We start from the raw sequence: 144,179 nt of genomic DNA on the forward strand, positions 1-144,179 counted from the left end.
GGGATGTTAAAAGTAACAAGAAGTGTTTCTACAGGTATTTTAGCAATAAGAATAAGGGCAGGGAAAGTGTGGGCCCCTTACTGAATGGGTGAGGCAACCTAGTGACAGAGGATGTGGAAAAAGCTAATGTACTCAATACTTTTTTTGCTTCTGTCTTCATGAACAAGGTCAGCTCCTAGACTACTGCACTGGGCAGCACAGCATGGGGAGGAGGTGACCAGCCCTCTGTGGAGAAAGAAGTGGTTCAGGACTATTTAGAAAAGCTGGATGAGCACAAGTCCATGGGGACGGATGCACTGCATCTGATGGTGCTAAAGGAGTTGGCGGATGTGATTGCAGAGCCATTGGCCATTATCTTTGAAAACTCATGGTGATTGTGGGAGGTCCTGGATGACTGGAAAAAGGCTAATGTTGTGCCCATCTTTAAAAAAGGGAAGGAGGAGGAGCCGGAGAACTACAGGCCAGTCATCCTCACCTCAGTCCCTGGAAAAATCATGGAGCAGGTCCTCAAGGAATCAATTCTGATGCACTTAGAGGAGAGGAAAGTGATCAGGAATAGTCAGCATGGATTCACCAAGGGCAAGTCATGCCTGACTAACCTAATTGCCTTCTATGACGAGATAACTGGCTCTGTCGATGAGGGGAAAGCAGTGGATTCCTTAACTTTAGCAAAGCTTTTGTTACGGTCTCCCCAGGGGCGGCTCCAGGCCCCAGCATGCCAAGCGCGTGCTTGGGGCAGCATGCCGCGGAGGGTGCTCTGCCGGTCGCCGGGAGGGTGGCAGGCAGGCAGCCTTTGACAGCATGCCTGCAAAGGGTCCGCTGGTCCTGCGGGAGGTCCACCGGAGCTGCAGGACCGGCGACTGGCAGAATGCCCCCCGCGGCATGCCGCCGTGCTTGAGGTGGCGAAATGTCTAGAGCCGCCCTTGGGTCTCCCACAGTATTCTTGCCAGCAAGTTAAAGAAGTATAGGCTGGATGAATAGACTATAAGGAGGATAGAAAGCTGGCTAGATCATTGGGCTCAACAGGTAATGATCAATGGCTCCATGTCTAGGTGGCAGCTGGTATCAAGCGGAGTGCCCCAAAGGTCGGTCCTGGGGCCAGTTTTGTTCAATATCTTTATTAATGATCTGGAGGATGGCATGGATTTCACCCTCAGCAAGTTTGCAGATGACACTAAGCTGGGAGGAGTGGTAGATATGCTGGAGGGTAGGGATAGGATACAGAGGGACCTAGACAAATTAGAGGATTGGGCCAAAAGAAATCTGATGAGGTTCAACAAGGACAAGTTCAGAATGCTGGACTTAGGATGGAAGAATCCCATGCACTGCTACAGACTAGGAACCAAGTGGCTAGGCAGCAGTTCTGCAGAAAAGGACCTCAGGGTTATAGTAGACAAGAAGTGGATATGAATCTTCAAGGGCCATGATCATTCCCCTCTATTCGACATTAATGAGGCCTCATCTGGAGTACTGTGTCCAGTTTTGGGCCCCACACTATGAGAAAGATGTGGAAAAACTGGAAAGAGTCCAGCTGAGGGCAACAAAAATGATTAGGGGGCTGGAGTACATGATTTATGAGGAGAGGCTGAGGGAACTGGGATTATTTAGTCTGCAGAAGAGAAGAATGAGGGGGGATTTGAGAGCTGCTTTCAACTACCTGAAAGGGGATTCCAAATAGGATGGATCTAGACTGTTCTAAGTGATAGCAGATGACAGAACAAGGAGTAATGGTCTCAAATTGTAGTGGGGGAGGTTTAGGTTGAATATAAGGAAAAACTTTTTCACTAGGAGGGTGGTGAAGCACTGGAATGGGTTACCTAGGGAGGTGCTGGAATCTCCTCCCTTAGAGGTTTTTAAGGTCAGGCTTGACAAAGCCCTGGCTGAGATGATTTATTTGAGGATTGGTCCAGCAGGGGGTTGGACTAGATGACCTCCTGAGGTCCCTTCTAACCCTGATATTCTATGATTCTTTGATCTGGGCTGAGGTGCCTTAGAACAGTGTGTTTTACTGCCGTCTGGTCTCACTCATATTATCCTGTCTAATCTGATTATAAACTGATGTGGTGAGAACTACATTCATACACAGACTCCAAACCTGAAATGGGTTCTGTGTGGATGAACCCCCTCTGCCTACATAGAGCATCTTCCAAGACAAAGGCCAGAATCCATAAGCACAACCATGAGGCTAGTATAGATGAGCTATTACTGAATGATGGTTACTCATTACGGAGATGCACAAGGGCCTTCCAGGCCTTGAAATTCAGATGAAATTTATGCTCATTAAGCTCTCTATCATGGACATTCAATTAGATATCCTGAAAACACATGCAGAACATAAAGAAAGCCACGGAGACAATGGAAAGAAAGATGAAACTATTAAAAACTATAGAAAAAGCATGGAGTGTATGAGGATATTTGCACAGAATAACTGGTAAACTAAATAAGTGTCAAACCTCCAGAGTTCTTGGGTCCCATATGTAAAAATAATTATTTGCTACAAGACCCACTAGTTGCAAAAAAATTCCTGATTTGCTTCATCTGGATGTTAAGGAAAATCCTGTAAATGTGGAAAAATGTGTATTCTACATAAAACTGCTAGAGGATCTCAATCAGTGAAAGCACTGTGATTATCAATGTCTGAGACAGGCAGAGAATCCTTGCTTCAGTATCTCCCTCTTCTCTCCCACTGCCCCCCCCAAAAAAGAAGGGAGACACTGAAGTTAGAATAGAAACACAACTATTTTTTTGAGGCTCAAGTCCAGTAACCCAATAATTTCTGCATCTACCTTAATGTTACAGATAGAGTGTATATTTGGTCAGATCTTTCTTTGTAATCTCCCAGTCCTGTAAGTGGAGTAATGATAGGGGGTGATGAGATGCTACCTACCCCCAGAGGAGGGGGGAATAAGGGTTGGGAGGGAGCGGTCATCAAAGTTGGCTCTATGCCATTAGTGATTCCTATACACCAGGGGAATTATGAGCTGCCTTTTACAATGGCTTTCTAGTCTCCTTGTGCCAGAGAAGTGGTGGATAGGGAATGGAGTGAGGCAGAGGATCTGGGCCTGAAAATTTTATTTTAAATAATAAAAATAAAAATTAACAAATATACATGGAACAAACAATTCTCTTTCTGTGCATTCAAAAAAATCCAATTTTCATCCTGTCAGATTTCTTGCTGCTGCTGAGTCTCTATGTAGTCATGAACAAAATCTCTCTTCTTTCCACTTAAGAGTCCTTTGTTCCCATTGGGCTGGATTGTAACTGAGCCTGGGCACAAACCAGATTATGATTCTGACTCTCGTCATTTGGTCTTTTTCCCAGGGTGGGTGGAAGTCTTCACCAGCCCTTCTGTTGGCACATTAAATCCCCATGTCCCCTCCCCATCTCTGGTGCATAGACCTGCACATTGGAAGGGGGTGCTTTGCTAACTCTTTCATCCACTCTGTGCCCACCTGGATGGGAAAGAGGATACTAGCTTAGCAGACACCAGTGATGTGGGTAGGCTACACTAGGGCGAAGGGGGCTTCTTATTCCTGTTTATTGCCCTGCATGGGAATGCAGCAGGGCTTACAACTGATATAACTGTTTAGTAATCTATCCCAATTAAAGTTGTGCTTTGTCTAATTTGAGAGGATGACACCCCTCAGCACTCTCAGATGTTGGTTACTAATTAAATGGCACAATCTAAAATCCTGCCTACTGCATTAACCTTTAATCAACCTTTGTCTCTGCCTATAACACAAAGTAGTTTTCTTCCTCTGAATTCCTTAGCAATGGTAATGCATAATGGCACAGAAGAAATGTCATTACAAACATTAGCTGCAGGTGATGGAAAAAAATCAGGCAACTCCTTCAATCACCTGGTTGTATTCTTGCTTTTTGTTTTTTGTATGCTATTATTTCTTTCATAAAGGAGGTCCCAATCCAACATTGATTAAAGAGAGAATGGATTTTGTAGCCAGAAAATGCCATTTTTCAAAATTATCACTTTCAAGAGCTGAGTTGCAATTAAATAATTACTTGAACTCCAACATTCTAGCAGCCTTTCAAAATAGTATTACAAATATAAATTATTTATGACCCTACAATTGTAATATACAATACTCATTCTGGTCTGGCAGACATTTAATCTTCACTAACTGTAAGATACAGTACCCCTCTCTGCCTGAAAATTCTTCAGTTACATTACATATTTCGTACCATTAGCAGTGTTGCGGGAGGCCTAATCACATTCACTTTAACATAGAAGTCTGCTCTCCTATTTCACCTTTGCTGTGTTTTTTGTTGTTGTTTTTTTTAAATCATCTGGAGGTTAGTCAGCACACACAGTATAATGTACAGATTAGTAATCACTCAGCAGTGGCATGTCAGCAATAGCAACAAAAGGACTCTGTGCTGGACCTTTATTCACCCGGAAGACAATCGTGTTGCAGCAACATAATTCAAAAGATTCACATGTATATACGTAGGTTTAGAGGAGCTAGCTAAGAAGCTGTTCTGCTGCAATGCAGAATGTTGGTAGTGGGGAGGAAGAATAAACTTTAGGAAAAGAGACAGATGTGGCAGGTATCAGCAAAGAGCTATCCAGCTGCTATCTAGGGACAAAAGCATGATTTGGACAAAGGTCATAAAGCAAACAAAGGTGCAGCAAAAAGCAATCACAGAGGAAAGCCAAAGTAGGAGTGAAATGTGAACAGAGAGCTTTGTGTACTGTATGGACTGGACAAAACAAATTAAACATCACTACTAGGCTGGCTCTTTCTTTTAAGGAAATATAAAAAACTGTCAATAACAAGAGAAAATGTCACCAAATGCCAGCAGCAGAACCACAAAATAAAGCCAAACATTTTCCTATTGATAAAAGTTGTACAAACTTCACAAAACTCTCCAAATCAAATTCCAGACAGAGAATAAAGCAATAGGAGAGACTGTCAATGCTAATAATGAGTGAAACGGAAACCTACCTATCCAGGTCTCAGCCATGAGAACCTCCACAGAAATATCAAGTACAGATGGACCTGAATCAATAAGCTGGTTGAGGCCATCCCTGAACCTACGGCGGGGCAGAGGTTTTAAAATCTGAATTCAATCCAAATCTGCATTTTGCAAATGGCCCCTATACATTATAAGTAGAAGAAAAAGAATTGGAGCCAAATCCCCCTGAAATCTGGTGTGCTCTAAAGCTATGTCTGACTTTTGCAGCTTGAGCACATATATTTTAATAGCTAATGATAAATGGATACATTTGCTGAAAAAGTATAGTAACGAAATACATGTAACCAGTATTTATATTTCCTTTTCACATCTATAGGAATGGTGGGTCCAATACATGATGGTGGGCAATTCATAAATCATTTGGGACTGTGGTCTAGCATTCCTAATAAGATGTTTACATTTGTGTTCAAGGTGTAAAAATTTCTGGTTTGTTCATGTTGCTCGTTTGCATCTCTGTTCTGATTTCATATTTGTTTTACTGTAAAATGAGGAACTGAAAAACAACAAAACCCAACAAATTCTTTCTCTCCAAAAATATCTACTGCACCTACACACCATTTGTACTTAATCTACAGCTTCCAAAATAAATTCATTTAAATCATTTTAAACAGCCAAACTCATATCTAGAGAGCATGGACCCAATTCTTAGACTTGTTTCAGGTCAGAGAGAGAGGAGGAATTTTGGATGAAGAGGTGTACCCACTAAAACTCCACACTGCAGATTTCCTATCTATCAAAAAGGCATGAAATAGCTCAGCCAGAAAAGATTAAATCTAATGTTATTGCCATAGAAATGATGGCAGTAACACCAAACCCGCAGGCTTTAAGTCTACTGTGACTTTAGTGGCATGTTTGCAGCAGCATCCAAACAATCCATTATGTGCCTCTATTGGCTTCTGATGCAAAACTAGGTTTTGAGGGTATGAGAATAAAAGGAGAGAAAAGAAGTGCAAAAAAGTCTCAAGTCAATGCAGTAAAAGAAATGATTGTAGGAGAAAACATCTGCAGTGCAAAGCATAGCTGACTTTGCAATTAGTATTCCATGGTTGATGAGTCCCAGGATTTGGATTATGGTTACCTTTGTACATGGATTAGTTTTCTAATATTTCCAGTTGTTAGTATTCCTTTTTCCAGATTATCAAACAATGAGGCTTCACAGCCTTTAACATAAATCCCTGGAATAATTTGGCTACAACAGCTTTTGGCAAGTTGAAATACTTCTAATATATATATATATTACAGATATGTATAAACTTACTTACATTTGGTGTGCTGTTCCCATTGATTTCAATGCAAAATAACTGTCTTCCTGCCCTTGGTTATCACTTTCTCCCTGTTAGCAAGAAATATCAATATTCACAGAAAAAACTCAGCAATATTCATACCCATAAGTAAGCTGAAATTTCTAGTCTATTTCTTAAACAATAGTTTTTCTTGGAGGGTAGAGAACAAGTTAGTTATTTATCTAACTATAAAATATGTAATAGGAAAACACTGAAATTTTTCCTTAATACCTGTTCTTATTTCCCTATTCAGACTCATGTATATATCTTGCTTTATAGCACACACAGACACAGGAAATGTGTATCTATATATACTGCCCTTTCTGTATATACGGTATTAGTAAGGCTATTTAACAGTGTACAGGAAATGAACATTTTGAATCAATATTTTATCACTTATTTCACCTACTTTTGATTGCTTAAGGATCCAATCCCACAAAGACTTATGCACATGGTTAACTTTATGTATCTTAATAGTCCCACCGATTTCAATAGAACTACTGCTATGTGTCAAAAGGCATGTCCTTAAATCTTTACAGAGTCGGACACTAAAAGTGCAACTACATGAATGCTATTTAAATATTGTCTTTCCTCTCCCAGGCTCTCTGAATTCCTGTTGGTCAGGCTTCCCAAACACGAACACACACAGCAAAATAAAACCATTCGAAACTATGTAGATCTTATTCTGCGTGTTAGATTTCAATAGCCTCCATTCATTCCAGCATTCCAAAAAGCTATTTTTTTTCTGGAATTATAGTGTAATTTCAAAGAACTTTTTATAGGCTTGTTCTTCAATGCCGGATTAATGGGGGCTGTAGTGGGGCAGATTGGCTGCCTACAGACCCGGGGCAGTGGAGCCACTCATTGAACCCTGGTGGGCAGAGCCATGCTTCCCTCAACTCTCCTGCCAGAAGTTAGTGGGCGGGACCGGAAGTACAAAATGCAGGCTGGAGAACTTAGTTGGGAGGCAGCCGCCGGAAGAGCCAGATGTCCCCTGTGAGCTGAGAAGCCACTGCAGCCCCCAAGGGAGCTAAGGACTGGCCCAGGAGAACCGGGGCCATTTACAGACCCAAGCATTGAGGAGCTGCAAGCCTTTTTCTCCAATGACCCTCTACAGTGCCAGGTACACTCTGAGGGGGAGTTGGGAAGTGGCCCAGGGTAGCTCACCCAAGCCTGGCTGCAATGCTGACAGCGAGGGTGTCAAACTGCTCTGCTACTGCTAGGGCCCTGGGTCAGGATGCAGAGGAGTGGGTGGTCCTGCGCACCCCCCCCGCCACCTCACTCCATGGGTGTCAGTCTCCCCAATTCTTAGGCAAGAAGCCTGCACGTATCGGCCCCCTGCCAGAGCTAGGAGGCCCGACTGTTTGCTGCTCAGCCTTAGTGCAGGCCTGAGCCCCTAAGACTCTCTACTGCCCCACCCTGCTCAAAGGCCTGGGCTAACTGACTGGTTGCTGCCCAGCTTGAGTACGGGTCTGAGCATGAGACTTTTTGCTGCCCCACCCCGACCAGGCTCCATAACTGTGTGTGTTGTTTGGCCCTGATCACAGGCCTGAGCTTCCATCGCCTGTCGCCCCGCTGATTCCCCATTTCAGGTACCCCTGGAGACGTAGTGAGCATATTGGCCACCCACAGACAGGAGGAGCCATGCCCCTCAACAGTCTACACTTGGTGGAGAATGTGGATATCAGCCCGACCCCTGCAATAAGGGGCCCTGCCACTGGGAACCCTTAAAAATTTTTTTAAAAAAAGAAAAAAAACGCAGCTTGAGAAGCTCATCAAATATCTGAGAGGCAACTGATGCACCCTCTGGTGGCACAGCAGCAACAGTTACTCTGGGAGTTGGGGGCAGAGCACCAACAGCAACAATGACTCCAGCAACTCGCAACACTGCTGTCCCCCCACTCCCTCAGTGCCCATAAGGCTCTCCAAGATGGGACCCAAGGATGACCCAAAAGCCTTCCTTGTCATCTTTGAGCAGGTCGCCATAGTTGCAGGGTGGCCCCATGAGCAGTGGGTCACTCTCGTGGCCCCCTACTTGACAGGAACTGTGCAGACCACCTACCAGGGGCTTCCTCTGGAGAAGGCGTGAGACTATGGGAGAGTGAAGTTGGCCATCTTAGATGCCTTCGACATCACGTCAGAAACCTTGCGTCAGCAGTTCCGGATGATGACCTACCTGCTGGGCGCCTGGCCCCACATCATAGCCCAGGCAACCTACCTGCTGGCGCTGGCTTCTTCCAGAGTGATGCTCGATGAGCGAACTCGCTAAACAGGTCACCCTAGAACAGTTCTTCCAGGTGCTCTCACCCTGTGGTTGGGCTTGGTATTCCACTACTGTCTGATGACCTTGAGTACGGCGGTCACCTTGATGGAAGGCTCCCTGGCCGCAGATACCCCTATCGGGCCAGGAACGGCCCACCCGGAGACCCGAACCCAAGACCAAACACTGACTGGGGCTCTGCAACACAGACAACCATCTCTGGAACATCCCTCAGCAATCTGGAACCATGTTTTGTGGAAACCCAGAGCAAGGCAGGCTGGGCCTCTCACTGAAGCCCTCCAGCAAAGATGCCACCTTGGCCAGGATGTCCAGAAGTGGGATCCTGTTTCTCCTGCAGCTGTTTTGTGCATTTACAATGGAAATGTCCTGAGATGGACTGCAGCTTCGGGCAGGTCTGTACCAGAAAGTCCCATGCCTGCAAGCTGTCCACCCTGAAGCTGATGACATCCGTGGGGGTGGGACCTAGACAAGGCATGGCCCTCCTGGACTCGGAGTTTTGGCAGACCCTCATCCATCAGGGGGTCATCCCCAACCCTAGAGTGACAGGGGGAGATCAGACTCCAGTATATACATGGGGATGTGAGAGTGTACCCCCACGTCAGGGTACTCCTGACGATAAATGGTGTGACTGAGGAAATGATAGTGGGGTTGGCCCCCACTCTCGCCTTTCCCATTATCCTCAGCCGAGACTGGCTGGGCTTTAATGACTTGCTGCAGGAGGCAGCCTCAGGGTACCTCCTACCCAACTGGCCCTAGAGGGAGACCCCATTGGATATGGGGACACTGAGGCCAAAGAAAATGCAGAGAGGAGGCTGGAAGGAGAGGATCCTGATGAATCTGGGATCCCAACCCCCCGGGGGAAGGCCCCTCGACAACCCCCCTAACCAACTTCCCTCAAGACCATCGGGATGATCCCACACTCAGTCATGCCTATGACCAGGTAAGTACAGGCCTGAGCCAGAGACTCTTTGCTGCCTCACCCCAACCAGGGCTGGAGCTCCATAACTGTGTTTGTTGTACGGCCTTGATTACAGGCCCAAGTTCACGTCTCCCATCACCCTGCTGATTCCCCATGTCAGGCGACCCCCGCAGGAGGAGGAGCCACTCCACCCAGTGGACTACAATGGCATTCAGACTTGTACTCAAGAAAGTGCCCACTGAGTGAATGAAAGTAAGCTTGTGTATTTAGAGGGTCTTGTTCATTAGAGAGGGAGAAAAGTTAGCTGCTGCTCTAGTAATTAATGGTTAAATTACCCTTGGGTAGCAGGTAGCAGGTAGCATAACTTTACAATCTGGTAGCTCTAAATTTCACATCTAATTGCAGCTGTGGGAGTTTGAACACAGGTTGAAGACATAATGAAATTACCACAGGGAGGAACAGGCTAATGAGATGAAGTCCAGCAAAAGTTATAGCTAGGTTGCTGTCATCCTGAGAGTCTGTAAATAACAACTTTGAAAACCACGGAGGGCACTAGACAATAGATTTTATGTACACGTAAGCATGAATTGTGGATTGGGAAGGATAATAGAGTTTGCTATATTGTCAGGTATGTACTTGGAAAAAAATCACTGGGTCATCACTTTAATCTCCATCACACACCATTTTCATTTTATTTGCACTTTTAATGCAGAAGACTGCAGAACCACTCTTAAGTCATACAGCATTGGGTTGTGTTAAACGGTGAGTATACAACTTTTATAAGTCTATTAATTCCTCAGTAAAATGCTTAGGGGAAAATATAGTAAGAAGGCAAAATATTATCACTCCACTCCAGGCTTTAGGTATCTCAATGTTCAATGTCGTAATTTGGCCTGTTAGAAATACTCAGAATCTTCAGTCTACCCACAGCAGCTGTATGGAATGTTAATTTTAAAATAGCCTTTAAATGACTGCAGCCTGCATTTAATAAAGTAATCTGCCATTAATAAACTACAAATGGGTGAATCCGGTGCTGTAGCCAGTATTAGCTAAAGCTTCCTCATATAATAAAACACATAATCAAAGCAAGAAGGCAAGATGAAAATGGAAAAAAAGCACTAGAATCTTCACTTTGTGGGGTTTGTTTTCTAACAAGCTTAGTCTTTGATCATTTCTCATTTGATCAAAGAGTACTTTGATGCTCTTTGAAGAAGTACTGAATTATTGGAGTAAAGCTATAAAATTTGATTCACAATTTCATCATAACAAACTAAGCAAGAGATGGATAGATAGCTTACAGGAGGTATGCCTAGGACATGTGTTTTTCTTTCCACTTGTTTATAAGTATAAAATAGAGAATAATCTAATTCTAGTTATAAAAGAAAGTGGAAATGGGGAAAATAAAGCCACAGGTATACTATAGTATGCTTCTATGGCAGTGGTTCTTAACCTGGGATGCATGCACCCACTGGGGGTGTGAGATGCCCTTTTTGTGGGTGTGAGATGTGCCACAAATGAAGCACAGGCATGTAAGTACAACTACTTTGTTTCATCAAACCTATGTATTTATTAACATTATAAATTTTTTAACAATTACTGTAATATACAAAAAAAATATATCTAGGTTTAAAGAACTGACCTACTTCAACAATTTTTGATAAGAGGTGTGAGAACATATTTTGAGAACCAAAGGGGTGCAGGCTGCAGTAAAGGATAGCAACCACTGTTCTACGGGAACTATGTCACTAATAGTCAAACAAATGATGATAAATGCCTTCAATTTGGAAACCAATGCATGCTTTTGAATATTATACGGCACACGTTTAGTACAGAACAATGCCTAAACCACTATGCACCATGTCTGGAATGATTTCAGTTTTGTCTGTTGTTATAAGAAAAACAGGGAGGACACGTTTTGAAAAATAGGTGTATTTTTAGTATTCTGTGATTTTGGTTTGTGTTCAGAGAATATTTTGGATGTAAACAAAAAATATTGTACGTAGGAAGTTGTTTGGCATTCCTGAAAACCCTATGTTATGCAGTTTCAGAAAGTGTATATGTGAAAGGATGTTTCATTGTTAGCTGGATTGTTTATCATGTATATGGGGATAATGTAAATGCAAATTTTGATCCATTTCCCCATGCTACTGATGTGAAGAGAAATATACGTCTTTTACAATGTCTTTCATCTGTAAATATCAAATATTTACAAACATAATTAAACCTCAGAACAACAAGGCGAGGTAGGTAGACACTGACTATTCCCATTTTGGAGTTGGGAAGGCTAAGGGAAAGTGGCTTTATCTACAGTAGAGAAATGTGGCATGGTAATCACCATTTGGTTCCCCATGACTCTACTGGGGTGGTGTCAGTAGGAGTTTCCTGGGAGACCTCGACCCACATTCCATATGGCACTCAATCTCCCCATTCTATATCCCACTGTTTTCATGATATAATCCATATGAACATTACTTAATTGATCTGTTATTCTTGCAACATTTATTATGTTAGTATCTCCTTCAGGTAACAATATGATCAGTTCTCATCAGACACCCACTTCTACCTAAATTAACATATATTGCTGGAAGGGTAGAAAATTAATTTCCTCATTTATTCCCCTCAGTGCCTCAGCTTGCTCCATTAGAGGTGGTGTAGGGAGTGCCTCATGGTGATCAAAGATGTGCAATTTGAGTCAAAATAGGAGTGGTGCTAAGCTTTCCTTGAGCATAGTGATGTGTGTGCTTCCTTGTATGGCAGCAGTATTCCTAGGGCATGTAGTAGCTTGAAGAGAGACACAGACACCTGGGCAACAAGCCACCGTGTATGTTCTCCTTCCAAGTGGGCATAATAATAGAGAACATAAAGGAAGCCTGGAGATTAGCAGTACAAGAATGGCAGATTCATAGATTAGAGGCATTATGGAACACACTCTCCAGAGAAGGGCAAAGAGAGGACAACAGGCATTTAACCAGGGTTATAATTTCTAAGTGTGAGTCAGGGCAAACGAGTAACACCTGTACATTATGAGCTGGAATGGCTCATGGAATGTGGCAATAAGGCCAATGCCTGGTTTGCATCCCTGTTGCCAGAACAATACAAATTGCTGGGTTTAAAGTTAACTGTAAATCTACATCTCATTGTGGATAGTAAGCTGGCTAGATCGTCAGGCTCAACGGGTAGTGATCAATGGCTCCATGTCTAGTTGGCAGCCGGTATCAAGCGGAGTGCCCCAAGGGTCAGTCCTGGGGCTGGTTTTGTTCATTATCTTCATTAATGATCTGGAGGATGGTGTGGACTGCACCCTCAGCAAGTTTGCAGATGACACTGAACTGGGAGGAATGGTAGATATGCTGGAGGGTAGGGATAGGATACAGAGGGACTCAGACAAATTAGAGGATTGGGCCAAAAGAAATCTGATAAGGTTCAACAAAGACAAGTGCAGAGTCCCACACTTAGGATGGAAGAATCCTATGCACTGCTACAGACTAGGGACCAAGTGGCTAGGCAGCAGTTCTGCAGAAAAGGACATAGGGGTTACAGTGGATGAGAAACTGGATATGAGTCAACAGTATGCCCCTGTTGTCAGGAAGGCTAATGGCATTTTGGGCTGTATAAGTAGGAGCATTTCAAGCAGATCGAGGGAAGTGATCATTCCTGTCTATTCGACATTGGTGAGGGCTCATCTGGAGTACTGTGTCCAGTTTTGGGCCCCACACTACAAGAAGGATCTGGAAAAATTGGAAAGAGTCCAGCAGAGGGCAACAAAAATGATTAGGGGGCTGGAGCACATGACTTATAAGGAGAGGCTGAGGGAACTGGGATTATTTAGTCTGCAGAAGAGAAGAATGAGTGGGGATTTGATAGCTGCTTTCAACTACCTGAAGGGGGATTCCAAAGAGGATGGCTCTACACTGTTCTCAGTGATAGCAGATGACAGCACAAGGAGTAATGGTCTCAAGTTGCAGTGGGGGAGGTTTAGGTTGAATATTAGGAAAAACTTTTTCACTAGGAGGGTGGTGAAGCACTGGACTGGATTACCTAGGGAGGTGGTGGAATCTCCTTCCTTAGAGGTTTTTAAGGTCAGGCTTGACAAAGCTCTGGCTGGGATGATTTAGTTGGGGACTGGTCCTGCTTTGAGCAGGGGGTTGGACTAGATGACCTCCTGAGGTGCCTTCCAACCCTGATAATCTATGATTCTATTCAATGATTGTGGACAGCTTAATAAACACCTGTTCCTTGTGCAGCAAAGGTTAAACAAATATAGAATGTTTGGGTCCATAAGGAATGGGATAGAAAATACTATGGAAAATACTATAGTTCCCAAATATAAATTAATGTTACCCTCTCACTGGGAATGCTGTGTTCACTTCTGGTCTTCCTGTCTCCCGAAGTATATAGCTATAATAATCAGGGTTCAGAGACGTGTGATGAAACTTACTGGGAAGATCTCCCTGTGAAGCGGGGTGAAAGATTCCAAAGGGGGATTCACGCATTGCAATGCCAATGTTTTCATCCTGCTGCAGCGTAATGGAATTCACAGCCCCAGGTTAGGCATCCAGGCTCTCTATATAGTGTATGGAGAGAGTTAAGCACCTAAAATAATAACTTGCAAAAGCCAACAGGTTGAGTGTGGAGCCACCTAAACCAGCCAGTAGGAAATAATGAGGAAAAGGTGGTCTAAGCACTTCTCTCAAAGGGAGTTAGATACCTAAATCTGGACAGGAGGGAGGTGTCTCCCGTCACTTGGGATTCACAGCCATGAATCCTCTCTTGGTGTTTTGTGGTGAGAAAATGAGGTGGTGGCATTTTCTCAAAAGAGCAGAGGCTAGAACACAGCTGGCACATGGAAGGTCTAGGTTCAAATCCTCACTCTGCCTGATTTAGAGCAGGGACTTGAACCCAGGTTTGTGCCCTAACCACCGGTTATTAAGTATTTGGGGGTGGATTGCTCTCACTCTGTACTATTCAAGTTGTTCTACTTTGTATAACATTTATGAATAGTTGTTGGGCCAGAAAAGGGAATGGCTCTATAGCCAGGTGGTTAGGCCCCCTTGTCAATGCAACGCTGGGAATGCTGAATTTAGAGAGGAAATAAGTAAGGAAAACTCTCCCCAAGTGTGGACTTGTAGTTTGTCATTTAGATGTTCAGAATGATAGATGCAGTGTAAGAATCTGGGAGATGATATGTAAATTGTACCAACACATCTGTTGTGCAGTCTTTTAAGGGAAATGAGCTGATTCTTTAATTAAAAATAGCGGTAGTAATAAATACGGTAATAAATTATCATCATAAATTTCAGGGTTTGCATGCATTAATGATTTTCAATAAAATTGATTACTACTGTATAATATAGATCTGTCATTCTGCTTTTTCTAATTCAATCTATTTCCCACTGATATTCAGCCTTTTCTCCTCATTTTCATTCTATACTAATATATCCCCAATTAGGATATTTCAGTAATCCCCTCCCCCACATTTGGAATGTTGGGAAGACTACTAACATTAGAACAAGCAACCAATCAGAATTGGAATTAGTCTTCTTTTTCTATCTACCAATTTCAATATGTTTTATGGTATCCCCTCCCCCCCCAAAAAACATTCCAGTCACTCTGTTCAATACCAATCTTTATTAATTATTATCATTGTATGTCCATCCATACAATTCAACAAATGGAATAGAAAGTCTAATTACTTTTCCAATAAAGTTTAGCAGAGCTGACCAAGGGAGTGGGGTGTTACCAGGATAGTTTGGAAGCATTTTACGCCCATTTTGCACAGTCATAACACCAAGTACAAGGTAGCAGTGAATCAGGCCCTGAGTCCGTTAGTATTTTTTTCTGTTACACTTACACAGCTGTAATAGCAACAAAGAATCCTGTGGCACCTTATAGACTAACAGACGTTTTGCAGCATGAGCTTTCGTGGGTGAATACCCACTTCTTCAGATGCCAAATACAGCAAATTCTTCAGCTGTAATACACAGTTAAATGCATCATGGGCTCCTGCTCCCTTAGAAGTCAATGGGTATTTTGACATTGACTTTAACAGAAGCAATATTGGACCCTAGGTGCTTTAAATATCTTTGAAACCTTCACTTAGAAGCATGAATATTGCCCAAGAGTAGATGGCTTTGATAACATTTTTACTCAGTAGACACTGTATTGACTTTGCAGTAAAATCAGTTGATGATAGCAAGTCTAGCTGTGTTTGGTACAGCGCAGCTCTACCATTATAGTTTCTGACAGGTTCAGTATTCATGCCACTGACAAGGTAATGAAAAGTGAGCCTCCAGACTTAGATGTTCACCTGAGCACAGTATATATGTATGACCTAGAGCTGACCCTCATAATGTAAGAATGCACTGATTTTATAGATCTCATGACCTTTGAGTTAGTTGGCTTTATCTGAAGTTTTTGCTTTGCACTGATTTTTTTTTCCCTCACCAAATTTTCACAGCTACAAGGCATTGGATCAGTTCACCTTGTCCCTTAATAACAAAAGAAGGACTTCAAGGAAAAGAAAGTATAAATAGTACTAAAGTGCAAGAGACCAGCATTCTAAATATTAAAAAAGATATAGAGGAGACATTTTAGTGTATTGCAACTTTGTTTTACAAGGCCATCTATTCTGAATATGTGAAGGGATATGTTTTCCTTTAGATGACAATGTTCATAGCAGATATAATGTTTATTTTCTTCATTGCAAAGATCTAGACTCAGTATTAATTCAAGTGGTCGAAAACCAGACCCCAGTTCAAATTCATACTGTAGTCAGATGCAGAATTACATATATACACTGAATAGGGTTGATTGAATATGCCAAGTTTAAATTTGAGGTGTTTTTTTAGTGTGTTGGCAAGTAAGGCTTTAATCATTGATCTTCAGATGTTGCTAAAAAATGCCTAAGTGGATGTGGATTGATGTTCTTGCTGGATACACTTTTCTCCAAGTGGAAATTGATTGATTTTACCTCATTCTGCAAACAGTAAAGATCATGGATATGTGTTTCTGTGATAAATGGGTGGTGGCAAGGGAATTTTTTTATGTTCTCTGCATATATTAGTTGAATGTGGTGTCTAAGATTCCTGAAGAGGAGTGAGGGAAAATTGTAAATTAATTTTCTCCTCTAATTTAACTACAAATAAATGTGGTAACTGTTATAAAAGGCATAAATAGTCATTCAACTAATCTTTAATTATCTGACCATGACAATCTAAAATCCAGATAGGATTATTGGTTACATATAATTAGATACAGTCCATAGAAAGATGAGATGCAGAGTTTCAGAGCTCAGGATGGAATTCTGGAGCTCCTAGCCATACAAGAGGAATATGACTTCTCTAAACCACTTCACAGCTGCAGCTTACTATACACTTTCAGAAGTAGCATGGAAAGAGGCAGAAAATGGCCTCAACTGCCTTGGACCTTCCTGACACTTTTAAAGTTCTTCAACTCCCCAAGATATAGAAATGGAGCAATTGGATGCCCTCCCTCTGTGCTGGAGGCATTTTGGTTCACAGTGCAAGCCATGTACCTAGGGAAGGAGAATCCCATCAGGCCTTAAACTTTCAGTTCTCTTTCAGACATACATGGAACACTCAGATAGAATACCAGTGCTTTTATCTGGGTAAGGACAAAATCTCAATTAGTAAAAGGGGACCCTGTGGAAAGTCGTGCACAACACTGCATGGATATCACAGTGTACTATAGCTACAAAAGATACAAAGTAATATTATCTAATCCAATGAAAAATCGAAACTATCTGCCAGTCTGAATCCTTTAGTCTCTAAACAGGGTACCTCCTTCCCTTTGCAGTGATTGCTTGTGCTTGGAAGTAGTGTCAGGTCAGAGTGGTGATTCCTGGTCTCTGCTGCATCACCAATGTCTGTCCTAGAGCTGGTTAAAACTAGAAATCCCCTCTCCCTTTATACACATAAACACAGAAGGTTTTTAATTTTTTCAAAAAAAATTCAGAAGTGGTTTTCAAACCAAAAATAAAAAATCTTCCTTTACTGGCCAATTTTTTTTTTTGGTCAGATTTTGGCTGATTTTTTTTTCTGAAAAAAAAAAATCTTGCAGATATTTTGAAGTTAATCAAGTGTTCTTGTGAGAGTGATGAACTCTGTAAATCTGTATATTGTGGATGTAACCGTGCCAATGTGCCATGTACCATATTCTGTGCATACCAAGGAGGTGTGATGTGTTGCAATGACCTGACAAAATTAGCTGTTACTGGACCAACTTCAATTGGTGAGAGAGACATCCAAAGTTGGTCCAATAAAATATATTATCTCACCCACTTTGTCTCTCTAATATCCTGGGATCAACCCATCTACAACAACACTGCATAAAATCAATGTTAGCATTTCCCAATGAAAATGGGATGACAAGTAGTGACCTGTATTACTTATATTAGGATGCTCAACTGCAATTTGAATATGAGAGAATATATATCTGTAATAATTTATAATGATTCCAAAATTAAGTATTTGGTTAACATTATTATTGTTGTTGTATTATGATTTTGTTGAATATATAGTTATGATTTGTTAAATATTTTTCACATTAAAAAGTGGTCACTATCTCAAATGAAAATTGAGGTTCATTCTATGCCCCCAACCCTCCTCCTCATATATTCCTTATATTCAAATATGTATTGTTATTGATTGATATTACAAATTTTAAATACAAGCATTTCATGTACTAGAACTCTTCTGCCTTGATTTTTATGCCCCAAATCATGCAAACTCTTACTGATTATGGGGCATAGGAGCGGCGAAGGTGGACTGAAATGCTGATATTTCAAAATGCTCAACAGTGATAGTGTCTTCAGGGAGCTTGTTAAAATGTATGCTCTTGAAATACAGACTCCACACAAAAAAAAGAAAAAAGAAAGTATATAGATTCAAGGCAAGGTTGACTAGAGTGGCTTTGAGCTTTGAGCTTCTGGGTGACAAGTCCTTTCTTCTCTCCCAACCTTTCTATAGGTTCTGTCTCTCCAGCTCTGGGCCCTGCAGAAAACTCAGGGTCTCAGGCACTGGGCCAGGTAGCTGCTGCGGGTCCTGTCCGGGTTCCATGTGGACACTGGGAGTTCAGTCAGTGGTTACAGTTGATGGTCTCCACCTAATGCACTGCTGTGTGCCACCAAAGGTAGGGACTTAAAAGAAGGGTTGTGGGCTGGTGGAAGGCAGAAGCTGGAGGAGGCTTCACTGCAATCAGCAGAGGGACCATTTCAGATTTCAGTGTGGGGAGCAAATTTTGGCAGGAGTCCAGGGACAGAGGAGCAGCCAGATAGAATTTGAGTGGTGTTGCGACCCTGTAAGGATAAGGCTTTTGCCTGTAGTCATATTGTAAGGTCTGAGGTCTTTTTCTGCAGCCTTATTAGGAGAGTAGCAACCATAAGCTAAGAAGCAGAAATTCACATGCTCACATTCTATCTAAATTATATTAAAACAATGTAATATCTGGCTGTTAAGAAGGTGATCCTGTCCTAATAGTACCCACCGTCACCAGATAAAGAAACAGATCTTAAGATGGTCAAAGAAAACTTTGTTTGATAGCATCTCGTCAGGCAAAAAATTACATATCAACAGTTGTGCCTGAAAAATCTGTACTTCTGTTGTTTTGCCTTTTTGGTTCCCACTTCTCTATGGTTTATCTGTATGGTCTTTGTCTGTTTTTTTTTTTATTGTTTCTGTCTGTTGCAGAACTAATTTTGCTAGGTGTAAATCAACCCCGGTGATGGGATAGGATTGGTTAAAGGATTGTTTTACAATGTTAGGATTGGTTAGAAAATTGTTTATTAATATTTTAGTAAAATGGTTGGTTAAGGTACAGCTAAGCAAGACTCAAGTTTCACTATATAAACTGGGGTCCAAAAGGAAGTTCTTTGGAATCAACTCCATGACACAGCCCCAAGATCAGAGCTGCCAGATCTCAACATCCTGCCAATCACACTGAGCAGAAGCTGGAGTTCCCCAGATGACCTGATCCTTACTGGGCAACAAAAAAAGTTCATCTGCCTTATTGGAAGCGGTGAGCACTGTATGCTTAACAAGTGCATTCTGTTTTGGTGATTGTTAATAAATAGAGATTAAGTAGGATATTACTTTGTAAGGCTCTTTCACTGGTAAAAGACCCCATAAACCCACAAAAGATTGAGTCCACAGGAATGGGTGTTTGCTCTGAGTCCACAGGGAATGGGTGTTTACCTGGAGCCCATGGAGGGGTAAAGTTAGGTGCATTTTACCTGGAGTCCTAAGAATTGGGAAAGGGTGGGGATGCCTAGATCCACCAGGTTATGCCTTGAGCCCTAGGAACTAGGTAAAGGTGTGATGTCCTAGAGTGTGCGGGCAAAAAATGTAGGTTAAAGTTGGGTGCCTTATACCTGGAGCCCTAAGAACTGGGAAAGGGTGGGATGACTAAATTAACAGGGTTATGCCTTGAGCCCATGAAAGGGTAAAGGTGGGTGTACTAGAGTATGTATAACAGAGCATTTGGTGCGGGTAACAACGCTGTGTGGCAGGTCACAATGCCACTCACATTTGGCCCAGCTGCCTCTCTGTCCTGCATGATGGAGGGACATCCAGGCCAAGTTTTGCAAAGTGTAGCCCGAGTGCCATTCCATCCGAGGTTTCACATGCCAGAGTGATGCCCTGGGCTGTTGTGGCAGCCCTACACCCTGGTTGAAATATGGGATAAAAGGTGTCCTTTACTGATCAAATATGGGACAGGCAATTATTTCTTTAAATAAGAGAGATCCCTTACAACACGGGACTGTTGGCAATCCTACCTTCAACCAATCCCTTGTTTAAAAATGGGTAGGCCTGCTCTTGAGTGCTATTCATCTATTCCAATGAGAGGCAGGCTGGCAGCAGAAGTCAGAAATGGGATAGACTCCCAATCTTCTAGGCATTAATAGTTCTGGAGTGGAGGGGCCAGCTCCCCTCTCTCTGCATGCTCCTTATTAGTCAAGTTTTATGGTTGATAGGACAGGCCCTTCCACACAATTCAAATAGGCATGGGGAGTGATAAGCTTTAATGAAGAGAGAGCTATTGGTCCTGGACATATTTGAGATGGGTTCCTCATGGCCTCCTCACTAAGCACTCCATAAATGGCTAGACACAATCAGAGCTATAGTAATGCTATAACTGATCAATTGCTCTATATTTTTAAGAAGTGTGAATGCATAAAAGCCCCCCAGGTACCATACAGTGGGTATTCTGTATAACATTGAAACTGTTAACACAGCTCAAAGAAATAAAATTAAGCAACAGTGGGTTTGATGTGAATTTGAGAATAATTCAGATGTATTTCTCACTAGTCTGAGTTGTTCATTAGCATGAAAAATAAGTCTTTATCACATTTACATTCATCTTAGAAGTATGTAATGAGGGGAAAATAACAAGAAAACATATAAAAGTTGTCTGTGTAGAAAGGAAATAGCCATTAAGAAACATAATAAAATGAATACATCCACCTAGAACTACATGTTAATTAGGATGATTTATTGTACTCAAACAAATGAAATTAGATGTAAACTCTATTTTTCTGATGAACCCAGAAAGTTGTTTGATTTTTTCCAAAGGGAAGATTAATTTCTAACTGGCAACTTGGGTCCCATTCCTGGCACTAACTCTGTATAACTTGCACAAGTCGGTGAGACCAAAATTTTCAATTATAATTGATATTTAGGCACTTAAATATATGGCCTGATTTTTCAAAGTTGTTGAACATCTCAGCTGCAATTACAGCTTTTAGAGGTGTTATCATTTTCCTTTATTACATACTTCCTAAATTAACATGAATGTGATAAACATTTATTTTTCATTCCAAAGTTCAGATAAGCTTATCCAAAGCTTTATCCAAATCTTCAGCATTTTAACCATCTCGTTAAAAAGGTGTTTCTTTCATAATTTTAGTACTTCTAGTTACTGTCAAGACAGGAAATAAATTGCATGCAACTGAGAAACCCTTTACAAACAAATTTTAGTTTTGGGTCTCCAAAATGGGAAAAAGTGTGGGGAGGGTAAAAGAGAAGTTTTAATTTTCAGAATAACTGTAAATCTCCCATCTCCTAAAAAAATCTATATTTTAATGTCAAAGATTCAGAAAGCCCTGGGCCATCTTTTCCTTAGTTCAACTATTGACAATCTGGAGTAACTTTATTGACTAGAGGGATTGGTGGAATTTATATTGGTATAGCACAGTGCATAGTTCAGACCACTGTTGAGAGCACATTTTAACTTAATTGTATGCATTTCAGTAAATAGACAGTGTATCCACAATGAATATTATTATAGAATCATTTCAGCACATTTATGACATACTCACACTAATAGTTTTAGGGGAAAAAGAAAAACTATGGGGCACAAGTCTAAAAAGAACCATTCATGTTTTAAGTGGTATTGCTCAATAACATCTGGCATCCCTTTTCCCTGAAAACTTCATTAAAGTGCTTTGCTATCTACAGAAGGATCTTTCAGTTTTATCTGATAGTTAACTAAAGTATACAAGTTTTCCCTATCCACTTTCGTGGCCAATTAATTAATTATAAACCTACTCTGTTTTGCAAGCACAACTTGTACAATGTCAGTCCATCAGGCCAAGAGTTAAAGAACATTCTCCACCAGCCTTTCTTTGATCTTGGCTGATAGGGTTCTTTGCTTAATGCTGCTGGAGCCTGAACTCTCTAGAATCAAGAACTACTGGTGAGTTAAAGAAAAGCAAAGTTATGTAAGTTTTCACACATTAGATGGAGCAAGGAAACCATTCACTTACTCAAATATGAGTCAGACCTTTGAGTCTATCAGCTCTTTGGTACCTGGTGCAGCTTGGGACATGGAGGCCACCAGCTGCTGGGTTGCCTCCAAGGAGCAACTTAAAGCAACCTCACGAACACTGTTAATTGGACTGCCTGTAACAGCTAGCAAGGTGCTACTGAATTCCTATCTATTCATAATGACTCTTGCTCAAATTCTGCTCAGCTACAAAAGCTGTGAGAGCTTCAACAATCATGGAGACTTATTTGTGCTTTGCTAGTTGTGCTGTCATGTGCTTCAGAGGAATTTCAGGAAAATTGTTCACTGATGACATGATGCATATTTGTGTTTTGTTGCTATGCATCACTAAAGAAAAGTCATTTCGATGTAAATGTTGTCAACAATCCTCCATCATAAATGCTTTGAAGATATTTGAACTTTTTGCTACTGGAGACTTTTTCTCACCTTTTATGGATGTTATTTTGTTAAATGTATACATTCTATGTATCTTAGTTACTTTTACTAATACAATATTGCAGCAATAGGATAACATATTTATTATTTACAATGTGTATATTTTTTACATAGGAGTTTAATTTGGTATTAATAAAAATGTGTACTTGCTATAGATCTTAATAAATTACTGTAATGAGGTGGCCTGACCCTTTAAGGCCTGGGGCTAGCCTAGCCAGGCCTGTTCAATCATCTCACCTGTGCCATAATTAACTTTATCTTAGGCAGAGGGGGCAGGGTTTATTGGCGTCAGCTGACAGCTTGAAAACTTGAGCCTCATAAAGGGCCCCCTAAAGAGATCTCAAGAGGGGGATAGAACAACAGGGAGCAAGCTGTGTTCTTGCACAACGCTCTGGAGTAGGGTCTGGAAGAGGGATTGAGATTGAGACTGAGACTGAGACTGTGAGGGGAAGGAACCTATGAGCGAGGGCTCTATTCCAGAGCTGGAAAGACTTAAAAGGTAACTCAGAAGGGGCTGGGAGTAAGTCCTGGAGGGCAGACTGAAGAGGAGCCCAAGCAGGGTGGAAAAACCCTTTGTTTATATGAACATTTGTTGGACTTCTCTTTGGGACTCTTGTTACCCCTGAAAGGGGATCCAGGCTAGACATGACTTAGCTAGAAGGCTAAGAGGTGACAGGGAATACTAAGGACAAAGACCCTTGCTAGGGGGTGCTATGGTAGTGAGCAGGACTGCTTACATCACACAGAATATATTCAACCTGAGAATTGTTACTCCCCCCCTTTTTTTAAACTACTCTTTTTAATGTGGCTTCAGAAAAAGATGTAAAATTAAAATTACAACATGTAAAGAAGCTAAAACTCAAAATAAAAATTATAGTGTGGCACGAGCACAGATCAAGCCTACTTCTCTCTTTAAAACACAGTCATAAAAATGCCTGGTGTCACGGTGAACTCCTACAATACCAGCATGCGTACAAATATTCAGTTGTAGCCAAAGAGGGACAGGATGCATCAAATGACCACTGTGACATTAATGCTTAAGTATTATGGCTGCTGCATCTGGGCACACACAATGACTATGATACTATCTATCAGCATGGTTGTAATGGTACAGCAATAACTATTAAAAAATATTTGCCAAAACACTGCATTGAACACAGATGCAGTGACAAATGAATTTATATCTTCACTTCTTGGTATGGCTTTAGTCCTTTCTATACCAGTTTTCTGTAACACTGAAGAATATCATTGTTTGCCTTAAACTAATTCTTCAAAGGAAGCACATTCTTTGATTCTCTAAGTATGCATTTTCAGCAAAGCATTTACATTTACCATCTGCACTGTGTATTTTCTACTTAAGCATTTAAGCTTATTGAGGACTGAACCTGTGTCACATGTAATTAATTATTAGACTCTGAAGGTTTTTCTTGAAAGTGAATAATAGAAAATCTCACTTGCACCTGTCAAAACTTCCATGATATTCTGATGCTGCTCCACTTCGTCCATGTTGCAAAATGAATAATGGATGGATCTACATTTTCCTCATATTCCTCACACACAGGTCAGGGTCATGCAAATATTGTGACAATGTAGGACACTTCAGCAACTTCCCACAAGCCCCAGGCAGCACCTAATTTAAATAATTTGCATAACTTGTAGCAAAAATTAATTCAAAGCAACATAACACTGCTTTGTGATCTTACACTTATCTGCTGCTAAAGCCAAAGTTTTGACAGGAGTTCAACAGGGTTCAGCAGGTGTCAGCAGAGAGAATGAGGTGAGCTGCGACTGCAGGGGAAGCAGGGCGGTCAGAGTCAGCAGGCAGAATGAGGAAATCTGAGCCAGCAGGAAAATAGCCTGGCAAGATTCAGTAAGCAGTCACATACACTGCTGTCAATGGTCAGCAGTCAGCCAAAGCACAACTGAGCCAGCAATCAGCATCAGAAGCCACAGAAGGAGAAGAATAATCAGGCACAGGAAACAAAGTCTTCTTGACCTAAACAAAATGGTTGAGTGTTCAGATGAACTCTGAGGTAGAGTGACCATAGCTGTGCTGTCTACATAGTTAAAGGAGCAAGATGACCTGGGAAAAGACTTCCTCGGAAGGTACTCATAATGTGACATGCCATCAACATGTAATACACATTCTTCTCACAATCACTCATGGTGTTGCCAGACACCAATGGGGAAGGCTGCTCGGACATCTCAGTGTTTCTGCCAATATGCCAAAGTTGTTGTAGCCGTGTTGGTCCCAGCTATTAGGGAGACAAAGTGGGTGAGGTCCACCAGAAGTTGGGCCAATAAGACATTACCTCACCTACCTTCTCTCTGTAACATGATATTGGTAATATTTGATTTTTATGTTATCTTTTAAATATATATTTCCTAATATTATCTAATGAAAGATCAGGAAGAAAATAGGTGGTTGGGATGGAGGGCTGAAGGAGATCTTTCCTTTATGTTCTTGCTTACTTTTGTTATGGAAAAGTGGACCAGCCTTAAAATAAACTCCTTAAATCTTTGTCAGTAACAGAGTTTACCTTAAACAACAAAATACTCTAACCTTTCTTGTGAATTCATCTGTTGATTTCTCTAGCATTTTCTTTGTCACAAACCATAGGCAGCAGACTGGAGTTCCTGCTGAGGAAATAGAATTAAAATGGCAGCCCTCCCCGAGAGACGTCAGAACAGTTCACAGTTGGGTAGATATTGAAACTGTGATAGGTATAATACAGCATTGCTAAAGAGCTTCATGGAAATTCATTCATGTATTCTGTCTTGGTAACTACAAAATGTATTTTATACTGGAGAATTCACTGCATTTTTTGTTTAAATAATTAAACTAGTTAGGCATGAGATCAGTTCTAACGATACAATATTCTTTGTGAATAATGCTTGACGGGAGAGCACTAGATTTAAAAGCAACATTCTTAGAGGTAAAATACCATCTCCTTTGTCCTCAGACTTAATGGTTTAGTATACAATTGGACTCATATTTTAAAAAACCTTGTTTGGTATTTGCAAAACAAAACTTTACAAACTTGCAAAACTAGAACCAGCCCTTTTCTTCTCCATTTCTGTCTGGAATAGTTAAGAGCCCAAACCTGAAATATTTATGTGACTTACCCCTGAAGTTTGGAGATTATCCTATAGTTTCAAGCCACCTCAGAGATCTGATTTCCACATTCACACCTAGCCCCACAATACTGCTATCTCCTGAGGCTGTTCCCTCTTTGCTGGGGTTTTGTAGGGCTGTTAAATTGCTGTTTTCCATCTTTCTTTGAAGAAGATGTGTATCACTATCCACTTATCTGTAATGTGGAAGTTGGTGGGATCAATAAACTGCCTGGATCCACTAGTTCGCTAAAGTCTAAGCAGTGAGTAAGGGAGACATTCCCTTTATTTTGAAGTCACTGTTGTAGTAAGAAATAGGGGCAGCTGCTGTCTAATAAGACTTAGCACATAGTCGTCAGGGGATCACTAGGAACCATAAGCTAAACTGTGAGGGGGCACTTAACCTAAGTTGTGTGGGGAAAGCTAACATGAAGAGCTACACTGAGACCAGCTCCATGAACATTATAGTGTGTTGGTTGTAGGGGTTCTCCCTTGTGGTCCCCCTCTCATAGACAGAAGATAAAGAAGCAATTACTTGATGTCCTTAGAAAACCCTAGAGGAGAAGCTCTAGTGGGCCTCAGATAGAATGGGAACAGATGCATTTGGGCCAATAATTTCCAACCTCAAGACCACCATTGTAAGGAGGGAGGATTTAAGCAGTGGTGCTGGAACAATTTTGATTGTGGGGGTGCTGAGAGCAATTGAACGAAATTGTAAATAGAAACCACTTCAAGCTAGGGGGCGCTGCACCCCTAGTACCAGAACCTATGCATTTAAGGGAAGAAAATAGCTGAGGGGCAGACTGTCTGGGGAAGACAAATAAATTATATTTCTCCTCCATTTTTCCCACCTCCAAATTTTATTTGTGTGCATGGAAGTGTGTGAAAGATTTATTTAACAAGCTGTAATGCTCGTGCAATATTTATTTCTTTTTGATGAAAATAAAATAAAAGTAAGGTTTAAGAAAACATATTAATTTGCAGAAACAATATTTGCAAAAAATCAGTTACAAGCTTCTTACTGGCAGGAACCCCTTGGCTTAATATGGGTTTCAAAAAATTTCTAAACAAAAATGCAAGCAGATCTATTTGTTCAGATCAACACAATAGCACTCTTCCCCCCTTAAAGATGTGGTTTAATGTAAAGCTTGTTTGCTGTCAGAAACAAGAGCCATATCTTCTTGTCATAAATAAACTTGCTAAATCATTTATAACATTTTTTATTACTTATTGGTATTAGGGTACAATTTAGGATTTCAGTAAGGGCTGGGACTCTGTACCAGGTAATGTACCAGTATGTGTAGTGGTTGCACCCACACCCCAAGCTTTTATTGTATTAAGGAATATTAACAGTTTCAGTGGTAATGTCCCCATTTTAAGTACAGAGAAACTCTCTAAATGACAGAACCTTTCAATCTAGAAGAAACCTGTTGAGAGGACTGTAGGAAACCATTGTGCCTGACTTGTAGTGCCTCCAATGGAGGTTGAAATAAAGTATCACAAGTGAGTGTGACAAAGGAGGAGGGTAACAGGGTGATGTAGGCTAATGATGGTGCACAAATTCTATCAAGTAAGTGTTGTGTTTTTTTAAATAAACACATATTGACTAATACTGATGTTCCTCCCTCTACCTGTCTTATCAATAATTAGCTGATGCTTTCTAAATAAGTGCCTACCTCAAGAGGAGTGGCTAAGTGGCCTTATGGGCTGCTTCATGGTAGGCATCCTGAAAGTGGTGAGCACACCTGCCTTGTGCTGAACACCTAAGTCCCACTGAAATTAAAGGGAAATTGGGAAACTGAGCATCTGAGCAACTGTCAATATCTCACGGGTGTGCTCAACACTTGGCAGGATTGAGTTTTTATTCACAAAGGCCACAGACAAAAAAGTATGAAAGCTGTTAATTGGAGAATCAGAGGTTCTGTCTGTCAGTATTGTCAGAGTGCTTGAAGATTTAATAACAAAACAAAAGTAGATGAGAATCTCTAATAAACAATAAAATCAAATAGTAAATATTACTGTGCAACTAACCTATAATATTGACTAACAAGGAGAAAAACAACTATTGAGCATGATTCTCCTCTGCTTTACATCAGTTTTTGGCTCATGTAGTTCTGTTGAAATCAATGGAGTTAAAGTGATGTGAAACTGGTATATCCCAGTAGGGATATGGGCAAGTAATGGCAAGGCTGGTAAAAATAAAGGGACAAAAGCTAATACAAAACTCTACAATAATCATTAGGAGTTTTAGGGGTGGAAACTACTTAGATTTACACAGAGAATAAGGATTCACATCGACATGGAAAGTGTAACTATTGTCCAGCAATTTAATATAATACAACTAGATAAAGTCAATATAAATAATGCAATCAACAGGAATATCAGAATTTTGCCGTATGTGAAGTTAACCCTATCCTGTGTAAATCCATTTACATACTGCTAGGTTTGTTCACGTGGTCTAAATTCATTTAATCTGATTGTTGTCTTCGCAAATTTGTTATCTCTAAGCAATTAGGATTATACAAAAACCATTAGATCTTGGGGCAGTGATACTTAAAAGATGCTGGGTAGCAGAGTGGGTTCTGGTGGATAGCACTGTTGGCAATGCTAGTGTTCCCAATTAAGCTATGTCTGAAAGGGCATGGCCCCCTCACCCATTTGCCTTCAACTCTACATTAAGAGGCGTGGTAGTGACATTTTTTTGTCCGAGCTATTTTCCAGCACACAAAACCCATCCCCATTAGAAATTCACTCTAATGTTAAAAAGCTAAATAATTTTCAATGATTTAAAAGAATATATTGTAACTGTTTAAATTATAGTAAAAATTCAGCTTATACTCATGCTTAAATAATCAGTATCAACCAGCTAATGTTCACAATTAAGCTCCAATCATGCAAACACATTTATTTTGTGACTTTTGTTTAAATACTTTTAAATACATTTTTATTTAATTACATTTTTTAATACTGTGATTGGTTTTTGTTAACCTTTTCCATACTATACTATACCTTTTCCATAAATACCTAATGGTCAGCTTTTTAAAAGTATTGTTATGCTGGAAGGTATTAGTGGGCTGACATCAAGCATGTCTTTTATATACAGAAAAATCATAGACCTCATTAAAGCTGTGGGCACTCTTCATTCAGACTAAATGCAAGAAGCAATTAATCTCATTTTTGGAGTAAGATAGCTGGAGCAATGGAAGCCACTGCCCAAGGCATTAAGCCACATGCCCATCACATGCAAGACCCACCAGGATATGTCTGTCCTATACTATAAGCCCAGGGTTCAATTCAGGCTGAAGCTTAACCCTCCCCGCCCCTTCTATCTCCACACGAATTCTTCTAACTCAGGTTTGGACCCAGAGACCCAGGACCCTATGGGATTGGAGAGTCCGAGCCTGAGTCAAGCCAGGGCTCACGGTTCAAGCCCTATTTCTTTGCAGTGTAGAAGCAGCCTCAGTGGACTCATACTCTGGGAGTCCATCAAAATTATTCCACAATCCCATGGGCCAACTTTCTTTGTCCTCTCGACAGTCAAGTTTTCCCACTCTGTACCCTGAACAAAGAGCTAGAGCTAGGAAGTCTGGGGTATGGGTTTAGATGGTTTAGATGCTGGAGTCCCAGGTTGGGACCCAGGGTTCAACAATTTCTAACTCAGGGTTAAACATGAGTTAAACATGAGTGTAGACACTCAAACCCTTGGTTAGCAAACATGAGTTAAACATGAGTGTAGACACTCAAACCCTTGGTTAGCAAACCCAGGGCCTGTTAACTTGGAGTATGTCTACACTGTAATTAAAAACCTGCAGCTAACCCATGCCAGATGATTTAGGCTCATTGGGCTTGGGCTGTGGAGCTGTTTAACTGTAGTGTAGATGTTTGCACTTGGGCTGCAACCCGAACTCTGGAACCTCCCACCTCTCAGGGCTCTAGAGCCTGGGATCTAACCTGAGCCCAAACATCTATACTGCAATTAAACAGTCTCCAAATACCTCTTTTTAAAATCTGCTTGAAGTGGTGGGAGGATATTCTTTATTTTCAGGGTTCAGAATTAACCAAGATAAATCTACAAAGATCTGATTGTGATGGGTTCCCCCCCCCGGGGATGCCACCTGGAACTGAGGTATCACTGAGCCCTCTGATCCACTAGCCTGGGCTCCCTCTTACACTGTGTTGCCATGACAAATTGCAAAGCCCTGCAAGCTTGCACTTTCACCAGCATTCATACAGGTAGAGACACACACACCTGCAGTCATATGCAGGCTGTCTAGCCACCAGCCTCCCAGCCTAGGACCCCAGAGCAGTACCATGCTGCCCTGATCAAATTCGGCCAGTATATGGGATTAATAGTCTGCCTCTTCCTCAATTTGAAGAGGACCATGGACACTTGTAGTAATGAACCTGAGATTTTCCCCAGATACCTTAGTCAAATGCACACTTGTTTGGATTAAAACATAGAACAAGTTTATTAGATATGAAAGGATAGATTTTAAGTGATTATAAGTGATAGAAAACAGATGAAAGCAGATTACCTAGTAAATAAACAAAACCACAAACTGATCTTAAAATACTAGATAGGTAGGATATGAATTAGCAAATTCTCACCGTGGGTGATAAACAGGCTGGCAGATTCTTAAGGCACAAGCTGCCCTGACTTTGCAGCTTGAGTTTCCCATGTTTTCATACACAGGCTAGAAATCACTTTAGCCTGGGACACTTCCCCCAGTTCAGTCTTTTTCCTCAGGTGTCTCCAGCTGTGTTGTTGTAGGGAGAGTGAGGTTCCCCCGTGATGTCACTTCCCCCCTTTTATAGCTTCTTCCCACTTGCTGGAAAGCTCTTTTGCTGTGACCTGGGTCAAACAGTTACCATTGTATAGTGCTATCTCAGAGAAGTTTCTTTTGTACACAGTTCCTGGGGTAATCTTTGTGCTTGTGTGAATTTCCTCAATAAGCCATTAACATTGTTTGGCCTTTTTACACTTTTACCTGAAAGGCTGCTTGTGTGTGTTTTCAACCTCACAACATGTTTCAGTAACACATACATAGCCAAACTTCATAACTTCACATACGACAATAGCATGTACAATCCCATGAGATATTAAGGTCTAGCAGATCAACACTTTTAGAATGAAACTTCACAAGGCATACTTTGTGCAAAACATATCCTATTTACATGACAATGGTGAACATTGCGGTGCCAGGGTGTCACACTAATCATGTACTTTTCCTAAATAACAGTTTTTTCTTGTAATACCAAGATAACATGAAATATGTCAGCAGCTGGTCTGACTAGATTTAAGATCTGAAATCTAATCTGAAATCTGATGCACCGATTTTACCCTTAGAAAATTTCCGTCATTCTGTAAAAAAGCCACAATTATGGTATCCATGGAGTATGCCTTGTTGATGGATTTCAGAAGCTGTTTTGTTTTGCTAGCTGGTTTCCTGTTAACAGTTTGGTCCCTTTGAGATGGGTAAGGTTAGGATACTTCCAAGGAAATTTTTCCTGCTTCAGTCCTGCTAGGGTAATGGTGCGTATCTGTCTTTGTGACCAGAATTTTATTCATCCTGCTAGTCAAAGGTAGGATTGATGTCTCATAGTTATGTGGCAGTGGTGGGAGAATATTGCTGTTATTTTCAGCAGTAGTAGAGTTTGCTTGGTAACGTGCAGACAGCAACATATTTACTAGTTAGCTAGCTGGGGGCTGATCATGCCCCTCTTTCTGCAGTTCATGCCTTCTTGGGGATATGTTGGCTCGGTTGGTTCATTAGCTGGGCATTCCTCCCAGTACGTGCTATGGATGTATCTTGTCTTTGTTGAATGGGTGGGAAGAAGTAGTTTCTTCAATATGTTGTTACAAATTTGCACACCAACACAGCAGATGGCAGAAATTGGCACTAATTGTTTATGAGCCTGATTTATTACGAGAAGAGATGTGTAGTTTTTGCAGTAAATAGTGACTGGGAGGAGGGGTGACCATAATGAGTACAAGTCATACTGATTTCAGGAGGCTGCTTTTTTTGCTCATCAGTGAGTGGATTTAAGAGTAGAGCTAATTCTACCTCCCAACTCTTGGCCCTTATACTTTACTCTTGTGGCATCCATAACCTGGAAACAAGCCACACTTTGTGAGGGGAGAATTCTCTCACACCTCTGCCTACAGCTTCACCCCCTTCCAAGTGGGGGGCATGGGTAAGGCTATAAGTGGGAGGGAGTGGATCAGGGACAGAAGGACACATACCTGTAGTGCTGAGTGCTTCAGGGACTCTGAGCTGCCGTGGATCCTAATCCCATATACAGCCTCAGGGGAGATGCTGTAAATTAAAACCTGCCCAAGTATTTTTACTACTTCACCAGGCTAAGCTCCATAAAACTCATCAGATAAGCTGTCAAGACATTAATTGGGAACCAGGAGCACAGGTATGTGGAATAATTCTTTTCTTCTTGATTATAGTCTCAATGCATTCATTTATTCCTAACTACTATCCCATGCATCAACACTGTGAGTAAAATACATTATTCAGTCCTTTTTTTTTAAATTTCTTGTTCCACCAGTGGCCTCTAATAGACTATATAAATCATAAATATATAATCAAAGTTAACATCTCCTGTATCTACAATTTTAAATTCACATATAATTTATTGATGTTTAGCGTGCATACATCTGCTTTCACTAACTTGATAAGTATACTTGTTTTAACTTATTACTATTTTATAAATTCCGCATTCAGATACATTTACTCATAGGGCCAGATTAACCGTAAATCCAACCCTTTAGGCATGTTAAATCCAATATTTAGGCAGCACAAAACCATTGCTCAGCTGCCCCCTAATCCTGTAGGCACCTAAATTTCCACCAGTAAAGTCCCATAAGCACATACATTGCTGCCGGTGGACATGAGTAAAGACGTCTAATTGCAGAGCTGCTTGGTGCCTAACTCCCACAAAAGGACTCACAAACAAGGGGACACCTGCACAGAGAAGGAGGTGACAGTGGTCCCCTTATAGCAAGTAGCTCAGTGGTTATAGAGTTCTTCCACAATGTGAGTTACCCAATTTCAAATCCCTCTTCTGCCTGACTCACAGCTCTAGATCTCCTTGAGAGACTGGTCTGAGACTGCACTTCTCACCTCAGAATTTCATACTGGCTAGCTTTAGCAGCTCTCCTCTCAGTGTGCTGGCTTCTGTGAATCCCTTCTTTTTTTAGGTGTCTAACTTTCCCTATGCATTGTATAGGGAGCCTGGGCATCTAACTCTGGTCTGTGAATTCTACTAGGTGACAGGGTGCCTAAAATTTAAAGTCCCCCTTCTGAGTCTAGGCTATGGTGAATAATACTTTCCTCCACCAGTCAACGGGACTACTTGTGAAGTAAAATGCTACTTTAATGGAATAAGAATCTGGTCCTAGTTTATTATAGTTAATTCTATTTTAATGTATAATTCCACACTTATAGAAATATTTTATTTGCATAGTTTATAACAGAAATCTAATCAATATTTACTTCTGAATTATTCTATTATTTAATTTATATTGGATTCACAAATGGGAAATTAATCGATCAGTTTACATATCTCACTTTCAATCTGCTTTTTTAATTCCTTTTTCCTCATACTCATTTCTTTAATAAATTACCAAATGGAACTTTTAATATATATGGCAATTTCGTGTCTGGTGAAAACTAGGGGGGATGTTTTAGATCCATTATTTAGGGGATTTTTAATTCCTGGCTTTCTTTCTTTCTTTCTTTCTTTCTTTCTTTCTTTCTTTCTTTCTTTCTTTCTTTCTTTCTTTCTTTCTTTCTTTCTTTCTTTCTTTCTTTCTTTCTTCTCATCATAGAAGATGAAGTCTTTGTAGTTTCATCTTGTCCTGTCCTCTGTGTTACCTGTTACTGTGGGATGTTTAGGTGGGTGTACTTTAAATTAAATGGCATGGAATTAATATTATTAATACAAGGTACCACCAGACACTAATTCAACCCTAAATTCATCTATTAAATCCAAAGGCCAAATTATATTTATACAGGTGTTATAAACATATTTTAAAAGCCTAAATAATAAGCAATTTATATGTCCATCCAATAACAAACATTCGTAAGTAGTGATCAAAATGCTCACAAAAGGGCTAGATCCAAAGGTGCTTAAACCCATGTTGTCTGGCTCCAACTGGACAGGCAGATATTAGCAAAGAACCCTTCAAAAATTCACCCTTTTATACCCTTTAACAAACAAGAGACGTCATTGCCAATTTCTAACTTTAGCAAAGAGCTAGTTTGGGCACTTTAGGGTTGGAGTCTTTTCTTAGGTCCTCCAGTCCTAAGATAAAAATTGCAACTTATCATTCTTTCTCCAGGGCATTTTCCTTCTCTCTGATCAGATACATCCCAGGTCCTAACCCTATAATAAAGCACATTGCACTAATTTAACCCTTTATATACCTATTTAAACTACAAAGGGATATGTTGTGACTGTTGGCCCCTTGTAATATTATCTACTCACTGTCACGAGTGACACAGGGGTCAAATCGGAACTACTTCATTCAGGTGAGAAGTGTCCTGATCTGAAGGATGTGTGTGGATGCAATGAGACTAATCTTATTTCTTAAGGGTTCTAAGTGATAGGAATTCAGTGGTGGATAATAAAATCCCTCCTATTCACTGTCACATAATATGTATATGGCAATTACACAATTGCCTATACGGGAAAGTATATATAGTGTGTTTTTAGATTCTTTTAATTAAACTTATCAGCTGGGTATAAGGAGAATGCTGCTGCACAATGTCATCAGCCAGCTCTAGCTGGACCACAAGTAAGTGGTCCATGGATCACTGTTCAAGAACCCCTGCCTTTGGTGATGCAATATCAGGATCTTCCACATGGAAGTTTAATCTACAAGTATTTGAAAGGCATAAATATCAGGAAGGGAGCATAATTATTTAGAATAGTCTAAGGGGATAACAAAATAATCATGCGATGAAAATACGTACAGAAAAATGTCGACTTCTCTAATGGTAACAGAGTGACTTTCAGGAATGCTTTCCTAATGGTGGTGTGTAATAGTATGATTTATTTGCTTAAAAATGGACCTGAAGAATGCAATAAAACATTACCATGAGGAAAAATTCTGCACTGACACGGGGAGAGCTTTTCAATCTATAATGTCTATTAGTCTAGCTTTGTTAAATAAGCACATTTTATTATCATTTCTTACTTATACTGTAGTGTCCAAAGACACCAATTAGGGTTGGAGCCCCATAGAGCTAGACAGTACAGAATAGATCCATAAAAAGATTGCCTAACTTTAAGCTCTCCAAAGCAGAGAGCTTCCTAAGATAGCTGATAGGAAATGATGAGGAGAGAGATGTGGCCTAAGCCTCAACCCCTTGAAGGGAGTTAGGGGCTGCACTCAGGGCCACAGAGAGGTGCCTCCTTCCATTTGGGATTCACAGCTATGAACCCTCTCCTGGAATTAGTCATCTAAACCAGATCACTCATTACTTGCAAAAAAACAAGAAGGAGGAGCAGATCTTATATCCTGGTGCACAGGGGGAGTCCCAGGTTTAAATTCCCACTTTGCTTGATGTGGAGCAGTAATTTTTACCCAGATCTTTCACCTTCCAGGTGACTGTACTAACAATCAGATTATTGGGTATTCTGAGGATAAGAATTGCCATGTTGAAGTTGCTTCACTTTGCAAATACCATTGGTGGCACCTACAGGGTTAGGCAAGAGCTGAACAGGGGTTTTGAGGGTCTAAATTTTGATCTTAGGTGCTTAAAATGCCAGTTAGCCACCTAAATCCCTTTGTCAATCTAGCCATGTACAAAGAGATGTGGTGAGTGCCTAAAAGAGGAGAGTTACTTTTCCAATTTCACCTGAGAAGAAATATTCTTTTGTTTTACTGCAGTCCCTCAGACACTTAGTTTATATGTTGGGAGACATCTAAGAGTGACTGAGTGGAGCAATCATTTGCCTTTCCTCATTCTGTAAAAATCAACAAATTCCACAACATTCCCTTAGAATTAAGACTCAAAAACATTTTCAGTAGGGACAACTCTACAGCAAATTGAACATAAATTGATTCAAGATACATTTGACCCTGACAGCTTGTTAACCAAGACGGATGTAATATGCTCTTTTTAGATGGAGACTGAATCACTTTGAATCTAGCAGGCAGCAAACTCCTGACTTAAAGGTTGAGGAAAAGCTGGCACTTAAACTATGATCTCTGCCACGAAGAATAGACAAAATTCAATTATTACCAATAACAAAAGAGATCAGCCATGAATTTTAAAAGAAATCTGAAGGAATTTTATAGCTTTAACATAGAAAATGAGGAAGATAATATGAAATTTGTGAATAAACTGATACTGGAAAAACCTACAGTATATACCTTCAAAGGTTAAAAGAGCATAGCCTGGAATGAATTCAACCTTTTTTAAAAACTAAATTTTGTATTTTCGTGTGTGCTTTGGGGAAGAAGTTATATGTTCTGTAAAAATATCCCAATATTATACATATGCATTTAGCTCATGAGGCTTTTGTCTGCTGTCTTGCTCCTCTGCATTTTGTCTAAAACAAACAAACAAACAAAAAGCACCTTTTAATAGACTTTCTCAACAACAGCAAAAAAAGAAGTTGTTTTGCTATGTTCAGTTACTGTTATCCAAGGCCCCACACCTGAAATTATTCTATTTTGGCTGTCTCTGTAACCATGTGGAACCCTGACTTAAAGGTTGAGGAAAAGCTGGCACTTAAGCTATGACTTTCCTGAGGGTGATGTGTAGATGTAGGGGTCTCCCTGCTCTGAGTCAGCTCCAGGATAGGGACTAGTTTTTGTACCACAGTTTTAATGAAATGAGATCTTTAATGCAAATAAATAGAAAAGACAACTACTATGATCAGAAGATTTAGAAAAATCACCTTTCATATCTGAAAAACAAAAAGTTCTCAGCTAAAGAGAATCCATGGCAGTAGTGTCTGGGTAAATAACATAAAATAATTCTGCAACTATTTGAACTTTTATAGTTAAATAGCTATTTAATTTCTTATACCATGGCATCAGAGGCCTTTAATGAATTTGTAACAGACTGTTCAAGCTCCTTTCGTGTTATCTTCCATGAACATCTGAACAATTGAGTTTCATTGGAATTAATTTTCATGGCAAATGAATTTCAAAGCACATACAGAAATATTAATTGAAACTAAATATTAAATTTTCTTGTGTAAGCATTTGTGCTGGAAATAATTTTACACACACCCAAGTCTACAGAAGCGTATGTGACTTATCTGACCAATCATAATCTCAATGAACTCAACAGGCATATTTAGAAAGTTGATTGTGAGAAGTTTTCTGAGTAATCTGTAGAGTTAAAAACCTTACCCAGATTCATCTAATAATAGTGAAGAAATTATTTTGTGAGTAGAAAAAGAAGCTAAACTTATTGGATAAATTAATTGCTTCATCTTATTTTCTTACCTTTTAATGTCAATATGTAAATAAAGGGCTAAATTGTGATAATTAACCAGTGTCCTGAGTGTTGGTGAAGAGCCACCAAGCCTTGTGGGAGGCTTGGGGAAGGAGTGTCCCAATCCCTATCCAGGTTACCTTGTGTACGGGGAACATGCAGTCTGTAATTTGTAGCTGCCTGTAGCAGAGTGATCACCCATTTCTGCCTTAAAAGGCTTAAATCAAACCTGGGAGAGGGCTGAGGCTGTGAGATGGTTGCTGCTAGGAAAAGCAGCAAGCCTCCACTGATTGGGGAACCAGCCACAGATGTGGCCATGACCCAATCAGGGCCCAGCTGGCCCTTATAAGAGGGCAGTGGGCTGGAAGCACACAGACATTCTCTCTCTAGATGTGGAGAGGGATGGGCCTGGCTGCTAGGAGCTAAGCAGGGTATTGAGACTGGAGCAGGGCTGGGGGAAGGCCAGAGGAGCTGGGGAGCTCCTGCCTAGAAACCCCACGGCTACAGGCCTTTTTAAAGGCCGAAGAAAGATATTGGGGTTGCAGAAGGCAGCCCAAGGGTATGCAGAGGCAGCAGGTCCAAGCCCCCCTTGCCGGTGATGAGTGGCACTTACACTGCAGTCTGCTCCAAGGAATGGGGGCTAGGTGAGGACTGGCAGTGGCCATAGACTGAGGTGAGGTGGGGATAGAGGGTGGGGGTTCCCTGGGGAGGGGAGACCCAGATATGTGGGGGTGCTGCTAGGGGGCAGCACCCTGGCCTGAAAGAGGCACTGGGGTCCAGGACAGACTCGAGCCCAGTGGCAAGCGGGACACTGGCCTGCAGAGGGTGCTCTGGAGGCTGGAGAGCTAATTCCTGAGACAACCAGCAGGAGGTGCTGCTCCAGTGAGTCATCACCCCGCCACACTGCTCATCAGTTTGATCAGTGTAGAGGGAGGTGTGGCTATGGTTCTATCTTCTTCCTGCCCCTTGGTACTCCCTTGATACAAAGACTGTATTTGTGACAGGTGCTTGTGTGGGCAGTATAAGTGTGTGTGTTGTCTTCCCCTTTTCCATTTCCCCATGCACCCATATTAAAAGCTGTCACAGTCTGGCCCATGGACTGAGTTTTAGTCTCCAACGAGTGGCACCAAGAGATCAGATTAGTGCCATTCCAAATTTTCATCTCCAGGGCAGTGTATTTCTACTGTTTGCTTCAAGTAGAAATCTCTAGCAAAATGTCTTATTCATTATCATTATAGATATAAAGTAAAAGCATGGAAAAATGTGAAATGGGAAAGTGAAATGGAAAAAAATACAGTTAACATTTTTTGTCACTTGCTCTTGGATTTTGCTGAAAGGTTTAAGATCATATATACACTTTTTGCAGATAGCTCCATAAAGGGCCTGTTCCTCAAATGGTGTAAATCAGTGTAGCTCCATTAAAGATTGTGGAGGTACATCAATTTACTTCAGCTAAAGATCTGATCCAAAATCTGAGGCTGCCCTCAGACTTTTCATGTAATATCACAGGATGGCATAAGGAATTGAATAATGATTCCTGACTTTAAACTTTGGTTTTACATTTTTTAAATAGTAAATGGATTTCTTTAGATTTCCAGTAAGGTTGTATTAGGTGCCAGGATAAAAAACAGGGTATTAGATTTTTCTGAGGCTTTTTCTTTCATATTTTCACTTGATCTCACTGAAACCCTAATATAAAAAATGTATTACCGTATGATTAGAGAAGATTCAGTGCTTGTTTTCCCTCTTGCCTGGGTTCTGGACAAATGATTGTATCTCCACTATGATTGTTTTATTGACTTCCTGCTCAGTCAGCTGTTTTCTTGGACTTTGATTTGGGACAGCAAGACTTAAGAAGTTTCTCTGTCCAGGACAGCACCAAAAGGGAAGGATGAGCTCCCTTAGAAATAGAGGATGAATGCCATAGGGTGTGGTGAAACATTTGGTGATCCAGAAGTGTCCCAGAACCTGAGGCATTTCCATTGGCTTTTCAGAATGAAGAATGGAATTGGAGTGTGTATTACTGGTGGATTATTGGAGCCATGGTACAAGACTGAAGAGAACATGAAGGTCCTTGAATTGAATACAAGTAGCTTATATTTGATATGATGGAGAAGGGGAAAATACTCCTTTGCAGGATGCTTTTCTGTTTGAGAGCCAGGCTCTGGTGTTGGATCAGGAAGACAGGAGAGCCCCCTCTGGATGATTTTTGTGTTGAGCACATGGTGCTCTCTCAAGAGAATAAGAGGCACAAATCCATGTATTGGTGTATGGAAAGTGGTCACCTTACTGAACTCCATTGCCTTTACTTTAGTGTTCAGTGCTTCTGTGTTTTGCCCAGTGCTGTGCTGCAGAAAGAAAAGACAACTGAAGTGTCTCTCTCATTGTTGGGAAATTAACCCAACCAAACAAAAGAACAGATTCCTTCAGCAATTTAGAGGCTCCAAATCCCATAATAGAAAAGAACCTAGAGAGAAATCAATTTATACTGAATGGAAAGGATATTTTTAATTTCTTAAAGATTTGGGCTGAGACTTTCAAAAGGTCCTAATTCCCATTAAAATTCAATGGCAGTTGAGCACCTAAGGGACTTAGGCCCCTATGAAAATCCCAGCCTTGGAGAATTCATGCTCTTTAAAGATATTTCTGGTTCTGGGATACCGTACAGTAGGTGTAACAGAACTGGTAGGCTCATTAGGGGTCAGATTTTAGCACCAAGCCCATGATTGATAAATCTGATTCCTTAAGCTACAGCAGCCTAGAGATCCTCCACAGCATCTGTGGACCTGGATGTGAAAAATTCCTTTTTTTCATCTGCGCGTATGGATGTTACTTGCATTATTCTGAGTGCATACTTTAATGACATAAAGAAAATGAGGATCTTTTTCCAACACTGATAAACAGATTTTCCATAAGTAGTTTATCTTTAAGAGCTAAAAGAATAATTCACACAATAATTTGTCCAAGGAATATAACTTCTTTTCTGCTATCTCCAGGATAGATTCTGCTTTCCTCACATTTATTTATTATTTGAAATTATTTTACAATTTTGGGATGAAATTTCTAATTCCATGGACTAAATCTGAACAAGTCTCTCTGGATATTTTTTGGTTTGCCATTTAAGAGCAACATCACTGCTTGCCTTACACATGAGTGCAGGGAGATAAAGTGACCAAAAGCACCCCATATTCTTCTAAATGGTCTAGGCATCCTATAGCACGCAGCATGCATGGTAGAGCAGCCTCTACAGAGTTACTACTCCCATGCAGTACAGGTGAGTTGTAAGTGGACAGGCAGGACAGGGAGAGGATGAAGACTTACTCCACTCCTTTCCCCCGCCACCTAAGTGTCAGCCAGCCGAGTTGCACCTGCCTAGAGGAGGATGCAATTTGCTATTTGTTTAGAGTACCTCCTCTTCCCCAAAGCTCTTCCAGCATGAAATCATGCATGAGAGAATTTAAAATTTAACTTCCACAAATTCATATGCAGCTTTGCAATAAATTTTCTGTGAACATTTGTGCTAGTAAAACTCAATCATATAAATGTTCACAGGAATCAAACACAAAATGGGGGGGAAGGAGTTTAGAATGACCCATGGGAATACACTAATCAAGTAATATTCAGAGATAGTTCTGTAATACTTGCTTAACTCTAGTATTTATAATCCCTTTTTGGCCTTGCTATGTAGTTCACAACCACTTACAAACCTTTAGGTTTTTAAAAACACCTGTCTCCCTTTCCAAATAGGAGGACACATGTCTACAAAATGTAGTCTGGAGCTAGTCAGAAAAGGGAGGAAAAGTGTGATTTTTTTTCTAAGTTCATATTCCTTAGGTTTCAAAAAGGAATGAGTTTTCATTATTAAATATTTGTGCAAATATTTTATTGAACATTTTTCATTTTCAAAAATGTTTTGGCTATTTTGGGATTTCTTTCTCTATGCCTCTAAAAAAAAAAAAGAGGTGGAGGGGGGAGAAGGAAAAAAATAAAAAAAGCACTTTTCTGATTTTATCAATAAAATATATACATTTTAAAAAACCTAACAATTTTTGCCAAAATTTTCAGTTTTGACAAAAGGTTACTTTTTCACAGAAAAAAATTGTTTGAAAAATTTCAGCCAGCTGTAGTGTGGTCTCTTATGTATTTCTAAAGCAGCCATGACGAGCTCTTCTTTATTGTGAGTGTTTCATTTACAGAACAAGTACAACAATATTACACCACTAAAGGCAGTGTTTGTATTAACTGACTATAGACCATTGTTTTATGCTTCTGTACTGATCAGCGCAGTGTGACACATTTCCAGTTTTCCTGTACTTGATAAATGCATATTTTTTTTTTGTGCTTTCCTGTGGTAGCAATTTTTTTCCTTTCATTTTGCATTCAGTAAGACTCTTTTTGGCCTAGCATGGGCAGCTGGGAGTACTGCCAAAGCATTTTGCATCACTCCTTGACCTCCCTCCAGCTGACCATAAAGCAAATTGATGGGATTCAAAACGCTCACACTCTGGCCAGTAGAATGGGTCTGGCTAATGCAGATTCTTTGAAGGAGAAAAGGGAGGTTATAGAGGGTATTTCTACAAAATACTTTGTACATTCTGTAGTTCTCTAAATTTTCTTTTTAATTAAATGCACACAGCTTCCGTAAGGTGAGGACCTAGTTTTTCTCTGGCAACTTTTACAATTATACTTTAAAAATGATTAGCAACTGAGAGTGGCAAGAATTTTTTGGCTGGTTCAGAGCTGCCTAACATAAATATTGAGCAAAATCAACTTCCAGTGCTGGCATGTACCTCACATTTCACCATACATTGAACAATGACATTTGAATGTGGCTGCAGGAAACCATCTACTTCTGCAAATAGGCTGCAGTGGAAGCTAGATGTGAACAGATTAAGAAGATAACAAAGAAGGTGTTAAAAGTGACCAAGCATAGACGCTTAAAAAATACAGCTCTTGGGGCCAAACTCAGGCTATATCAATTCTGGGGGATGGGGGGACAGATGGAAAGGAAGGCATACACTAATGCTACAAAAAGAGCTAGCTTTTCTTTACCAGAAGCAAAAGCAGCATTAATATAGACTTGACAGTGGCCTCATGTACATCCCCTGGCAGATTAATCTTGGTAAGACTAGGTCAGGGGCATGCAAACGAGAATTGACTATGGGTTTTAAGGGATTGAGGTTCTGTACTTCCTGAGTGCCTCTTTATAAGCTTATACATATGCAGAAGAGGCAGCCTAACCTTGGCCTTTATTGTTACCATAATGCCATTTTTGGTGGCTTGGGAATCTAAAGCCTGAATTTCTGTATTTTATTTCTCATTATAAAGTTGCAGGCATGGAAATAATAAAAATAATCGATTAAGGTTAGAAAATTGTTATGGGTTTTTAAGCCCCAAATGAGGGTGGCCTCTGCCGACAGTGAAAGCTGACTGCTATTTCAGGACATTTATCAACTGGTCTGGTAGTGCTGGAGCAGGGTAAAAAGCTGCTCTCAGGTAAGCTGGACTGTGCAGTGCTGTAGGTTCCCATCTGATCATCACTGTCCTGGCTGGTACACACAAAACATGGAAACTGAGAACCAAAACTTGTGTGTAAAGCAGCAGTTATCAAACTGTGGGTCGGGACCCCAAAGTGGGTTGGCACCCCAATTTAATGGGGTTGCCAGGGCTAGCTTAGACTTGCTGGGGTCCAGGGCTGAAGCCCAGGCCTTGAGGCTTTAGCCCTGGGTGGTGGGGCTCAGGTTATAGGCAGCGATGCACTGTCAAAATCTTAGGAACCAGTTCCCTACCAGTTCTTCAGCGGTGAGTCCTTCACTCGCTCCGGGTCTTCGTCGGCATGTCGGCAGTGGGTACTTCAGTGCAGCCGAAGACGCGGAGCAAGTGAAAGACCCGCCACCGAAGTGCCGCCGAAGAACCTGTGGGGAACTGCTCAGTGAGTACAAGCCCCACGTGCCTCCCAAAACAGCCTATTTCCCCCCATCTGACCCCCACCCATGTTCTGCCTCTGACTGCCCCCCTCAGAACCCGCAACCCATCAACCCCCCCTGCTCCTTGTCTCCTGACCACCCCCTCCCGAGACTCCCCCACCCTAACTTCCCCCCAAGACCCCACCCTGTACCCAACTCGCCCTGCTCCCTGTCCCTTGACTGCCCCAACCCCATCCACCACCACCCCGACAGACCTCCAGAACTCCCACGCCTACCCCAACCCTTCCCCGTTCCCCGTCCCCTGACCACCCCCCAGAACCTCCGCCCCCTCCCACCACTCTCTGCCTCTTATCCAACTCCTCCTCCCAGCCCGGCCCCCTTACCATGCTGCTCAGAGCAGCATGTATGGATGCTGTGTGGCCCACTGTAGCTCGCAGCCCCACCCCCTTACCATGCCGCTCAAAGCGGCAGAAACTGCAGAGCTGTCCAGGAGTGGTCCAGAGTGCTGCGAGAGGAGGGAAGGCAGGGGACGGGCTAAGGAAGCCTCCCCAGCTGGAAGCTCAGGTGCGCCAGATGTGGCCCGTGGGCCAGTGTAATGACAGAAAAACTTCCCTGTCCCAGTTCCCCTCCCCTTTAACAACTGGTTCTAAACCAGCTTCTAAATTTAACAACCGGTTCACGTGAACCATTGTGAACTGGCTCCAGCTCATCACTGGTTATAGGCCCCCTACTTGGGGCTGAAGCCCTTGGGCTTTGGCTTTGGCACCCCGCGGGAGGCAGAGCTCTAGTTGGCTCAGGCTTTGCTCCCCAGCCCCCCTGGAGTCTTGTAATAATATTTGTTGTCAGAAGGCGGTTGTGGTGCAATGAAGTTTGAGAACCCCTGGTGTAAAGTATAGATCCTAATTTAGCTTAGTTTTGAAGGTTTGACGCTCCCTGGGGAAGTGTATGCTTCTCTCATTGACGGCCTGACCCAAAGCCCAGTGAAGTAAAGGGAATGACTCCTATTAGTTCTAACAAGGTTTTGGATTAGGCCAGGAACACTAATAGTCACATTTTCAAAAGTGGCTGCACAAATGTATATGCCAGTTTTTCAGAAGTGCCGAGCACTCAGTTTCCATGGATTTTAATTGGACGTGTGGGTGCTCAGCATCTCAGAAAATCACGCCAAAGATGTGTTAAACTCAGGGGCTGCTTTTGAAAAATTTGGCTTTTGGGAGGAGAAACTGCTTTCTGACATTTTAAAACATACAAATGATACATTGCCTGTGGGTGGAAAATTACAACTGGCAAGCCCAAACAAGATTAAAAGTGACTAAGTCATAAAGTCTATAAGCTATTGGAAAAATAGAAAAGATAAAGCAAACAGCTAACTCAATTTGATGCTACAGCTGAGAGAGTCTCTGTGTTTGCAGAGAAGCTCCTTCTGCTGCTTTCATGCAGACTCTTTATTTCCATCAGGTGATGAGCAGGGGATGAACAGCTTAGGGAGCTTAGGTTATAGACATAATAAACGTTCAAAACAACATTTCCAAAGAACATGCAAATGACAAATGTAAGAGTACATGTCTAAAGAATAACTTACAATCCCTGCATCAGTCAGAACAATATAGCAAGAGCAGCAGCTCATTATGCACAGGAACATACCAACATTTGACAGCTTTCGGCTACATTTTGCTGGAAAAGAAATGTTATCTTGATTTCTCATAGTAAATGCTTTTAATGATGCCCCTGTGGGCAAGCTGTTGGGTAGTACATGTATCATTTTTCCTAGAAAGATGAAAACTGTCAACAGTGTTTTCATGGTGTTGCTCAAACACAAATCCTCTGCATCTTTTAATGACCATATCCATAATACCTTAATAATAACACAATTTTCTGCTGAATATCCCCATTGTTGTTCTTGGAAGAGTATGACAACACTGACATATTGAAACTGTTTTATTGTTATAGTTTTGATTTCCTACCTGCTGAGCATATTTATAAGAATCAGAATTAAAAAATACCATGTCGAGTATTTGGAAACAAGTGCAAAGAGTCAGTGCTTCAGTTCTGGCTGAAACTGCATAAAGCAGTTTGCTTGAGAATTTTTACACAGGCAGCAATTCTCATGAATCCCCCTTGATGAATTGTAAAATACAATAAAGCTCTGGTTTTCAGAAAGGAAAGATGTTTCAGGGGGCACAAATACCCTACTGATTATTCTGTATTATATGCAATATATAATCTCAGGCACTGCTCAAAAGGCATTAGGAAAAAAATACATTAAGATAATTTGTTCCAGAGACTCCTAGACTCATGGTTGCTTGCTTACTGAAAAGCCAAATAGAACTTTATCCTGAATGTAATTTCTAAAAATGTGATAGTGCAGGAATTCTGTCATTGACAATGGAAGTATAAATAAATTGACCTAGAATAAATTAGAAACTAAATAATAAAAAAAGCATTAACCATCCTCCATCCAAAAATAAGTTATTTAGGAAGCATTTGAAAGTTTGGAGCTGTCAGACTTGTGGTTGCCCGTACAACTTTAGTTCCCTGTGTACTGAATGAGATGGGCTCAGTGGGGAAAAATATTATGTGATCATATAGTTAAAGACTGCATCAGAATGCATACGCACAACAGCACAGAACTAAGGTGGCATGAGCAATTGTAAATCTATCATTTCCTAACTTTTGTGGTTTTCACCTTGCAACTTAAATAACCTTCATTTATCACAGTTTTTTTTGTATGTCATTTCTTGGTGGGTTTTTTTTTAAGAAAAGAGTATCAGAGGGGTAGCCGTGTTAGTCTGGTTCTGTAGAAGCAGCAAAGAATCCTGTGGCACCTTATATCTGTTAGTCTATAAGGTGCCACAGGATTCTTTGCTGCTTTAAGAAAAGAGTTTTTTAAAAAAATCTATTTTAGACAAGTGTAATAACCCCCTATCCTGTGTTATTAGCAGGGGTAGAACTCTGAATCTTCAATGTTATGCTAGAAGACTTCTACTTGAGCTACAGGACTAAACTATAATAGCTGGAAAAATCTATTATTCAAAAAGGGGGGATGGGTTGCTGGTATTCTGCATTGGGCCCAGAATTTGGCTGGGGGAAGCCCAACCCAGCTCTTTCATTTCCACCCCTTGGGTAACTGCTGCTTTATCTGGTGCCCCAGGTGGGCATATGAGCCATGGGGACAAAGGGCTAAGCTGCTGTGGGAAGGGACTTCACTTGGCACAGTCCAGTCCTCCTCCCCCACCCCCAATTCTCATGGGTCTGGCTTCTCCAGGAGTTCCTGGGTGTTACTAGTTAGAGCTGGTTGGGAATTTTCAGCAAAACACTTTTCCATCAGAAAATTCTGATTTGTCCAAACCAAAACATATCTGTTTCAGAAACACTGTTCAGAAAGGTTTCTCAGGCCCAGGATACAATTTATGCTTAAAACATAGGAGTCTGACCTAACCCAGTGGTTGGGACCCTCATCTGAGATGTGAGAGATTCAGATTCAGGTCTCTGCTCTGTCTGATTTTGAGTAAGGACTAGGGTATGGAAGACCAGTTTCCAGATGAGTGTCCCAACCAGCAGGATACAGAGCTAATCTCTCTGATTGCATTAGTATTTAATTATTTTTACAAAGTGGAACTTTCTTACAACAGAGATTGTGAGAGAGAAAGAGAGAGAGACTTAGACTTTATAGCCTGGTGTTTAGGACACACTCCTGGGAAGTAGAAAACCCACATTCAAGTCCCTTCACTGGATCAGGCAGAGCCCAGCCCAGAGTTCAATTGCAGGAAAAGTCCTGCTCACTGCTGGTGGAATCTTTGAGGAATTTAGCTGCTCAAATCTAGGAAGTTTCTACTGAGCATGTGCAAACTGATGTTTTCAAAGTCTTATAATTTCACCAAATCTGGGCAGATTTTCACAGAGAAGGCACATCCCTGTGAATTTAAAGTCCCTATTCCAAAGTATAGGGTTGCTACAGCTTTTCAAATAAAATGTGTTCAGAATTTTTTAATGTGGGCGTGATGGGGTGTACTCCACACACTGGTGCTGCAAGAGCTGACAAGAGGGTCCAGTCAGCCAATTAGGCTGCAAAGGCTGGAGACTTAGGCTGTTTGGTGGAAGCTAATTAAAAGGAAGCTCACCAGTGAGAGAACAGGCAGGGCTTCTCTAAACCAGGAGGCTGGAATTAGTGTGGAGAAAGCAGTAGGGAGGAAGTCAATAGTCCCTTTCCCTGAGCTAAGAGAGAACAAGCCTGGTAGGAAGGCATCCTGGGGTAAAAGCAGTAAGGTTGGTGGTGATGCAGACATTCATTGTTCACTACAGGGTCCTGGACCCAGAGTAGAGGGTGGACCTGGGTTTCCTTACCAATCACTGCAGTGTGGTGGTGTTACGGGCAGTGAACAGGAAGACTGCCAGAGTCACTGCTGGAGTGATAGGGCCAGGGCAGCAGGCTTGAGGGCTGCCTGATGCTGCTTGGGGACAGGGACTCTGAAAGACAACCCTGGAAGGGGAAATGGCTGAGTCATGAAGAGGTTGCATCAGCTCTTGGAATGAAAGAGGGGCTGCAGAGTGGGAGAGAGGTGGAGTGCACCTGCAGGAGAGGTGTCTGACGTGCAGAACTAATCCGCAAAACTGCCAGGAGGAAGTGCTGTCTAGTGGTGAGTAGAGCACCATCACAGTGGGCAAAACAATGTATTTTTCCCTAGCCTAATTTCTGGAAACAACTGAATTTTTTTGGCTACAAATTTAAAAAAATAAATTACCTAGAGGCAGACACCCTGTGTGGAAAATTCAGCCTAAATAGTTAAAATCTGGTACAGTTATAAGCAACTGAAAACAGGGTCTTATAATGGGAAGTGATGGGCAAGCTGAGTAATATCAGTGTTGCCAGTCCTACCTATAGTTAATGATATGCAACCTTCTGATTCAGAGATTCAGTTATCATCAGATATGAAATTGAGTGTACATCTAGATCCAGGTCTGAATTTGAACTTTCTCAGGTATGTGTTTGTTTTGGGAGGGGACGGTCATTAAAAATGTTGGTTCAGTTCATAATCACTTGTGGAAACAGATGTGAGCTGGAAAGCTCCAAAGCAGATTTGAACTTCCTTTATCTTTATCTATGTAGGTTTCAGAGTAGGGTTATCTTGTAGTGTTTTTAGGTGGTCTGTAATCCAGTGTTATGACCCAGGACCTTCTCAGATTCAGATTTCAATTCTTATCTGAACAACCAGAGCCAAAAATGGCCAGAAAATCTTTCAACAAGTGGTGCTTTTGTGAGTTCCTCTTCTTTCCCATGGGTCAGAGAATACAGCCAACACCTGTTTGGCCAGTTTTTTTGGGCTATAGTCCTGGTTTTGTTTTTAATTCATACAAAATAATTTTGCCATCCTTAATGTGCCTATACTTGTTCCTAATGGGCCTGTGTCAATGCCCACTGAAATCAGCGGCAGTCTGTCCATTGAATTCACCGGATTGGGGATCAGGTGTGTTATTAACAAGGAATTGACACTTTTATTTGGCAAAAAGGTTTGCCAGCAGATTGTGAAGTTTGCTCTTAGGACAGATCATTTGGTTCAGCTAGATCATGTACTTGGGCCACTTGTTTCTTCTCCATTATTATTGGTTTATTACAAAACAAAGTTAACATAGGTCCCAAGGAGGATTTGAGACAAAACCACATTTAACAATAAAATACATTTTTACTGTAGCAGCACTGCAATATCCTAGCCTTGAATATAATACTAGACAGACTTGTCTTGCCAACCAGTCATCCTTAAAAGAGAAACCAACAAATGAAACATTTGGCGGTTGGTGTATTAGGAAAGCAACAAAAAGAGTAATTGGAGAATGTCCTTGATATGCTTGAATGCTGAGGGAAACTGAAATTGCCTAATATCTTGAATAGCAAAAGGCAAGCTTCTCCAGGGGTTTCACCTCTGCACCCAGATGTGGTTGCTAGGAGGAGAAGATGGTTGTTAAAGTGACTATACTGCCATAAGTGCTGGAAGTGGGGGTGCTGGCTTGAAGTGGTTTCTATTATATACAGGGCTAACAGTTTCGGTTAAATGGCTCTCAGCACCACCAGTATAAAAATTGTTCCAGCACCCCTGCATGCAGTTGTTTTTTCTGGAAGACCTCCTGCTTTGTATGGTGGTGTGATTCAAATATATGCTACATATTTTTCTGTGATTTACAGTTTTCAGTAAATACAGTCATTTTTTCTAAAGAATGAGATTCTCACCATCATAGTGCATTAGACTCAAACCATGGTGTGTGTGTGTGTGTGTATGTGTGTGTGTGTGTGTGTGAGAGAATACATGATGCTGCTTTATTGCACACTTGTGTACTCACAACTCCTTCATTGCTATCTCTGTTAAAACTATGGGATTCAGGTACTTTGTTCCTGGCTGGGTCATAATTTGCCCCTTCTATATGACAGTCACCTAAAAGCTGAATTTATCCCCCTTTCAGTTCATTTGTTCAATTTAACTTTTTCCTGGATTGTTAATTCAGTTATTTCCAACCTGTATTGATTGCTGTCAGCTGGCAGTTTCTGATGGAATAGTGAAAATTTGAGCTAATGTTCTGTTCTTTGTATTATCTGAAATATGGTTATGATGTAGCTATGTTCAGTTTTCCATTACAAATAATCAAGTGATCTTGTTTTGTGGTCATGGTGTGTAGACCTCTGCAATCAGTTAAGTCATCAATATGGAGAAAAAAAATCAGTGCCTGGAATTTTAACTCCATGTGCTATTTTCATTTATTTTCCCTCTTGCACCTGCTGTTGAATGGAAATATTTAATAAGCTTTTTAACTAATGATTGTTTATAGTTTTACTATTACTATTTACCAGGGCCAGATTAAAGTTACTAGGGGCCTAAGGCTAATGGGAGGGAAGGGCCTAAGTATGAGTTGCATATTGCAAAAAAACTTATGAAATCATCAAACATTTATCTACATACATATTTATTTATGTAAAATTAGCAAGTTTATTCTACTCTCACTACACTCAATTCTTCAAACAGATACTTCTGAGAAAGAGGTATCATGAGGGATGCTATGCTGTCCTTCTCTTAGGCCTCTTTCCTCCTAGGTATCGGAGTGCTCATATGTATGAGGATGAACACTGCAACATTCCCCATCCTGCTCACCTCTTTCAACCTTGAGCTTCTACCTTCAGCTCTCCACATGGCACTGTGCAAAGCCAAGCCCTGCCCAAGCAAGGCTACTGTAGAGACACCTTTGTTACATCAAGTCTGGTGTCTGTTTAAGGCTGGTGTAGAACGAAGGGAGATTTTCCTTTTTCATTTGCATGTGTAAATCAAGCAGACCTTGCTTATCTTTTTTTCCCTTAAAGTGCTCAGAGTTTAGGGGAGGAAAGTGGATGAGATTCTGCTTATACCAGGTATGAAAAAGCAGAAGGGACCAAAATCAATTCTTGTGCAATCAATTCTTGTGTTCTCCCTGAAGTCAATAAGGCTACACATGTATAACCGTCAGCAGGAACTGACCTGTGTTCTCATTCCCTTCTCGAATCACACACCTTCCATTCTTGCCCAACATTTTCCACTCGGGAAAGAAATTAGTCTGAGTTGGGGCAGAAAAATGAGGACTAACTTCAGGTTTATTTAGCTTTAAGTTTTCGGAATGAAACTCAAAAGAAATCAAATATGAGGTACTTTTTTGATGGATTGAACTGCTAGAGAACCAGAAAATGGAAATAATTTGCCTGTAGCCTATTCATCCAGTCTTTCTATCATAGCCTGCTAAGAAGTGGATTTAAAATCCTTGATGGAGAGGGGAGGGAGAAACCTAAAACATTGTGTGTTGATTTTCTTCCAGTGCTTTTGCAACCCCTTAAAAGTACAAAGATGTGTTGGCCTTTGGAACTAGGCTGAACATAAAGAAAGAACTTGGTTGCCTGTGTATCCTAGTACAGAAAAATACATCAAAGGAAAAAATTGATTTCTTTGATTTTTTTAGTACAGTTCAATACACTATTGAACATAGTGCATCATAAATCTGAAGCCCCTCGATGGAGGGTACTGTAAAATTTAAAGTACTGGTATCCAGAGTGGGCTGTTTTGTTTTTCCTACAAATGTGTGGGAATTTGTTCCTTACACATGGGAGGGCAATAGTTCCGGCTGGAGCTGGATATAGTGTATGCATGTTCTGCGCAAGCTTCCCACCCCTACCACTCTGGTACAGCCTCTTCCCCACCACCACCTCCTTGCCCTGCCCCCTCACCAGTTATCCAGAAATGGGGCCCAGCGCACACAGAAGATAACAATGATGGGCACTATGACCCAGGAGGCAGCATCATGGAGCTGCCTGCCAGCCACAACCCAGGAGAGGGACAGAGGGAGCTTCTTCTCTCTGACAGCTAAGCAAAGCTCTGGCGAAATCCAGGGTGGAGGGAGCAGGGGGATGACAATGCCTGCTCAAACTACAATTTACATGGAGAATAATGACATGGTCTCTGCCCAGAGGTGACTGATTTCTATGTGGCTACTGAAACAAAATCATTAATGACCCATGGGATCAATGCTACTGAAAATATCTACGGATTTCCAGGCTGCCCAAGTCTGAGAAGACTACTTGCTTGTACAGAATAAATCAGTTCCAGAAGATGCTGATTCTGCACATGACTGATGTGTTCTGAAGAAAGTTTTTGTTCATCATGGAAGCCAATGAAAATGAAACACTCTGTACCTGAGAGTTGTATATCTGCCCAGGAAGAGTGAGTTTCATACTCAGTGAACTCTTCCCCCCTCCCCTACCCCAACCTTTTTCCCCTCTGTTTGCTCCCAGAGTGTGCAAGTTGAGAGAAGTATTCCAGCACCCAAGAGTTGAGCTACAAGCAGATGGATAAGCCCCAAACATAACATGTGTACCATCTTGTTGGGGAAGGGGTGTGTTTGTGTGGGGTGGGTTTTTTTACTTTTTTTATTTTGATAAAGAACTAGATAGTGAAAAGGTCTTGCAGCTTGTATACGTTTCAAAATACCATATGCTTCATTGGATTTCCAGTGGACTTATGTAATTATGCAGTTTTACAACTTGTTAAAGCTTCAAGATCAGACTTGTCTGGGTTTTTAAAAAGAAGTAAAAGAGAAAATACCCCCTTCAAGCGAAACACCTAACATATTTAAAATAGGGAGCACTAAAATAGGGAGAACAGTAGTGATAGAGCCTCTATGAGCAATGATAGAGAGGAGGGTAAAGTGAAGGCAGCCATCCTTCCACACCTCAGTTGAAAATCTCTGGGGTGGAGAAAATGTCTTCTTCTGATTGGCTAATCTGGGGAATGGGGCATAGGTCAGATGTCAGTCAGTGAAGTTCACTTAATCAGGAAGAATTTGCTCCCATATTCAAGCAATTCTCCTGTATCATTTCTCTTTAGCCCAGTTCTTATAGATATCAGGTTGTAAGGAAGTTATGACAGCTGACATTCTATGGCTGTTGAAAAGAAGATCCTTTCTCCTCTGAATAAAGAACAGACTTTCCTGGCTGAAGAGCATTAGTCAGAGCATCCCAGGGCCATGGAGATAGCTTATAGCTAGAATGTTTTGCTGTCTTACTGTAGAGCCCTATTAAAAGCTAACGTGTATGTATTGTATATTTTTCAAGCATTGTAGCATACTGCTCATGCCTTTTTAGACTGGGAGTTCTTAGGTCATTGGATCCTGCTACTGAATGGCCAGTCTACCTGTTGTAAGGACACTGTGTATATTTTCAGCACTTTGAGTATATTTAAAAACTTACAATAATTAAAATGCACACGTCTTTACAGAGCAACTGTGATCTATCATTGTAAACTTTCTTTTCCTGTAGTTTTGTTTTTCCTAACCTCAGTAGTGATGTCATTTCTAAATTTTAAGTAAGATCATTGTTGATTCCTGCTTGTACACAGGAAGACAAGGATGTGTAAGGTGCCCACTCTAGTCCCCTACAGATGTCACCCATATCAAGGGTCACAGAACAAACTCCATGGGGCTGCTGCTCCCTCTTCTGAGCAGGTAGGCAGGAAGTGTGTGGGCAGGGAAAGAGAATGACCAGAGCCTTGAGATAGAGAATGAAGAGAATCTGCTGCTCCCCAGTACTATTTCCCAGTAGAGGATTAACTGCTCCTGGAGAGATGAGGCATCCAGGGATGAAACAATGGCTCCATCATAATTCTTTCTCTGGTTCACTCCTGGAGTTGTGAAGCTGTATGAGCCCCTTGGTAAGGTCTGAGAGAGGTCTCATTTTAGCCCTTTGCTTGTAAGAACTTAAGGGCAGGGAACATGTATTTACTTATTACTGTGGAGTATCTAACATATTTTTGAATACTAAAAATATTGTATGCTGTTTGCTGTTAAATGCAGTTGTATGGTAACCTGACTTTTGAAAGACACAATCAATTTTATCAAAACTTTACTGCAAACTGCATTTTCAAATGACACAATTGTGGCTTACAGACACACTTGTTGTATATGCAAGTCCTTACATTCTTCAATGAATAACTGGAACAGATGTAAATCCTGTTCAACTTGCCCTTAACAATAAGTAATATTTCCATTAAGAAACAAAATGTAAACTTTATCTTCAAAGAATAAACAAAACCTAACAGTTCCACAACCATACCAGACTCACTGGCATCTGAATACATTCCATGTATCACTGGATTTCCACTTGTTTCTCAGACTGTATTCTCCATGCTCCTTTTCACTCTTTCACTCATTAAGTGGCTTTAGAAATTCTTTTCATGGAGTGGAGGCAAATGACCACTTGAGCTCATCAGCTTTAGCAGAAGTACTCTTGGGGAATTCTAGAATGTATTTAATACTTTTATTGCATCTGTGAAATGTCATGAAATGTAAGTTCAATCTTCCAAATAATTCATGGCTGCATCTTCTTTGGGGAGTGGTGAGGGTTTAAGGGGAAGTTTCCCCATAGCATTCTATACATTACTGTTCTATAAAACCTAAATTGTATATTAATTATATGGATCTGGGTAACAGCTGAAGAAAACTTCTGCGATATTTTGAAAGGTGAATACTTCCATTCTGCCACTGACTTACATTAAGGGATAATGGAAGAAGTCATGGGACCGAATCCTTTGACCTGGCCTTGGTGTGCCTGTTTTTGTACCATCTTCGAAGCTACTTGATTCTGAGACTAGCCAGTGACAAATGGAGGTCCTAGTGCAAATGAAGAAAGCCTTAAGTTCTCTTCCTATATCCTCCATTGCTTCTCTTGATATCCTCTCTGCCCTATGCTCTCCATACCAGCTATGATTGGATGTGTGGTGTCAGGAATTGAGTGATCCAGGTGGGGAGTTACCTGTCTCTTTTGTGTGTGGTATATTCAGGAGCAGCTCAGGGATGCAGGAGGAGAAGGTTAGAGAAATGTATTAGTGATTCTATTTCCATTTCTATCACATGAACCTCCTTTGGTTTGCAATGAAAACCCTTTATGAACCACCAGAGATTCATAGGGTGGAGAAGGCAGGGCAGCAGTCGTGCATCCTTGGTTCTTTCTGACCCCATGAGCTGCTCAGAGTACCCACTCTACACTTTGAAATCCCTTGTGTAGAGCCCCCTAGGGAGTAAAGACTCTCTCAGTCTCTGGTCTACTTGACCTTCTACCCACCCTCTCTCTCAAGCTTTAGGAGGCTCATGGCTTCCATTACCCATGATTGTTAATGCTTTCACCAATGCCATTTCAGATGCTGTAGTTAAGATATTACATTGCTTTTCCATTGTGGGGGGAAATGAGTAGGATTTTTCTCTGTACCACTATTTCAATGTCTGTTTCAAACTTTTGTAGCCAGGTCTTTCCTTGAAGTATCTAACACCCTCTTGTCCATCTATATCATTGTTATAAAAACTCCTGCTGGTAATACTTTCACATCACAGGATGCCCAGGAGTTCACAAGCCTTCAGTTAAGGGTTTAATGAATGCATGATGGTAATTCACTTGTTGCAGTACTGAATTCCAAGGCCATAATTTTCCCTCTGGAAAAAATAGGTTTATTTTTAATTCAAGTAAAATACAATGCTTAGATACATTCTACAATGCCATTTGAATCCAAAATGATCCAGATCTTGAAGGAAAATGCATATATAAGATGATGATGATGACTATTATGGCTCAGTAAAGAGGAGACTGAAGGGGATTTCAAAGATGTAAGTTACATTATGTATATAATGTACATAAAGGAAAGGACTGATAAGCTGATAGTTACTCATTTAAAAACATGAGATCATGGACTTAGATTGAGGAAAGTCTCCTGTACAAGCAATTTAGGTAGAAATTTCTTTATAGAAAAGATGGTTGGAATATGTACTGTGCTGCTAATTCAGCAATAGAAGCACAGTTCCTCAGTTTAAAAATGAGCTTGATGACTTTTTTCCAAAAATGCAAATCGGAGATGCAGCTATTAGAGGAGGAAATGTACAGTCAGGTATAATTGAAACCTGGAGGTGCTCTGGCCCCTTTATGTTCAATACAAGGGCCAGAGAGGCTCAAAGTCCTGATTACATCTGGGGGAATATTTTCTTGACACAGGCACTGCAAGTGTCAGCCATAAGGCTGCCTTCCAATAACCCCTTGGAAGCCCTGGCATGTGGGGGAGGTGTGTAGGAGGCAGCACTGCCTCCTGTCCAGGGCCACAGAGTATCCAGGCAGTGGTGTGGCCTCTAAGGCAGCCCAGAGAGGATGCCATAATTTAGACACCCCCTACCTCAGGTCTGTCTAAATTATGCTGGGGTAGAGGGGCAATTCAGGCTCTGGAGAACACCAGGATGACACAAAGGTATCTTAGTCACTTTAGCCAAACCCTCCCCACCCTTCTGGGCTGTCAAGCGCCGCACAGAATCCACCATGCGTATTTTACCACAGGAGAAAAGTTTACGGTCATATTGTGGTGGGGAGAATACCACAGATAACACAAATGTGTTAACCATCACTTTTAACGTCATACTGTAGGTTCAGAAGACTTGCATTTCCTGTGTTGTAGATCAAATTGTCTTATTCACAATTCTTATGTTCATTAATAAAAGGAATACATTGTGCATGTTAAAAGAATACATCACGCTTCTTTAACAGCTTTACACACATAATAAGTTTTATTTGTTCTAACAGAAAATATTGCATTCCTGTTGCCCAATATGTGCCTCTGGCTACAACTATGAGATTGTTGGAAGAATGTTTTCATTTCCTGTAACTATTTTCTCCCTGGGAGGTAGGGAGATTAGCCTGTGGAAATTCTTTCTTGTAAATCTGAGGCATAAGTCCAATTTTTTTAAAAAAGAAGGAAAAAAAATCAGGATTTTTATTTTCTCAAACAAATCTAATTTCTGCTGATAGGAGGATTCAAAAACTGTGCAAAATGACATTTTAGTTTTTTCTATTTTGCCTCATTTTCTCAAGTCAATATTGCTAAAAATATTTTCTACTTTTTTAAAATCAATAGAACAGTTACAATAAGGCATGAGTCACTCACAGTCAATGGAGTTTTTCTGGTATAGAACTGTTCTGAGATCAACATTAAGACACTTACTGAAGTGTTTAGTATTTAGTTTTTTCAACAAATTTAATAATAAAACATGGAAAACTAGGAATCCATAAATACTGAACTGTGCAAATTTTCTATGAAAAATAATTTGAAATATCACAGTTCAGCAATTAGCACCAGACCTGTTTCATTATTCATCTACTGTGCTTACAAAGTTAACAGGCACCTTTAATATAAAAAAGCAACAACAGAAAACTTTGTAATGATTTGGAATCATCAATTTATGCAATAGGAAACATATATAACTGATCTTATTAACGTTATCCTCTGCTTCTTCCCCCTCCCCCCTTTTTTCCCTAATAATTGGTTGCACCTTGTGCCAATTAAATTTAGGGATCATGTTTTCATAAATTTTTGCTTTTAAACTCATTGGAGCCTCTGAGCACTACTGAAATATATTTCTATTTATTTATCCTGGCATCTAGGAGTCCAAGTCCTAGAACAGGACACCTTTGTACTTGGTGTTGTTCAAAGAAAGAACAAATAGACAGTCCCAGCCCCACAGAGCATACAATCTAATTTGAATAATCACCTCTAAGTTACTACTATGTGGTAGTTCTCAGAAAATGCTGACTTCTGATGATTAGGTAGGGATACCTTTTTAAATCAATTAAAAAAAACAAATAATTTAGTGGAATTTTAGTGCTGATAACTTTACATCATGTCAGCCTAAACACTGCAAACATTTAAAAAACTTGCTAACTCCCTGATATGGCAATTCTTTAATGCTTTAATTTACAGTGTAAAAATATGCAGGAAATTACATTCCAGTACCTGACAGTTTACTAATGTGTTGTAACTAGTTTTTCTTGGAACAAATAGATTATCTCAGAATACATTACATTTAAAACTGCTAAGAAATCTCTATCCCTAAATCCAAACAGTTACAGTAGATAAATCTCCCTGTGGTGCCTGGATTAATGCAAAGTAATCACATGACTCCTTTGTGTTTGTTTGGTAAAATGTTAACAGGTCTGATTGGGATTTAAATATTTAGAGTAGAAATTAAATTTTTATGGTTACCATGGGGAAACAAGCTGTAGCAACCTTACAGTAAAAAGAGCTTTAAAAGGAAAGTGACATTTAGTACATAAGTACCAGCATATGTTTTTGTCTACTTTCTTCAGCCATAGAAATGACCAAACTTTAGCTCCATTCCTACATGATGCTGAGTGCCCTCAACTGTCCCCTTAGGTCAAGTTCTGCTGTAAATCTGAGACAAAATGACTTACTAGTTTGTTTATTTGTTACTTCAGTGCAGTTGCTCCTATTATCGGTGGCTTAACAGAGCAGAATTTGGCTGACTTTAATGAGAATGGGGAGTGCTCAGCACCTTGCAGGATTAGGCCCTTGATTTGCAGTGTCTTTGAAATAATAATAAATCCATATAAGGGAAATGAGCACAAACATATACAGTCTGTTTCTCAGGACATTAGCGGAATCCATCTTTTTTCCTGCTTTTGCCATAATGTGCCCCTTCAGATAAAAGGGCTTGTGAAATGTGAAGAGTGTGCACATGAACATTCAAGTCAGAAACCATGGAGATATACTGCTGTGTAGTTCACTCAGACTGAGACTATACCATCTGGGAAGGAATTCCTCAAAGTTCACCAGTGCAGATGGCAATGCACAAAAAGTGAAGCATCTTCTCCCTGCACAGCTAGTCAGCTGAGCCACAGCTCCACATATTCTCTGCCCCACTCCATCCACTTTGGAGCATCATCAGGGAGTAATTTAGTGCAGGGGGTGCAACTCTGTGTGGTCCTCATGCAGTCCATGCAAGGCCAGAAAGAGGGGAAGGTGGTTCCTTGCTCCCCATTCCAGACCTGTTATGGTCAGCCAGTTCTTAGGGACATGTTACATTTCCACTGTGTGTACATACATGTGTATACACAAGCTGTCATTTTTAGTTTAATACTCTTTATATATAATTTTTTTTGTCTTACTGAAGTACAAAACCTAATTTAGGTATTAACTTAATTATAAGAAGTCATTAAGTGCAGCTAGTTAAATTGTAGTAATATTATGGAATACTTCATTGAGTTTTAAAGTTCAAGATAAAAGCAACTTAGGAAGCTGAAAGGAAGTCATCAGTTTTGTTAAACTCCCTCTATTTTTTAATTAATGGAGTTATTTTCCACATAAATGTAATGCATTTGTATTGTTACTTTCCATTACATGAGTTATATCACCAGGTAAAGATCACTGGAATCCTAGGTAGAACTTCTTGCTTTCTAATTAAATATTATGGGCCAGATCCTCAGCAGTGGGTGAAGTCCTCTGTGGAGTGGGGTACAAAGGGATCTTTGATTCATAAGGAAGCATTTATGTCCTAACAGTGTTTCCCAAACTTGGGACGCCGCTTGGGAAAGCCCTTGGTGGGCCAGACCAGTTTGTGTACCTGCAGCGTCCGCAGGTCTGGTTGATCGTGGCTCCCACTGGCCATGGTTCGCTGCTCCAGGCCAATGGGAGCCGCTGGAAGCAGCGGCCGGCACCTCCCTCGGCCCGCGCTGCTTCCAGCAGCTCCCATTGGCCTGGAGCAGCAAACCGTGGCCAGTGGGAGCCGTGATCAGCCGGACCTGCGGATGCGGCAGGTACACAAACTGGCCTGGCCCACCAGGGGTTTTCCCTACACAAGCGGCATCCCAAATTTGGGAAATACTGTCCTAACAGATAAAGCACAAGATGGGGTATTAGTTTATATCTGCTACAAACCACCAAATCACACTAGGGAATCTATCAATGTGTAATATATAACCCCCGCCCCCCGGAAAAAAAAGTTGCACGATCATGAGAGACTTCAATTTGAGTGACATGCTGAAGGTCTCATGCTGCCAGTACTAAAACATTGTTGGAACTTCTAAATATTCTTAAGATGACAATTTCCTAAATCAGAAAGTGTTGCATCCAATATGACAAAATTCTATATTAGAACTAATCTTGACAGATAAAGAACTGCATAGTGTGACAGGTTCGGTCACAGTGACCCCCTTGAGACTGTCACCTGACGTCCTGAAGTTACCTCTGAGCCCATTTTCCCTGCCAGCTTGGGACTTCCAGAACCCTGCCTGGTTGAACCAGACATGCTAGCCTGCTGCAACACAGACTCAGGTCTGGTCCGTGCCCTCAAAGCTCCAGACTTTATCAAAATCTGCTCAGGAGGTCACCCATCTCTAGCACCCAGACACCCAGTTCCCAATGGGATCCAAACCTCAAATAAATCAGTTTTACTCTTTATAAAGCTTATAGAGGATAAACACATAAATTGTCCATGCTATGTAACACTGATATAGAAGGAGATGCACAGCTGTTTGCTCATTCAGATATTAATGATTTCCTCTGGGTTAATTAATAAACAAGTGATTTTAGTGGTTTCAAGTAATATCAGACAGAACAAAGTAAGTTACCAAGCACAATAAAGCAAAACACGCAAGTCTAAACCTAATACATTAAGAAACTGTTTACAGGTAAAATCTCACCCTCAGAGATGTTCCAATAAGCTTCTTCACAGACTAGACTCCTTCCTAGTCTGGGCCCAATCCTTTTCCCCAGGTACAGTCCATGTGAGTTCCAGCAGACATCTTAGGTGGAAACTAGGGGTGTCCTCATGACTGGCAGCCTCCTTTTATAGCATTGGCACAAGACAGGAATCTTTTGTCTCTCTGGATTCCCCCACCCCACCCCCTTCTAAATGGAAAAGCACCAGGTTTAGGATGGATTCCACCATTCTTCCTGGGCTGGCTTACACAAACACAGGAAGGCTTCCAAATAAACAGAGCCATTTACAACCATTTATCTCCTGATAAACTGAGGACAAGCAAACTGTTTCAATATGGCTAAATATAAATGTATGCATCTAGGACCAAAATGTAGACCATACTTAGATGAGGGAGGGGGGCTCTATCCTGGGAAGCAGTGACTCTAAAAGTGATTTGGGGTTGTAGGTGAATAATCAACTAAACATGAGCTCCCAGTGCAATGATGTGGCCAAAAGGGGCTAAATGCATAAATAGGGGAAATCTCAAAAAGCAGTAGACCATGTGTGTTTTTTTTGTTTTTAATGGGTGTATTTGGCACTAGTGTGACCATTGCTAGAACACTGTGTCCAGTTCTGGTGCCAACAATTCAAGAAGGAGGATATTAAATTGGAGCGGATTCAGAGAAGAGCCACAAGAATGATTAAAGGATTAGAAGACATGCCTTATAGTGATGGAGTCAAGGAGCTCAGTCAACTTAGCTTAACAAAGAGAAGCTTAAGGGATGACTTGATTAGTCTGTAACTTCCTATATGGGGAACTAATATTTGATGGACTCCTCAATATATGGAGAAACATGAACCAATGGCTATACATTGAAATTAAACAAATTCAGACTGGAAATAAGGCACACATTTTAACAGTGAGGTTAATTAACAACTTACCAAGGAGGTCAGACTGGATGATTACAATGGTCTCTTCTGGCTTGGAATCTATGAGAGATGTCCTTTGTGCTCCTACAATCCTGAGTCTGCTTGGCTGAGAACTGCCCCCCATCCCCCAAGACTGCGGTAATCTGTGCCACCTACCAACAGCCCCAATGCATGTTGCAGCTATGTCTGACATGGAGCTGGTACATTATTTATTAATACTGTGTTTGAATTTGAGACTTTAGTTACATTGGATAAGTGGAATTCTTTTACATGTTTATCTTGGGGGAGGGGGAAAGGACAGTAGCTCCCAGATAAAACATACCAGCACATCCTTGAAAGACAATAGGAAAGCTATTTGTTTTGAGAATCATACATCATGTCTGCATTTAAGTGAAAAAAGAACAGGAGAACTTGTGGCACCTTAGAGACTAACAAATTTATCTGAGCATAAGCTTTCGTGGGCTACAGCCCACTTCTTCGGCTGCTACTCTGAAACCTGCATTTAAGTGGCAAACCTTCTTCTGCCAGTTTGGGAAGCTAACAAATCAAAGGGCTCAGATTATACTGGAATGCTGTTCTGGCAGTGTTTTGGGAGCTGGGACACCATTACAATACTTCCTTTCTTTAGGAAATTGAGTACTGGGCTATTAACAGTTTAAAAAGTGACTTGGCATCAGCAAAGAGGGGTAATGAAAAGAATGAGGAGGGTTTAAAGACATACTGCTTAAGCAGAGAGTGAACTGGTTTGCAAGTTAAGGGAAAAGATTCTCACCCAGACCCCACACATCGTTCTGTAGAAAGCTTAAACCTTTCAGGATTCACATGTGGAAGATGGGTAGACACCTAGTAAGCTGGACAAGTGTGTATTTGTGTGTTTAGGATATTGTTCTCTGAACTCCTTTGGCTCTAAATACATCCTTTTTGCTTTAAGAAGGTTGGCTGGACACTGTCATTGCTCCCAGGATGTTGCTGGGGCTGAATCTAGTCAGACCAAGTGAGATAATCCCGGTTAGTACCAGGGGACAGCAGTCCAAAGCCTGCTCTGAGAGTGGGAAAATTATGTGACAAGAGGTGTACTCAAGGGAGACTAGAGGTGCGGTGAGCCTGGTAACTGACAAGAGCAACTAGGAATAGTTAGTGCACAGAGAAGTTGAGTCGTACTTATTTTTCCCCTTCAACCAGCCATCCTCTGCTGGCTGGAAGGGTGGCATAGGAGCTATTATGATGAACACTATGTGAGGGTTCTGTGTCTTGCCCTACCCCACCCGCCACCCTCATGGTGATTCTCCAGGATGTGGATCATTTGGGTTTAGGACTGCTTTGTGCTGTGGCGCATCACAAAGTGAATGGAACCAGGTACAGAACTGAAGCCCATATGTGTGCCTTCCTCTCTCCAATATATATTTTATCTTATGATGTGCCCAAGCTGCAAAAAGATCTGATATTCTGAAACATTGAGGTTTTGGCTCTGCTCATTAGCAAAAGAAGCCAGTTCTGACATTCAGATCTGGATTTTTTACTAGGATTCAAAACCCACCCAAAGTTTGGTGTTTGGATCTGGGGTTTTGGTTTAGGACCATCTCTATGTTGTCTCCTCAAAGCCAGTAAGATAATTATGCCTTTCAATTTAACTACTTTTCAAACTTTAATGGAGTGACCCCAATATAAACCTGCCAAAAATGTGGCCCAATTACTCTAACTTCATCAAAACAACAAGCAAATGAAGTAACAGAAATAATCAAGTAAGCCTAATGAGAAGGGCGTTTCTTTACAAACTACATCCAGTGCTTCTGTTTCCTTAGGTTCAATCTCCAGCTGCAGCTGCTTCCAACTGGGAAGATTGTGTTCTCAGTTCAGAATGTTCCTGGTCTTAAAGATGCTGAAAACCACACACAGGCACCACCATTCTTAAAACTTGGTTCACCCTAATTATAGCATGAAACTTTACACCTTTTCCTATCTATGGCTGATCATCATAGAGGTCAACATTTATTAATCTCCAGTTATTTAAAAAATGCAGTTATTTAAAAAATCCGTGCTCCAGTGAATATACGGATTTATGATGTGATTGACAAATGCAGCTCAGTGCAGCCCGCAGGGGCACTAGATCACCAGAGATAAACAGGGTCCTGACCCAAATGTGAGAGTGAAAATTTCATGTCTTTGGAAAAAAGATTTCTATTTACAAGACCTGAACTGTGAACTAACTTTTGGCAGCAGAGTAAGGTTAAGAATCAAGCCAATTTGGCTGGGCTGAATAATCTTAAACTTCTCCGGGATTTATCTAACAGCAGCTAAATATTTTATTTTTTTGTATAATATAATGACATTGGGAGATGAAGTTGTAATTTTAGTGGATACTAATTTGAGTTAATTATACTTAATGTCTCTGCCAACTGGAGTATAATCAACAGGCTTTGTCTGGTTGGCTGGTCAACATTTTTTGAGCACTACCAGAAAACTATTTCATGTCAGATGATCCCATCTAATCCAACTAATTCAGTCCAAAGATTGAAGCATATAATCTGTTAAATATTTCTGAATTCATTCATAGCTGATAATTACTACTCCATTGTTTTGGCTGAAGTATATGTAGATAAATATTTCGTTGACCAGGGAAATGTTAGGGCTGTTAATGTCAATCGCCCGTGGAAAAATGCTACAGAATATATGGATATTCTCTAATGTAGATACAATAGGGCCATGGCTGATCAAATCAGCCTATGTCCACTGTTTGTAGTCCTTGTATTCTTGCACATTGTGTGGGTTTCCACTCTTTGGAAACTAGGTGACGTTTTACTAAATTGGGCCCACAGTGTATAGCAGTATGCTAACAGCAATGAAACATACATTTATCTTCCAGGTCTCTCTCCCATAAACCATCCAAAACCATTTGAAAATAATTTGAAGCAAGAAGTAGTTCACTTTTGCTAAAAATCTGAATAGTGTCCTTATAGGTATTGGTAACAATATAAAATGTACATTTAAAAAATAAAAACTTGGGACCACAGAGGATGAATAGTGTAAAATATAAATCCAAACATTTCATATTTCTCTGTGGAAGAAAGAGCAATTCATCTAGACAGTCTAGCCTATAATTGTGGAAAGATGAACTTCATAGCAATTTTTAGGATATTTCTGACAACAGTTACCTTGACATATTTTAAATATCTTAATTGTCTATATTTTTCTTGTATTTAATCTGAACAATTAGCTACGCTGAAGTAGATGCACCCACGCTAAAGGAGTTTGATTTGAAGTCTGCTGTGGAAAGGGCTAGATTTCAGAGAGGCAATGACAATAGAAAACCGAAGTTTAAGGGGTATTTTTGTTTAATTACTATTTCATTGCTAAAAGTTTAAGTTAACAATTTCTTAGTTCCATTTTTAATACTCAAGAAACTGACAAATGGTCAATGCTATTTCCTTGGAGACTGTGCTTCTGTGTGAGAAATCTGGTGAAATGGTTTACAATAAATGGTAATGTCCCTTTATTGTCACTGAACTTCTCATGTGTGAGAATTCCTTTAGTGCAATTTTTAATGTAGTTGTGTGGTGTTAAGGTTGCAAAGTTAAGTACTCAAGTCTTGAGATTCCAGAATTAGTTATCTGTACCAGCCTTCTTGTACATATGCATTATGACAGTATTTTATTACATAACCTACTGTATTTTCACAGGACCCTGCCTAATTGAGTAAATGGACTGTTCAGTATATCTTTTCTCCTCATTGAATCTGTTGCTCCAGACCATATTTAATGCAAGCCATCCCAATCCTGTACAGAATGCAGAATTATTCCTCCTAGTTTTATGGTGCTCTCACCATAGCATCTGAGCTCTTCACAAACATTAGTGAATTTATTTTCATAACACCTTAGTGACATTGGCTGGCATTATCTCCATTTTACAAATAGGGAACTGAGGCACATAGAACTTAAGGTCAGTTGTCAGAAGTGTCCAGTAATTTTGGGTATCCCTTTGAAAAGCCAACAGCCTAACTTTTGAGCACTGTAATATTTTCATAACCCTTTCTGTACTGAATGTAGAGGTCTCAATGATTTCAGTTGTTGTGGTGAATGCTCAGCAAATCTGGCATCAGGTTTCTTATATTAGGTATCCAGAAAACGAGGAAAACAGTGTGGCTAACTGTAAACATCTGTTTCACTTTCCCATTATCATATAGGAACATTCAAGCAGGGGCAGGGATAGAATCCAGGTTTCCAAGGGGACAATTCAGTTTCCTTAACCATGAGCCCAATTCTTTTCTTTCTACAGTCCCATCGCCTCGTTCACTACGCATCTTCCAACACCTTCAACAAATGAGACGGGGGCCTGACACATCAGTCTCCTTCACTACACAACCCTGATTCCTTCCCAGAGCACGTCCATATTACATACTGAATGAGACGTGGGGCCTGTGGAAAACACAGTATGTGATCGTGTAATTAAAGATTGTAACATAAACATTTCTCAACTGAATTTTTGGTTCAACTCTTGGATGTAAGGTTCTTTGCACAACTAAGTGCAAAACATAATCACATCCCAGACAAAAACACTATTAAACTGTAGGTATAGCTGGGAATATAATTCTATAACTTTGGGAGGGGGGAATTGAATGAAGTTTTATAAAAAAGAACATTAAGAAGCTAGGATAGGCCAAGTTAAGATAAAACCTAAAAAACCCACCATCATGTTGAAGTATTGGGATGGAAATGGGTACCTTGAATTTATTCCAATTCATTACCATCCTGTTTCTGATCTAGTAGCATATGAAATGATGTTAAAACAGATACTATTCTTTCTGCTGGAAAAATATACCAGTATTTGTGCTAAAGTCTAACATCATAATATGTATATCATCAATTTATATTCAGGCAGCTTGACTCTGTGGCATAGATTAGAGCTAGCTGAATATCATACAAAAATTAGTTGAATAAATGATTTGAATAATACTGACACTATCAAATTATTTGACAAATGGTATTTGAACAGTTATAGAACTGGCTGAATACCATGAAAAAGCATTTGTTGAATAAATTATTTAATGAAAAATTAAAAAATGAATGAATGTAGTCAATACATAATATTTGACTAACTCTACTGTAGATGTCACTTTTTTCTTGAATCCTGTAATAAACCATTTCCTAGAAATAACCCTCCTGGAAATTCCAGTTGAATTTCTTCAAATGGTTCTCTTTAGCCAGGTAAGAATTAGAAACTGAGGTATGGATGGTTTTCTAGTACGTGGGCTACTAGTCTTCTAATTGAAATTGCCGGTGTTGGAGCTGAAGGATAAAAATTGTCATTAGAAAAAGTACATTTGACAAACAAAGATCACAACTCCATAAAAATAACACAAGCTTTGGATCTGGCATGGCACACTGAAAAAATAATTCCAGTTTTAGAGGTATTACAGGTTTCTACAGTATTCCTCATTTTAACAAAAGGTCCTTATAACTACATTCATCGTACTATAACTTTTGTGATAAGGCTTTGCTTTCAGACTCAGTAACATCTTTAACCTGACTGGTTCTTCTAAGGCCCTTAAGCTTATCAGCTTTTCCTATAGAATCTGAAGATATTCCCAAAGCCACTATGTGAGAATAAGAAATGTCACTGACGGAAATATATTGGTCTGGGTGTGGTGGCGGCTGGGGGGTTGGCAGCATAGTGTCTGCTTACATGATGGTAGGGAATTTTAGTACCAGGGAATCCGAGGGGCAACTAATCTTGTTTATGCAGTATCGATATTTGAACAAGTACTCTGACATATTTTACAGTATTTAGTAGACCCTTGGCAAATCTTTCAAACTCTTCCTGGAGTCTCAGTCTGCAGTAGCCTGACCAAATGTTCTGATGTGCAAAATTCAGTAGTACATAGAGCTGGGTGGGAAACGGTTTTCCCATTTCCCAAATATTTTTGGGAATTCAGACACTACCATCTCAGATCAGGACTAAAAGTGAAAATATCAACAATTTTCAGAGACTGAAAAATGGGTCAGGCCAGTTGAGACTGTATTTTGGAAACTTTGACATTTCTTCAGGCTGATTAGCCAAAATTTTTGAAACAGTCATTTCCATTTGGAAAACAAACTTTTTGTATTGAAAATTTCCCAACTCTCTTGCCAGACAGTTATAAGTCAAGAAATTTGTCAAAACCAAACCTGTTCAGTGAACAATTTGAACAGTTTTGACAAATTCTCATTTTTTTAAATGAGAAAATATTTTCAAAAAATTCCTGTCCTGCTCTAGTGAAGGACTTGCAAAATATTCAGATATTGATGGCTGTCTGAGGACAGGATACTGGGCTAGACAGAGCATTGGCTTGACCAAGTATGGCCATTTTTCTATACAAGAATGAACCCTCCCTTCAAAATAGCATTCCCCCCCCATTAAGCAATGTTGATACTGTATATCTTTTTTTTTTTCAATTAGTTTTGCTTGTGATATTGTTGGGAATTGATATTCTTGTCCAATAGACTTTCTACTATTGAAGCACAACTTTCTTTCCTAGTTTGCTTATGGATACACACATTTTCTAGCCATTGATGTAGCTTGTGATGCTGTAGATTAATGACAGTAAAATTTGTAACCAATCATGTACCTCTGGAAGTGCAGACAAGATTAATGCTTTCCCTTTTTTGTGTGCCAAAGATACAATATGTTCTGACTGTGTAGAATCACTAAAGCAAGTACTGAATGATGCATGAAATAAATAATAAAACCCCCACTGCCTTAGTGCACAGGGAGAATACAGACAGTGTTCTGTAATCATGCTGACAGTGCTGTACATATGAGTTGCTGTGGGCTATATCCTTCTCAATGGCAATATTCAGCTCAAACAGTCACACAATGTTCAAAAGTCTCCACAGTGAAAACAAAATGAAAAATGCCTGTTTTAAAGATTCTGTTGCTTTCCTCTTCTCCTATTTCTCCACTGGAATCTAGTTAGTTGGAGCCAGTGTTAGACAGAATCCTGCTCCTCACACAGAATTTAAATCTCCTTTCTGGCTTTTCATAAAAAGCTGAAATCTAGGAAAGCTGAAATCTAGGTTTACAGCTTCACGGAGTTGAATTTGTATAAACATTTCAGTTCTTCTTTTCTTATGTTTGAGTGTTTCTTGCTGTCTAAACTCAGGTGGTTTTGATAGGAAAAATAAACTGAAGTGGATGGGAATTTAGAAAGATCAGAAGACAAAGAAAGAATCTTCCCAGTGAAGGGGAAACTTTTGCTTATCCTGATGAGCAGCACAGCTGGTATATTTTTGAGGCAGAGAACTTTCATGCTGGAAATTCAGTTTAGAAAATCGATAGTGTTATAAAGACCATACTTTTATCACTCTAATGGTCATACGCAAACATCCATGCAATAGGAAAGAGCTTAAAATGTAAAGTTAGTTCTAAATAATTCCAGCTGCCAAAGGATGTAAGCGGGCTACCCCCATGAACCAGACTTCAGATGCCATGCTCACTGCACTAGCTGCATATCATAGGTGGAGAGCTCCTTTAGTGTGATCTTTTACTGAAGCTTTGTAGCAGTGGAGAAAACTGCAAAGCTGCTGTCTTGCACAGTAAAAGATGGCCTGTGTGTTCTGGGATGCATCTTTCTTCTTGTATATAAGAAACATAAATTTAGAGAAAATGAGAACTCTTGTTTTAACAAGAGGTTTTTATGGTACCTGTTCATAATCACCCCTACAGAATATATGCAAACCCCTTTTATGAAAAGAAATACTTAGTTTTGATCTGCCTCAGGTGGATGTAAATAGCTAATAAGGTAGTGGTGGAATTTCTGACAACTCCAGTTTTTCATTCAGTGGTAGGTATTAAAAGGTTTTTGTGGCCAAAAACTCTTCACATATACTCTTTTTAATGCTCTTGGAAGGAATATAATTGTCTCTGGCACCTCTCTCGCTGTTTTGTGTTGTTCTGATTCACAGTATCATAAGAGCAATCAGTTCCAGGAGCTGCTGAAGGTGTAACATTTACCTAAATCACTCCCCGTGCCCTGCCCCTTAGTATATGCAAAGGCAACGTCACAATCTAATCCTTAGGTTTTCATTTTACTACTGGCTAGCATGATGATCATGCAAGGAGGAGGGAGGAGTTGTTTTAAGGTAAGTGTCAGTGTTGACACAAGAACAAATGGATATTTGGACAAATTGGCCATCAACAAGTTTAGACTCAGGATTAGGTGAAGGTGTCTAACCATCAGAGGAGTAAAGTTCTGGAACAGCCAAGGGGAGCAGTGGCGCAAAACATCAAGCTCAGCCCCGAAGCCAGGCAAGTAAGTTTGCCTACATTGGCATGTGGCCTGTCTGTGGCTGCTAGTAGGAAATATCCCCAATGGCCAGAGATGGGGTAGTAGATGGGAAGGGCTCTGAGTTATTGCAGAGAATTATTTCCCAGATCTCTGTCTATTGAATCTTGTTGACATGCTCAGGGTCTGACTGCCATATTTGGGGTAGGGAAGGAATTCTCCTCAGGTAAGATTAGCAGGACCGGAGGGGTTCGCTTTCCTCTGCAGCATGGGTCACAATAAATCATGGATTCTCTAACTGAAGGGTTTTTTTTTTTTAATCATGATTTGAGGGCTTTAGTAACTCAGCCAGAGGTTATGGGTCTATTACAGGAGGAGTGGGTGGGTGAGGTTCTGTGGCCTCCAATGTGATGTGCAGGAGATCGAAGTAAATTATCACAATCCCTTCTGACCTTTAATTTGAGTCTAAAATTTAGAACTGCTCAATAGGAAACAAATTCACAGCTAACTAAATTAATTTTGGAATTAAAAACATGAAATCTTGAAGATTATGGTGACGGAAAACCTCTCAAGAGCAACTAGAGATGGTCCAATCTGGAACCTGTTATTGGAACCTCTCAAGATAATGTGGGTCCAAGTAGAATGTGGTCTTAACCATCCCTCATTTTGTATTCCCCCCCCCCCCAAAAAAAAACCCCTATGGATGAAATGTTACAAAAATGTAAACTAAAACATGACCCTTCATAGTCTTATATTTAATATAAGCTATAGAGGAAAAAGCATACATGACTTCTGCATAGAGCAAAAATCCTAACCAATAATATCTGTGATAGAAATGACACACAGGCCTTGTAGATGCAAGAACCCTTAAAATGCGTATCCTTTAGAGGAAACAGCTGCTGCTGTATGAGAAGAGCAGAAAAGTGATTGGGTGAGATCAGATGTCAACTTCTCCTTGATTAGTAAAAATGAAATGGTGCTTATGAGTAGGGATACTGAGGATGGCAGTTTGAAAAACAGAACAGCACAGGCATGTGTCAAGAGTAGTACTGTTATAATGGAAAATGAAGGCTAATATAAAAATCTTCCTCTAAAGAGAAGAGGGATATAAATGAAAGTTGGTAACAGGAAATTATTTTTAGAAATACTTAAATGAGACTGAAGCAGAGAGATACAATGAAAGACATATTGTAGCTCATACCTTGGAAACTTTTTGCTTCCTTTTTTAAATCCTTTTTAAGAATGCGAAATGTCACTTCAGTAGAAATGATAGCCATATGAGTCTCCATATACAGTAATGTATTACACTTAACAGAAATTTTCATCAAATCCAGATTTGGACAATACTTCAAACCAGCTTCCATTTCAGACTAATAGATGCTCCCTCTGAATCTTCTGCAATACCCACAAGATCTTATTTTCAAAATGAATCTGAGTTGGATACAAATGTTAGGATTGAAAATTCATTGAAGGATCCCTAAAAATTGATGACAAATCAGTACATTAAACTGGTAGGAGGTATTTAGCTTGATTCCATGGAGACATTTAAAGGCCACATTATTTAACATCTTAGTAATGCTCTGAAAATGAAGGTAACAGGACAAGATGGTAGAGTATTCATAGACAACAGTATGCCTATCCAAACTTTAGTGAATCTGAAAAATAATAGTTTAGTGCTTGCTTTGCACCATGTTCAGGGATAGCACTATGCAGGAAGTTGCCATCTTTAGTCTTAGGATCTGACGTCAGGAGTAGGAGCACAACCTTAGCAAACTGCACTTTTTGTTTTTGTTTTTTTGTTTAAAGCAATGTATGCAATAAGCTATGAGGATTTGAGACTATGACCCTGGAAAGTATTCTATTCAGCTAAAGACTTAAAAAGCTGTTGATAATTAAAAAATGTGGATCAAATTTTTGTTCCAAAAATAATTAAGCACTAAGACCTTCAGAATATCAAATACTTTAGTTCCTGCCATTAACCTCAAGGACAAGCCATTATTAGACTATTGTACACTCCTTAGGGCCTTAGAAGTAATATTTTATAATTTCTAAAGAAAGACTCTAAGAAGGACAAATACTTACGAAGTAGAAATATTTTTTTTAAAATAGTACATGCCTTATATTTCAGGCAAATATTATCCCAAATAGTATAACTATTTAATGAAAGCCATTTTTAAGTGAGCTTTTATTAACCACATAAAAGAGTCATTCTTCCAAACTGAAATTGAAAATGCTAATTTTTTAAGCTTTGGAGACCATTTTATGAAATTAAATTGATTTCAGTTTAAATAATGCTTATTTGCTGAATAGAGACTATTTAATGAAAGAAATCAACTTTAAAAATGAATCATTTAGTTAAGATCTTCATGGAAGATTAGGGTCAAATGAGGAGCCCCTGATGAGTAATTTTAGAGAATATTTTAAACAGTCACTATTCTATTGGTCTGTGCAATTGTCAAGCACAGCTGAAAAGTTAGATTGATGTCACATGTGATAATGTAAATCTACCTGTTATTGCTTTCACTAACTACACTGTCTTAGGGCTGACCTTTGGATCCATTGTTGTAAAAATTTACACATGCTAAGTAATTGTACCCCACACATTCACAGGGACAAAATGTACTCATGTAAATTTGCAGTATTGAACACTGAGCCAACAACACATGATTATTTAATCCCATTGCATTGGTATTGCCAACTCCAAGCATTCCAAAATTATCTGTGAACCCCTCCACCCCCAATTAAGGAGATTGGCTTTAAAATCACAATATTTTTAAAAGAAACATTTCGGATTCCTTTTAGTAACCTTCTAGTTTTTTTAACTTTAAGGCACACTCATCACTTTTAAACATTTCTCCATAAACATGAGGGCTAGAAACTTAATTAAAAAAATGAATGTTGAAATTCTCATTCACATGACTCCAGGAGTTGGAGCTTTCAGGGATACGCTAAATACTGTGAGTCTTATGGTAAAATCTCAAGATATGGCAACACTGTTTAGGACTCAAGCCAGCTAAGCCTGAGTGCCTCTTAAATAATATCATTTACCCTCATCTTCTATGGAAGTTGATAGGAGTCTCTCAGGAGAAATTCACAACTTTGCAGTTTTGTGCCCCCATTGGTTTAATAACTTCTAGATGAACCAGAACCGGTTTATTAATTCAGAAATGTCTTGATAAACTCTACAGAACCATGAACAAAAGAATCATACTGTTAGAAAACTTGCTTTTGTCTGAGATAGAGAAAATCCAGTGGTTTTTATATTTGTTGACAGAACCCAAGCAAATATAAAAATACACAGAGGGAAATGAGCTTTCCATGTAGGCAAAACTTACCTCTGAACAGAGTGAGTCTAAATTGGATTGATGTTATTTAAGTGGTGACATCTAAGAGTCCTGTATTGGCCTTCTGTACTGAGATAAATTTCATTTTCTGTGTCTAAATTGAAGATAGGTGCAGGTGCTAGATATTGTAGAACCAGACAACCAAATCTTGCCCGGATTTCTCTAATACAAACTCCACTGGAGTCCTCTAGTGTGTAAAACAGGACACAACTTGGCCCAGAGAGTTGAATACCATTTTCTATATGGAATTCCTTGTACCTAGTTACTGGTAGAAAGATAGTACTTAAAAGTCCCCCACAAAAAAACGAACAAACAAACAAAAAGCCAAAGTTAATTCATAATTGCTGGTTTTGATAAATCATTCACTAAATCTCTGAAGTTTGTTTTTAGGAAGGCTTGACATGTACGCTCTCTAGCAAAATGCTGAAAATCTTTGCTTCAAAAATGATTAAGGTTTCTGAATGACAAGATACATATCAGCACATCATTTACAAAACACAGCACTTAAGAGCAAAACCAAATAGTTATGGATATCAAATCTTACACTGCCCACTGTGATGGGGCAAGGCCAAATAGCTACAGTAAAGTAGTGAGGAACAGATATATTAGCCCCAGGCTAAACAAATACCTGGTACCATGGTAACCAAATGGCAGTTGCTCCAGGTTAATCAAGACACCTGGGGCCAATTAAGATCCTTCTAGAAGGCAATGGAGATAGCTAGATTGATTGGGACACCTGAAGCCAATCAGTGGCTGGCTCACTCCCAGTTAGTCAGTGAGGCGTGGGTCTCAGGAGCTATAGGAGGGAGCTGTGCTGTTGGAGGAATGAAGCAGTACAAATCCATATCAGGTGCAAGGAAGGAGACCTTGAGATAACGGTGAAGGAGATATTGAGTGGGGGCTGCTGTGGGGAAGTGGCCCAGGGAATTGTACATGTCCTATTTCCAAAAAAGGCAGCTACCATAGCTGCTAATTTTAGGGTCCCTGGGTTGGAGCCCAGAGTAGAGGGTGGGCCCTGGTCCCCCCTCCTCCCCTGATTAATCACTGAGTCTGGGAGACAACAGAGACTGTGTGAGGGAGGATTGCTTCTCCTCACCTCCGTTGTTGGCTTATGATGAAAATGGCTCAGTAAGTTGTGACCCTTGCCTCTAGAGAGAGAAGGACTATGTGGAGGGTCACAGTGAGCCTCTGAGGCTAGCAAAATCCACCAGGAAATTCAGGACCCACAGAGTCAAGGACAGAACTTTGTCACACCACATAAAATACATGTAGTGAAATACTGCTCCCTTTGAAATCCAATGGTCATTTTGCCATTGACTTCAATAACTGGGATTTCACCCAAAGTTCTTATCAAGTAATGGATATTTTATCACTCCAATACAACGTTGGATTTTGTGATGTGTAAGTGCCATAAATAAGTACATTGTAGATGTAGAAGGTGTTGGCAATTGGGCTGAATCTGTAATGACCCTATGACACACCCTGGATGATTAATTTTTTTAATAAATCCCTGATATCAGCTAGCTTACTTGTCCTTTGTCTCTTTTGCATAAAAATAGAGTGCAGAATGTGAAATTTCATGACTTCCTGGGCAATATACTAGTCCCGGTTACTAGATTGAAGATTTGTATTGGGAGATATCAGAAATGCCAGTTAATCTATCTTTTCCCACTGCTCTTAGACTAAGCCAGTTTTTGACGGTACAGTAAACCTAATTTTTTTAATAAAGGGTTCATACCTTCAATGTACAGCAATTTTTAGTGTAGTAAAAACTCATGATCTTTAGCTCCTGTCAGCAAACAAATTTCTAAATAAAGGGTCAGGATTCAGAATATAGATATTCCACTAATCTTGTCAGTTTCCATTTTCTATTAGTTTATTGCTCCATATTGCTGATAAACTGATATAACAAGGTTAACCATTTGTAATTCTTAAGTAGGTCCAGAGAGGTCTTTCATTTTTTCCAGACATTTCCAGTACAGTTTTTCTAGGGTCCTTTTCACCATAGGCATAACCAACTGTTTCATTGTAACTGCACCACTGGCACAGAGACTTTATTAGCATTTGCAGGAGGACCAGTGAGGATCTCTTTAAGAAACTGCCAAACACAACTCACAAATGTTGGCCTCAATCCTGCAAATCCTCACATAGTGAGCATCAGGGAATACAAGGCATAGTCACCTGCATCAACAGAAGTAAATATCAAACTTCTTGTATGGCTACTCCATTAATATGCATTATGCTACAGTTGGTCATTACATGATCATATTTTAGTTTTCCACAGCACCTGAGACTTGTTTAATGCAAAGGATGAACACACCAAGAGAGAGAATTAGGGTTGCATGGGAAACCATAAATCCATCATTCAGTGACTTTTGAATGTTTGAGTTTCCATAATGTTCTTCAAATGTAGCTTGTTGCATGTTCCAGAAAGTATATTAATTTAACATTTCCATCTGTTCAATTTTCAAATGCATCTTACCAATTAGCACAAAGGAGCTACATTATTTTATTCATTAAATATATTAGGGGTGTAGTTTTCTCGGCCTTACGGCTAAGAGAGGTGAAAACATTATCTACTTTCTGAGTAGAGAGCCAAATACTGTGCTCTGTGCACAGATGTTTTTCAGAATAGAGCCCATGATTTGGGTTAGAACTCTGAAAATATTCCAGACACCTGTATTCCTTTATCAAGAAAGCATGTAAGTATGCACTCCTATACAATTTTAGATTCAGGTTATTTCTGAGTAATCTTTGAGTGGACTTTTATAATCGTTATCTGGTTGGTGGATAGAAAGCTGGCTAGATCATCGGGCTCAATGGCTTCATGTCTAGTTGGCAGCTGGTATCAAGTGGAGTGCCCCTAAGGTTGGTCCTTGGGCCGGTTTTGTTCAATATCTTCATTAATGATCTGGAGGATGGCATGGATTGCACCCTCAGCAAGTTTGCAATTACATTACACTGGGAGGAGTGGTAGATATTCTGGAGGGTAGGGAGAGGATACAGAAGGACCTAGACAAATTAGAGGATTGGGTCAAAAGAAATCTGATGAGGTTCAACAAGGACAAGTGCAGAGTCCTGCACTTAGGATGGAAGAATCCCATTCACTGCTACAGACTAGGGACAGAATGGCTAGGCAGCAATTCTGCAGAAAAGGACCTAGGGGTTATAGTGGATGAGAAGCTGGATATGAGTCAACAGTGTGCCCTTGTTGCCAAGAAGGCTAACGGCATTTTGGACTGTATAAGTAGGGGCATTACCAGCAGATCGAGGGATGTGATCATTCCCCTCTATTCGACATTGGTGAGGTTCATCTGGAATACTGTGTCCAGTTTTGGGCCCCACACTACAAGAAAGATGTGGAAACATTAGAAAGAGTCCAGCGGAGGGCAACAAAAACGATTAGGGGGCTGGAACACATGACTTATGAGGAGAGACTGAGGGAACTGGGATTGTATAGTCTGCAGAAGAGAAGAATGAGGGGGGATTTGATAGCTGCTTTCAACTATCTGAAAAGGGGTTCCAAAGAGGATGGATCTAGGTTGTTCTCAGTGGTACCAGATGACAGAACAAGGAGACATGGTCTAAAGTTGCAGTGGGGGAGGTTTAGGTTGGATATTAGGAAAAACGTTTACACTAGGAGGGTGGTGAAGCATTGGAATGGGTTACCTAGGGAGGTGTGGATCTCCTTTCTTAGAGGTTTTTAAGGTTAGGCTTGACAAAGGCCCAGTTGGGATGATTTAGTTAGGGATTGGTCCTGTTTTGAGCAGGGGGTTGGACTAGATCATCTCCTAAGGTCCCTTCCAACCCTGATATTCTATGATGAATATGACCAATATACACTTTCCAAAGAAATGTTTTGTCTTAAATATCAGAAAGAAGTTGGACTAATAAAAGAGTTTACCTAGAATGTGTAATGTACTTCATTAATACTCCTCACAATCTCTGTTACAGCAGCGTTCATGATGAAATTAACTGAAATCTACACATTTTTTGTTGTCAAGTATCAGAGGGTTAGCCGTGTTAGTCTGGATCTGTAAAAGCAGCAAAGAATCCTGTGGCACCTTATAGACTAACAGATGTTTTGCAGCATGAGCTGTTCCGAAGAAGTGGGTATTCACCCACGAAAGCTCATGCTGCAAAATGTCTGTTAGTCTATAAGGTGCCACAGGACTCTTTGCTGCTTTTACAGATCCAGACTAACACGGCTACCCCTCTGATACTTACTATATGTCTTATTTACAGTCTGAAAGTTGAAGCTAGACACATCAAGTCATTGGATCGTGTTATCTTTTCTCTGCCAGGTTGAAGAGCCCATTATCAAATATTTATTCAACATGTAGGTACTTATAAACTGTGATCACGTGTGCCCCTTACCTTCTCCCTGTTAAACTAAAGAGATTGAGCTCTTTGATGCTATTGTGTATCCTAATCCTTTAATAATGTTCATGGTTCTTCTCTGAACCCTTTCCAATCTATCAACATCCTTCTTTAATTGTGGAAACCAGAACTGGGTGCAGCATTTTAGCAGTAGTTGTATCAGTGTCGATAGAGGTTATTTTACCTCAGAATTCCTACTTGAGATTCTTCTTTTTATGCATTTGAGGATCACATTAGCCCTTTTGGCTATAAGATCAAACTGGGATAGAGTCCCCCATTCTTTAAATATAGGTGACATTCTTTGTTCCTAGATATATATATTTACATTTAGACATATTAAAACACATTATTTGCTTGTGCTCAGCTTATTGTAAGCGGGAGACAAGTAAACCAAGTTATTCAGATCAATCTATATTTGTCTTCTCCATTATTTACCACTCTCCCAATTTTTTTTCCATCTGCAAACTTTATCAGTGGTGTTTTTTGCTCCTCTTTTTTCAGGGCATTGATAAAAATGCTAAGTAGCATAGGGCCAAGAACCAATCCCTGTAGGATCCTACTGGACTCATTTGATGAATTGCCATTTACAATTACATTTTGAATCTCATCAGCTGGTTTTCAATCCATTTAATGTATGCCATGTTAATTTTATATCCTCATTTTAGGGTTGTTTTATTTTTTTAAACAATCAAACATGTGACAAGTAATTTACGTTAATGCTACTATCTTTTTTGATGAGATTACAAATTTGATTGATAAAAGAGATCAAGGTAGTTTTACAAGATTTAGTTTCCTTAAACCACTGTTGATTGGCATTTATTATATTACCCTCTTAATTCTTTATCAGTAAGGTCCATTATAAACCACTCCTTTATCTTTCCTGGGACTGATAGGACTATAATTTCTCTTCTGAATATTTCGCCTACCTGTCAGACATTGCTCGCAACAGTACCAGTGGTAAGTGAGTCATCCTGTGGGGTTGGTTATCACATACTTCCTTTATGGTTCTTGAGGTCAGTGGGTCTTTTCATGACTACTGGCAGGTAGTGTGGGGATCAAGGTAGAGAAATGAGTCTCCCTTTGGTGGTGGTCAGGAGAACAACACTCCAGATTCCTTTCTGGCTGGGGTTTAGGCTAGGCAGATGGGCACTAGTGGGAAGAAAAATGTGACTCAGCTGCTGCAGGACTCCCACACAGTGCAGTAGCACCTTGGCTTCACTTCTCTTATTCCTCTTCATGCTCTGCTGGAATTGTGTGTGTGTGTGTGCACGTGCACACAAGGACTATATGGTGAATTCTCCATGCGCTCCTCGCAGTGCTGTTGAGTGTTGTATGAGGGGAGTTCCTTTTGTGGAATCTGCTGTTGCTAAAACAACAATAGTGATGATGATGCATCTACCTGAGTGTACAGTAGGGTACTTAGTCCCAGTGCCAGAGATGGCTGAAATTTTTAACAGACAGATCAGGCCCTAACAGTTTTGGACAAGCTGGTGAAAATTTTGTCACCTCCCCTTTCCAAAAACAAGCAGTTTCTGACCACATGCTATATAAAATTTGACTCTCTCCCCTTTCCACCATTATCCTCGTATCTTGAACAACTTATCTTTTTCTAAAAGATGAAAAACAGAGGAGAGAAATAATGGGAAGGTTGGGATATTTAGCTCTACCTTAATTGACAGCTTTTTTTCTCCCTTTCTTCCATAATACATAAGGGGGAAAAGGAGACTCTGACAAACACAATTTCTAATAATGGTAAGTAATTTTCCCATTCCATTAGCACCAAAGCACATTAAGACAGATTCTAATTGCACATTGTTTAGAAAAGGAATGAAAAACAACCATGCTGCCAATAATGTTTCCCAATGTTCTGAACATTGCTGAGGGCAACTACATGCTCTGATGCCTCAGAGTAAATGTAGAATAAATTATCTGAAGTGCCTTCTTCTGCATCATGGAACTGCCTTAAATATACTGCTTTAAAATAAAATTAATTCAATTCTTCAGGATCAGCAGCTAATAGTTGCATGAGCACAAGTAGAGTCCCTGCTGCTAAGTGCTGTGTCAAATAAATTCCATATATCTTTTTCCAGAGTTAAGATTAGAATAAATGCTGGGCTTCATCTCTTAATTGTATCCATGTGTGGTTTATTACTAAAATCTGACAAGGGAAATTTAAGTAGTGATGTTTAGGCCTGAAAGGTAAGGTGGTTGTTCACAGCACTGAAATGAATGCTGTTCACAATGACTTGGTATCCATGGACACAAAAGCTCCTCTATTAGTTATTTGGAAGTGCGTAGATTACCTATAGTGGATTTTTTTTCTATTTGGTGGCTCACTGAGAATTAAAAACGGGTCTCAGAAATAATCAGGTTTCTCTGAACACTTGATGTTCCAAGGTCAGGTTATGCTTATGACTAATAGATTTAATCTCTCATTGGATGTAAAGTGCTATTTCAATGTAATTGCTGCTATAAGGAATGTTGATTAGCAATACAGTGATATTTCTCAGTGATACTCTTCAGATAACTAACAGTGGAAGCTGGTGGCTCTTGGAACATGACATACAAATAGGTAGAGGCAACACCAGTTTCCATCATTTTCTACTAAAACTTATGTGAACAAAATTAATATTTTCAAATTATGCCAGCTTGATTTCAATCTGATAACTATGTATAGCCTAATAAGGCTTTGGAAAATATTGAGGCTGTTTTATAATTTGGTGCAACTTATTGACATGATTATTTTGAGCTGTTAAAATTGAGATGGTCCCAAATCTAAGCTCCACAATCTGATTTACATTTGCCTCCTATCTCTATATGGGAATGACCCAAAACACCATAAGAATTGCCAATTGGTTTAGACCAGTGGTCTATCTAGCTCCGTGGCCAGTGCCAGGTGCTGCCGAGGGAATGAACAGAACAGGGCAAGTATCAAGTGACATCCATTCCCAGCTTCTGGCAGTCAGAGGCTTAGGGACACCCAGAACATGGGGTTGTATCTCTGACCATCTGAGCTAATTGCTATTGATGGACCTCCATGAATTTACCTGATTATATTTTGAACCTTGTTATAGTTTTGGCCTTTACAACATCCCCTAGCAATGAGTTTTCCAGGTTGACTGACTATGCATTGTGTGAAGAAGTATTTCTTTGTTTTAAAGCTGCTTTCTATTAGCTTCGCTGGGTGACTTCTGGTTCTTGTCCTATGTGAAGGGGTAAATATAATTATTTTTTTTCTCCGCAGTATTCATGATTTTATAGACCTCTATAGTAATCATGACATCTAGTATCTAGTATGTAGTCTTCTTGCTACCATTGAACTTTGGGATGTTCAAAATTCAAATCTAGAGCCAAATTGTATTAGCTCACTCTCATCTCTAGTTAAAGAAAGTTAGCTTTTCAGTCTGGTGCTTATTACTACTACATGCTTGCAATACAGTGATGGCTGGCAGTAAAAACCCTAAAACAGATTACTGGACAGCAGCATCTGCTAGTACTGCTACAGTTTTTATTGCTCATGCTTTCTCATAAACTCTATTCTGCAAAGCTTACAATTCATGAATAGAAATTTAGTAAGAAATGTGCCGTAGGGAAATATTTTTCAACACAAAATTTAAGAAGATAGTTTTGCACTTTATAGTCAGGCAGTGGGCACTCTTTTCCTATCCCTGCCCACATTTCCCTTATTAGAGGGAGCATTTTATTAGGGGCTGAAAGATGGCATAAGTGTGGCATAACACTTCCCAAGATGCCAGGAGCTGCTCTGGTGCACAGTGGGTCGAGCTCTGCTATCAGGTAGCCATAAGCACAGTCCACGTGCCTAGCATCTGCACGGGAGTATGAGCAGGGGAAGTGGCTCATTGCATCTTCCAGTACACCCATGCTGAGCAAGCATAATTCATCATTCAGCATATGGAAGCATTATAATGATCTGAGTTGCAATCATACATGATACTGCACAGCATAGTCTGTAACATTGCAAGGCCCCCAATTAGAAGTGAACTCAAGCTGTGAAATTTTGGCTCTGGATCCAGATCTGAACTTTTCCAAATTTCAGAAGGGTTCAGTCCATTTTTGCTCATATCTTGATATGCAGCATTCCCTTCCATATAAAAACATGGAAAAACTCCCTTCACTTGAAATGTCACGGATGTGGAATTTTGAGCAGAAGCAGAAACGGCTATAGAAGTGCTTTTTTAAACCTTATTTTTTGAAACCCATTTAATTTAAGCTGCTGGATGCTGATGTTAAAATTGTATTATCAAGCAAGACAAAAGCTGCTTGCAAACTACCCTAACATTAGAAAATGAGCTTTCTGATGAATCCTGCAGATAAAGAATATATATTGGAGTTTTCTTGGCCTGTCCAAATCCAAATATCAAACAAACTGCTTCTTCATTTTAGGGACCATAGTAGCTCCAGTACTCCTGGAGATATTTTTTTTCTATTATGTTATCAGGAAGAGCCATTCTTCAAAAGAATCTCCCACACAATGGACTTTATTGTAATAATGCAGATCTCCGAGATCCTGACAAGGGCCTTCCTGAAGGAAATTCTACTTTTCCACGTACTCCCCAATGTAAATGTCTTTCTAGTCATTCAATTAAAATGCAAAACCCTATTTACCACCTCTCAAAAGCATGATCTATATATGACAAAGGCAAACAAAGCAATCTGTTCGCAAATAGGGTCTTGCCAAGCATACTCTATCTCACCCACTGTGGCATGTTTCCTCTTTGGAACTTGTAACCAAGCATTTCTTACAAGAAATCATTCCTAAGAATTATCTTCCTTTTTTTCTTGTTTTCCATATCTTTACAGACCCTACTGCTGATTCATTTTATCTTCCCCTTCACCCCACAACCCCACCAAAGGATAAATGAAGACACTTGTTGAACTGGAAAACTTGTGTTTTATGGAACTTTAATCTTGGAGCTATGTTTATTAAGCATATGAAATAAATGTTAAAAAGAAGAGATCAATCATGAGACTTTGACAATTACTTTGATAGAGGAAGTGATTTTTAGCTTTATCGCCAGGGTGTGTGGGAACAACATAATGGGAGGTAATGTACAAATTTAAAAATGCTAACTACACCACTGAAGAGAGGCCCTGACAAAGATTGAGGTTAAGTTGAATCCATTAATCTGTGACAGTTCGAACTGTGTTAGCACTCATTTGCATTTCTCAAATGTTGATTCAAGATGACTAAAGGCAATGCCTTCTAGGTACAAGAGTGCTCATTAGTTGGTTCTTATACAACAAATGTTCCTTGAGGCCCATCCACTGATTCCATTAGAATGGACAGTGACACTGATGTATTTTTATCAGTAACACTGATGCTGTTCATCTTTTATGCTCTCACAGTTCACTCTGTTTTTTGGTTGGTCTTCTAAAATGGAATTTTCATACTTTATTTTAATTGGGTCTCTGTTTTGTTTCATGCAAAAGTCCTTTGCATTCTTGGCTATGTCTTTTAATTAAACCCTCAAGACTTGGGGCTTAAATGTGATATTCTTCATTATATCAAATGAAGAGGTATGTCAACACTAATACCAGTAGATTAGTAGAAAATATTTTCTGGGACTCTTCATCACGGATCCGATCATATGAGTTGCTGAGTACCTTCTGTCATGTGCTCTGCACTCTCTACTTCCCTGGATCCTGAGGGGAGTTGTGAGTTCTTGACACCTAACAAGTGGTTCCCTGTATCTCCCCGATCAGTTCAGAGGCTGTGTGGCCTGATCCTGGGGGTTGAGGGAACTCAGCACTTCCTGGGGGTGTCAGCAGCTTTCAAGAGTAAGCCCTTGGTTGCTAAAACAGTCTATTACATGTATTGATTCCAATCATATTTTACCATCTCAGGATATGTTGTACCAGAATATTAATAATCTCATGTTTTTATATTCCTTTTCTAATTCCTAACATTCCTAATATTAAATGTTACCTGTATTAATGTAATACAACTTATTACACACAAATAGGACTGTTGTTGTGATGGGTCCTATGTTTAATAAATTCTGTAGAGACAGAGGCAACTGTTCAGCTGGTGTAAATTGGTATTGAAGCACTGACCTCAGTGGTGCTACAGTGACCTACATCTGGTACATTTTTAGGTTTAGCCAGTCATCCACTATTGTTGACAAATCCAGCAAACTTGGTTTTAAACTTTTCGATTAAAATATACGTTAATAATCATAGAATCTCAGGGTTGGAAGGGACCTCAGGAGGTCATCTAGTCCAACCCCCTGCTCAAAGCAGGACCAAACCCAACTAAATCATCCCAGCCAGGGCTTTGTCAAGCCTGACCTTAAAAACCTCTAAGGAAGGAGATTCCACCACCTCCCTAGGTAACCCATTCCAGTGCTTCACCACCCTACTAGTGAAAAAGTTTGTCCTAATGTCCAACCTAAACCTCCCCCTCTGCAACTTGAGACCATTACTCCTTGTTCTGTCATCTTCTACCACTGAGAACAGTCTAGATCCATCCTCTTTGGGAACCCCCTTTCAGGTAGTTGAAAGCAGCTATCAAATCCCCCCTCATTCTTCTCTTCTGCAGGCTAAACAATCTCAGTTCCCTCAGCCTCTCCTCGTAAGTCATGTGCTCCAGCCCCCTAATCATTTTTGTTGCCCTCCGCTGGACTCTCTCCAATTTATCCACATCCTTCTTGTAGTGTGGGGCCCAAAACTGGACACAGTACTCCAAATGAGGCCTCACCAGTGCTGAATAGAGGGGAATGATCACATCCCTCGATCTGCTGGAAATGCCCCTACTTATACAACCCAAAATGCCATTAGCCTTCTTGGCAACAAGGGCACACTGTTGACTCATATTCAGCTTTTCATCCACTGTAACCCCTAGGTCCCTTTCTGCAGAACTGCTGCCCAGCCATTCAGTCCCTAGTCTATAGCAGTGCATGGGATTCTTCCATCCTAAATGCAGGACTCTGCACTTGTCCTTGTTGAACCTCATCATATTTCTTTTGGCCCAATCCTCTAATTTGTCTAGGTCCTTCTGTATCCTATCCCTACCCTCCAGCGTATCAACCACTCCTCCCAGTTTAGTGTCATCTGCAAACTTGCTAAGGGTGCAGTCCACACTATCCTCCAGATCGTTAATGAAGATATTGAACAAAACCAGCCCCAGCACCGACCCTTGGGGCACTCCACTTGATACCGGCTGCTAACTAGACATGGAACCATTGATCACTACCCGTTGAGCCCGACCATCTAGCCAGTCTTCTATCCACCTTACTGTCCATTCATCCAGCCCAGACTTCTTTAACTTGCTGGCAAGAATACTGTGGGAGACTGTATCAAAAGCTTTGCTAAAGTCCAGAAATAGCACATCCACTGCTTTACCCTCACTGCTTTCCACTGCATATAATTCCATTATATAGTGGCATGAACACAGTTCAAGAAACAAATAAGATTTTATTTCTGATTCTTTAAGTCTTCATTATATTTGCAACAAAGTGTAATATCTGAAGGATTGTTAATTTTTTTTTGTAGTCTTACAAGTGTAAAACAATGTCATACTTGTTTTAGCGATTTGAAATAAACAAGCTATCAGTTAAATTCATAAAAAGGGCTTTGGATAAACCCTTTTCTATTCTAGTGGGTGACAAGAAATAGATCCCAAAATATTTTTAACATACTTGTCAGAAAAAAAACAAACCCTCTTTAAATCTGGCAAACATAATATGCTAAATTAATCCTGGTGAAACTCCAGTGACTTCAATGGAGTTATATTAGGGATGAATCTGGCTCTTTGTATTTAGATTTGAAATTCAGCTCTCTGGATTACAACTCAATAGTCAGAGTTTTCACTGCTACTCTATACTTTCCTATAACTATGTAACTACATTTGACTTTATTGAATGATTTGCAGCACTGGTCTCACGACTGCAGACTGACTATACTATGTACTTTGACTATGATGAAGATCGTTAGCTTTGCTTTATTAACTTAAAACAAGAATTTCTTATAAATGGAAAAGCTTAAGTCCTCCTTTAGTTGGCTTTACGTTTTTAGGATTGCACTCTATATTCCATAACTTCCCCATTTGACAAACTTGTTTATAAATGGCTACATGTAAACAATTTTCAGCAAACAATCTTGGGGAATCAATATCAGATTTCCAAATTCTAGAAAACCTGTACAAAAACCTAGAGGCAAAACCATTGCTTTTAACTTGAAACACCTCTTGTTCCTCCCATACATGCAGAAAACAATAACAAATACGTTGAATTTCTTGGAGGGTTAGCAAATATTCAGGCAGTGCAAGTTAAAGTCTAGCCAGCAATAATGAGTCAGGTTGCAGCTGGCCTGGGATAAGAGATCAAGGGAAGGAGAAAAGATGTTGAAAGCAGCCTTTAACCAACTTATGCCTTTGTCATATTCTAGCATTCTGTCTGAGGATGTTATACTGCCACCCATCACTGTGGTATCTGAGTGGGAGTTCTCAGCAGGGAATTCATGGCCTATGCTAAGGGTGTCCTTAGCCACCTTAATAAGATCCTGGTAATGGCTGACCCATAGTCTTGGTGAGTCCTGTTCTCTTCCCTCACCCAGTTATGAACACGTCAGGCCAACATAGCTGCCTTGGTGCCAAAGAATGCACAACACAGCCTTTCAAAAGGCCCTCATGTTGGAGCAACAACATCTCTTCAACAAGTGGTTAAGGCATAGGAGATCTAATCAACGGCACTTCCAGAAACCTCCTATATAACCTACTTGATCTCTCTCTGCCTCAGTTAATGATGTGTAAAATGGGGACAATAGTACTACTTTCCTCAGTTGTCTATTTATATAGGCAGGGACAGTCCTTGTTCCAGACTTTACAATGTTTCTACAATGCCTAGCATAAACTTCAATGGGTCTGCTAGATGCTAGTGTAATACAAACAATGTTTTCCTCCTTGTTCCTAAGGCCCTCTAGAAGGAATTTTCCCTGAGTCAGAACTCTTAATGAATTTAAGTGACTCGCAAGCCTGATGTGGCCCATACAGTGCACGTATACAGAGACACACACACACACACAGTTTTGTACATCTCTTTAGTCTTCCCCCTTTACCCTTGGCCAAGAATTTGCCACTTAATTATTTATGCATTATTTTACTAGGGGAAGTCCTTTGCGATATAATCATTTAGTTTCCTGAGAGCAGCATGGCTTTTGGCAATAGTACAACAAATTATCAAATGCACCTCCAATTTACTGAGTGAGCATTTACCAGAAACTGTAAATTTTTCTCAGCATACCAAAGACGTGCTCATGAATGAATGATTGCATGTTCCCAATACTTGCTTACCTGCACAATTACTGGTTTTGTGCATGTAACTTTCCATTCAATTTGTTCTAGAAGCAATTACAGACCCATCCATTTCCTTTTCTGTTAGGAAGTCAATACAGTTATCAACTGTTTTCACTCCTAGATATAGACCCCATGTGAGAGAATTATTTGATATGAATACTCTAATTCAGGTTTCTTATCTTGGATCTTCAATCTCTACCCCTCCCTGTTATTGTAGTCGGTATATTCTATATCCTGTCTTTATTTACTGGTTTGATTTTATTTTGTATTGATATGCTAGCTTGCTTTAGCTAGAGTATTTGTAACCTTTGGATAGATAAATGGTCTACCGCTTACCCTTTCAGTTTCCCAAAGTCTAAATATGTTTACCAAAATTCTGTGACATACTGGTGACCACAAGGTACACAGCAAGAACATGAAAGTAACAGTTCAGGCCAAACATAACTGGTTTTGAGAATGAAATAATTGATATTAAATGTATAGATATGCTATTAATATGTATGAATATGCTATCCTATAGCGTAAGTGTACCTGAAGATTTATGTGGGTGAGGAAATAAAATTTGGGCATGGAAGGTTGGGCACTGACATGAACATTCAGGATAGTGCCAAGACCCTCTAAGAGGGCAAATCACCCTGTGGAGACTGTTCTTTTAGTCCTCTTTTGTTTAACTACCAGTTTAGCTTATGTAGTATAACTTAGCTACTCAACATTGACTTTTCTCTCCACCACCTGGACCATTGGTCTCATTTGGTATACCAGAGATGAGGCTGGTCCTTTGTTTCCCATCACCAGGTCCCCAGAGAAGGGTGTGAGTACCCTAGTCTAAGTAGCTTTTATAAGGCATGATATCATTCTTTTTGATTCTGTGATTTGGAGCTTTGTCTTTTTCCCCCCTTTATTTTAATAAAAATCTCTAAAGCTTGGCTTTGTCTTCAATGTGAGTGTTCTTGGACACCATGAGAGTCCCTACAAAGTATTGAACACTCTACATTTTCTAATTCTGTGGCTTGATTTCAGGACAAGAATCTGATTATCTTATAGTCAGATCACTGGTGAGCCTATAATAAAGCAGCCCTCTATAAATCATGTCAACATTGTCTCTTATCGTGTTGCACTCTGACCCCTCTGCTTTGACAGTCTTGATTGCCTGTTTTCTCCCTCAAACATCTCTGTACTTTCTTCCATGTTTCCTCTTACATATGGAATATCACCCCTTGCCCCCATAAACCCAGTTTTGTTTCTTCTTCCTTCAAAACCCATTTTTGCTGGGATGGCTATAAGTCAAGCAGCAAATAATGCCTATGTGCAGTGAAAGTTTGGGATGGTTAATATTTATAAAAGAAAAAGGAAAAAACATTTCAAATGACCCCGAATCATCAAGTTGTGCACCTGGCTAACTCATGGACTTACAGATGTTGTCCTTATTTTCCCTCCACCTCTAATCCTTTTATTGTTGGCGCTTGTTGTACTTGCTGTATCTTGTTCAAATGAATTTGTAAGCTCTTAAGGGTCGGGATGGCATCTTCCTACAGGACAATAGGTTGCCTGATCCTGCCTGTTACCTTGGGGCACTAACAAAATATAACTAACAAAGGGCCAGGAAAGCTCAAATGACTGACTGAAATAGCAATGCAAGAGAATATGAAGAATCTCCAGATTATTCTAGGAGTGCTGAAAGAAAGTAAGCCCATCTTTGAGGCTGAAGAGAAGTTTTAGCTATTTCTGGATATCTTGGATTCTTAACCCAATCTTCCCTGGAATAATATTTATCAGGAAAAATTAAGATGGAACAGACTTTTTTTCAGCAAAGAAACTGGTTGCAAGAAGAAATGTGAGACTATGTTCGTCAGATGAACTGGAAATTAATCTATAAAATAGAGTGAACATACTCCCTTCCACATTCCCATGGACTCCATTACTTTCCAGACTTGCAGCATTGGAAGAGGGTATGGGGACAGAGCTAACTGGGCTTCTCCTAGAATCTACCCTGTAAAACCCCAGAAGCAAGCATTGGAGGCAGCTATAGCAGGGGATACCCTAAAAGCATAGCTCCCACAGGAGATATGAAGGCCAGTGGGCCAGATATTTTAAAAAGTATTTAGGTAACTAAAGATGCAGACAGATGCCTATTGAGATTTTTAAGAGTTCCTAGGGTTCCTAACTGCTCTTGAAATCAAGGAAATTGAAAAAGTAAATCTGAAGTGAAGCAGTTACCACATTGTAAATGTGACATCTACAGTAAGTATGGAAGGAATCAGTTGAGTCACTATATTTAGTGAATTTCAAGAGGTTTTCCTTTGAATTTTAGAACAGAGTAAAATGACTTTGGTAACAGACTGCCTCATGGTTGTATCAACTTTACCTCTCAGATTCAAAGCTGAATTAGAATTTGTATGCTTATTTCAGTTCTGTGGTTTATTTTAAAATGCATGGATCAGAGTACTCTTGAAAGAGAGGTTTATTTCTTTTGTAAGCTAGGCAGAGGGAGGACGAATGCAAATCAAACCCACAGTAAAATGTCTTCAGAGTTTGATCCTGCTCCCAATGAAGTCAATATCAACACTCCCATTGATTTTGTTGAAAACTGGAGAGAGTCTTTAGTTTGCATAGCATTTTCATACAAACCCAAATTGCTTACCTATGCAGTGGGTTGAATTCTTTGTTGCAAATAATATTAACCGCAAATGTAGCCCATTTCCTGTTTGACAATTCATTCATTAACCAGTCTTGATTTCTGCAAATGCATTTATCCATACAGTATTTGCTTATTTTATTTTAAAGCTTACAGGTTTTCTGTACTGGTGGCTCCAAGTCTTTACTCTTTGTGATTAATTGTTTCCCTGAATCACAGTATTGTTTCTCTTTGGATGAAAACTTCCTAAAATCAGGACAATAAAAACAGCAAACAATGACTAATGTACTTCATCTATGAATTTTCAAACAAATGGTGACATTAAAATTCATCAAACTTACAAGATTTGCAAACATGTTTTCAAATATCCATCAAATGTCAAAATACTGATTAAAAAAAAAAGCAAATAACCCAGAAATAATTGTAAACCAGACTCACTCTTCTTATTCACAAATCACTTTCGTATTATTCAGATGAAACTAAGAAACTGATTCATTAGCCTAACTTTGTAATAGCAGAAGGCGATAGAAATTGTAAAGTGTACAGCATGACTTTGAGAAGGTCACTTAGCCTCTCTGGCTCAGTTCCCTATCTGTAAAATGTGGAGGTAGGGAAGCATTGTTATTCCCAGGTGTATTGTGAGGATAAAAGATTATAAAGCACTTTGATATCAACTTTGAAATGCTATAAGAGCTATATATAAGCTATATACCTTTTCTCCATTCTAGGCAATGGAGAAAAGGTATATATTCATATGAGATTGAAAAGTAAGACTAGATTCAAGTGTATCTTGTTTGTATTGTGTTGGTCAACCATTACTGAGTGGTTCTGCAACCCTGTGCACCAGGTCTCAATGACTAGAGCAGGGAGGCAGGCCAAGTTCTGCAGGAGAGGAGCCATTGCAGTGGGGTGGGCTTGTACTCCAGCCAACCCCTCTGGAGCCTCGCCCAGCCCAGGGCAGAGGGTTAGGGTTGCTGTGCTAAGGCAGAAGGTAATGCTGTAGGTGGTCGGTGACCCCTCAGTGGGATAAGGAGGAAGTGGCAGTGATGGAGAAGGATGCAGGCCTATGATTTTGCCACCTGCTCCCAAATTTGGATTCTGGATTGGTCACAAAAGTCAAAATGCAGTTCATGGTTCACCTTAGTAAAAAGTTGGGAATCACTGGTTTAGATGCAGCATTTAGTGTCTTTATTTTTTCCTGACTACATCTGAGAGCCATTCTTCCTGTCTATCATATTTTCAAATAGATTATATTCTTTGAAATATCAATGAATATGCCCTTCATTGCAGCTCCCATTTCTTTTCCCTTCTCCCTTTCTTTTATTTTAGCACTTGAACTGTTTTCTGATTTTTTTTTTCCATTTTGTAACATGCTTCCAAGCACGATAGTGCTCTATTTCTAGCTGAATGGTCACAGTAGTGAATAGTTCAAACTTCCTCTCAAAATATAAAACTAAGTTGATAAACTCAGCATGTAGCTGGGTTTTACAGTTAAGAAGGCTAGTTTCCAACTTCTCTGTACAATGATGTAATTAATTTGACTCCTTTGGAGAGCTTCAAGTGGTTTTTCCTCCTTCCGTGATGTCAAAATAATGTGTTGTATGATTGAGTGATGAGTGAGTGATCTTATTTTGTGTATCTCCCTGCCACTGAATTGTCATCCTGTTCAGAATGCCAATCTTTAACCTTCTCATTAACATTAAACTCCCATATAATCAACATGTTGTGTTTTATCACACTATTAGTGTTTCTGTAATTGGCTCATAGTCTCTTCAATTTCATCATCTGATGCTCTAGTTAATGCCTAGGCTGAAAGGATTGGCAAACTTATTGCTGTTCTCTGGTGGCAGATTGGAATATGTTTGCTTCCCCCCCCCCACAACCTCTTCCTCCCCCCCATCTGTGGCATGCTCACTTCCACATTCACTATTGATTTAGCTTAAGAGATAACATTGACTAGTCCATTAACTTTTATTAAATGAATACCAGTGCATTATCAGTGTTTACTTAATATTGCATATTCCTCTTGGGAAGTTACATTTGGTCATCCTAGGTAGCAATAGGCAGAAGTTCCTAATGTCATAACCTACCATTTTCCTTCCTGACATTATTAGGATGGATATCTTCTAAAAGTCTGGTCAATCTATCATTCCAGCATCCCAGATAAAAAGGTGCCTTGATAGTTAGGGAGCTCCTATCTAACCAACCTATGTTGTCTTAACATGGGATTGTACACTTTCACAGGAAAAATATTTTCTTTTTACTTCCACTTATTCAGTTTTGTTTTATGGGCAACACTTTCAAAGTATGGCCTCTGCATGCAATTTTGAATCTGTTTGCAGTGTTCATGCACTTTCTTTTCTAAACTTATATTTTTAGATGGGAAATTTGATTTTGTATAGGCAAATCAAGCACAAATGGCTTTTGCACAAGTATATTCCATCGTGTGTGCTCAAGCATTTATGTGCAAAGATTAGCTTTTGCATACCATTTGTGCAGGTAAAAATACAGGGCCTAATCCTCAACAGATATAAACGGGTGTAACTCCACTGACACATTGATTTACAAGAGCTGAGGATTTGGCCTAGAGACTGGCCCTCTTGAAATTTAGCCTGATGTACTGATGCACCTTTCATGCTGAATAAATATTGCACACATCCCACAAGACATGGCAGGCATATCCACGTTCAGGCATCAGCGCAGAAACATGAATATTTTTTTTTGTATTGTACTTAAAACCAAACAAAACTACTTTTGAGCATTAAGACCAATTATACCAAACTCAGAAAATTAGGAGATACAGTTGACTCAGCCTTTTTTCTGTCACAGTCCTAATTTTATTTAAGGACCGTCTGAGTCAGCTCTGACTTGTGTAGTTTTACACCAATGCCATTCCATTGTCTTCAGTGATGTTATCCCTGATTAGTACAAAAACACAAATTTATTATTATTGAAACCCCAGATTATAGGATTTCAAAATTCTCTTCTCAATCTGAATAAATGAAAGCATTTCCTACCTTCTGGCCAGACTACACGTGGCCCTTATGCAGATACATAATGGGGACAAGAGGACACTAGGAACCCTGCACTCAGAGTAATGCAAGGACTATGCCTTCCACTCTCCACTGCAGGTGCACATAGTCTCAAATACAGTGGGGAGGGGATGGGACTATATATGGGTGCAACACTAGGTACTCTTCCCCCCCCCCCGTTCAGCTGTTTAGTTCTGAGTCATCCTGCCCCCAATGCAAAGCTGTGCCTTAAAATGACAACTGAGCCTTTAATCATTCTGACTAAAATTCTCTCCAAATAATATTACTTGTGGATTGAGGCTGATCGATGTCATTCTGAGATGCTAGGTGCTGATCTAGAATGCTGTTGCTTCAAATCAAACTCTCTCACCAAAAAAATAGTGACAGTTAAAAGCAACTATAAATCTTCAGCACAAGATCTGCCATCAATATTTTGTTCACTTGACGAGTTACATGACTAGAAAGGCAAGGTGCTGTAAATAAGTTTAATGGGTAATCTTAAACTTTGCATCATCATTAGAGCTGACATTTGTCAGTTTTTTGGAGGAAATGATTTGTTCTGTCTCACCGTAGGACATCATGTGGATATATTTATGAGAGGTTTGTGAAATCTGCTAAACTCACCTGCTGGCAAATTCAAAAAGCTTCTCTTTGGTTTGTGTCAAACAGATTTATCAGGTCCCTTCTTTTTTAACAAAAGGAAAAGGAGGCCAGAAACCTGTGATAAATCGGAAGATTCATTTGGAAATGTACCACTGGAAGACACAAGTAGACATGCAGGAGGAGAAAAAGATGTTCTAAATTGACTGCATAAGTCTCTTCTGTAATGTACCAATGCCCTGATGGTTTCTGATCTCTGTTTTTCTCATGGTTTTTCGTAAGCAGGTTTTCTAAATATGAATGTTTTTAATCTTGTTTGAAAGGACTGAAGCGAAAGGCTGTTTTCAGCTCCCCTGTGAAGGACTGGCTTTGTGACGTCAGTCATATCATCATATGGTCCAGCATTGTTTGCCTTTGATACCCTGCCTAGGCCTGATGAGGAAGTGGTGCAAGAGACAGATGTACAGCTTTGATAGTGATATTCCACTGCTGGGTGGAATCTGTCATGAGTTCTCCTGACTATTGGCTCTATCTTCTGAAAATGAACAAGGCATTGAAAATAAATCCAAATCTTGCAGTGAGGTAATGATTAGAAAGCAGTTCCCACTGTCCCTATGCTACTCAAGTAAAATGGTTGATGTTCAACCAATAGTTAACCCCTTAGATTACACCTAAGCACAAATTCGCGCTTATAGTGTTTTATCTTAGTTGCCAAACATAGAGCAAGTTCTTTAGTAATGTTCTAACTCTTGGGATGTAAAACTGTGGTCCATGGTCCTTTGGTAGTCTGCAGAACAGTTTTATGTGGAAAGTCACTTAACTCACAGAAGGATCTGTAGGTCTTCGAACAGTGATGCTGATTGTAACTCAATCCATCATTGAAGACTTATGGAGGTTTTTTATCATCTTTTCCTAAGCAAGCCCATTCTATATCCTTCATGGCTGTTCCTTGTCTGTCATCATCTGGAGTTTCTTTTGTACAAGTTCAAATATGGTACTGTTTGAGGATAATCACAAAGTGGTGGTAAATACACAGGACAAAACCACAGTGCAAACTGACTAATTAGTAAGATATAAGCCTCTGACCCTCCCTATGCAACTAATTTCCATCATACGGTCTTGACATTTTTCCTACACACTCTCACGATCGGTTCATACTTTTTCATTCCCATCTTGGCTCTACTCTACTGTCCTTCAGATATGCTGCCTTAAAATAGAATTGTTTTAGAGTGATATGGAATCTAAATGGGCTCAAAATGTCCCCTTTTGGCCAGAGGTTAGCCCTTTTTAAAGGATATATTTCCTGTAATGTAGAGCTAAATAGCATAAAACCCAGTTTAATACAATATTTAAATCCTGTATTGGTGGACTAAAACTAAACAAGTCCAGATCCAATCCAGCTAGAAGTTCTCATGGCATTCCTGGCAGTCTGCCCTACCAAAGCCACCTCTTACTCCACAGTTCTCATAGCAGACTCAAGGGATTCTGGCAAGGGGCCCACCCTTCAGTTCCATGTGTTGATTCCACAGTCCCCATCCCAATCCAGGCCTAGGATCTATGGATCCAGAGTCTTTCCTTAATCCATCCAAATATTTATAGCCAAATACTCAAATTATATTTCACTTGAAGCATACATCTAGATAAGAAAGTGGTTCCAATGGAAGGATTTGGCCCACAGAGTGGAGAATTGTACCCATTTAAGTAGGGTTTGGGATCACAATTAATGTTTGTCTTGTGTCTGTCCTGCATATGGGTGCAGCATTAGAATGGATTGAATAATTTAATTTTTCAATTCCCTGCCCAAACTGAAAAATTAATAGTAATAAAATAATTGGATCAACCTGCAACTTTTTTTTTTTTTTTTTTTTTTTTTTTAGTTTTTCTTACCAAAATGAAAAACCAGAAAAAATTCATCATGGGTCGAATTTTATGTTTCATTTGACTCAAAACAATGTTTCATTTCATATTTGGTTCACCAAAATGTCTCTCTGAAAACCCCAATTTTTTCCCTGTCTTTTTTTTTTAAAGTTTTCAGGTGTTTATATCCTTTATTAAAAAAAACAAATCTAGCTAAAGTTCAAAGAAAGTATTGTTTCAAAATGAAAAGTTGAAATGTTTTATTTTGAAAATATTGAAATGAACTGATTTGACTCTTTATTTTTTTTTCTTTTTCTGAAACTAGTCACTGAACCCTAGCCAGATTCACAAATAGTTTTGATTGACCCACAGCTACATTTTTCTATGTTTAAACTATTCATCTGAAAAAAAAATCACCCAGCCCTAGGCAGCATTACTTACTGCAAGGGTATGGTGTGTGACACACTCCCTACCAGTGCAGTATGTGCCATGCTCCCTGCTGCCTTTATGTAGTCATAGTCCCTGCTCTGTGTGATACGTTTTCGTCTTTGCAACGGAGGAGCAGCACCAACAGCTTTTATTCTGCGCAAGAGTCTTGCATCTTTTTTCATATCCTTAAACTTAAAATGTAAAACAACTACAGGATATGAGTGTGTGTTACAGGTAATAAATGTGCTTTGCATTCTGTTAAAGAATTTTTTAAACATTTTAAAATTATTAATGCCATCTCCATCCAGATTAAAAAAATAAAATAAAAAATCTTCCTACTTTCACTTTCCAGTCTTCTCGCTGCCCTTTTTCCTTAATTTTTGTGTCTTTAGCTTTTAACACACAACTATTGTTTCATAATTGGACTTCTTCCAAGATTAAAAATCTTTTTCTTTTAAGACACTTATTTTTTAAATATATACATGGTATATATTGTCATGGAGATATGAAGCATATCTCTGATACTCAGAGTAGCCAAACCATGACAGAAAACAGTGGCCATATATAGGTAAATCAAGATCACTTACTTGTACAGAAAAACAAAGAAAACTTCCATTTGGTTACTGACTTTGCTTCAGTGATCCATGTCTGTCACCTCAAGAGTGAGGTATTGCACCGCAACATGTTTTGGGTTATAACAACAATAAATTCAGAAACTGAGCCTGGTGCAGGAAATGGCATCCCGTTCCAATGGACAGATACACAGATAGGCACACACCTTCATGTTTAGAACACCTAGAGGGGCTCTTCAAATCATCCTTCCCCCCACCCCGCATAAAATGCCCATACTGTAATCAGTGATGAAGAGAACAAATGGTTTCATACTAGATTAAAACAGAAAGCAGGGAGAGAGAAGTTCCACATGTTCCACATATAAAATGTTAAAATATAACCAGCTATTCATTCATGAATATTTTCACTTCACATGTTGCAGGAGTGATTCAAAATCATCACAAACAAATTTAAGTATAAGTACTAAAAAGGTATTTATTCATTGAACTGAACTGCATATTTAATTTAGGAGTTTGCATTTCAAAATGTTAGACTTGAAGGCTGACTAACATTTGAGCCTTATGACCAATTCAGCAAAGCATTTACACACATGCTTAAAATTAGGCATGATCTGAAGTGCTTGATGAATCGGGCCTAAATCTTTGTGTCAGACTATTAGCATACATTAGATTATTTTAGTAAATCTTCTGGCATAATCCTTTATAGTAAAATATTTGTTTTTTGGGAGAGGCTTGTTTTCCAAGATTTCCTTCTCTGGTATAATTGGAGAAAGCATAAGAGGGCTCAGGACTGAGAAGTTAACCAACTTGAAACAGAATACAATGAATGTGGTGTAAGCAGGGCTTTGAGATTGCTTCATTTTGGTGCACTTTGTCACTTTTGCAGTGCTTCAAGCAATCTACAGAAACCTTAGTATCTCTTGAGAAGAAGTAAGATCACAGAAGAACGATGAAAGAAGTGAAGTTGCTACAAGGATGGTGTTTGGAAGTAAGCACACTTTTTTTTTTTTTTTAAGTTTCTCTCATCCAGACCTCTCAACTGCCATTAATAAATCACAATGTAGGCTCTGGAGTTTTTTAGTTTTGGCATTTCCCCAGGTTTCTCCCTTTTCAGCCATTAGCTTTTTTAGTGCAAGTGCACGATATGGCCCACATTCTGCAGAGAACCATGATTCAAAATCTAGTTGAAAACAAAACAATCTAGTTCATACTATGAGAACTTTGCAATCCCCAAGTTCTGCAAGTTATAGCAATACTGTAACTAGCTAATATTGGGTGTTTGAAATTATTACCATATTGGTGCTTCCTTTTCCCTGGCAATAACTTGTCAGCATTGTATATTTCTTTGTTTTTTACAATGCTTTTAGCTTATGAATTCTCTTACACATTCTGCATACATGCAAGCATGAACTCAGTATACTTCACAAACTCTCATTTTGGCTAATTTAAAAATGCAGAAAAATATATTTTGGGTATACAAGGATAGTTTTTTAAATGCTAGTGAAATACTGCAAATTGACTAGTCAATTATTGTATGGCAGGCAGCCTTTTGGAGATCAAATTGTTTAGCTACTTCAGTATCATTGATCACAAACCAGTGCTAGCTGGATGGTAGTTCTAAATGATGTACATTTGAATATCTCAGGAGAAACATATGAGTTCAGTTTCAAAGGAATACTGAATAGGTGTCCATTATTGTTCCTGGAGACTTTGGAAACTGTGTCCTCTAAATATTTTCATATCTTTATGATAATATATTGTATTTTATTTATAAAAATGTCACCCCCTCCACCCAGAAGTGCCAGAATATTGTAAAATGGTTAAAATACAATACACTTAAAACAGAATGGCCTCAGAATGAGCATTTTGTGGCCAGCTCTCATCCATCACCTGTAGATAATTAGGTCCAACGAATTTATAAGAGTACAGAAACAAGAGTATTTGAGTATGGGAATGGTTCCTAAATCACATGAATGTGGTGCGGTTTCCTTTTGGAGACAGGAATGGATGCTAGGAGTCGATCTAAAAATTCATTCTCATGCATCGGGGGAGCAATGGAGTTTGGGGTTTTTCACCAGGGAAGGTGGTGTGCTCAGAAATGTCCTGTGGATTGGGGACAGTAAAGTAGAATTCTTTCCCATCTTGGTGGCAGTGTCTCTTTGGGGACAGATTAAGGGTTAGAGGCACATAGGTAATAAGGTGTTGACATCTAAATGCATGTAGGGCATATATGAGGCCTCCAGTTTGCAATCAGTCCAATGGTGTGAACTGCTAATTTTACAATTTATCAGATATTTAGGAACAAACCAGGTGAACTAGTTTGTGGACCTGCAGACACAATGGGTATGTGTTCACTGCATTTGAAAACCTGGAGCTGGCCTGTGCCAGCCAACTTGGGCTTGGGTTAAGGGGCTCTTTAATTGTGGGGTAGACATTTAGGCTTGGGCTGAAACCTTCTGGAAGCTCACAGACCCCTAGAGATCCAGGCTCCAACCTGAGCCCAAACATCTGCACTGCAATTAAACTGCCTCTTAACCCAAGCACTCTCAAGCCTGAGTCAGCTGGCAGGGACAAGCTGCTGGTGTCTAATTTCAGTGTAGACATATCCAGCTAATATGTGGGGAGGGATAGCTCAGTGGTTTGAGCATTGGCTTGCTAAACCCAGGCCAATGGGTTCAGGCCTTGAGGGGGCCACTTAGGGATCTGGGGCAAAATCAGTACTTGGTCCTGCTAGTGAAGGCAGGGGGCTGGACTCAATGACCTTTCAAGGTTCCTTCCAGCTCTGTGAGATAACTATGCCTATTGGGAAAACATTTGGGCAGAGAGTTCACCTAGAGGTTTGAAGCTGGGCCAAAATAGTAAGTTGATCTTGAGTTGGCTTGGTATCAGCTGATGCCCCACTGACACACTTTGGCAGCCACTGGAAATGATAGTTTTTACCCAGGTGAACAATTTGGGATTCTGTAAAAGGGCTGACTTAGTCATCGGGGCACAGAGATTTTGGACAGATCCAGGACCTTTCCCTTGGGTGACTGTGTGAACTAGTCTGAAATGCTCCAGCAGATGGCATGACAGGGAGCCACCAGGCTTCCAGAGGTTGAAAAGTCCTGAAGATATGTGAATCAGAAGGTGGCAAAATGTATATGAGAATGAGGAGGACTGGTAGTTATCCATCAAAAATATCATTTGGACGCCCAAGTTATTTAAGGATGAGGAGGTGCATCTCTCCAACTGTGTAGTGAATATGTTTTGGGCTGATGTTAGTTATCAGTTCCCTCCTGATCTGGAAATCTGATTAGGAGTGTAGGGAGGCAGCCTTGCTCATTGCTGGTGCTTCCTGGTGTCTGGTGTTCTGTGTAGTACTTGTACTATAAGGAGTCTGGTTCCCTGAAAAACTGTAATTCGGGAAAACATCCCTTAAAGAAACTGAGGAATGCACTGGGGCAGCTAAGAACTGGTACAGCAAGGACACAACCCCCATTCTCTAGCCCCTTTCCCTTCATATGGGGGCAATGGGCTGAGACCAGGGTGAGAGTGGGGGAGGGCTGTTGGTAGCCCTCCCAAATAGGTGGAAATAATGAAGGAAGGAAGGATGACCTGCAATGTACAAGTTATTACCGGGTATTCTCAAATGAGCTAAGTGAATAAAGTTGTGGCCTATTTAAATCACAGCCCTCAAATCTTGTCATTCCTCCTGCATGTCTGGGACAATGGAATTGGACTGGCTTACAGCAGGTATAAACATGACCCAGAATCTTTTCATTGAAGAGAGATGGATATTTTAAACAAGCAGTGGTTCTTTCTAAATGCAGTTTACAACAATTGATAGAAGTTTCATATAAATTGTCAAATTGAAACAAGGTTTAAAGAAACATTTTCTCAACACTTTAAACAACTGCAGGGATGTGATTCTAGAGCACATAAAAAGAAGTTACTTTCAGTTGAGTCCTAAGATGTCTGCTTGGAAGCTCTCTGAGAAAAGTCTTTGTTGAAAACGGAAGACACAAAGTCCGCATAGTATCAACTCAAAGGCAAGACTTGAGGTCAAGAAAGAGCAAGAGGAAAAACTACATTGGTATTTATTTCTGTCCAATGGTTCTGTATATTTTTTATATAAATATTCAGTATAAACCAAGAACAGACAATAACCCAACTATTTCCTTTTGTTGAAACAGCATAGGAAAAATACAAAGACAGAGTATGTCTGCTAGTTAGCCAATATTACATATTCCCAGGATGTAATGTTTCTATTACTTTAATATTTTTGTATGTTAAAAAATTTCCACTGCTCAAATATTTTGGCATTTTCCCCCTCTGGTTTAAACCAATGGGGTTCAATCTGGGATGAATTTGATGGGATGAACTTTTTCATTTTTAAAGATGTCATGTTTTTTGTTAGTTTCTTTTCTCATATATGAGATGTATTTTGTTTGCTAGTAGTGTCATTTTAAACATATAATTCTCCTTGTTTGCTTTAAGGCTATCTAGGTATTTTCTGTTAGCTAGCCTGTATTTTTTTCACTGAAGTGACAATACAAAATAATAGGTATTATGGGCTTTAATCTTAGGCAATTTATACCTAGAGCTCTGAAAACTGTGGTTTCAGCTTGCAGTGGTTCATGTGAACTTTTTTGCATTTTGGGTTTTTCAGTTTCAACACTTCTCTCAACCTCCCATCACTCTGCTTTCATTTTGAGTTTTGGCTTCAAACAAACCCATCAATTTAAAAACATCAAATTTTGATCATTTTCAGGTTGAAACAATGTGAAAATCATTTTCTTTGGGTTTAAATGGAAACCCTTACTTTTGCCTAGATTCATCCAACATTCAGCATGAGTTCTCTTGAAGCTTAACTTTGATTCTCCAAAAACTTGCAAAGAAAAATAAAAATCACAAATCTGGGGAAACTTTTTTCCATATCCTCTCTGTTTGAGCCAGGTTTGAAATCTTTATCTCCATTGACATTTTGCCATTGACTTCAATGGACACAGGATTGCACCCAGAATTTGCAAAATCAGAAATCAGGCAAATTTCACCTGGTTGTAGGTTCTGCTGTGAAAGTTTCATATAACTTTGCTTCCTCTTCTCATACACAGCTCACATACTGACATTGCTGAGTAGAAATTTTCCAACAAAATAGATTTGTTAATGCTGGTTCATCAAACCTGTAATTTCTTGCAAAAATGAGTGGGATTAGACCAATTTTGCTGAATTGCAGGCCGGGTTCTGATGGACTGCCCTGGGGAGTTCTATTTCAATATAATTGAAATGGGAGAGGATCAGAACATGACTTTTATTTAACTTATTCAAAGTAGGTATTCTTTCATAGTTGTCTTGCTCAGCCTTGGAATAGCTGTAGTAATTAGTAACAAAGAATAGATTCTTGCTGATATCTATCATTCTATCCTCTGAATGTTTGGCATATTAAGCTATGTGTATTTAATTGGGAATAAGTTGCCCGGGTGCCTTGTTAGTGTTCATGTGGAATGATTTTGAAATTATTAAATCCTTTTTATCTCAGAGGTGCTATGAAAACATTATGGTGATATATGAAAACAGTGTAAAGGAGCAGAGTATTGTTACTTTCAATAGTTTTGTGAGTTCCACTAGAGAACTCTTAAATGACTTTGAGACACCGTCCTATTCCTATAGACTCCAAGGAATAGATTATACCAATAATTCAGTCATGCGATGTTGCAATCATCAGGTCTTAAAATGTGAACACACATTCATATTCTTTACTCGTTGTCCCTGTTGAAGGGCACTGGTTGGCCTTTTGTCTCCTCATATGACTAAATATATAAGAACAACAGAGTGGACAACATGTGATCTTCTGTTTCTCCTACCCTACATCTTGGTTCCTTTAGTTCTATGCTGTTAAAATGTAGCCTGTATTAGCTTTGGGGGATATTACGGCTTGATTATTTCTTTTGAACTCTTAACAGAGTCTTAGAGAACTCATTGTACTTCTAAACTGCTGCCAAATCTGCTAAACTGCTGCCCCAATTAAAATTAGTCTGTTCTTTTGGACTTTTTGTTAAATAATTGCTGCTAATCTTTTTCTAAAAAACATATCTATATATCAAAACACTAGCAACATTTTATTCGAATTATAAATAATAGGGATTTTGAGCAAAACAGTTTGTGGATACAAACTATCTTTCATGATTTATTGTATTTATCAAAACAAACAGTTTTGAATATCTGGACTGAATTGTTTTTCAGGTTAATAAAATCCCTACACAATAATACTACATTAAGTTTAGATTTGTTGCTCTTGCAGTGAAGCTTACTCTCAATAAGGAAAAAGTAGAACGAAGCCTGTTCTGTAAAAACAAGAAAGAGGGAATTCAAAGTAAGTGATAGGGCAAGGTGAAACAGTGTGAAGAGACTGAGTTGGCAAGAGGAAAGTTTGAATGTGAATGGCTCAAGTTGCATACAAGTCATCAAAAATTTAATTTGAATACAACAGTGTTATTAACGGTTTTATAAATACAAAAAGTTATGAAACAATGTGGTGATTACAAGCAATTTGTGAGAAGAGAAGAAAAAGGTGATTAACAGCAATTGGGAAAGGAGATTGTCCAGCTATACCGAAAGAAGGACAGGAGACACCTGATTGGATTTAATCAGGCCCTAACTTTATTATTAGATGTCTGGGACTACCCGGCAGATAACAGTGTACAGTGCAGATAAACCCTGTTTATTTTGTAATTACCCAGGTGAGGGGCTTTCACTAGTTCCTCCTCTTTTTCCATCCAGGTCCATCTGGAAAATCCATTGCTGGGATCTTATCTACTCCTCCCCCTCCCCCCCCCATAGGAGGAGTAAGGTGGGCTATAAGAAAGGGGGGTTGGTTCCCTGCCGTTCCAACCATAGGAGCCCCAAACCCCACACCATTCTATTTGTTTAACCAGCACCTCCTTTTTAAGCCCTTTACCTGGCCATTTATCTGGTCTCTGGATGCCTTCCCTGTGGAGTACTTGCGCTGGACATCCGCCACAAGGAGGTGCCAACAATTAGCTCGGCTGCTTCCTCCCCCACACCTAGTCAGGGTCCCAGACATCTTCCAGTGGCCTTTGGTATAGCAGCCCAAAAACATGTTACCCCCCAAGTTTGATCGGTGAACTCCCCTTCTCCCCGCCAATGAACTTGGTTGCCATTTGCACTACACAGGTATTATCAAGGACTCCCGCAGCTGGATTGCCAATGTCACCTACTGCAACACCCTTCCCTTCCTGATGGGCCATATAGGTGACCAGCCTCCCAGATCCTCATATGCCATAGCTCCATAGCACCAGCAGCATCTATGTGAGTGATGCCATCTTCCAACGGCAGGTATGTGCTTGGAAGGAAAAGATGTTAAGGCTTACACGCTGTGACACAAATTCACTCACTAACTTCGTAACCCTGCGTGCAGTGGAAGTTTGGCCTGCCATGTTGTCATACTAGACAAACATACTTTTATTGGGAGGGAGCTGTAATATGCCAGCCTTTGTATTCATTCAATGCCCAGGTATGCTAATGTAGTGGAAGGGCCCTCTGTTTTGTCATCTGCATGGTGTACCCCAAAATGTTTTGCCAGGCCATCTGGTTGATTGTAGTGTGAATGGAGCCACCTTGTGGGTATGAAAGGTGATGTATTACTCGATATTCCCTTGGAGTGCTGTTGGGAATTGAACCCTGGGGGGACCCCTAGGTTCCCTATAGGCAATTGATTCATTTTTTTAACTTACATTGGTGCTATTCCTTGAAAAGGGGATCCAAAATCCCAAAGTTAACCCCCCCCCGCCAAATATGCCACATGTGCTTTATTAGGGTAATATCATAGGAAACTCTGAACACCTTAAACCTAATTGCCAATGGTGTCTATGCCCATTGGACTGCCCCCAGCTTGCCTCCCTACCCTGCCTGTGTTCTGCACCTCATGACCTGCTTCAGCTGAACCAAACCTGTGGTTGGCACTCCACCCACCCCCAATCCTGTTTTCTCCTTGCAATCGTCCCCTACCACTCCGGAAAGAATGGGCCAAATGGGTCTCAAAGCATATCTCACACATGTGCTTGAATCTGCCTTACCTGCTGCATGGAAAAAGGGGTTTCCAGTGCCAGAGCTTGCACCTTTAAAGCCATCCACCTTTACATTCCAAGGGTGAGTCAGTGCTGCAAAGCTGACCAACACCACCTTTTTGCAGCAGGTTCTGACCTTGTTCTCAGCAGTCCCTGCCATAAAGCACTACTGTCTTCCTCTGGCAAGCCTGGACAATGCCCTGCTTTCAGTGCAGGGCGGTCACTATAAAGATGAGCTAAAAAGGGGAAATGTACAACTAGTTAATGATATAAGGGCATCTGATGAAAGATAACTCTTCCATTTAATCCAGAAGGACATCAGCAAATAATAAACTCATCTGCTGTAGGAGTCTCAAAATCCCTGCTGGAGGATACATTTATCCTAACTGTGGAAATAAATTCATTATTAATATAGCTTAAATAGGAAGCATCAACTATGAAACAACCCCTACATTTAACTACAGTCCTGAGATACGGGATGTTTTCTTGGCTCTATTGTCTCTCTTCCCAATGGGTAGCTTCAAGTGTGTAGACTACCAGATGACACCTCTGTTTTCAGTATCATGAGTTCTCTAAAGTTTTTTTAATTTTAATCTTCCTATTTTATACAAAATATTGTTTGATGTAAGACTACAAAGAACTTTAAGAATGTGCTGAAAGGACAATTAAGCCCTCCCCCAAACCACAAAGCCATTTAGACAATGGCTGGGCTTGCCTTTGCTCTGTAGGGATTGTTGTCCCTCTGGTTCTTAAGAACCATGAGAATGGACAGAAAAGTGAACATTCCCTGAGACTGCACACTAAAGTGCTATGGTTAACAATAGTACAACTGCATGCGGAAATATGGATTCTGCTGAAGTATATTTAGCTGTACCTAAACACAAGAGTGTATGGAAAATGATGGCTACGCTCTCTAAAATGTGTTAAAGGCATGAGTGGTATTGGATGATTTTGTAATAACGGACTTGAATGTCCAGCTGTGAAATAGAACAATTATATGATATGATTAGTTGAATAGGAATACACTAGTGTAAAAGGAGAGTGCTAATGCATTGTTTTCCTCATCATGAATTTTTTTACTGTTAGCCTTGTCAGGGATTATGAAGGGGTGCAGTTGACATGATTAAATACTGTTTTATCTGCTATGCATGTTGAAGGGAAAAGCCACCATTCACAAGGGAATTGTGCATGATATGGAAGGATGGAGCAACGTGGCTGTAGATCTTTTGCACTGTAAAGGCTAGAAAGATATACCGGTAATTTCTTTAGAGAAGAATAATTTATCTGGATTAGGCTTGGATAAGGTCTTTTGAAAAGATTTTTTTTTTAAAGTGACTTTGGAAAGAACCATTTTTTAGTATGGCTTGTGCTCACAACCCTGGTATATGGTGTGTGAGGTCTGAAATTTCCATAGGTATTAAATTAAAAAGCTTGGTTCCTTCCACTTGTGTTACCTTAGACATAACTAACAAGTTCTGGTATGATTTATAGGCTGGATCTGGCTCATTGTCTCCAAGTTCTTGATGAGTCAAAGTTATAAACTGCTTCTGATAGTTATGAAATTCAACTGTGCTGTGCTAGACAGTGTATGAATACCCTCAGATTAAAATCAGAATCAATATGTAATGTAATATTTATGTTGACAAGAGGAGATGTCCAAAAATGGTGGGGGGGGTTTGGTGTGATTATATTTTGAAAAGTGCCTGTGCACAAACTGTGTCCTCAAATGTGCTTAGTTTCACAAGTAACAAGGTGGGGTGGGGACGGGGGAAGAGGACTGAGGGTAGTAACAGCCAGCCTAGCCTGAAAATCATTCTGGCTTCTGCATTTTCACCAGTAATAAAAATTCTAGAATTGGAACTAGTTAGAAATTCTGCTGACGGGGGGAAGTCTTACTACCTTTCCCGTAGCTATGCCAGCTTTTCAGTAGAACATAGTGAAAGCTAAACTAAGCAGGTGTGAGCCTGAATACACATGGGAAGCAGATCTGTTGAGTGACATTTTTACATACTCACTTTCTGGTGATACACACATTTTAGATAGCCTCAAGCTTTCACCTAAAGATGTGGATATTGCAGCTGACATTTAGAAATCCTGACAGTTGATCAAACAGTGGAGAACCACCAACAGGAAGAATGTGGCCTCCTTTGAAGACACTATACTTAAAAAGTCAGGGCTAATTCTCCTTCCCCATTAATTCTGTGCCTGGTGTATGTAAAGTGACATCAGTGAAGTAATCCCTGTTTTATACCAGTGCAAGTGAATCTGTTTCTCAGACTGAAGTGGGTATGTTTGCATCTTCTATCCCTTTCCTTCACTTTAGTGCAGTGCTTTTTCCTTCCGAACAAGCAACAATGAGTGAGGCTTTTTGGGGGTTTGTTTTTTAAGTAGCTTTCTTATTGTGTCTGGCATATTAAGGCTAAATTATATTTCCTTGTTGGCATGACGTGACTAGGAGCCTTAAGGGAAATTAAAGAGAAATTGTAGTAATTACTTCGGACATGTAAAGGCCTGTTCCCATTGAAGTGAGTGACAAAATTCCCATTGACTTTAATGAGAGCGGGATCAAGTCACTATTCAGATAAATATTTACCAAAAAAGGCTTAAATATTTAAAAGTGCAATTTCAGAACATTTTTCTGAAATACCTGCCAGTTTTTCAGTATCTTTGTAATTGAGAGTGCTTCCGATGTTTCAGTGACAGCTGTTGTTTTACTGATATTTCCCAGAAGGAAGTTGTTTAATGCTATAATTTGATACATAGGAAGTGCTACTTAGCACATTACTGATTCAGGAAGCCAGGAGACCTTCAGAGTTATTAGGTAAGGGTAGTTATTATTTTTTAAATTGAATAATGAAACTGGGGTTTGTACCAAATTCTCATGCAATTTGGACCATAACTAAGCAATTTGTCAATAACTAAGAATTTCCTGCTTTTATAATACTTTTATATGTGGAACAACATTTCCTGTGTCCTAAACTGCATTAGACTTCAAGATGGCAGCTTCTAGGTTAATTGTTCGCTCATTTAAAATATATAAAATATTCTTCACAAATAGATGTATTTTATTTCACATTGAAGTTTTTCCTTTAGGCTGGGAAAATTGTAACTTGAATGAATAAGTTAGAGAAATTGACAAAAGCTGCATTGCAGTAAAGGGGCATTGACCGGAAAGATTTCTTTTTCCTAAGCTGCTTGGACTGCACAAATGCATGTCATTTAATATATTCCTATAGAGTGATGTGCACTATTACTTACGTTTGGCTTTGACTGTTGTCTTGCATCCTCCAGGTCAATTCAGTTTGTAATACTTGTGCCACTAAAATCCCCTTTTAAGACTATGGGCTGAGGCTTACTGAGACTGACAGAAGCTGATCAATATGACTCCCCTAAGTAAGCTGAAGAGATAGTAAGTCAATAATGACTTGATGAATGATAATGGTGACCATGACCTTTCTGTCTTTTGCTCCATATGGAAGCATAGCTATCTGTATGCTTTTCTGTCAGAAAATGACACGTGAGTTCAGATGGAAGACTGAAGCAAGCCATCTAATTTATTCAAAGTTGTTCATCTATATTATATTTTTTTTCTGCTGTTACTAATTTAACTTCTGTTTTTATTTATATTCTGTAGTTTATTTTAGAGTTACAACTGCTGTACAACTTCATGACATGATAAGCAGTTTTCAGGTATCTAAAAGGGAGGAGGGAGAAAACTTGTTAATTTTAGCCTCTAAGGATAGAACAAGAAGCAATGGGCTTAACTGCAGCAACGGAGGTTTAGGTTGGACATTAGGAAAAGGTTTCTAACTGTCAGGGTGGTTAAACACTGGAATAAACTGCCTAGGTTAAACGGCCTATGGAGGTTGTGGAATCTCCATCTCTGGAGATATTTAAGAGTAAGTTAGATAAATGTCTATCAGGGATGGTCTAGAGAGTATTTGGTCCTGCCATGAGGTTAGGGGACTGTACTCAATGACCTCTTGAGGTCCCTTCCAGCCCTAGAATCTATGAATCTGAGTTACAACATAGCACACTTGGGTAACAGACAAATGTTTATATAATCCTGTGTACAGCTGGTGGGAAGACATTTTTCTATGGAATTTTAGGATTTGAGAATTCTTGATGATCACATGCTTTTGAAGTCAATGGGAAATCATTTTCGTTACTGGACAAAACCAGATACCACTATGTAAACTCTAGTCTAAACCTTTCCAATAAGAACAGTCAGATGTTACTTTTCCTGGTTGAAAACAAAATAAAAGCCAGACAAACCAGGAATTCTAATGCCCAAATCAGGAAATTTTGTTTTTATTTTGCAAGGTGTAATCAGGTGCAGACTCACCAGCAGTGCCTCCTGCTGGTCATCTCGGGAATTAGCTCACCAGTCATCAGAGCACCCTCTGCAGGCGAGGTGTCCCACCTGTCATTGGCCCCCATGTCCCTCCCAGAACCCGGTGCCCTTGTCTTGCATGTTGTACCCCCTGGCAGTACCCCACTCTCTCTTGGTCTCCCCACCCAGGGGAGATCCCACCTCCTATCCCCATGTCACCTCAGTCATGGCTACTGCCAGTCACTGTCTAGCCCCCACGCCCTGGGGTGGACTGCAGTCCATCAGCCAATCATCACAGGCAACAAGGGGTTTGGACTGGCTGCCTTTACCCACCCTCAAGCTCCCCCTCTGCAACCCCAATATCTATGTGGGCCTAGGACCAGGCCCTGCAGCCTGGGGAGTTGCTGGCCTAGGGCTTTCCCACCCCCAACGTCTTTCCCCAGCCCTGCCTCACTCTAGGTCCCCAGGTGAATTCCCCAGCAGCCAGGCCTGTCTCTCTCTCCAGTCAGAGTGAGACTGCTGAGCTTCTGGCTGCCCTGGCCTTCCTATAAGGCCTAGTTGCTCAGTTTGGGGTAAGGCCCCAGCTGCAGCCACTTCTGCCAATCAACCGGGGTTTTGCTCCCTTCCACAGCCCCAGCTCTCTGCAGGGCTTTTTCAACCCCTTCAAGCCTGGAGTAGGTGTTCACCCCGCTACACAAGGGTTTATGAACACTGGTGTTCTAGCATACTCTCTCAGTTGATCCTTGCCAAATAGATTACTGACAGTTCACTTTTTGTATCAAAATGTTCAGAAAAATTAGATCTTGTCTATATTTATTTCTATGTTCAGTCCTATAGATCAGATTTAATTTTATTTTCATAATCTCCAAAAAACACTTACTAGTAATGTGTATCTCTGACTGTAGACTATGTAGAATATTATTCATTTTTCATGAGGAGCAGGAGAAAACATGAATAAATTATGAATTACAAATTCATCCCTAAGAGCCCCTGAAGATAGCAATACTGTTTCTCAAAAGTTACAAACACCTCTTTTACTTAGCCACTGGGTTAAAGATTGCAGCACTTGTGTTTTACATATTTAATAACATCCCCATCTGGCTATGTAAGCAAAATAGTTTTCTTGTATTAGACTTTTTCGGATTACACTTTTTTGGACCATTTAATTATATTGTCAATTCATCCTGTACGCTTAACATTAAACAGAATCCAGTATTTTTTCTTAGGTACAGGGAATAGGCAGGATTCTGAAAATCATACAAACAAATGTATTTTTGTTTGACCTTCAAGAACTTTTTTGCTTGCATATTGATAATCATTAGCTCATTCAATACTCTTTAGTTTTTACATATTGGACTTTTATATAAGAGCCACTCTCCATTTTTAAAATGACACCATACCAGCCATCTTTTTTTCCTGTTTATATGCTTTTATTACATTTTAAAGCATTTTGTATTTTAAATTATTGTGCAGACCCCTGAGCAGCTTCACAAGAAAGAGACATTTAATAAGTAAACTTACAATTCCTGATCAAGCACAATAGCAAATCCATTGAAGACATCACAGGTAGCAAAAGGGAGTTTTCAGCTCACCTCTTTAGGGGTGGAAATGTGTTCTTTTAAGCCACTTACCCTAGAATGCTAGGGTTCACTCATTTCATTCTAAGTATTTGTATTGCATCATGATTTCCAAGTGCCAAATATAAATATAGCTGTGGTTATCTGGAGACCGAGATGGTGGGTAGGGGTGAGGTAGAAAGACACCAAAGGGTGGCTGAGGGGCAAGAGAATTCAAGGGAGAGAAGTTTAACAGGCATGGCTGAAGATAGCATGGTGCTACACACATTGAAGAGCCTTTCTGGTGGGAGGGAGCAGGATGGTGGATTTGGGAATGATGATATTTAACCACCTCTCATCCAATGCCACATTTGGGAATCTAAGAGGGAGGAGTGGCATGACACAGGGATATGACCTACGGGTAGGATCGTTGTTCTGGGAGTATCCAAGGGGCCTCAGTATGTTCTGGGTTCCATGCAGATTAGCCAGGAATATGGCTAAGCAGAAGTCTCAGACCCAGTGGGAGGTCACCTTCTCTCCAATACTAAAGATAAGATATTGAGAGGTGAATAAATAGACATTTTGTGATGGCTCCACAGGGAAGCTATGACAGATAGTGGGTAGAGCAATTCCTGGAAAGAAGCAAGGTGTTCAGGTATATGAATATAATCAGGCAAGCATATAGTACATTTGGGGGTCGTGGCTTGGTTAATTAAGTTGAGCTGGAGGTGCAACACAGGCTGGGATTTAATGGGACAGTCACGTCCTGCATCAGATGCCCTGGATGGAGTGGATGACACCAGGGGAGCCAGGTGTTCACACTGAAAGCAGCTTATTTATCACTCGGCAAACTCACCACACTGATGCGCTGGATTAAAATTTACTGGGCTTTTAATGAGATTGGGTCTTTTTTCAGAGCATCTGGAAATTTAAACATGCCTGCAAGATGTACTTTGGATTTACAACTGGAAGAATAGTTGTCTTAACCCAGTATCAGAAGGGTAATTGTGTTAGTCTGTATCCACAAAAACAATGAGGAGTCCAGTGGTACCTTCAAGACTAATAGATTTGAGCATAACCTTTCGTCAGTGAAAAAAACCATTTCTTCAGATGCATGGACCCCATGCATCTGAAGAAGTGGGTTTTTTACCAATGAAAACTTATGCCCAAATAAATCTCTTAGTCCTGAAGGTGCCACCAAACTCCTCATTGTTTTTGTATTAACCCTGAGGGTCTCGAAAACCAATTTGGGTGGGGTGGGGAAACGGTGAGTCCTTAATGATACAGAAGAGGGATGAGGCAAGGATTTGCACCGTAAGGGCAAAGACTTATACAGTAAACAGGCTAAGCAAGTGGTGGTGTGGACTTGCAGGCACAGTATTGTATACTGGGCACACAGATGGAACCTCCAAGTCATTGGGCAGTTCAGATCTGGGCCTATGGAGTGAGGCAATCCTGAGCTAGCATGGAATGAGGGGCTGATGCACCTTGCAAACTTTTTGGCAGAGCAGACAACAGATACAAATATGGGTCACCTTGGTGTGTTTTATCCCTTTTTTTTTAAAGGGAGGAATCTGTGGATAACTGGGAAGCCAGCAGGGTTGTAAGGAGGCAGCCAAGCATTCTACTGGTGCCTCCTTGTGGCAGATGTCCAATGCAGGTTCCCTATATGGAAGGGTACAGTTATCTCACAAAATGAGTAGGAGAAGGATTTGAAGTAAAGCATCTCTTAGGGAAACTGAGTAAGGAGGGTTGGAGGCTGACCCCCTTCTCACATCACTGTACAATTTGTGGCGGGGTATTCCCAGATATAAGTGAATAAAGTTGTGGACTAATTAAACTTCATCTGTCTTTCAGAGTGGACAGATAATAGTATCTTGCTAAAAGGGTAACATGCAAGCATGCATGTCTCTGCAATCCCCTCTCCCTTCTGATACTGAATTTTAAAATATCTTATAAGGCTATATATAGAAATAGAAACACTTGTTTTTTCCCCAAAATATTATTTTCATCAAAGTTTGGAGCCTAAGACTTCTGAACAACTTTTAAATGTATGGTGGACAACAAAATGAACCACTGCATGTTGAGCTTTTATTTTAATTCTGTTGATACTATTTCTCCTCTTTTTTGCCTTTTTATGTTTTTCTTTTGGTGATGCTTTCTACAGTAGAAATTAGACATGCAGACCTGCAATTTATAGATTCTGCTTGCAGCTAATCTGCCAAAATACAAAGTCTGCTATTGTCTGTTTATAGGTAGGACTTTTGGGGAATACATAGTAAAACTAAATATTTTAATGCCAATGGAAAAAAATTAAATGAAATCTGCTGCAGAATTAAGTCTACACATCTCTGAATGTCTTCTTAGTACATAGTACACCTTTTCAGACAAATGCACACTTAGACACCTGATTCTGCTATTGATGCGGTTGATTTCATTAGCAGCATGTGGGAAATCTAACCTTTAGGTCACTAGTGGTGTGTTCTACATTTGAACTTTAGGTACTCAACTATTCCCATCACTTAAGCAGCTGTAGTCAAATTCTGAAAGGCTGATGCCTAATTTGCACCTGCACAAAATGAACAGGTGCATAAATTCCTTTTCCACACTCAGGTTTTATACAATTTGCAGGCAGGATTGGTGTCTGCATGTTTTGTTGCAGGTCTAGTATAGGCTCCAACCTTTCAAAATGCAGCCCCAGCATGTCAAAATTGTACTTAGCTTGCACAATGATAGAGAAACATAGAGAGCCAAATTCACAGGTAGCATAGTTGAAGGGGTATAAGGTGAATGTCAGCATTGACATTAGTTATATGTTCTGTGGGGGAGGAAGGAGGGTGATGTAGCATGAAAAGCAAACAAGAGTATACTACTGCCCTTTGCTAAATGGTGGCAGAATTAGTTTCCTATTAAAGAGAAATTGGTGACAGTCTCTGGATATTTTTTAGTATACTTATCTTACTCAAAAATATACCATGTCCAGTACACCTTCAATAGAAATGGCTAAAATCCCAAGCCCACTCCTTTTTGAGTGCCCAACCAGGTAAAAGAGTAGTAAGTGAGAGAGAGAAGTGAAATTTTTCATCTGAAACATTTTTAGTTGAAAAATGCATATTTGATACTGAAATGTCAAATTTGTTTGTCAAAACATTTTTTTTAAATTGTTTTGATTTCAAAATTTTGAGTTTTCAATTTGAAACTGTTTAGACATTTTCTTTTGATTTAAAAAATAAAATTAAACATTAAAGGCTCAAAATGGGAGGAAAGCATTTTATTTTAGTTTGAATGAAACATTGTGTGCAATACAAAACAATGGTTTATTCAATGTTTTGGAGTTGCCAGTGAACTGAGAAATCTATTGTCTGTAAGCAGCAGATCAGGCAAATAATGTGCTGAATGACCAGCTGCATGTGATTATATGTGGGTCCGATGGACCTGGCCCTATATATTAAATGTTTTCTATGGAGAATTTGTAGCCTTGAGACACCCCCCCCCACACACACACAATCAGCCATGGGTGAAACTCAGGGAGTTTACCACTAAAATGGGGAGGAGGAGAGGGAGAAGAATGTTCTGCTGCTGGCAAAGCATCCTCACCTCAGGAATGTCCCTAACAAGAGTTATAACCGCCAAGGTTTTAAAGGTGCTGGGAAATTAGGGAGGATACAGAAGGAGACTCAACAAATGGTATGATAAGCTCTGACCAGCATTTTATACTGACCATCTGCACAAATAGAGAGAGTCACAACTATGTTACAGTTTAGACATGAAAGATAAAATGTAAAAAAAAAAACTTGGACAGGAAAGAGGACACATAGGTGCCAGTGTGCAATTGGTTAAATGTTTTGTTATTTAGGAATGTGGGATAAAGTGATAAATTTACTAAATTTGAAGGAGGGAGCTAGTTTTACCTATATCATGTAATCGAAAAACAATGCTCTTTGGGAGCCATTTCCAGACTGCAGTTCAACATCAAGCTGTTGTAATTCTGACCCCTGCAGGACTGTGACATTCAGAGGCATCTCTGGGAACCCCCAGACGATTGGATCCTGACTGGTCATCGGGTGAAATTTGTATATAGGGAGTGGTGAGCATAAGAGATTTGCTTAGTATATATGTTCTATTTGTTTCCAATAAATAGATGTTTAGAGCACAGCTGTATAAGGCTCTTTCACTGGGAAAAGGACACACAGATTTGTAGAGCCCCGAGCCCTGTGGGTAGGGGATGGTATTTAAATTGACCAGGTTTCTCCCTGAGTCCTGTGGGAAAGGGTAAGATGCCTTACCCCCTGAGTCCTCAGTAAGGAAAAGAGCGGAGGGTGCCTAAATTGACTGGGCCAAGCCTTGAGCCCTTACTTGGGTATAGACGGGGTGCCCTAAATTGAGTGGGTAACTTCACATTACGTGCTGTCACACTGAGAATTCATGACATTCTTTGTAATAACAATAGCTGTAATGTAGCCCTTTTTATGCCTTTTTATTGGTTACTTTTCCTGTTTTTCTCTGTTTATTATCCACAGTATATGATTCTTTCTAGATACTTAAATGCCTCTTTCCCAATTAAAATACTATTTGAACTCCCTTTTGGTCATCTAAGTCACATATCATGATTTCCATTCTCTGAATGGACGACTGTCTTTTTTTTCAGATATGCAGTGTAATTAACAGCCCACAAGTTTGAGTCTTCAAATGAATACTCATTCATACTAAAATTTGATTATTTCAGGCTTTTCCTTTATTAAAAATAGTTAGTGGTAATACAAATACTCCTTTAATAGAAAATTATATGACTAAATGAATCCTAACCAGCCTCAATGATGGGATCTAAATTAGCTATTACCACTCAAGAAAGAGATCTTGGAGTCATTGTGGATAGTTCTCTGAAAACATTTGCTCAGAGTGCAATTATCAGAGGCGTAGCCATGTTGGTCTGTATCCACAAAAACAATGAGGAGTCCAGTGGCATCTGAAGAAGTGGGTTTTTTACCCACAAAAGCTTATGACCAAATAAATCTGTTAGTCTTTAAGGTGCCACCGGACTCCTCGTTGTTCCGGTGTGGAATGGCAGTCAAAAACACTATCAGAATGTTTGGAACTGTTAGAAAAGAGATAGATAATAAGACAATGTGGCAAACCCAGGACAAATGGCTACAAAGGGAGGGGTAGTAATTAGTCCCAGAGGGGTTAAAAGGCCTCTCCCTATCCACTGAGGAGAGAGAGCCATGGAGAAATAAGGTTCAGCTGGAACAGGGGTTACCAGGGAACTAATTAGGTTCAGCTGGCCCCAGTTGCTGGAGACCTTTTTAAACCCTCCCTGGCAGGAAGCGAGGGGGGGGGGGGGGAGAGTGGCAGAGGCTAAGGCTAAGGCTAAGGCTAAGGCTAAGGCTAAGGCTACCAGCAAGTAGGTGCAGCAGGACTCTGAACTCTTCCAACAAGGAAGACTGCACTCTGTCCCCGGAAGGGGAGAAAACCAGCACAAGGGACTGACTGAGGGAAGGATCAGCCAGACCCTGTGCAACCTGGAAGGACTTTGCTTTGCTCAAGCCTGTGTCTCCAAGGCAAAAAGTAACTGAGCCAGCTGAGGAGAAGCAGGTACTTTGCCACAACAGTAAATATCATGCCACTATATAAACCCATGATACAGCCACCCAGTGAATACTGCATGCAGTTTTGGTCACCCTCCTCCCTGGCCCCTGCCCCCAATATATTAGCATTGGATACAGAGAAGGGCAACAAAAATGATTAAGGGTATGGAACAGCTGCTGTATGATGAGAGATTAAAAAGACTGGGACTTGTCAGCTTGGAAAAGAGGCCATTAAGAGGGGATATGATAGAGGTCTATAAAATCATTGGTGTAGAAAGTGAATAAAGAAGTGTTTACTTCTTCACGTGACATAAGAATCAGGGGTCACCCAATAAAATTAATAGCTAGCAGGTTTAAAAGAAATGAAAGGCAGTACTTCTCCACACAATGCAGTCAACCTGTGGAAATCATTGCCAGGAATGTTGTGAAGGCCAACACTATAACAAGGTTCAACAAATAATTAGATAAATTAATGGAAAATAAGGCCATCAATGGCCATTAGACAAGATGGTCAAGGATGCAACCCCATGCTCTGGGTATCCCTAGCCTCTGATTGCCAGAAGCTGGGAGTGGATGACAGGATGGATTATTCAATGATTGTCTGACTGTTCTATTCATTCTCTCTGAAGCACCTGACATTGGCCATTGTTGGAAGATTGGATACTGGGCTAGATGGACTTAGTATGGCCATTCATATGTTCTTAAGTAAATTCTGCTTTTTTTTTTTTTAAGACTCTGATCCAGCAAACTACTTACATAGTTGATACTTAACTTTTGGCATATGATTAGTCCCATTGACATATGCTAAGCTTATCCTTAAGTGCTTGTGCTTTGTTCTATTAGGGCCTAATCTGTGAATATGTATGAATATGTGGGTTATTTTAATTATCCTAATCTCTTTAATAATTAGGAGGGATACTTATTACCCTCTGAATAACTACTACAATTGTTTAAAATATCATTCTCAAAATTTGGTTTTAAGCACACAGTACACCCTAGCTACATATTCGTTATTCCTATTGTGGTAAAATGTAAATAAAAATATAAATTTTCATTCTTAAATTTCAAAAAAGATAAATACAAGCTAGTAATGAGTTTAGTCTTATGTACCTGATGCTGTATTACTTCTGCTGAATCCATCGCACTCAGATGGCTCTTGCTGACACATATCTCTAGTCAGTTACCTGGCAACGTTGACACATTAGACATTAGCTGCCATTTGTGTCATTTTCTCACCTTTTAAAAAAAAACTTAGAAAATTATCACAATCCTAAATTGGGCTCTCTTTCTTTCAATACATTGACACACATTCTTTTTCAGTTGTCTAATTCTGTCAAGGCCTATACAATTAGCAAATGTTCAGAACAGATAAATATACACCTGATAAGTTTATAAATGAGTGTATTTGGGGCATTATAGTCTAGAAGGAAAAAGAAAATTACACTAACAATGTTCCCAGTGTCCAATACTGTTGCTGTTCATTTTAGGATGGCCTTTGATATAAGTTTTCACCTCCACCACACGCTTGTGTGCTCATACTGGACGAGAGGGAAAGGGGGGAATCTACAAGTGATTCCTCATCACGTATGCCTGAAATATGGAAAATGTATTCAAACAAATTTGAAGGCCCTCCTTATTTTTTTCTTCAAATATGCAACCAAGCTGGATATTGAACAAGGGTAGATATTTTTGTTTTTGTTTGTGTGTGTGTGTGTCGGAATTGAGGATGAGGGGTTGAAGATACTATGAATGCAGTGCTCATGAAACACGAGTAGATTCACATTAAGGGTGTTCTAAGTCCTCTGTCTGTCCACAGGACAGATAAAACACAGTCAGCCTTTTCTGGATGGTCTACCTCTATGTGAGAGAGGATACATCATTCTCTTTGCCATGGTGGTAAGTGGCAAACCTGACCATCCCGTGACCCATACAGTCCCCCAAAAGGTGTCTATTAGGAAAAGCAGAAGTCATCTACCAAATCAAAATAAGAGATGTCTATTCAGTTCAGTAGCAAAACACATTTTGGAAATGTTCTGATATGCAGCAATGCACACTTGGCTTTTATTACAGCTTCTTGTTCCACCACAATGCATTTCATATCCATATGCAGTTATATTCTCGCACAATGTAATACAGTGTTCCTTTCCCCACCTCTGTAGAATGTGAAGCAGACTTTGCAAAAAATGATACAAATGACATTATAACTGCAGTTTGTTTAACTATGCTGTCATTTTTAAAGTGCTGGTATAGGTAAAGCTGTGAACATCCTCCATAGTAATTCTAACCTATTGTATTTAACACCTCTTGAATGAGACTCTGTGCTGTTCCTCAGAGGGTATGTCTACACTGCATGGCTGGCCTGTGCCAACTGACTTGGGCTCATGTGACTTGGTCTAAGAGGCTGTTTAATTGTGGTGTGAACTTTTAGGGCCCAGGTTCTAGGACTCAGCAAGGTAGGAGGGTCCCAGATCTCAGGCTGCAGCCCTGCCCTGAATGTCTATACCACAATTAAACACCCACTTTAGCCTTAGCAGCTGGAATGGGCCAGCAATGAGTTTTTATCTGCAGTGTAGACATATCCTAAGAGGCCTTCAGGCTAAAGCATTACATGAAATCTCCGCAGTGCGGAATGCCCCAGCCTTGCCTCCTAAATGCCCCTACCACTCCCTATACCAGGGCTTGTGAAGGGTTCCTCAGAAGGCAGACTTCCAGCTGTCTTCCCCAGTTCCTGTGCCGGGGCATTTAGCGTCCCTTTATGCCATTCTGGCCCTTTTTAACTGGCATGCCGGGTAGGAGCAGTGGTGTGACTTTTAACCTTTATTTCTTCAGGTTTGTTCTTCCTAATCCCATGGAATCTGCAGAAGATAGTGTTTCCTGACTGGAAATCCTGTTTGAACTGAGGTAGCTACTGCTAGAACATAAATACTCTTTAGTTACTTCTTAATACTTTCCCCATCTAATGATCTCATGAGGTTAGCAGAATATATTGTGATTGCCTACCCCCTCCCCTGTGACAATGTCGTCATTCATTTCAAGCTGAACAAAACCTATTGATTTTTCAATAGTGTTACTCCAGATTACCCAAACTGATAAGAGAAGAGTCAAACCCAAAGCAAACTGATTTGAGGGAGGCTCTGGGTGAGTGCAGAGAGTGAGGGTTATAGTAGCTGTGTTGTCAATTCTAATGATTTTATAGAAAGTTTCAAGATACTTGTTTTAGCTTTTACAGTCATGTGATTTTGTGAGACTCTCTACTTTAATCAATAATAATAATAAATTAATTAAATGTTTCTAGTTCTCATGGTTGTGGAGAAAAGCCTGAACATATGAGCTGAATTTACAATAAGGGCTCAAAATCAGAAGAGAAATAAATACATTTGTTTTTTTTTTATTTATTTTATTTTACATATCTCAAGATATTTAAGCCAACCTCTTGATTTTATTGTTTTTTGAATGCCCAGATTGGCAATACTGGGGCAGAAATATATGACAACCGAGATGTATGCAAGGCCTGGAAGGTGAGTATGAGCCTTACTTTGAAGCCAAAGGGAGGCCAGTCAATAGATACAAAAAGGGGAATAATGTGACTTGCATGGATATGGTTTTGAAAGGTAGGGATGGAGGGGAAAAGATAGATTTCGAAGATGTTACAGAGGAAGATCTAGTAGGATTTGATGATAGCATGGGTGAAGTATGAAGAAGGGAAGAGAGTCAGCACAACAGAGCACAAAGCTGTGAGCCTGGGTGGCAGAGAGGATAGCCAAATTGCCAAAAATCAAGAGAGGAAGAGGGGAAAGAGGACTTCATTTTTTCCCCATTTTTGAGGTTGGTTCTGGCAGTGGGGCTTATGGAAAAAATGTCTGGATGGTTGGTTGGTTTAATTATGTGCGGAGTTTTTATTTTCATTTATCTCAGGTAGCACCGAATAATCAGATGAATGATCAGATAAACTATAAAGAGAAAGAAAGAAGTCAGAGGTTCTGATTCTGCCACTGTCACACATGTTAAATAATACTTGATGCTGGGAGCAGTCCCATCTCTGAAATCAGTGGAACTATTTGGAGAATAAGGCACTATTCAGTGTGAGCAAGTGTTGGTAGAATCATGTCTCAAAGTCCCAAATTCCTCATTTATTTAAATAAATCAGACTCTTAGATTCCTCTAGGATTTACCAAAGTCCCTAAGTATCTTCCAGAGTTTTTTTTTCTCCTGATAAGAAGTGCTATCAATGTGTAGAACAGAATGATATAGTAATCAGATATTTTTTGCTTTTAGTTTTAATGGGTTGTTTTCATCTTGTTTTGTAACATAAAATGTCACTGTATATAAATTATAAGTTTAAATTAAAACATCAGTCAACATCCTTGCAAATATCTCTTCCTAATTACATCACTAAATATTTTAAATACAAATTGGAGTAACAATTTTTAAATCCATATTTTGGAATAAATTAAATTTAGCTTTGACCAGATGGATGATAGCTACAGTATGCTTTGCACATTGCTTTTGTTTTATTTAACTAAACCAGTCACAGGAAACAATCAAATCTGTCGATTTTCTTCCAAATTAAGCCATCTGCCATATCTTTACACTGATGAAATAGAAATACAGAATTTCAAATGTAGTAATAAATAATCAGAGGTGGCTGCATTTCCATGATAGTTTAAATAATTATATGCATAAAGAGACAAGGTAACTGAGGCAATATCTTCTATTGGACACACTTCTGTGAAAGAGACAAGTTTTTGAGCTGCAGAGAGCTCTTCTTCAGGTGCTCTGTGCATAGACAAGACAAAGGAGGTACTTTGGTTTTGGCAAAATCTCAGTAGCCATGGCTTGGTTTTTTGCAATCTTTGGATCTGGATTCATGGTGTCTGCCAATATGGAGCACCTTATGCTTTTCAAGCTCACTCAGTGTATTTTAAACTCAAACTAAAATCATTTCCTTTTCTCCTTTTAAAGGAACAACTGTTTTAACTCTTCTCTCTTCATCTTCTCATTTTTAACCAACCATCTAAAACATTCAATAAAACACAAATATGATAAGAAATAGAAGTCTTTACTTCTCACTATGGGTCTGATCCAACTCCCATTTCGTGGTAAGTGGATTGGGCATCATATATGGGAATTAATGGAACTTTTAAATGTCATTGCTTACTTGGCAACAGGGACAGAATGCTCTCTTTAGTGCTCAGTCTTTTGCTACTGAGGTGTAGGTGCCCACATCTGATCAGCCATGATGCCAGCCTCCGTTGCCTCCTTGTTAAATTTTCAGACACCTTCATCTTTCTTCCATGCTGCCACACATACTTAAGAGCACAGTTGCCAACTTTCACACAGTAAATTAGCACCCCAACTTTTACAATAAGCCAATAATTAAGCTAATTCCATTTCAGAACAAGGCCAAAACAAGCCAATCCCTAATAACCCCAACACTATATGTGACTAGATCCCCCCCCCCAGCGTGCAGTCTGGGACAGTGGTGGGGCTGCTGTCAGGGGCGGCTCTAGGCACCAGCAAAACAAGCTGGTGCCTAGGGCGGCAAAATGTAGGGGGCGTCCCCTGCCGCCGGGGAGGGCGGGAGTCTGGGCCGGCGGACCTGCCGCCGTCATGGCTGCGGCAGGTCGACCGGAGCCCGGGACGAGTGGACCTGCCGCAGGCATGACTGCGGAGGGGGCGCTCGTCCCGTGGCTCGGCTGGACCTCCCGCGGGCATGACTGCGGCAGGTCAACCGGAGCCGCGGGACCACGGCACCCGCCGCAGTCATGCCTGCGGCAAGTCCACTCGTCCCGGGCTCCGGTCGACCTGCCGCAGCGGGAGCTCAACCGGAGCCGCGGGAAGAAGGGGACCCGCTGCAGGACCGGGGAAGGGCGGCGCAGCGCACCGCGCTGCTTGGGGCAGCGTGATTTCTAGAGCCGCCCCTGGCTGCTGTACACCCTTGATTCTCTCCCCCCTTGCCCCTGCTTGCTACAACAAGCTACAAGCCAAACAAGCAACAAGTTACAAGCCAAAAACTAGCCAACAAGCAACTCACAAGCCAATTAAGCCCAAAACAAGCCCAATTTCTGCATTTTTTCCGTGGGTTTGGCATGTCTGCTTAGGAGGTGTTGGCTGCTGGATGTTTGCAAAGCCACATCATTATCTACCTTCAGATCCCTCCTCGGAATTGTCTTCTGCTCTGACGACTAAAAGAAAAACACTTCACAGTGGCTAAACTGGTAGTGTGCAGAGATCCCTGCCTACTTGGCTGACTAATAATTGTCTCATTGTTTAATTATCTTCCCCCTTCCATCTATATCCATCTGTTGTCTGTTGTCTCTTGTCTTATACTTTATTGTGAAATCCTTGGGGCAGAGAATGCCTTCTTTTCCTGTGTCTGTACAGCACCTAGCATAATGGGGTCCTGGTCCATGACTGAGGCTCTTAGGTGCTACAATAATCCAAATAATTAGTAATAGTAATAAGTGAACAAAGTGTTGCTGTATGGATTAATAAAAAATTACCTCTGGTTTATGCATTTTCTGTCAGTTTATGTTCATCCAGAATGGCTGAGTATCATGAAGGGTGTTGGTGAATAGGCAGGTGGAGGGCATTCACATTGACTGGCATCCAAACTGATTTATTTATTACAAAGTTGAAAATTAGTTTTCCTATTGATTAGTTCCCTTTGATTCCATTGTGGTGGTATTGCAGTTGATGGAGATGTCCTCCTCTTAAAAAGCACTATGTACACACATGTCCTATTCAAAGAGACTCATTATGGCTATTCAAGAATATTGTTTTAAAAACCTGCATCTACATAAGGAGTAAGCATCTTCCACTTCCAACTGATGGGGATGGAAGTTATTAATCCAAATATGTAGATGAATAGGAAAAGAAACAAAGTCAGTTTTATGAGAGTTGCTGACTCCAGTGAGAATTCTTTGGCCAGTTGTCTGGCTGATGGGACTCTCCTACATCCTCAGGGTCTAACTGATTGCCATATTTGGGGTCAAGAAGAAATTTCCCCCAGATCATATTGGCAGAAACCCTGGGGCAGCATGGGGCATAGATTGTTTGCTGGTGTGAGCTAAAGTAAATGGTGGATTATCTGTAATTTAATCCTTTAAATCCAGATTCTAGGATTTCTGTAACTCAGCCAGAGGCTATGGCCTATTACAGGAGTGTGTGGGTGCGGTTCTGTGGCTTGCGATGTTCAAGAGGTCTGACGAGGTGTTCATGATGATCCCTTCTGACCTTAAAGTCTGAGTAACTATTCTCAGGCTGATGCTTTATGTGATGTTGGTTTCTCGGTCAACCTTGCCACTACAATATGTTTGTTCAATTACTGAGCAGAGTTTTGTGGTCTCAAAAATAACAAAGCATACTATTTTAACATTAAGAGAAGGAAGAACGCATTTATAATGTATGTTAATCAGGGCCAGCTCCAGCTTTTTTGCCGTCCCAAGCGGCGAGGAAAAAAAAAAAGAGGGAAAAAGGAAAACCCAATTGAGCTGCCGCCAAAGAGGACGAGAGGGAGTGAACGACTTGCTGCCGAATTGCCGCCAAAGACTGAAGTGGAGTTAAGCTGCTGCTGAATTCTCACCGCAGACCAGACGTGCCGCCCCAATAACAAATGGACTGTCCACCCCAGGCACCTGCTTCCTTCACTGGTGCCTGGAGCCAGCCCTGATGTTAATAATTTTGTTGTCTTTTATAAAGTGGTTAATGATTCAAGAATGGCAGTTTACTCAAAGGAGAAAAACCAATGCAAAGAAGGTGTCTGTCTAATGTTAACAACTCTAAAAGGTGTTAGGTCACAAATCTTTCAAAGATTTATATGGAGTGGTAGGAGATGGTATGTTTGGTTTTTTTACTTGGATATTCAAAGGAAGTCTAGAAAACACTTTGGAGACAAAGTTGTAAATTGGATGGAAGTTTACATCCTTTTAGAGTCAAATTATGCTTGTGGATATTCACACAAATCCCATGAACTTCAATGAGGAGTATGCAAATGTATACATTGATTTTTAAACTATAGCATTATCCTGCAAAGATCTATGAACATGTCATTGTACTCATGTAACTAATCCCATTGAAGTTTACACTATAACATGCTGTGATGGGGTGTACAAGCCCCACAGTGGGCAACAAGGGGGCAAGGAATCATTTTGGGCCCAGTCAGCCCTGCCCCACCATACCTGCAGCAAATGCTCCACCGGATGGAAGAATTATAAAAGACAGAAAAACAGGTCATTTGGCAGCAGACCTGGAGGAGAGCAGACCTGCAGCTCACACTTCCAGCAGTGCAGAGGGAAGGCTGGAATCTCCAAGGTGCCTATTTTTGGGGTGGGTCCTCCCTTTCATCAGGGAAGACCCTTTGGGACAAATGGAAATATTTCCCTTTCCCCCACATATGGACCCTGGACATTGGTAATCTCTTTTTACTTTCTTGATTTGGACTGCGCCCAGTGGGGAAAAGCCTTGGACTAAGCTAGGGTAGGGATGGAGATAGGAAGTGTCCCAGGAAGGGCAGCCTCAGTTGCCAGATCACTGGTAGCTCCAAAAGGCCCTCTGTCTGAGCCCGGTGAAGTGGGAAGGGCCCAGGATCCCCTACCAACAACCCCCTGTGGGTGACTGGATGCGGTCCTGAGCAGTAGGCCACTCTTTCCAACCAACCTCCAAGTGTGGACCATTACACATGCGTATTAATAATTGCAGGATTGTTGCCTAAATCTCAGATTCTTTAAATTACCATATATACTCATTCATAAGATGAATATTTTTGGTAAAAAAGTCACGCATCAAAGAGCGGGGGTCAGCTTATAAATGGGTCTACACCAAAATCTGATGATTTTAAACTCTAAGGAATCATTGAATTGAATATTTAATACATTGTCATTTTGTTTACCTGGAGCATCTGCAGGCACGGAGCCCCTCAGCTCCCATTGGCTGGAAACGGCAAACCGCGGACATTGGAGCTGAGGGGCTCCGTGCCTGTGAACACTCCAGGTAAACAAAACATCCAGGCCTGCTAGCGGCTTACCCTAATGAGCCAGGAGCCAAAGTTTGCCAACCCCTGAAATATAGGGTCGGCTTATGAAAGGGTCATACAGTTTTTGCTATTTTTACCTAACCATCTTGGCGGGGTCAGCTTATAAACAAACAAGCTAATGAATGAGTATATACGGTACCTTGTCTGGGTGGAGAATTTACATGAATCAACAGAAATCCTTTTCTACTACTTGTTTAAAAATGTTTTAATATAGCTTAACAACATTAATTTCTACATATTAGAATCGTATTGAAAGAACCTTATATGGACTCAACTGCAATTGATTTTAATCATATTAATTATATAAAGCATTGTATATATCTGAATTGGGACTGGCATACAATTCATGGAAGTCTAATAAGCTTACATGTTTAAAAAAAGATTTTGTTTGGTTGCTTGAATGATACTGTGTACATAGCTTGCAAAATAATTGTAATTCGTAGTATATCCAAGAATTGATCTTAAACTGTTTTTGGGAACTAAGACCCAGATTTGTAAAAGTATTTAGGTGTTACTCAACTCAGGCTTGCAAGGGCTAACTGACTTGCAGTGCTGAGGGGAGAAATGCCTAAATATCTCTAAAAATCCGCCCCTACCTCACCAAATCCCAGGATGCTGTCGGACTCGGCAGGCATCTTCCTAGGGTGGAGTGTGACTACAGAGAGGTAAAGGAAGATTTGTACATCTCATCACAGTGCTCTACGCCCTACCTGTCATTTGATTAAGAGGATTCCATTAAACTTTCTGTCAACCTGCATAACTCCCCTGTGCAAAGCCTGCTTAAATACTGAGAGTTTAAAATTCTTTCTAACTCAAGTGTAAAAAAGCCATTCAAAAACATGTCTCCCTTTTTCTTTTGTATTTAGAGTCTTCTCATTTCAAGGAACAATACATCAGCTTGGTTTTGGTCTTCTTTAATAACGAGACTCCTGGGATGCAAAGCTAAAGTGGCCGTTGGGTTGCACTAATTTACACCTAAACAGAAATTTGCACAGCCAGAGAATACAAGGAGCAGAAAAGGTAGCTTAAAGCCCTTGCCCTCTCCTCCATCAGTGCCTCAGGAATTAAGTAAATGAGAATTATGTCCCTAATCCTGTAGGGGATGTTAATGGGATTTGTTATGCAATATCAGACCCCCGATTTGTAGGGCAGCATGCGGCATGCTTCTGCTTCAAATATTCATTCTTGGAGGAGGAGCAGGCAAAGACCACAAAACAATGAATAATGCCGCAGTGATATCAGTAAACACGATTTTTAAAATTCTAATCAGATAGTAATAGTTCATGATGTAAGGAAATGTTTTGAATTATCATTTTCACATCCCAAAACCTTGTGGGCATGAATGGGTGCTTCATTTCAGTTACTGCACATTAAAAAACTGTTACAGATTTTCCTTTCTAGCAAATCTGAGTCCTGCATAAGAATTGCTAAATCCCTGCAGAGTATTGACCCTCTTGGTACTTTCATAATTTTTACCACTTCTACTTTGGAACAGAAGTCCTCCCGTGGAAATCTGTGAAGCTAATTATTTAATGATTTACTATTAGAAATAAAGACATGCAGTGTAATAATGGGTATTTTGGAATTTATTTTAAGGCAGTAATTTTAGCTCCAAAGCGAAAATTATAAAATGAAAAATATGATAATCAGCTTACTCCAATAACCATCTCTAAGCTCTGCCAAAGATCTGCTCCCTTCAGAATATTAAAGAGAACTTGGAATTAATAGAAAATAGTCATGGTTCATACAAACCACTTTTTTTTTCTTCAAGGTCAGTGACTGCAATTCAAACAATAATGAACTCCAGGGGTGGTTTTATCAATATAACTTGTGATGAATGACTTCAGCAAAACAAAATGGAGTTTGGATTATAATATTCCTGTCGTGCCTTATGGCCACTGAAACATTTACAAGTATTTATTTTTAAAGTTGGCCATATTTAATATATTTAGATTTTTTTAAATCCTGAGTTTCATAATGGAAATCAGTTATTATTCTCTGTCATCACACTAATAGACTGAGTCAGCTGCAAGACAAATGATCTGATAGGCAGTAGCAAGAAGAGAAATGGAAGAATGTAAAGATGCAAATGGGGGTACAGGGAATCCTAAATATCCAAAATGGTTTCCACCCCCAAGTAGAAAATTTCACCTATTCTAGTTACTGAGGGTGGCAGTGACAAAGGAGGACTTAGGCTGAGCAATGCAATGCTTAAATTTTTAGGACTCTGCCATCAAGTGGAATTCATCCATCTCCATATACAATATGTGGGGATAGAAATGGGATTCACAAGAGCCAGCACTCTGAGTGGGGACTCACCTAATAACCCTATTTTAGGTTCAAGCCCTATAAGTTGTCAAGTTTCAGTTGTTTGTTGTGTGTGTCTCTGTTGCTTTATTGTCTTCATCAAGTTTTCTAAAGCTTCTTTTCAAACGTTAAAACTTATTTTGAATTCATAGAATCATAGAATCATAGAATTCAAGATCAGAAGGGACCATTATGATCATCTAGTCTGACCTCCTGCAAGATGCAGGCCACATAAGCTGATCCACCCACTCCTTAGCAAGCGACCCCTGCCCCATGCTTTGGAGGAAGGCGAAAAACCTCCAGGGCCATTGCCAATCTTCCCTGGAGGAAAATTCCTTCCCGACCCCAAATATGGCGGTCAGCTGAACCCCGAGCATGCGGGCAAGACTCTCCAGCCAAACCCTCTGGAAAAAGTTATATCATACCATTGACCCATTGTACTATTTACCAGTGTGGCACTTAATTGACCTATTGACTAAGCCCGTTATCCTATCATACCATCCCCTCCATAAACTTATCTAGCTTAATCTTAAAGTCATGGAGGTCCTTCGCCCCCACTGTTTCCCTCGGTAGGCTGTTCCAGTATTGCACTCCCCTGATGGTTAGAAACCTTCGTCTAATTTCAAGCCTGAATTTCCTGACTGACAATTTATATCTGTTTGTCCTCGTGTCCACATTAGCACTGAGCTGAAATAATTCCTCTCCTTCCCTGGTATTTATCCCTCTGATATATTTAAAGAGTGTAATCATATCTCCTCTTATCCTTCTTTTGGTTAAGGAAAACAAACCGAGCTCCTCAAGTCTCCTTTCATACGAAAGGCCTTCCATTCCTCGGATCATTCTAGTGGCCCTTCTTTGTACCCATTCCAGTTTGAATTCATCCTTCTTAAACATGGGAGACCAAAACTGCACACAATACTCCAAATGAGGTCTCACCAACGCCTTATATAACGGGATTAGCACCTCCTTATCCCTACTAGAAATACCTCGCCTAATGCAACCCAATACCGCATTAGCTTTTTTAACGGCCACATCACATTGCCTACTCATAGTCATCCTACGATCAACCTGGACTCCTAGGTCCTTCTCCTCCTCCGTTACTTCCAACTGGTGCGTCCCCAGCTTATAACTAAAATTCTTGTTAGACATCCCTAAATGCATAACCTTACACTTCTCACTATTGAATTTCATCCTGTTACTAATACTCCAGTTTACAAGGTCATCTAAATCTCCCTGGAGAATATCCCGATCCTCTTCCGAATTGGCAATACCCCCCAACTTGGTGTCATCCACAAACTTTATCAGCCCACTCCTACTCTTGGTTCCCAGATCAGCAATAAATAGATTGAATAAAATCGGACCTAAAACCGAGCCTTGAGGAACTCCACTGGTAACCCCCCTCCAACCGGACAGTTCCCCCTTCAATACTACCCTCTGCAGTCTCCCCTTTAACCAGATCCTTATCCACCTCTGGATTTTCATTTCGATCCCTATCTTTTCCAATTTAACCAGTAATTCTTCATGCGGTACCGTATCAAACGCCTTACTGAAATCCAGATATATTAGATCCACCGCATTTCCCTTGTCTAAAAAATCTGTTACTTTCTCAAAGAAGGAGATCAGGTTGGTTTGGCACGATCTACCTTTCGTAAATCCATGCTGTAATCTATCCCAGTTGCCATCGGCCTCATGCTCCGGAACCACTCTCTCTTTTAAGATTTTTTCCATGACTTTGCATACTACAGATGTTAGACTAACAGGCCTATAGTTCCCCGGGTCACTTTTTTTCCCCTTCTTGAATATAGGAACTACATTAGCAAATCTCCAGTCAGTCGGTACAATCCCCGAATTTAGGGATTTATTAAAGATTATCGCTAACGGGCTAGCAATATCCTCGCCAATTCCTTAATATTCTAGGATGAAGATTATCTGGGCCCCCCGATTTACTTCCGTTAAGCTGTTCAAGTTTGGCTTCTACCTCAGATACCGTAATGTCTACCCCCATATCTTCATTCCCATCAGTCCCTCTATCACTATTCCTTAGCCCTTCATTAGCCTCATTAAAGACCGAGGCAAAGTATTCGTTCAGATATTGTGCCATTCCAAGATTATCCCTAATCTCCACTCCGTTTAAAGTTTTAAGCGGTCCCACTTCTTTCTTGGTTTTCTTCCTATTTATATGGCTAAAAAACCGTTTGCTATTGGTTTTAATCCCCTTCGCTAGGTCCATCTCCACTCGTCGCTTTGCCTTTCTCACAGCTTCCCTGCACCCTCTGACGTCAATAAGGTAGGTTTCCTTGCTGATCCCTCCCATTTTCCACTCCTGGTACGCTTTCTGCTTTTTCTTAATGACCCCTCTAAGATGCTTGCTCATCCAGCTCGGTCTAAAACTGCTACCTATGAGCTGTTTCCCCCTTCTCGGGATACATGCCTCTGACAACTCCTGCAACTTCAACCTGAAGTAACCCCAGGCATCATCTGCCCTTAGATCCCTAAATATGTTAGCCCAGTCCACTTCCCTAACTAGTCGCCTTAATTTAGTAAAGTTAGCCCTTTTGAAATCGTACACCCTAGTCTCAGATGCACTATTGATTATCCTCCCATTTATTTGGAAACGAATTAGCTCATGATCACTCGAGCCAAGGTTGTCCCCTACAACAATTTCCTCAACAAGGTCCTCGTTACTCACCAAAATCAAATCTAAAATGGCATCCCCCCTCGTTGGTTCAGCAACCACTTGATGAAGGAATTCATTAGCTATCACGTCTAGGAAAAGCTGAGCCCTATTATTATTACTAGCATTTGTTTCCCAATCTATATCCGGGAAGTTAAAGTCCCCCATGATCAAGCAGTTCCTATTAGTGTTTACCTCCTTAAAAACATTAAAGAGCTCTCTATCCGTCTCCAAGCTAGATCCCGGTGGTCTATAGCACACCCCAATCACTATCCCGGGTGAGGCTCTGGTAGTTTTCTTCCCCAATGTGACCATTGCCCAAACAGACTCTGTATTATCCATTGCATTGCTAGTTATCTCATTACATTTCACCTCATTATTGATATACAGTGCTACTCCCCCACCTTTACCTTTGCATCGGTCTTTCCTAAACAGCACATACCCTTCCATACCTGTACTCCAGTCATGGCTACCGTTCCACCATGTTTCGGTTATTCCTACGATATCCGGTTTCAATTCCCGGACCAGGAGCTCCAGTTCCTCCATTTTGTTACCTAAGCTTCTTGCATTGGTGAACAAACATCCTAATTTTTCCTGTTGGGCTCCTCTCACTCTTTTCACCCAACTCGGTAGGGACACAGTACTTTCAGTATGACTTATAGATCTAGTATCTGTCCCCCCCCCTCTTCCTTACACGTAACTGCCCCCCTCTGGCTATATCTGTTGTTATCTTGTTGTCCTCACTCCCAATGTATACATTTGGCGTGGAGAGCACCAGGACCTCTCATTCTTTGTGAAATCTTTCTGCTGCATTGTTCTCGATAGATCACTATGTTTAATAAAGCCTCTTTTTGTGTTTTTCCCCTTTTCTTTTTTGGCAAATATTTGGAATATGCTAACTTATTTTTCCTTTTGCTGCCCCATCCCCTCCAATGCAATGCTGCAAAAAGCAAAAATTCACCATTTGGCCAAAAAAATAAAAAAGGTAATAAAACTAATCACTTTTAAATTTACTAAACTATCAAAATCAATACAGCAGACAGAGTTCACAGAGAATAAATGACATAAAAAACAGCCCTATGATGTCAGACGATTGGTCCATCTAGTCCAGTATCCTGTTTTCTGAGAGTGGCCAATGTTGGATGCTTCAAAGGGAATAAATAGAACTGGGCAATGTCAAGTGATCCATCTTCTGTTGTCCAGTCCCAACATCTGGCAATCAGAGGCCTAGGGACACCCAGAGCAGGTGGTTGCATATAGTAATTGATGGACCTATCCTCCATGAGCATATCTAATTTCTTTGTGAACCCAGTTATATTTTTGGCTTTCACACCATCCCCTGACAACAAGTTCTACTGATTCTCTGTGCATTGTATGAAGAAGTACTTCCTTTCTGTTTTAAACCTGCTACCTATTCATTCACCATGTGACTCCCATTCTTATGTTCAGTGAAGGGGTAAAAAAAGAGTCCTACAAAAAGTGGAAACTAGGTCAAATTACAAAGGATGAATATAAACAATGAAAGCATGTAGGGACAAAATTAGAAAGACCAAGGCACAAAAAGAGATTAAACTAACTAGAGACATAAAAAGTTACAAGAAAACATTCTACAAATACAGTAGAAGCAAGAGCAAGACCAAAGACGGTAGGTTTATTACTCAGTAAGGAGGGGAAAACAATAACTGACAATATGGAAATGGCAGAAGTGCTAAATGACTTTTTGTTTGTTTTCACCAAAAAGTTTAGTAGCAATTGACATCTAACTTAATGAACGCCAATGAAAATGAGACAGGATCAGAAGCTAAAATAGGGAAAGAACAAGTTAAAAGATACTTAGACAAGTTAGATGTTTTCTAGTCAAGAAGGCCTGATGAAATACAGCCTAGAGTACTCAAGGAGCTGACTGAGGAGGTATCTTAGCCACTAGTAATTATCTTTGAAAAGTCATGAAAGATGGGAGAGATTCCAGAGAATTGGAAAAATGTCATATTTGCCCATCTATAAAAAGGGGAAATAAGAACAATCTAGGGAATTACAGACCAGTCAGCTTAACTTCAGTACCCAGAAAGACAGTGGAGTAAATAATTAAGCAATCAGTTTGCAGACACCTAGAAGATAAGGAGATAAGTAATAGCGTGCATTTGTCAAGAACAAATCATTTCAAACCAACCTAATAGATTTATTTGACAGGGTAAGAAGCCTTGTGGATAGAGGGGAAGTGGTAGATGTGGTATATCTTGACTGTCTCAAATGATCTTCTCATAAACAAATGGGAAATACTGTTACCCAGAGTTCTTTCAACCCAAAGCTCTTGGTAACTTTTACTCTGTTCCAGGTGGTGTCAGGAAGTAAGTCAGGGAAGACACGGGCCATCTGACCGATAGATGGGTGGCACAAACAGGACAACACAAGAGTGCTTTCACTTAAAGCTAAACTTTACTTAGTCTCAAGCACTTATACATGTCCGCAACAAGTTAGTAAAACACCTCCAACCCTTAATAATTACCAAAGCTGAATGTGGCTCTCAAGTGACACAGCAGCAGGCTTCTGGTGGCCAAATCTTCCATCTGCCGGTGGGGACATCAAGATGTATCCAGAGGGAGAGTCCAAAAAGAGTCCAACTAACTTTTTCCCCTTATTTATACATTAGTAATAGAATGACATGTCCCTTAAAGAAAACATGTTAAGTAAGCAGTTTCAATGGTCAAGCAAGAGGTTCCTTCTGATTATTGATTAACCAGGTGTGTTTTTTTCCACATTTTACAGCCTTGAGACCCCAATAGACATTCCTCGGGCACATCCTGCTCTTTTAAAATGCATGTATCAGCAACTTCAACACAATTCTTAACAGGAAGGATGCAGGGTCAAGCTGCCCTTTCTGTGGCACCTCAAACCCCCTCCCCTCCTGCCTTGGTCAAGCTGAGACTGCTGAATAGGCTGCTTTTAACAATAAGCCATAGTAGTTTCAGGTACTTTACTGGTTTGCCAGAATCTCCCCGTACAATACAAACTAGATGTAGCTACTATACGGTGAGTGCATAACTGATTGGAAAACCTTTCCTAAAGAGTAGTTATCAGTGGTTCACAGCAAGCTGGAAGAGCATATCAAGTGGGGCCCAGCAGGGCTTCTGGGTCCGGTTCTGTTCTATATCTTCATCAATGATTTAGATAATGGCATAAAGTACACTCGTAAAGTTTGTGGACGATACCAAGCTGGAAGGGGTTGCAAGTGCTTTGGAGGATAGGTTTAAAATTCAAAATGATCAGGACAAACTGGAGAAATGGTCTGAAGTAAATAGGATAAAATTCAATAAGGAGAAATGCAAAGTACTTCATTTAGAAAGGAACAATCAGTTGCTCACAAACAGAATGGGAAATGACTGCATAGGAGGGACTACTGCAGGAAGGGATATGGAGGTCATAGTGGATCACAAACTAAATATAAGTCAACAGTGTAACATTGTTGCAAAAAGCAAACATCTTTCTGGGCTGAATTAGCAGGGGTTTTGTAAGCAAGACTCCAGAAGTAATTATTCAGCTCTGCTCCATGCTGATTAGGCCTCAACTTGAGTATTGTGTCTAGTTATGGGTGCCACATTTCAGGAAAGATGTGGACAAATTGGAAAAAGTCCAGACAAGAGCAACAATAATGCTGCAAGGTCTAGAAAATATGACCTAGGAGTGAAGATTTGAAAGAAAAAAATGTGTTTGATTAGTCGGGAGGGATGGGACGAGGGGGGGACATATTAGTTTTCAAGTGCATAAAATGTTACAAGGATGTGAGAGGAAAAAGTGTTCTTAACCTCTGAGGATAGGACAAGAAGCAATGGTCTTAAATTGCAACAAGGACAGTTTAGGTTGGACATTAGGAAAAACTTCCTGTCAGGGTGGTTAAGCACTGGAATAAATTGCTTATGGAGGTTGTAGAATTTCTGTCACTGGAGATTTTTAAGAGCAGGTTAAACAAACACCTGTCAGGGTTGGTCTAGAAAATACCTAGTTCTGCCTTCAGTGCAAGGGACTGGACTAGAAGACCTCTGGACGTCCATTCCAGTCCTATGATTCTATAGTTCTCTATCCCTTCCCTAATGGTTCCTAACATTCTGTACATTTTGGCTTTGTTGTGGTTTTTTTTTTGACCAACTCTGCATTATTGAGCAGATGTTTTCAGATAACTGTCTGAAATGACTTCAAGATCTTTCTTGAGTGATAATAGCAAATTTAGATGCCATCACTTTGTATGTATGGTCGGGAGTATATATTCCAATGTGCATTACTTTGCATTTATCAACATTGAATTTCACCTGCCATCTTGCTGCCTAGTCACCCAGTTTTGTGAGATCCCTTTTTAACTCTTCACAGTCTGCTTTGGACTTAACTGTCTTGAATTATTTTGTATCATCTGCAAACTTTGCCACCTCACTGTTTACCCCCTTTTCCAGATCATTAATGAATATGTTGAACAGCACTGGTCCCAGAACAGATCCTTGGGGGACCCTGCTATTTACCTCTCTCTATTCTGAAAACTGGCCATTTATTCCTACCTTTTCCCTGTCTTTTAATCAATTATTAACCCATGAGAGGACCTTCCGTCTTATTCCATGACTGATTAGTTTGCTGAAGAGCCTTTTATTGAGGGACCTTGTCAAAAGCTTTCTGAAAGTCCAAGTACATTATATCCAGCGGATCATCCTTGTCCACATTTGTTGACCACCCTCAAAATATTCTATTAGATTGGTGAGGTCTGATTTCCCTTTACAAAAGTCATATTGATTCTTCCCCCGCAACAAATCTTGCCTCTGATAATTCTGTTCTTTACTATATTTTCAATCAATTTTCCTGGTACTGAAGGTTAGGCTTACCAGCCTGTAATTGGCAGGATCACCTCTGGAGTTTTTTTTTAAAAACTGGCATTATATTAGCTATCCTCCAGCCATCTGGTACAAAACTGATTTCATGGTTAAATGGATGGGTTACATATTACAGTTAGTAGTTCTGCAATTTCTTATTTGAGTTCCTTCAGAACTCTTGGTTCAATACCATCTGGTCCTGGTGACTTATTACTGTTTAATTTTTCAGTTTGTTCCAAAACCTCCTTATTGTCACCTCCATCTGGGACAGTTTCTTCACCTAAAAGATTGGCTCCAGTGTGGTACTTCCTTCATAGCTTCTTCAGTGAAGACCAATGCAAAGAATTTATTTAGCTCCTCCGCAGTGACCTTGTCTTCCTCGAGTGCTCTATTAGCACCTTGATTGTCCAGTGGTCCCACAGATCATTTATTTGTAGGCTTCCTTGCTTTTTATGTACTTAATTTTTTGTTGTTGCTGTTTTAGATTCTGCTAATTGCTCTTCAACTTATTTTTTGGCCTGCCAAATTATACTTTTACTCTTGACTTGCCGAGTATATGCTCATTTCTATTTTCTTCAGTAGGATCTGACTGCCAATTTTTAAAGGAGGACTTTTTGCCTCTAACCACCTCTGTTTAGACAGGATGGCATTTTTTGGTCTTTTTGCTATTTTTTTTAATGTGGGGATATACATTTAATTTGAGCCTCTACTATGGTGTTTTAAACAAGTTTCCATGCATTCTACAGGCATTTCACTCTGGTGACTACTCCTTTCAATTTCCATTTAATTAGCTTCTTCATGTTTGTGTAGTTCCCCTTTCTGAAGTTAAATGCTACTGTGGCGGGCTTCTTTGGTATTCTCTCCCACCTCACACACAGTTAAATTTAATTATATTTTGGTTGCTATTACCAAGAGGTTCAGCTATCTACTGGTAGCTACAGAAGCCTTGACAATTCGCAGGATAACCTTGTCCCCAACACTTATCTTTTTTTAAAAAAAGGTTTAATTCAAAACATGGAGGAGATAGAAATGGATATTTTTTTATGGAGGCTATATTAAGGCCTGGTTTAGATCTATGTCAATATGTCCCTTTCACAGTAACATTTGCTTGGGAAGAAAAATGTCAACACACAGATACTTCAGCTGAAACTTGGTCAGGGAAGGATCCAGTTTTGGATTAAATTTATCTAACACATTAAATATCTTTTAATTTACAATTGACCTGATATTCTCCAATCACACTGATGAATTAGAGGTTTCAAGATCTAGTCTGTGTATTTCCAAGTTCATCGGGTAGTCCAAACTTTTGCACTTCAAAAATCAGAGAAATAGATCACTTTGTGAACCAATACTGTTCCTGTGACTGCTGACAGAGTGATTCAGTGCATTAATATATCCATTCTACTCTTAAATTCACTTTGAATGTCAGCAATGTCATTTCTGGGTAGACTCTTCTATCTAATAATGTCCCACTGAGTGAAAAAAGCTTGATATCTAATCTCTCTCTGATCTGCAAATATTTTTCAAAAATAAACTGAAAGGGTGTGCTCTGAGTGCTAGATAGTTATTCAGCTCTACACTGATTTTATGTTTGTTCTAGATTTGCTGTTGCAGGACTCTAAATTTGCAGTCTGCCAGCTCCTGCTCTTCAAAAAAAAGGTTTGTTTGTTCTGATTAATTCACTGAAGCCATAGTGAAATTTTTGTGACATCACACTTGCTTACTTGGTAGTGAATGGTGATATCATGTCAATCCTACCTTGTGCCTTCTGTCCGATTCATTTACTGAGAAACAAACTAATTATAAATGGAAATAATCTTATGTTCAGCAATAGTGAAAACATTAAAATACAAAATCTCTCACAATTTCTTTATATTGTAGGTAGAATATCACATTTTTTAAAGTTTGTTGAAGTGTGATTATGGTTCTTTAACAGGATACCGCCTAGGACTAAACATCCATCTAAGTGAAGAAGGTATTAGTATGTATTTTAAATTAATTCTTTAATTCTAACTTTGATATAAATTGAATGAAGTTCTGCAGATGGAATGCATAGCAGGTGAAAACCCTGGAGCCAAAGAAAGTGAAAATGAAGGAACAGTTAACCACTGATCAGATAAGAAGAATTTAATCTTCATAAGACACAAGGCACAAACAAATAAGCAATACAGAATAAGCTAAACAACGTGTGTCATTGCTTTTCTATATAAACACAAAACAAATTAAATATCATGGCCTTTCATGGGTCACTATTACAATGTGGGAAACCTTGTCCACAGATTTATTACTATTGAATCTATTGTACTATTGAATAATTATGTAAAACATTAATGGCAATGGAAGATCTGTTTACCCATAGAACTGGCAAACAAGGACTGTCAAAGTCCAGGCTTCCTACACTGTTCCATCTATATGATCTAGTGTATTCAGGCTCATACTCCACATCCATCAACATAGTATCTGAGTGCCTATTCTTCAGCTACATTTAAAGAGAATATAGTAATCTGGTCTCTGTAAGTATTCTCTTGAATGAGAAAGTCAACAAGAGTATACAGTCAGTGCCAATTGACTTTTGGGATCTGGTTTACTTAAAAATGGACCAAGACCATCAATTTCTTTCATATAGTCCACCAGAAATCATTGGTAAAACACTGAGTTATTACTAACCTGAGATGAATTGAATTGGTTTTCTGGACATGAAAGGCTCTTTAATTCTATTGCCATTATTTTTGATTGTCAGATATTTGACACAGGGACCATCTCTTGTACATTTTTACAGCTCCCCAGCTCCCTCTATATTCTACCACAATACAAGCGGATAATATAGAAATGATCCCTACTTCTGATTATGCTAGTTATTGGTTATCATATACATTGTAGATTTTACTACATCATCACTGATGAGTTGAATATTTCAGATTATAGAATTGTCCAAACTGACTCTGGAGAAGCTAAGTACATGGTGGCTGGTGAAGAGATCAGCAGGCTGAGAAACTACTTCACAAATCATGAGATCCCAATGACTTTAGGCTTCATTTTGTGTTTGACTAAGTCATGGAACAGCAAATCAGTGTTGGTATGCAGAAACATGAAGTATGCAGCTCCTCTAATCTGCATGGCACTGAGAAAAAGAAATGGCTGGAGCCTTGAAATTGACAAGAAAGCTGGCTCTCCAGCTGGGCTGCTGCCAGTCTCCACTCCAAGCTGTGGGGAGCCATGCTGCAGCATGGGCCCTCAGCTTCCTACTCCCCTCCAGGAGAACAGCAGCTGACCAGACTCTAGGCTTTGGATCTCTCCGGAGGAGCCCAGCTGCCCCTCCAGGCTTCTTGGCTCCTGATGTCCAGTTGGCTGCCCCATTCCTGGTGGGGATCAGGGAGCGAGAAGCCTCATGCAGTTGCCCTTCCTGACAGGGAGCCAAGAAGCCTGGTGGGGCTGCCCTGTTCCTGGTGGGGAGCTGGGAGTGGAGCAGGGGGGAGCTGGGCTACCAACAGGGAGCTGTGCACGGAGCTAAGAGCCCTGGCTCTCAACCCACCCCTCCTGCCACTGACTCTCTTAAGTGAGTGGAAGTGTTCCTAGTGAGGATGCAAACCACCAACAGGAGTGTAGCGTGGACATGAAACCACCTCAGTAATCACTGTAGTGGCTCTAAGTCAACCTAACATAGGTCGACCTAAGTTTATACCCTTATACTGAGGGTAGACATGCCCTCAGTACTTCTACACACAAGCTAGCTGACTGCCAGGTGTCTGTGTAGGTGAAAGGCATCAAAGTAAGGTGGTATGAGGAGCACCTGAGTTTAGTAGGGAAGTATGAAACCGGAAAGTAGTTGATAGAGTCATCAGGCTGTATCTCAGTTGATACTGGAGAAAATAGCTTCACTTTGATAAATCACTGCCTTTAATCTGCATGTGTTCTGAGTAAATATTTTTCATTTTATACGCTTACAACCTGCTACAGTGATCCCACAAATCCTTAACCCAAAGTGAAGTAAATGCAAAATATAGTTGGGAAGGTCTAACACTGATAAAGACACACAATACCTCTGAGTTAGTAAATAAAAACAATTTTTTTAAGTGGACAGTTATAGGCACGTTTAGCACTCCTGTTGATTTAATTGTTATTGCATTCCTCCAACAGCAACATTACTGTACATATTTGCAGTTAGCACAGAAAGTAAGAGAGAGAAGATCATTTCAAATAAGAGTCTATATGTAATATGTAACATCCCATGTTATACTGCTTGATGTTATGGTAATCTAGCAGTTGTACCCTCACTGGTTTTAATAATCTCTCTTTCTACTATATCTATCCATAGCTGTTCAAATGTAGCTTTCCTACTCCTCTTGCAACTGATTTTTCTGTTATGGAGATTTTTACCATAGCTCTGGAAATGAACTGAGAGAATACTGCAAAACACTTTCAGTAGATATTTGTTCCAAGTTAGTTAATTGGTTCACTTAGTTTGTGTTCAGATCCTTAGTTTGTGGCTGTTTTCCATTAATAGTGTAGCAAAATAATTTACTGGTAGAAAGAAAAAAATTAAATGAAAAATGTAGAAAGTGAATTTTGAATTCTTAACCATGAGTATAACTTCCTGAAATATGATTATAAGTGTTAATTTACCCAATCAGGGAATACAAGAAAGTGTGACATCTCCATTCAGAACAATTCATATTTTAAACATTAAACTCAATTAACTATTTGTAAGTCAGCGTCAGCCCGAGAATTGTTCATAAAAGATAGTTAAGCCATAAATTTGAAGAATATGGGGAAAAAATGACAATCCACTGCAGGATACTTCATGATGAAAATGCAAAATTCAGCACAAATTACTCATAAATTATTAATCTACTAGACAACCTCATCCAGTTGAACTGGAATGTTTTTCAGTTAACCCTACAAAATCTTCATTTGTTTCTGAGCTATAGCTGACATTTTGTGAGCCTGGATATGTTTTATTTCCACTTTCTCTTTCAGGGTCTTATCTTGGTTCCTGATCTCAGCCTTCAGCAGGGTTTCCAGAATATCTACCATATGGTGGAAAATCCTTTTGGCTTTCTTTATCCTCTCATCCTCTTTCCTTCCTAATCTCAATCTGAGTGAAGAACATCTGAACTCTGAAACCCTTAACCACCTTTTACTTATGGTAGGCTTCGGCCATAGCAGATGAAACTCTGTTCTTACAGAAGAACAAACTTAACTTTCAACTGAGGGGTGTTTTTCATAATATTGGGAGAGTAATTCTTTCTCTAGTACATGGACTATCAAATATTTTTATCACAAGGACCACACCTTGGTAGAGAGCCTCTTGTGAATCATTAGCCTTTCTATACATGACTGTGTAAGTGGAAGGAGAAATGGTCCACATAACATTCCTGTGGCAAGTACATCAATTGCATATAAAAAATACTAGGAAAAGATAGCTACCCCATTATTAATGACTTTTCATTCAATAAGGGGTTTGAACCTGTTGAAAAAGGTATTAGACCTGTGTCCTCCTCCCCATACCATCAATTCTATTCCTGCCTTCCTCCCACTTCCATCTCCCTATCCCTGCATCTGGCACCTGACCTTCCTAGTTGCCTCATTCCCTTCTCTCACCAGTAGCTCTGGTCTTGTTGATATTTCCTGGCTCCTGTCCTGCTGCAAGCTCCAGTACTGGTGATGTTTCCATTTCTCCTTTACTTGCATAGCAGCTGTGCTTTGAGGAGGAAGGCACCTGAGTTCTGCCTCCTTGCTTCTAGCGTTTAGGGGCATCAAGGCTCTTCTCTGTAATGAAGACCTTTGACTCAAAGAACTAGCTGACAGTACAGAGAAACCAGTGGTATGTCTGTTCGTTCTTTACAGACTACTAGCAGGTGATCAGAGGACTAGCAGACGTATTGGTCTTGTACAAGAAATACTGTCATAGGGTGTACTTAAATGTCATGATGTAACTCAAGTTTTCTGTCTCATCTATCAGCAGCAGCATTGAAATAGCACTTCATATTTTCAAAAGGCTGCACAAGCATTGCATAACTAATCCTCACAACATGCCTAAGGTAGGTAAATATCTTTTTAAAAGGGGAAATGGAGACTGTCTGTTCAACTTTGTTCAGTGTGCTTATCCCAGGACCTCAGTACTTTATTATGTCTGTAACCCAAAAAAACCAGAAAGTTGTAGTAACTTCCAGTAATTCCTGAGCTAAAATACTTTATGTAATCTTTGGAAAATGTTACATGTTGAGTAGAATGAGTGATAATTTATACTACTATAATAAATAATCTGTGGACACTGACCTGTACCACCACTCTTCCCATGATATCACCTTTCATAGATTGTTATATTTTTGAACAAGCACTTTCTCCCATGCCACCCCCTATGCATGGGAGCAGTTGTCCTTAAACCTGTGGAAAGCCACCTCATTGTCCTTCCTGTCCCCACCCCACCTCTATAAGAATCTCCTCTATATTGTGAGGCCTACTAAAATCGTGACAGTGACTAGGCAGCTGGTGTGCTGTGACTGCTACTTGGTGCTGATCAGCCTCGTTGTTTCCTTATTATCCTCTACCTGTTTCTTGTATTCACCTGTTGTCGTTCCTTTTATACTTCAAGAGTAAGCTCTTTGAAACAGGGAGAATATTTTTGTCCTGTGTTAGTACAGTGCCTAGCTGGTGTAGTGCTGATCCATGACTACCACAATAAAAATAAGAAGACCAAACATATGTTACTTGTTGTTTATGCAAATCCTCAATGTCCTAAGTCAATAATGAAGTCAAGGGGACATGGTCTCTGAATGGAAGAGCTTATCTATTTTTAAAAATATATTTAAACAATATGGGGCTGAAGATGGGGTGGGAACAAGGACCACACTACTGTTAAGTATTTATTGTGGATTAATACCATAAATAGAAAGTGAGTGATGTTATTTGCAACATTACAACAAAAGGCACCTGCAAACAGACATTTTGCAACATATTTCTCTGTTGTGGTTTTTTTAATGTTCTGCTGTAAATCTTGAAGTGTCATCTCAACTCCCTGCCACAGGCTATAGTTAGTTACTAAATTCAGTTTCAGACATGTCAAATGTACAGAGAAATGAGAAAATAATTTGAGAATATTGGTCACAGCCACAGGAATACAACTACCAAGTTGTATAAGGTCTCATGCTTTATGAATCTTCATCCTGAGTTTAAAAAACAAACCCCACAAAACCACACCATGCTACTACCACAGTGTGACATACCAGGATACAATCTGACTGAGTAGCTGTCACCCCTGCCCTCTAACCTGGGGTGCCCCTTACAATGGTTCACTGCTGTAGCCTCTGGCCTGGACTGTTCACAAACAGCTGCCAGCAGGAAAGTCACTCCCAGCTATGTCTGTTGCAGCCAGTCAGCCATGCCTTGGCTCTTACCAACCTTGGCTATACTGCAGACACTTCAATATAAACAAACTTGTTTCATCTAATCCAGTGTATTAACTCAAGTGAGTATAAGTAATAAAGGTATAAAAGTCAGACAAGAAAATTAAGATAGGCACCAGTAGCGTTGTAACTTAAACTATATCAGATTCAAGGAAAGTTTCTCATCACATGCTTTCAGCAGTCTTACTGACCAAATTACTTAGGTCAGGACCCGTTCTCCAGTCCAATGAATGCTTCCTTTGTAGCTTCTGGTGCAGTGCATGCAATTGAGGGTGTGTGTTGTTAGAGGGCTTTCCCTCCCCCCACCCCCTTTCCCTGGTTCTTGTCACGAAGACAGCAAAAGACCAGAAGTCCGAAGTGCAGACAATGCAATATTTATTGAGGTTAATTTCCAGCAAGCATGATTCCAATTTTCCCACCTACTTCCTGTTTGACCCCAGTTTATATAGTAAGATTTTCAGCTATACCTTAACCAATCATTTTACTGAAATCTAGCTAACCAATCCTAATATATTTGTAACAAAGTTCTCTAACCAATTATATCCCACTATCCTAGTTAACTTGCACCTAGCAAAATTAATTATACAGCAGACAAACAATTAGAGAACCAGACAGATTAATAATGGAAAAGTGGGGGCCATAAAGATAAAACAATACAGAAATTAGGGTTTCACAACCACAATCGTTGATATGTGATTTCTTGCCAGACAGGATGCTATCAAACTAAGTTTTCTTTAATCATCTTAAGATCTGTTTCTTTATCTGGTGGTGATAGGCACTATCAGGACAGGATTGTATTCCTAACAGCCCAATACCAACTTATTTCAATGTGACTTGTTTGGGATATGAGAATGTGTCTATAGGCTTCCCAGCTGCCCCTGCTGCTTAGCCAAAGGGCTTAGCTTAAGAACAAGGCCTCGGACTATCCTAGTGAGAGAAGGCCCAAACCCAGGCAGACTTGTGATTTTGATTCTTTGTTTTATACCTCTATAACTAGCTAAGTGATAAAAATACACCTAAGTTCTTAAAGTATAGGTCTTTACAGGCAGGCCTGCATATCTATATTCTAACATGTGTCTTAACCCTCCTTTTTAGAGTTAGTCCCCCTTTTGGGGGAAAAACAAATCCAGCTGAGATTCAGGAGACAGTCTATATAGAAGGATGTTCCCTGCTGCTTTTTATCACCTGTTTGATGACTGTTTACTGCTTGAATGAAAATTAAGTAGAGCACACATTCCTTTGTTTGAGACAGACCTGTTTGCCAAGCTCCATTGTAGCATGTGGTAAGAACACAGTACAGTGGAATAGCATAACTTCACATACAATGTTGCCATACACATTTTATCAAGACAATAATGACCAGCAAATTATGAGTTTTCAAATGATACCTCACAAGGCATACTTTTTGCAAAGATTATTACAATAGTATGTAGGATGCAGACATGAGTACATTCTGTCACACACATATATTGATATTGTTGTTTAGGGTTGTCTACAGAGCAGCATATAACCTGTAGAACATCTTCTGTGCTATTAATGACATTGCTGCAATCAAATGGATTCTGTCTCAAAGAAAATAAGGAATACAGCCAAAACATTGATCATTAACAATACTTTCTAAATATCTAAGATGAGGGAAAGTAATTCTGCATAACAAAATAACTGCCTAAAGCAGTATTAACTCTTTTAGTGTCCCCTTTGTTGCTACTATGTAAATCTGAGGTTTCCTTCCCTGTGGATCTTCTAGATGTAAAGGTTTGAAAGGCTATGCCTCCTCCTTATGCTGCAGCCCTCAAACAAGAGGACATTGCATCCTGAAAACTCAACTAGATTTTTCCTTGTAGAGTTTGCTGTGTTTTCCAGTCTCTTCCCCCAAGTTTCTCTAAGTGAGTCTTTGCTGATCCTAGGTCATTTTTCCATTGATTTAGTCTGTTTTATTAATTTAGATTGAATAAAGGACCCAAAGAGTCACTGGTGTTAACATGACTCTTTTTTATAACAGTAAACAGTTATAAATATGGTTTGGTATAGAAAGCCAACATGTTTTGTATCATGGCAACCACACTGTAGTGAGGCGGCATGGCCTCCCTCAGAGATTGACAAGGAGGGATCAGAACCTGCCCCTTGATTTGTAGAGCCAGGAAGGTCATGCCCACCTCACTGGAAGCTATGGGACGGGACAGGAAGTAGCAGTATAAAAGGTGGGCCCTGCAGCTCAGTTGGACTGAAGCCACTAAGGGAAACAGATGTAGCCTCCTTGTTGCTGGAGCCCAAAGAGGACTCCAGCTGTACCGAGGTCAACTGAGACACTGGGGAGCTAATGGAGCTACCACTGGCCAACTACCACAGGGAGACAGAGGACACCCACAAAATGGAGGTACTGCATAAAGGAAACATGAGAAGTAGCTGAGGGAAATGAAACTACAGTCTGGTTGGGTCTTGGCAAGGTTCTAGGTCAGCATTTTGTGAGCGAATCCCCACTGACCCAGTGGCAGAACACTCCACCACCACTAAGGGCCTGGGTTGGGACCTGGTGTGACAGCCTATCCCTGGATTGGCAGTCTCCCCAATATGGGCCAAGAGGCCTGCATTTGTCAGCTGTCTGGACCCCGGATGTCTGACGCTTTGTTGTTCTGCCCTGACTACAGGCCAGAACCCCCTACCTCTTTGGTGCCCCACCCAGCCTGAGGGCCTGGCACCATAGTCTCATTACTGCACAGCCCAGCTTGAATTGCCTCAGCTTTAAGGAGAGCTAATTCCCCCCTGAT

General features: G+C 40.1%; 2 long non-coding RNA genes across 3 annotated transcripts; one reads left to right on the forward strand and one right to left on the reverse strand.

Moving 5' to 3' along the window:
• Positions 1 to 3,416: 3,416 nt before the first annotated feature.
• LOC120406627 lies at positions 3,417 to 22,344 on the reverse strand. Its single transcript, XR_005599427.1, has 3 exons — positions 22,260 to 22,344; positions 6,258 to 6,328; positions 3,417 to 3,452 (listed from the first exon to the last, which is right to left on the reverse strand). It is a non-coding gene; the product is annotated as an uncharacterized LOC120406627 (long non-coding RNA).
• A 25,014-nt stretch (positions 22,345 to 47,358) lies between these two features.
• LOC120406626 lies at positions 47,359 to 119,380 on the forward strand. 2 transcript variants are annotated; one of them, XR_005599425.1, is made up of 7 exons: positions 47,359 to 47,860; positions 96,484 to 96,585; positions 102,774 to 102,935; positions 113,557 to 113,642; positions 117,970 to 118,041; positions 118,602 to 118,658; positions 119,056 to 119,380. It is a non-coding gene; the product is annotated as an uncharacterized LOC120406626 (long non-coding RNA). The 2 variants fall into 2 exon arrangements; XR_005599426.1 differs by lacking the exon at positions 102,774 to 102,935.
• The last annotated feature ends 24,799 nt before the right edge of the window (positions 119,381 to 144,179 follow it).

The sequence above is a fragment of the Mauremys reevesii genome, linkage group 5 (genome assembly GCF_016161935.1).
Source record: "Mauremys reevesii isolate NIE-2019 linkage group 5, ASM1616193v1, whole genome shotgun sequence".
Classification (NCBI taxonomy): domain Eukaryota; kingdom Metazoa; phylum Chordata; order Testudines; family Geoemydidae; genus Mauremys; species Mauremys reevesii.